Source organism: Mytilus trossulus, chromosome 10, assembly GCF_036588685.1.
Source record: "Mytilus trossulus isolate FHL-02 chromosome 10, PNRI_Mtr1.1.1.hap1, whole genome shotgun sequence".
Lineage (NCBI taxonomy): Eukaryota > Metazoa > Mollusca > Bivalvia > Mytilida > Mytilidae > Mytilus > Mytilus trossulus.
Genome location: NC_086382.1, coordinates 47,412,413 through 47,535,091, shown reverse-complemented (window position 1 = coordinate 47,535,091; position 122,679 = coordinate 47,412,413). Strand labels below are relative to the sequence as shown.

Sequence of the window (122,679 nt, the reverse complement as noted above, 5' to 3'; positions counted from 1 at the left end):
AAAATCACAATCAACAATTCTTATCGGTTTCCATGATATCAAAGTTGAAGATCGTCTATAGGAAAGATGTAAAAAAAAATTCCAACTAATAAGTCAAAAACGAACTGACAATACCATAGCATTAACGACAAAAAGAAGAAAAACAGGGTGATCTCAGGTGCTTCGGAATGGAAAGCAGATCCTGCTTCATTAGTGACACCTGTCGTGTTGCTCATGTAAGTACAGTCTTATATTTAATCTAATTCGGTGGGTCATCTCCAAGAAAAAAGGGAAGGCATTGTTAGTTACGACAATTGGAATATATTTGTCGTCATCTGTGAAACACAAACTCCGATCAACCAACTCGTGTAAAATATTCGAAGGGTTGATATCACCTTCACCACTCGGAAACCTTGGATCGATGGCTTCCTTGTACGCAGCAACCGTCCCATCAATGATTTCATGATGTGAACTGGCAGATATATATTCCATATGCATGTATTGGCGCTTTTGGATGTGGTTACATATAAATGGAAAGTTTACAATCGGAAAGCTGATGTCAAGTTTGATTGTCGTAAACTTTTGTTCTCAGCTGATTCTTACTGTAAAATTCTAGATATAAGTCAAAATGAGGCGGACTTAACTGTGTCTGGCTCATCTTTTATCTGATATCTTTGATGAGTTTTAAGAAATCATGTCACGCTTGATTCCTTTTTAAATGAATTACCACGAATCATATTAAAATTGCTTACATTTCGACAATCAAATTTCAGTAACATTACGATTGGCCAGTATTAAACTCCACTTTTAGCACTATTGTGGCATTTCGTGGCGGTAAGTTTGTATTGGTGGAGGGAACCGGATCGCCCGGAGAGAAACAATGACCTTCGGTTTGAAAACTGATAATCCTTCAGGCTTGTCTGTTAAGATTGTAGTTGAGCTCATTTGCCACGTGCAGAATTTGAGGGTAGAATCGCAGTGTTGACAAACTAGTGATACAGTAGTTCGACTACTTAGCCCACTCGGCCACAAGGGCCCCGTGTCTCCAGTACGATCTAAAGTGTGACGATCTTAATAAAGTCCATATAAAAATGATCACCGCTAATGAGTCGATGGGTTTCATGGCAAACAGATTCACACCATATATGTTTCACAGTTTAAACTGCATAAGTGCCAAACACAGTCTATAATGTTTGAAACAAAGGCCAAATCAGAAAGGACAGACACTACTTGTTCACATTTATGTCAAGAATTAAGGTGTTGTCTAGAAGGAGACATTGCCTTCGTTTTTAAGGACAAACCAGAATTTCAGTGCACACCACATGATTCGAATATAAATTGTAACGTAATCAACTCATCTTTTGTACTATAAAGCATATTTAGACAATGAAGATAAGAATGATGTTAATGCTGAAGTATTCATTTCACCAAAAATTGCATATTTAAAAAATGAAAATCAAAAAGAAAAAAAATGTAGTCCAACATGAATCGCCAAACTATTGACCATGAGAGTCCGTTAAGATATGTGTTTTGGGCTGGGCATCGAGTTAATGGTTTAATATCCAGCTCTTAAAATCCCATTTTGCTTTATAGATGATGCCGGTCCTCTTAATAAAAAAGCCATACAATTGTAGTACTGTAGTGAGAGAAGTAAGCATGCCTTGCAGTGTTCAACGGACTTTACTTTTATTTCGTGGTAAGCATCTTCACGATTCAGTAATCTATTATGCAATCTTGATCCAAAAGACCTTCAGTATTGAATCATCATATAAGCAGATGATACGTTTTAGTACATCTTCATTTGTCTGAAACAAGCAATACAACGTTGTAAATAAACTTCTTTAATAAAGTTAGAACTTGTAACACTTTTAAATAAAGAGCTTATTAAATACAATTATCTTAAGTACCTAATGTAATATGGATGTAAACGTAATGAAAAAGGACTAAGCTAAACTACACGCACTCGTTTAAAACATTCCCAATATCAGATGTTTGTTGAGAACAGAAGTTAAAAGTAACACTTGGTCCGAGACCACAATTATTTCGTAGAGCATTTCTTATAGAACATAAAGAAAAAAAGAAAAAAATCCCACCTGCGCTTTCTCAATGAAACTTTTCCAGTGTGTTGAACTACTTTTGGGACAAATTATATCAAAATTATAGAAAATTTCATTGGCTCTAACTCGAAATATGGACAATTTTATGTTTAGGGCGTCTTAAAATCTTTTGACAGCGTCCGAAGTGCTAATTTTTAATCTTTTTCAGCTGGACCAAATCACTACTTTCCTTTAAAATTCTGAACCAAATGTTTTTTAAAATGTATTTCCCCCCCCCCACACTCCTACTTGCAATTTGAGGCATTAAACATGGAGAAATAAATTTGGAAGGGGTATAAAAATTAATGGCAAGTAACCCACTGTCAACACTAGGGACTATATTCGTAATTTATTTCGTTTTTGTCTAATATTATAATTGTTTTTATTATTATTCATAAATGTAGTTTTCTTTGCAACGAACAAAAGTACGAACATTTTTGTGCTTTTATTTCCTCTAAATCTAGATATTAGGAAAGACTTCGTGTAACAAACTGTTTCCCCAATTATACCATTTTAAAGAGAAAAATGCCGGACGGATACAATAAATGTAAAATATAATATGAAAGACAACTAAAACACACAAAAGACGAATAAAACATACACATAAAGACAAATAAAACGCTATTCAAAAGATAAACAAAACACACATTTGTTTAAATGAATAATCTAAAATTTAAAAATTAAAAAAAAAAAAGATACAAAAGGAGAGTATATCAGCGGGACTAGAAAGACACAATGCATATTGATAATCTTTCATACTACATGTAAAACCGGAGTTAATCACAGGGCTAAAGGGACAACAATATCAAATATATAAAATGTATAAAATATGTAAAATTTATACATAACACATTGTAACTGCTTATTAAAACAAATGAGGACAAACATGTAACGCATGTTACGGCAATCAATGATGATGTATGCATCTTTATTTACATTCATAAAACACAGTTTGTTTAACATGCATATGTAAAAAATAAACATATGAAACAATAGAATATCAAATTGTAAAAAAATTATCACGAAGATTGTAAGGGCGTTAATTGATTGCAATATCTCACACTATATAAAGATAAAAAAAAAACTGGACGGATAAAAAGATAAGTAAAACATTGTATAAAAGGACAAATATATTTCAAATTAAATAGATTTAAAATTCAAAATACTGAAATTATCACAAAGACTGTAAGGAGGTAAAGTGGATCGTGCCTGTGAAAAAGCACAGATGTAGAACAATTTAATATAAACAAAGAAGATGTGGTATGATTGCCAATGAGACAACTATCCACAAAAGACCAAAATGACACAAACATTAACAATTATAGGTCACCGTACGGCCTTCAACAATTAGCAAAGCCCATACCGCATATAGTTAAGTCTTGTTTTTAAAATATACGATTTCAAATTTAATCTTATTAGTTATCATTGGGAATATACAGCTGTACTGTGTTATAAGATATAAGACAGATGAAGTCTTGTATAAAAGCCAGGACAAGCTTAGTACTGTTTAAAATGCAGGGGCATAACACACTGTAAAACTCAAAATATAAAATTAACAAATAGATATGAAAGCATCAATTGAGAACACGAATTTAACTAGCATTTGTATCTTGACTTATTTACAGACATGAAAAACAATTATATAACAATATATGTTATAATGGTCAAATCATAATTTTGAAAAAAAACCAACATCATGTCCATGAATAAAAATACAAAATAATGAAAAACAAAGTTGCATCCGATTGTCAAATAGAAAAGGCGAACATGGTAATCTCTAGATATATATAACCGGCATCGTTTTATCAAAATAGAGCAACTGTGTATGACATGGTATGTATAGTTAAAAACAGAATATTATGAAAAACAGAATAGAATATACATTCATATGAAGAGAGTACAATGCTTATATCTTAGTTGTTGAAGTAAATTAAGTTTCTTTGAAATGAAAGTTGTTATGAGCGCGTACATTTGCAATAAGTTAAAACTAAAAAATGTTTGACACATATAATTTTATAATCACAAGGTCTAGTGAATAAGATACTTTCCAATTCAAATAAGGACCATTTCGTCGAAAATTAAAAGTTGGCTATCGACCTAATGTTTTCCCTTTAAATTAATTAAATGTTTGAAATGGCCTTAGCAAAATGAATTCCTCAAAATTACTATCAAAACGTCACCATTGACACCAAACACTTTCTTACTAACGGGCCTTAAATACATCTTTTTATTGAAACATATTATACAGGTTGAAAGAGCTGTAATATTGTAGCAGTTTGATAGACTAAATAACTCTCACTAAACCTTCTACTTTAATTCTCATGAAATAAAATCATCATAATAAATCTCGTTAAATATTGATAAAACTTGTACTATGCCAAAAATTATTGGTTCTGTGTTCAGCAAGAACTGGACACTTTATGTCTCATATTAAAACACATTTTTAGAAATAATTAAAGGTCTATACATTAATGAGATTGCAAAACCGGAATTTTATGAAACTGCTCTGTCTATAAGTTGACTCTTGTCATTGGTTCTGGTGTATTACCACGTGACACTGCTTCATAGAGTTCACTACTTGAAGGTTTGTCAGCATTATCTTCTCCACATAAAGGAAACACACGCCTAAAATGATACACACACTTACTTTTAATCAATTCAGCTTCTATCTATTAAGAAAACTTAAGGTTAATATAGTATATTTAGCTCTCAAATTTTCTTAATTCGATAACAAATTTGGGTCAATGAAGATGACACAAAAAAGTTCACCAACGACTTTCACAAGGGATATACGCCGCTCGTTCGGTTTGAGCCATCATACTTTATATTAATAAATAAGAAAAAAACCATATATAAATTAATAAATTCAACGCGTCCGACGCATCTAAGATTGATCTAGCAAACTAGGAACAAAACAAATTGATTGAAAAGAACATTCAAGCTCAATTTATCAAAGGTGAACTCATACTAGGGTATTTAAGGAAAGTTTATGACTGGAAATTATAAAAGATGTATGTTGCATCTTATATCATGGCGACAAATGGATAACTAAACTGGAGGTAAACACAATATTATATACATGCGTACAAATACACTTTCATGAGGACAACCAAAACATAATGAAAATCAAGAATGTATAAATATTTGAGGTCCCTTTATGACAAAAAAGGGCATACACACAACATAAAATAACACTCACGATTCGTATTGAAGACGAGTTAAACTTACCTTGGACTTTTGCACCATTTGACTAACAATATGACAATGATAACGACTAACAGCACACCTATCACAATGCCAATGATCCACAGTTTACTCTCAGAATCATCAGAAGGACACTGCGAACTCGATGAACTATAGCATATACCATCAACAACACAAATATCAGACTGAAAAAGATTCGAAATATTCAAAATAAAAAATTCCTTAATATATTCAAAGAAACAAGAACCGTTCAAATTGTACCATGTTTGTTTTAGTCGTTTGTTACCCATCATTTCGTCAAATCTAGGAAGTTGAGTTAGAATGTTTCATAACATTCGGAACGTTCTTCCATGCTTAATCACTTTAATAATGTGTAAAGTTATAAAAGAGTAGAATCGACATATAAACTGTGTAAGTTTGAAATACTTGAAATACAAACACTTGTGTGGTATTTCAAATTTACAATGATTCAAATAGGGTTTGAAAGTTAATGAACCCGGAAACCTATACATCTATCTGTTTACTTCAAATCATATAAAACATATTAAGGTCCCAACTAGATTCATTTATGCAGTATCTTTTCATTTACTTCCTTATGGTAATGTTTTGTTTGTACACATCTATACCATACAGTAAAACAAATAAAACAAGAACGTGTCCTCAGTACACGAATGCCCCACTCGCACTATCATTTTCCATGTTCAGTGGACCGTGAAATGGAGGTAAAAACTCTAATTTGGCCTTACAATTAGAAAGATCATATCATAGGGAACATGTGTACTAAGTTTGAAAGTCGATTGGACTTCAACTTCATCAAAGACATATTGACCAAAAACTTTAACATGGAGCGGAACAGACGGACGAACAGACGGACGGACAGACGGACGGACAGACGGACGGACGGACGGACGAACGGACGCAGAGACCAGAAAACAAAATGCCCCTCTACTATCGTAGGTGGGGCATAAATATCAACCAATCAAATCTTTATAACTACATACCCGTAATTGACAGTTGACATTGGAATCTGTAGTTGTACACGTGTAACACGATGTATCATACAATATCAGCGGTACAGAGTCACTATAAGTGACACCATCGTTGGTCACTGACACAAGGTAGTACTGTATAGTTGTTTCATTTGTCGTAGATCTCTTCTTTCGTCGATTTACGCTGACTGGACATTTAACCTCTCCTATGTTTTCCATCTGGCCCGTCGTGGTAGTTCTTGTTCCATTTGCCGTTAATACGTTGTTTATGATCTGAACAATTAAAAAAATTAATCCTAAGTATTAAAGATGCTATTATGTAGATACTGTAAACCAACTTATTTTCGCGACTTTCGCGAGTAGAAAAATAACGCAAATATAAATCGTCGCGAATATGTAAACCTTGGATCTTTCCATATTAAACTTCATCAAGGAAATAAGAAAATCGTGAAATTAATTAGCCGCGAAGTGGTCAAGAAAGGGTAAAACGCGAAATAAAATATCCGCGAAAATAAGTTGGTTTACAGTATATATATATATATATATATATGTTTTTTTTTTAGTTTCTTATAGAAATGCATGTGCAACATAGACACTAGTTACTCTGTTGTTTTTAATTATTAATCGTATCGATAATATGTCCAGAATTTACTTTTGAATTAATTGTCATCCGTTGGCATTGATTGCAAGTCCTAAAGACGAATACAAATTTACTTGTCTATTTTGACATGTATAACTGTTCGTCAGGCAATACATGTTATTTATTCTAGTATAAAGAGTGGAGAACCTTGTAGTTATAAGAAATGCATGTATTTACTTTATACGCTCTTCCGAACTTAACGTATTCACACGTACCTCAGCTTTCTGTATCAAGCATCCCAGATTACTTGATTCGTAGAAGTTTTCTCCAAACACAGAGAAATGAGAACATGTTCGTTTAGATGTATCACAGAATGATTCATCTGTAACATTTGTCAATATTTGTGGTGATGCACTCATGTTAACACGACAATCACCACCTGTTAAGTTTTGATAGCAGGCGCATACCCCTGTAAGATAGGATAATATAAAATACAGATATTTTTTACTGGACAAGAAACTTCGCGCCAGCTCAGTAATAGCATATAAGACAGAAATATGGCCATTTCGAATGAAAAACATCAGCAATATTTTTACAATTTCGTTGATTGTACCATAACATCCGTGATGGCAAACAACGCTATTCTGCGTTTTTGTTTCAATTTCAAATATAGAACCACTATTTCAAGTCAAGACAATAAGAACAGTTTTAACGTTTACCTGTTAACTTCAAAATGTGTTAAAATATAATTTTTTTTTTATATGAAATACAACCTTAAAGGTGTAGTCACTGATGTATCCTTTATTATTTTTCAATAATAATAAAAATATAGAGAGCGGATATTGAATGGGATATTATGCATTGTTCATAGGTCAAAAGTACATGTTTTTTCAACTATTAAAACTTATCATGCTTGTATACGCAAATAAAAATACATAGGACATTTTTAGCACTCTTGCGATAAAGATATTGCTTTGGATGGAAATAAATATCATTTTATCTTAACTTAAGACAAATTGACTTTGCAAGCATTAAATTGCTAAATGTAATATAGAAAACAATAAACAAGTAAAGTTATACACAGGCAAATTTCACTTACATGAATTTCACGTGATTTTAAATTCATGTGAATCTCACGTGAAATTCACATAAATCTCACGTGAAATTCGTGAAATTCTCATAAATTTCACATCAAACAAGCTTATATGTGAAACTTAAGTGAAATCATTTTTTGTGAGTTTCATGTGAATCTCATGAGAATTTCACATGAAATCACGTAAGTTTTTCTCATGCGAAATTCACATGAATATTTGAAATAGAATAATTCAAATAACATTTAAATTTTCAAATTCAATAAAAATTATGAAAAATGTCGATTTTTTTGTAAATTTCACGTGAAATTTAAGTGAAAAATTTCACATGAACTCAATTCAAAAGTTTCAAGTGAGTTTCATGTATAACCTCGTTTGAGGTGAATTTCATGTGAGATTCGTGTGAAATTCATGTGAGCAAATTTTGCACCGTCACTAGAATATTTTTGTATCATTTTACACTTTTTATAAAAAGGAGCGAGGAATTACTCATTTTGTTTAAATTTGTGTATGCCATTTAAATAAAAGTTGTTATGCTAAAAACAAAATGTAATAGAAAAGTGTTTTAACATGTTAGTCACCAAAACATTATTTTTATAGTATTCTTTTTTGAAATCAAAGTCATTCGAGCTTTCAAAGTTTAAATTACCTTGCACGCAGTTACCAAGTTGTTTTCCTTTATATTTGCAGTCAAATGGACATAATTTCCCAACGACCACTTGAGCTACAATATTTCCATCATCATTTGTTTCGGTCCACAGTGAATTATTTGTCCTTACTTCATTTGAACATTCTGTTTTAAACATTTCAAATGCATCTGCCATATACTCATCAGTTCCGGATACCTTCAATGAAACAGAAAATATGGGCACTTGCAGGCGTTTAAAGCTCTTTGTTTTCATTTACCAAAGTACCCTCAAATCTTAACATTCAGAGCCATTAATCTCTAAAAAACAATTATTCTCAAAACATAAAAAGCCACGTGTGGATATTGAATTGCTAGATGCATCTAAGATGATCTTTGCCTGAGGGACTCCGAACATTAGTTATAATCAAATTTATTCATATATCAACATGAATTTAAACTAATGTTTGCTTATTTGTTCAATTTCAATGACAAAGCAATGAGTTATAATATGATAATTGATTCAGCATGTGATCGAAATGGGTAGATAGTTGTAGTTGCTATTGTATCATTCTATTAAGGACTTAAATGAGAGAAACAATTGTTTTGTTTTATTTTCCTGCTTTTCATCTTTCTATTTGATTTAAAAATCAAACTGTTTTAATCTTATTGGCACTGGTGTATCTTGTGAAGACGAAATGTAAGTCAGGTGTAAAAATCTATAAGTCTGGTAACTCTGATGATTTTAACAACCATCAGGTCGTAATGGATGCCAAGTGTCCGAGTGTAACTCTAACCAAGAGACAGCACTGATTTTGCTAAAATCTGAATGTTTTCGTATTACTTTTATTACTTTATTTGATCCAAAAATCAAATCAGTAAAAGTACACTGTGAAATGTCAACAACTGATTGATGATTAATTTGTGAATAACAAAGGGACGAAAATTTGTGACACTACATGTCACGGCCACTTATTTGTAACCAGAACAGAAATGCATTTTGAAATGAAAAATAAAACAACAATGATGGATTCCATATTACTTGCAAGATGTTAGTAAATATGAATCATTGTCATCAATAATGCGATTTCAAAGAAGGAAACTGCCACTTAAAATTATTTGGTCTATAACAAATGCATATTTTCCGTAACAAAATGTTTTATTACCGCATGAAAGTTTTTTTTTCACTTTTGAAAAACATTTTAGTCTTTTAAATATCATTACCTTTATATTTAGGACACAGTTCGTTATTGCAGATGACACATTTACATTGGACAGCGATGAACACGCATCGAATAAAATCGAATCCTTGAAATAACTGTTGCATGCATCGTCTGCACTTGATTCGTTCCATCCATTTATCCATTCAGTGGTCTAAAAATAATTATAGAATATCAATTAATTTTTAGTTAACTACATCATGTAGTTCATGCATTTCGACTTAAAAGATTGATTTTACCCGACTTTTGCAATCATCACTTCAAGGGGAACAATCACTAAAGCATAATAAACTTAACACACGCACAGCGTTTAAACACTTTCATGTGAATGTGTAACTGTTTTTATATTTTATAAAATGTAGCTTTCATGTTAAGTTTCCATGAACTAAAAGATTGTTTTGCAGTTTATATTTTCAATATCATTGTGACAAGCGTGAAATTTTAATTCGATTTCATGAAAAAATTACTGAATATTTCAAAACAATATACACATTTCGTAGAGTACAAACTAAAATAAGCGATATTGCACTTAACTATCGTCCGAATGATTTTAAGGAGAAATATTGATTGTAAGAAATCGTGCAGGTATTTTGAAAGGACAAGCACATAGGAAATAAAGGTTCTTCGGGAAATTCTCCATTTTATACTATCTTATAATCTTTTTATAATATGATAGATAATATTCTTTTTGAAAAATAAAAGGAATGACAAAAGGGAAGTAAATACAAGTGAAACATGTATGAAATGGAAAAAAATATCACCATTAGAATAGCAAACCATGAAGAAAACTAAAGAATAAGCAACACGAACCCCATCAGAAACTGGGATGATCTCAGGTGCTCTGGAAGGGTCAAACTTACACGTTCTGCATGTTCCTTTTTAGTAAGAATATCCGGTGATATATCAATCGTTAGATCGTCATCATCTCCATCTGTTGAACGCTTAGAGCGGATTGCGCATGATTGTTTGCCAAAGTTTAATGGTGGACAAACTGGCAAACTCTCCTTCCATGAGCAATCTACATTTGCCGACAGTCCATTTAAAGTGCCACCACTATCACCAAGGCATGTGCAGTACATAAACGACTGGCTTAACTTTTCCGTTCTAGTTTTTGCAATAAATAAACTGTCACTGGCTGGAACACTGCAAGTAATGATTCAAATCAATTAGACAAGAAACAATAATATACTTATATAAAGGGAAAAGTACAATCTAATAAAAAAATTGATAACACGAACTGGCAAGCAGAAAGCATGTAACGTCCTTCCTCTTGTAATAAATAAAGATATTTCGAAAAAAGCACGTTCACGGTCTCATTCCTGTGAGTTGAGTTATGTTTTCTTCTCATATACACGTTTGTTTTGTTAAGCTGCTTTATTTTCATTACAAAGATTATCCAACTTTAAAATACCTAGTTCAATGAAATGTGTCTTGAAAGCAATATATATACCTTCTAAAGAGGTTAAAAAAACCCATAAAATTAAGTTGAAGTCGACAATTTCAATTAACGATTTATAAGAATTAAAATGTATATCTATTGTAACCAAGACAAAAAGTCCGATATGATTTAACAGTTATGCCATTTATAAGTATGACCAATCAATATCATCTGTACATAAATATGAAAATTTAATTTAGATATGATAACAACGTATTTTGATATCGAGTAGAACAGTTTAAAGAAATAACAGCTTCCCTACCATCGATGTCAAATTTCCTACGTAACAGAATCATTCAACTCAATAGCCTAACTATGGATCGGATTAGGGATTACATGTTTTAATGGCATATGTTTATGTACCTCCAAGTTCGAGCAAATGGATATGCTCTGTCATAAACTTTTCCGTCTCTTCCAGTAAAATCATCTTCCCAATTGTTATTCCATGTACCACACAAACCTTCTGTTTGGTACCGATCCTTACGTGAAAAAGTAATGTATACATTCAATCTTCTGTTCATTGCAATCCATACATATACTCTTGTACCAGTCGGCAGAACAATCTAAAAAAAAGGTAAAATTACAAAAATAATGAACTCCGACGAAAATTCAAACCAGAAAGCCCCTAATTAAATAATAAAATCAAAAGTTCAAATACATCAAACTAATGGATAACAAATGTCATATTCCTGACTTGGAACAGGGATTTTCTTATGTAGAAAATAGTGGATTGAACCTTGTTTACAGGGCTAAACCACTCACTTGTATGGCAGTCGCATCTTGAAAAACTTAAGTAAATAAAATAATCCTTAAGAAATGTTTAAACTAAAATAAATATCAATTTGTAATTCATTAATGCTTGTTTGTATAGCAGAAAGTTTCAAATTTAAAATGATGATTATTTTATCTTTTGAAAACAAAGTCATTTATATACTTTTAAAGTTCAAATGAAAGTTTGAAATGGACTTCTTGCATGTGATTCTATCACTAGATATTGTCGTTCAAATTTCACCAGGCAAGCATTACTAGCTTCTGTAGGTTTCGTTTTTTCAAATAATTTTAAGATTCATTGTCTTCAATAAAGGTCACAAATGAAGGATTTGTGTATATAGTAGATTAATTTAAAAGTTTTAACAAAATGACTGATTAGTATAAGTCGATATTATCGCCAAAGTAAAATTTCACAAATCAGTGGACACTAGTTGAGTTGAATCAAGATCAATTCAGGGATAATTGCTTTTAATTATTAGTTGAACATAAATTACACACTTTTTTTTGTTTCGTTTACCTTCTTACAAATTTTATGTTTAAAAATAATAATACCTCATATGTTCCCCATCGATGATACACTTCCAAATATTCGGAACCAGTTTGACAACCAAGTCTTCGAACAATCCATTTGGTAGGTCTACCACATCCATAGATAATGAAAACGTCTGATGCTGCACGAACGGCGATCGCACAATGCTCGGTCCATGAATGATGACTTTCGAATCTTCGTTGAATTGTATTCACCTGACATAAAGTTATCATGAGCTTTAATGGTAAATTGATTATCTTAGTTTAAATATATACTGATCTAAAATATCCTCCTTTAAACGTAACAAATGATTCGCTAAATCAAGTTTAGCATACCTCAAAGATGTGTGTAATAGTTATCCCATGAAGACGTGGTGTGTCAGTGTAAGATCACCCCGATGGCTGGAGGTCACTGACACACCAAGTCCGAATGGGATAACTTTTTTTTACATCCCAGCTGTTTTAGATTAGATGAAAAACCGTTTACAATTCATAAAATCTAGTTTAGATCGCAACACAACCATTATAGTATAATTTATATATTACTTCTAGAACACACCCGTGATTTCGCGGGTCCGTGACTGAATTTAAGTATATAACTATGCATAAGCCTTATTTTAGTATTGGTATTAACATCTGATAAAGTCATGCCGATTATAAGATAATAGTTTTCTCTGCTTTCAAATCTTTCTGTTTGAACCCGTCGACCTGGAACTTATCAATTATTGGTAATGTTAATTATTTGGAAAACAAAAGGTCCTGGAATGGAGTATTTTTTAATCAACAGCATTGTCTTATATTAGTTATAGATAAAGTTGAAATCTTTGATTCACTGTTTTACTTCATGACCGCTAACAAATTGAAAACTGTACATATACGTCTTATTATAAGTCCAGATTTTTAGTATTCTTATTGTTATCTTATAAAGTCTTACTGATTAAAATACTACAATAGGGAACAATTTGACAATGATTGAATTTAGCAGTGTCAACCCTGTGATTATGACCCCTGTATACAGCAAAAATCCTAAATACACCGTTTGGGGATGCGCCTGTCAGATGCAGAACGTACATATAAGGTAATAGGTAACAGGTGAATATACTATTGGTATCGGTATCGGATTGGACCCGGAACTTGTTAATTATTGGCAATATCAATTATGTGGAAAACAAAAGGGGCTGGAGTGGTGTAATTTTTAATCTACAACATTGTCATATATTAGCTATATATAAAGTTGAATTCTTTAATTTGTCGTTTTTACCCCATGACGGCTGTATATTATATACCCTTTATTATTCCCGAACACGGTCTAACACGATGTTTCAATATGAAACCATGTCAACTCGCCCCACTGGCCAATCGGACCACACTAAATCGTCACTTTATAAAAAAAAATCTTGTTTACCAACTCGCCCAACTTATGAAAAAGGGTAAACTCCCATTGAACAATCAGTCTGACATATTTATGAAAAGTGTTAAAATTCCACTGAATAAAGGTCTGCCACTTATATCTTGCCTCCTTCAAATATGTTAAATTATTGAGAGTCTGTATCCAGTCGTCCTCGGTATAGGGGTATGTATCGTGGGTTGATATGCTAAAGTTCTTGAGTTCGAATCTCAGCATAGACACAATGGATTTTTTCTACATAAATCTTGAAGTGTGTCTTTTCTCAATAACTAGTTCTAAGTTTTATTGTGGATTCGGCTTTTCCGCCAAAATTTGTCAAAACAAAGGAAAGCATGCAAAATAAAGAAACTCAAACTGGAGTGATTTGGTAGGGATGATCCGGCTCTGATCACCCCTGATAGAACAAAGGAGCTGGGATGTAATTTATAATAAAAGTATTACAAAAATACGTATATACCGAATCCCGAGGCATTTTCAAAATGGAGTAGCCCAAAATGTTGACAAAATCAAACTCTATCAATCAACAAAACAGGTGAAAAACAACTGCTATATTCCGTAATAGTTATCCCATTCGGCCAGAGGGTGATTTACACAGACACACGAAGTCCGAAAAGGATAACTATTTTACATCCCAGCTGTTTTAGATTAGACGAAAAACCATTTACAATTCATAAAATTTAGTTTAGAACGCCACACTACCATTACAATATGCTTTAATGTATACCCTTTATGACCCCCGAACACAATGATTTAATATGAAACCATGTTAACTCGGCCCACTGGTCAATCGGCCCACACTAGATCGACAATTTATAAAAAAATTGCTCACTCTTGTTTGCCGACTCGCCCCACTTTTGAAAAAGTGTAAAATCAAATTGAACAACCAGTCCGACAACTCACTTATTTACAAAAAGGGTTAAATCCCCAATGAATAAAAATCTGCCAACTCGCCCCTCTTATGAAAATATCTTGCTTCCTTTAAGTATGTCAAATTACTGAACCAGTTGTCCTGGTGTAGTGGTATGTGTTTTTGGTTGATAGGCTAAAGGTCTTGAGTTCGAATCCCAGCATAGACACTTGATTTTTTCAACATAAATTATGATAGATAGTCTTTTCCGTATAATAAATTCTAAGTTTTATAGTGGATTTGACATTCAAGCCAAAATGTTACAGATCAAAGGAAAGCATGCATAACAAAGAAACTCAAACTGGGGTTTTCTGGTAGGGGTTATCCGGCTCAGATCACCCCTGTTCGAACAAAGGAGCTGGGATGTTAAACCTTAATTCACCTGAAAATAATGATAATCATTTAAGTCATGGCAGTGTCCATTTGTTTTAATATATGAATAATATGAAGCAAAAGGGGGTTTTCACTGATTTTTGTGAATGAATAACATTGTAATTTGTCAGTTTTTATGGACTTCCCCTCTTTTTTTTTATTTACCTAAAAGTTCGGTTTTATTGTTTTACATTTTCGTCAATATAATATCTTGAAAATATAAAACTTTATAACCATGAAAGGATATAGACATATTTAACAAAATAAATTGATACTTTTGATCATAATGCTTCGATTTTCTATTAATTTTAGTATTCATGTAAACCCAGATATAATCATAATTAAGAATTTGTAAACTTACTTCGATTGGTTTCGTTTTATGTCTGAAGAGTGAGAATTCTCCTTCATCGTGGAAATCGTACCATCTGCAGAAAAAATAAAAATGTGTAGTCACGACTTTCCCCTCTTAAACACAATCTGTTTTCGTCTGATAAATTTCACCGTCCAGCGAAAAAATATTATAAGGACGAGCAATTGTGTTCATTCTTTAACATGCTTGTCGACGGATCAGCACATACATGTATCAGCTGTCAATACAATATGCATAGAAAATCGTGGTGAAAAATCAGATGCAAACTCAGTAAACCAACGATATATTAAATGTTCCCAAAAGTCATTAATGCATGTGTCTTATGTAAACAAGTAAAAATTAGCGTATAACACAACTTTAGAAAAGTAAATTAAAATGATTACATTGCAAAAAAACAACCCTTTAGTGATTTTTCTATTACATAACAATGTAAAGATATTTTGTCAAAAAAATTCATTCAAGCACATACAATACATGGGAGGGTTATGCATGTTTTGGTATATTTTTTCATTGTATTATCTAGGACCTTTGCATGATATATAATTATATTTTCTTGTTTTAAATACTTACCGCCAGTCAGTAGTAAAAAACCATGGATCAGTCCCAGTGAAGCAAAACCCGTACCAATTCCAATAACTTTCTGTCACATTTGTGTTGATAACACTGATCTGTTAAATAATAAACAAAATTTAAACATATAAATTGTCAAAAACATTATTTTTAACATTTAAAAAAAAAATGAAACAAACGGTGATGTGAATGTATTTTTCATTCAGACTATCATATTCTTTTCATTTTGTTGTCAGAACTATGTTTACGCTCGTCTCTCATTTCATTATTTCATTGAATTATGTCATGTTTGATTTTTTTAATGTTTATAAATATAAACTAAAAGTAACCGTGTTATCAGGTTTTGTATGGTTGGTAATAGCTGATTAAAAATTTGATTTTCGTTTTCCTTCACACAATGATATTAAACATTCAAATAAATGGGGAAAGAAAATTCTGAAAAAAATCTTACTGTAATTTCTGGAAGGACGTAGTTGACCCAGAAGTTGTCATATATTGAAAAAGCCACACGTAGTTGTAGTTTTGCTGTGTATTCTTGGTCTTGAGCAGTGTTTTCGGGAAGTTTTATATCTAGTATTTGCCAGCTGTTTGTTTTCCATCCATCCAGAACCAATCCACATACAGAAGGTTTTGTCAACTCTGTAATTGATTGATTACAGGACATTGGTGCACCGGATGTAAACTCCTCATTGAAATTATTCATTTCTAAGGTCAAGTCACAAGCACTGCTACTATCATACATACATGCCACGGGAACTGTTGTCCATACGTAAATCTTTGCGGATTCTCCACTAGATAACGACATATGTTTGGGCCACACCTGAAAAAAGAGTATTTTTCAAACTCGCACAACCATTCTGTTTTTAATATATCACAGATGCTCCAATATAATACAACGCAAAATACAAAGAGTCTATTGAAAGTGTTGATTATAACAATCCGAACATAGGGATTTCATAAAGAAAACCACAGCCCCCTCCCCAAAACAAAATATAATACACTATTGGTAAAAAAAATTGTTTTTTGAAGGTATAAACGTCCATAAGGAATCGATTGTCGATATCAGTTATGTTGAATTATTGTACATCTGCAGAGAAAAAGATAATTTACTGTCTTCGTAGTTTCAAAAACATATTCATGCTAATTTATTTGAATACAAACCTCCATCCCAGCATAGCGAGGATAACTTTCGAGGTATGTACTGTTGCTAGAGGCGCTTAAACGCATACCACATTTTACCTGCAAAGTTATAGATAATTCTATTAATTCTTTGAAACGATGAGGAAAAACAACAGTAAAAACATGGTCAAGATAATTTTTATTTTGCAGTATCTAGAAAAACAACCATTTTTATACTTCGGTTTCATAACCAATGATGAAATATACAAGATACATCAAAGATGTTTAATTTGTTTCCAATAAAAAATGACTGTTTTCCATTATTCATTTATATTTTTTATCGTTAATCATTGAACCGATCAAATATAAATGTTGGTCTGTGTTGCTTGACGCAATTATAACATGAAAAAATCATTTGAAATCTTACATCGAAACCCATTGTTATTCCTGCATTTGTAAGATCCGTTTTTGTAATCCTTCCTTCTGTCTGCATTTGAGAGAGAGTAAGATTGTATTTTTCAACAATTAATACGTCGTTGACCTCCCACTTAACGTCCAAAAGTAAATCATTTAGAATCGGGCTTCCATACTGATAGTATTGACATTTAAACATCAGTTGTCGATCTGTTGAAGTAGGATTGAATGTTGGTACGCTTGAATCAACTGACAGACTTAAAAAGTCGCTCAGTACAATTTCATCTAATAATGACAAAGTAAAAAAACATAAATTCATTGTTATACAAATTTAAAAACGTAAAAAGCTTGTACACTGTATGAATTTATTTTTGTGAATAATGTCAAAGAAAACGATAAACCGACAAATTAAGACGACTTTAGATAGAATAAGGAGATGTGTTATGATTGCCTTTGAGACAAATTTCTATCAGAGACCAAATGACATGGATGTCGCAGTACGGCCTTCGACAATGAGGAACACCAACACCGAACCGTAAGCTAAACAAAATGTGAACGGACTAATCAAACATTCAAGTAAAAGTAACGTTTTCCGGATACCTTTTTACTTAATGCTAGCGTGGCCACGAAATAAACAAATTAACCCAGGTTCTTTACACAAACTATGAAGACCAGTTCTACCCTGGACACCTTGTCACACTAGGGGACAAGTGTCTTCAACAACCAACATAACGGACAATTCTCTGGGAGGACAAAGCTAATACTTGACCGGGTAATGATTTGGACAAGTATAAGCCAGTATTATAGGAAGGGAAGTCTTAAAGAAATAATACCTAAATTATCATATTTATTTCATACCAAAATATACAATAAATATTCTAATATTATGACAGTTAGTTAAACAACAATACAGAAGTTAAATAAAGTGGGGAAATGTCTTAATTTAAGTAGGGTTTTTAAACTGTATCATTTAAACCATTTTATACCCAATCCTAGAGTTTGAACCCTTATTAATGCCAAAACATTTAAGAGACGAATTGGTCCAGAACAGTAATTAGTTATAATCTAAATCACTATAAAACAAACAAATATGTCAACTATGCTTTGGAATTATTTGAAAAAAATATGTATTAATTATTATGTGCTTGTACTTGGGTTTTTGTCTCTAGTATACCTTTATTTAAGAAACAAGTTTTGTTCTTGTTCTAATTTTGTGTACTCTTGGTCATATAACTTTTTGTTAATCGACATATCGATCCTTGAAAAGGGAAATTGAAATAACAGAAAAAGTAAATCCATATTTTATATCCTGCCCTAAAAAACTATACAAGTACCTGCTGGAGTTGTTGATTCTGGAGAAGTAGTAGACATCATTTCATTTAAAACAGATGTTGGTTGAATGTTCCAGGACTCAGTGGAAGATTTGTAATGTGATTCTGGCTCTGAATACAGTGTTTCGGAAGATTTTGTTTGATGAAAAGTGTATGTGCTTGAAAGCTGATTTGGTGCTGTATAAGATGCATCTGAATTCATTGTTGACATGGATGAATCATACACGAATACATCAGAGGGGGGAGTAGTGGAACTTGACGGATATATAGTCTCACTGAACGAATAATTGCCTTCTGAAATATATATATTTATAATTTAAAGATGAACGATTCCTTGTTCAGTTGAATAATTCGTAATATAAATTCTAAAATATTTTATTGATTGTTTGTGTTTAATGATTTTTTGGGCAATCATTGTGGAAAGAACTACTATCCTTTGGCTAGCACTACAGTCTATTATGATAGGTGTCGTTCGTATTTTGCAGCGAACAGAGTTCGAACTTACAACCTCAGTGTTACTAGCCCTTTGAACCAAAGTACTTTGACTAGTCGATTACAGCTCAATTATACTTTTGCGATATGAAAGACTTTATGTTTTAGAAAATAATCAAATGCTATATTTCAAACAGATTTATAAAATACTTTTTTTTTTCCCAATAACGCAAAATTTGAAAGTTACAAAAAACTCCTCTTCTTGTCATATTAAACCGAAAAACATAGCATTATATGACAAGGAATAAGGGAAAAAGGAAATATATGAAAAAATTAAACATACCTAACGGTGTGGTTGAATCAGTTAATAGAAAGCCAGTAGACATTGCTTCTTCTTGGACAGACGTTGGTTTAATATTCCAAGATTCAGTGCTCGATAATTGGTAAAAAGAATGATGTTCTGAGAATATTTCCTCGGAAGATGCTTGTTCATACAAATAGTTTGTGTTTGATTGTGGATATCCAGAATTTGGTGCTGAATACATTGTATCTTGGGACGATGTGCCAGAGAGCAATGATGTGGCATGCGGTTGATATCCGGAATTTGGTGCTGAATATATTGTATCTTGGGACAATGTGTCAGACATGACTGGTGTGGTGTGCGGTTGATATCCAGAATTTGGTGCTGAAAACATTGTATCTTGGGACCATTTGTCAGACATGACTGGTGTGGCGTGCGTTTGATATCCAGAATTTGGTGCTGAATACATTGTATCTTGTGTCGATGTGCCAGACATTACTGGTGTGGCATGTGGTTGATATCCAGAATTTGATGCAGAATACATTATATCTTGGGACGATGTGTCAGACATGACTGGTGTGGCATGTGGTTGATATCCAGAATTTGATGCAGAATACATTATATCTTGGGACGATGTGTCAGACATGACTGGTGTGGCATGTGGTTGATATCCAGAATTAGGTGCTGAAAACATTGTATCTTGGGACCATTTGTCAGACATGACTGGTGTGGCGTGCGTTTGATATCCAGAATTTGGTGCTGAATACATTGTATCTTGTGTCGATGTGCCAGACATAACTGGTGTGGCATGTGGTTGATATCCAGAATTTGATGCAGAATACATTATATCTTGTGACGATGTGTCAGACATGACTGATGTGACTTGTGATTGATATCCAGAATTTTGTGCAGAATACATTGTATCTTGGGACCATTTGTCAGACATGACTGGTGTGGCGTGCGTTTGATATCCAGAATTTGGTGCTGAATACATTGTATCTTGTGTCGATGTGCCAGACATAACTGGTGTGGCATGTGGTTGATATCCAGAATTTGATGCAGAATACATTATATCTTGTGACCATGTGCCAGACATGTCTGATGTGGCGTGTGGTTGATATCCAGAGTAAGGTACTGTTGACGAGTCGTTTAAATTATCTGGTGAAACTGTTGGTTCATACGATGATGATTGAGAAAAGGGATTCATAGAACTAGATTGATTCATCGTCTGACTGTAGGAATCGTTGCTCACTAAAAACATTCTTTAAGATCAGTCAAAATGAAAATTAAAAAATAACACTTAAAAAAATGCAATATATACATAATTTGTTTTGAAATGAAAAGTTCTAGAATTGTTAACGTTTCAACCTGAAAACATCAATTAGCTTTGTGTCACTAGCAGGAATTAAATCTTACAAGAAGTAAAATAACAAAAACAACACTGAATTCTGAGGAAAATTCAAAAAGTCCTCAATTCAACGTGTATCTTTTTAGATTTATTTTAACCAAACCTCTGTTGTTATGTACTCTTATGAATATATCAAGTATCTACACTTTTAGGGTAATAAAAATGATTTTAATTTGATACTTGCAAGAAAAATAGGACAAATTCGTTATTACACCAAATGTTTTTTTACACAGAGTCCAACAGCTCGACATTTTTGAAAAGTCTTATTGGAATTTTGAGTCCTCAATGCTTTTCAACTTTGTGCTTGTTTGGATTTATAAGTATTTTGATCTTCGTGTCACTGATAAGTCTTATGTAGACGAAACGCGCATCGGCGTATTAGATTTTAATCCTGGTACGTTGGATAAATAAAAATAAAATACAAACCTATCATAAGCACACCTTAAGTAAATGTATATCATAATTTGCAGATATAAAAAATATAGCAAACAAACTATAGGATGAGCTTGTTGGACAAACCATGTAACCTATTTGTGGTAATCAGAAGAAAAGGACTCCGGTAAAACACAAATATCTTCTCCTACATGTTGCGGTGGTAACATAACACGACATGACCTTTGTCTGTCTTAATGATTTGCAACTTTTAAGACTTTCAATATGCATGGCAATTTAACTATTCGTATTTATTCAAAAAGGGAAACTAACATTCCATATAAAAAGTTGATAGAAAAAAAGTATTTCAAAAACACTTAACTCAAAGTAAATAAAAAAAGGCTCACAACGTAATTCGAATATTTTAAGCTGTTTTTTTTTATATATATTCTGATCTTAACATGTTTTTGTGAATTTTTCTATTTTTCAAAACTGATCATGTTTAGTGTGCTGCGTCATTTTATGCATTTTAGGAGAATGATACGTTTCATGTTCTAGGTAGATAGCTCAAACAGTCATTTCACGATAAAAATCCTTGCAGACTAGGCTTGGTCCTTTTGATGCAGCGGATGGGACGCAACAAATATCGATGTTGGCCTTATATGGATTTGGCTATTTTTAGGTAGTGTTTGGTTTATTGCTATTTAACGTTTCAGACCCTCACACAGCATTGGCTACCAAGTAATTTGCTTTGAACGTTCCTGATGAAGATAAATAAAAAAAATAGTACGTGTTGATTTCATTTTTAAGACTGTGTATACTCACCCATACAGTATCTTGAACAATTTCCATTTGGTTCTAGATATGCAACATTGTAGTTATAGCAATTCAACATTGTGACAGGCCAACTCTCCTGACAAGTTGAAGATTCACTTACAGCACATGCTGTCATCGTTGTGCTTTCGCCTGGTATAACTGGACTTGAACCTTAAAATGCAAGTGTTTTCAAAGCTTGTAATTAATATTCTGTTATTGTAATCAATTTTTCTGTCATATGAATAATAGTGTTATTTTTTTGTATACTTGAAGATGGACTCCTGATTGGCATTGGGTGGAGATACTTACCATGTAGAGGGAAACCAGTATAGCTCTGTTGTTAAGTATTTCCAAAATGTTTTTCATAAAAAATACAGTTGTCTCTTTTTTGCAAGAATGATGGATGTGTGTGGGTTTTTTTTTATGTTAAGACTATCCAAAATCGTGTTACAAGCAAAGATTGATAAAATCCATCAATTGAAGAACAGAGAACAAAGAGCACCAAAGTCCATAGAAATTTTACAAAAAGACACCCATGTATGTTTATAAAATGTAAAAAAAAACATACAATGATAAAACATCACACACCTTACAGTAAACATTTGTTGTAGATGGTCGACTTATTTCTGCGTCATTATTGGCTCCTGTAGTTTTATTCATGAATATCATAAACAATTCCTATTATATTTCTCTTTCAGTAATAGTAATAATCGCCAAAAAAAGACATGATTTTCAATCTATTGTGTACCCGCATGTACATCAGCATAATTTTCTTATTATTTTCTTAGATGTAACAATTTGTAAAATTTACAATTTCAGCATCACCTTTTTTAAAAAGAGCTTGTTTGTATTTTCATTTGCATATCCCAAATCAGCTAATTATTTCTGTACAGCAACTAATTGTTTTAATAAATGAACCGCAGACCCACCCAGTGTAACAAAAGATTCTTTAGATATAACTTATACTTCCTGCAAATATTTTAAAGAAAATAAAAAGAATTTCAAACAATTGATACGGTGTTTAAATCTACAAGGTTTGTCTGCATTACAACATTTTACTGAAAATATATCGAAATCTCGATGATTATAAATGCAAATGTACATATTTGTCCTTTTCTTTTTCAATAACCTATGATTTTACGGTAAAAGTCCAGATATTATTATACTTTACTGAATAAAAACATATACAAATTTTCTTACCATTAAGCCAAATAGGAGATGATGATCCACATTGTCCAGGGCTTGGTGGTGTAGTTGGTATACTTTGGAATCCATCATAACGATACCAGCCAGCTGTAAGGTTGGAAGATTCACAGTCTTCAGTCATTCCTTCTGACAAAACATAATCTATTGTCCTGGTAAAGTCACCAGAGATAATGGTATGGTCGTAGAAACAAGGCTTGTACCATGATGGATAAGTCCGTTCAGGTTCTGAAAAAGAAATGTTTATTATAAAAAAATATTTTCACAACAATTCGTGTAAGAAATTATATTTTATCAATAAATAAAAAGACATGAGCATAAACCCCCGTAATCAACAAACTGCTATTAACATTTTGCCTTATATTTTAACTTATATTTTAACGATAATTTTATTATTGTACAAAATAGGAAATCACAACATCCGATTAAAAACAAAATATATATAAGGTACAAGTTTTTTTTATATTTGTCATATATATATTTTTCATTTATAATTTTCAGTACCTTCTGTTTTACATCTAACTTGCCTTTCATTAATTGATTGTTGGTGTTTTAATGCCACTAATCAGCGCCTATTAATTGCTATTTGGTGGCGGCTAGTCAATTAAGATTGGAATCGGGAAGACCAGCACGAGATTGTTTGGAACAACCTCAACGTTGACTTGCCATTGATTTAAGTAATAGAACTACTTAGACCACTAGGACACAGAGGTCTGTAACTTGCTTTTCAATATACTTGCAAATGTTAAAGACATTTAATGTAATCGTTTACGGTCATTAACATAGTGTAAAGTATGATATTTACTCAAGTCAAACAATCAATTGCGGGTCAGCTAGTTTGCTTTTAGGCTATACATTAATTATGTCACCCGATTGACAAAATTTCGGGTTGTAGTAGGGTTGTAAAATGGATGCCGTTACCTTGAAAACGGAACAAATGTGAAAATATCAAGTTTTTGTATTTGATCAACGATTTCGATATGCTTCAACTTAGAATCATTAAATTTTATACAATGTAGGTGCACATTTTATATTGGTGTTGGATGATTTTGTCAATCATTAGAACTACTATGTTTTTTGTTATCTATTAATCATGTTTTTCTGTGTCTAATATGTTCTCCTATTTATTTGTATTGTAGTCCTGTAATATTATGTTGTCATTTAAATGTTATATTTAACTTTGCAATTAAAGTGCGAGGTTTGGCATGTCTTAAAACCAGGTTCAACCCACCACTTTTATTCCCCTTTAAAAGTGTCCTGTACCAAGTCAGGAAGATGGTCATTGTTATAATATTGTTCGTTTCTCTTTGTGTTGCATTTTAACGTTGAGTCGTTTGTGTTTTCTCTTATTTTTGAGATATTGAGATAAGACGTGGCACGGTACTTGTCTATCCCAAATTCATGTATTTGGTTTTCATGTTACATTTGTTATTCTCGTGGTGTTTTGTCTGATGATTGGTCTGTTTCTGTGTGTGTTGCGTTTCGGTGTTGTGTCGTTGTTCTCCTCTTATATTTAATGCATTTCGCTCGGTTTTGGTTTGTTACCCCGATTTTGTTTTTTGTCCATGGATTTATGAGTTTTGAACAGCGGTATACTACTGTTGCCTTTATTTGCCATGGAAATTGCACCAAAAATTTCAAAAATATATAAATGCTCCAAACTTAATGGAACTTCACAGTAACGACAAGCAAAATTTGAAGATGTGGCATTTGGAGTGAGTATTTCCAAAATGGCTGCTGTTACCATGGAAAGAATGCAGAAACGTCAAAATGCTCCAAAACATCAGGGTTTGGCGAATAGTTTTGGTATGCTTTATTTAAAATCGTAAAATTTTCAACAATATAGGAGTTTATTATAGGTTTTGAATGATTTTGACAATCATTAGCACAACTATGTTACCATCGATACAGGAGCAAAAATGTCAAAAAAATCAGAATGCTTCAAACTTAATGAAACTTCATCATAATGTATGGAAGCGGCAATTGTTGTTGGAATTTTCAAAATGGCTGCCATTTCTATTGAAACAAGAAACAAAAGGAAAAAATATGCGTAAAATTTGTACATTCGCTAAACGTTCTGAAAATTGCAGAACGATGTCTAGCCATCAGTATCTATGTTCACCCACTATTTATAACTTTAAAACTGGGTGCAATCTTGGGGCAATAGGGGAAGGATGACATCCGCTATTGCTTGCAACGGCAAATCTAGTTAGATTAATATGTTTTGTAAAGATCAATTATAGGAGAAACAAAAAATAATGTGAATATGAATAAAAAAAAAAAATGTACAAAAAACAGAAAGGCATTCCAATGTCCCCATGTTTGCACGAATTTGATCTGTAAAAGAGTGCAAACAAAAAAAAAGTAAAACAGAATAGTCGTTTTGGAATTGATTGTAAAGAATCTTTAAAACTATATTTTCAATGCAGCATGACAAATTCAACTTCTACTTTATAATATGTAGGCATTTGATACTGTTTATAATGCTGTTTTGTTATTTTTTTATTTATATGGATCTTGTCTGTAAACCAGCTTTGATTATTTGTAATATCTTCAATTTTTCACTTTTTCTTACTACATTTGTATAAACTTCAAGAATATAATATTTTTTTTAAAACCGGTTTTTTTTCTAAAGTGAGTATTGACTGGTTAAATATTTCTCAGTGATGTCCTGCCATGGCTTTGTTTGAATTTGTTTGTCAGCTTTTTGGTCGTGAATGTTTGTCTCTAATATTTGATAACTGTGCAGATTTCGCAGATCAAAATTATTCGTTCATTGTGTAATCATACGTTTTTTAATTGAGTTAAGTCTGCCAATTGATATTTTATCGTATGTTTTTCTATACTGTGATGTTATGCTATTGTTTCAGAAAAAGGGAGAAGGTTTGGATCCATTAAAACGTTTAATCCCGCTGCAAATGTTTGCACCTGTCCTAAGTCAGGAATCCGATGTACAGTAGTTGTCGTTTGTTTATGTAATATATACGTGTTTCTCGTTTCTCGTTTTGTTTATATAGATTAGACCGTTGGTTTTCCCGTTTGAATGGTTTTACACTAGTAGTTTTGGGGCACTTTATAGCTTGTTGTTCGGTGTGAGCCAAGGCTCCATGTTGAAGGCCGTACTTTAAACTAAAATGGTTTACTTTTTAAATTGTTATTTGGATGGAGAGTTGTCTCATTTGCACTCACACCACATCTTCCTATATCTATTTGTAATACATGAACACATGAGACTGATTAAAGTTACTCACCCATACAATATCGTCCACAACTTGAGACGACAGGTTCTAAATATACAACATTAAATGTCATACAGCTGAGCACAGTTACATTCCAACTTTTTTCACAGATTGATGAATTTCCTACTTGGCATGCCAACATTGATCTGTACTCGTTAAAGTTCATTGAATACGTGCCTAAAACAGAACACAAAGGTACCAAAGTGACATTCACACTCGTTATCCGGCAATAACTGAAAACGCAATTGGGAAAAAAAAACAAACATACCAATCATGTTTTAGTTAAAGTAAAGCTTTGAGAACGAAACTACACTTAAATAATTACATCACATAACCCTATAGTACACTATACATCAAGTCAAATCTGTCATATATTAACTGCAACTTAAAGATTTAGTAATTACATACTTCGTTGATCAACATGAAGTTATCAATGTTTGAAAATTCTAGCGATGAATCAAAACAGTTTCACATCACTTTTGAAATTACCTCGAAAATTAATAATAATAAATGTATTGGCTGATTGTTGTGACATTTCGTCTAATTTATATTTTTGTTCGAAAAAAAATGTTAATTGTACATACCGTTTAGCCATATTGGAGATGACGACCCACATTGTCCCGGTAACGGTGCCTTTGTTGGTATATTCTGTAACATTTCATACCTATACCAACCAGCTGTTATGTAAGACGACTCACAGTCATCATGTTCACCATTCTGCAGGGTGTAATTAATGGTTCTGTTGAAATTACTAATGATCAGAGTGTGATTGACACAAGGATGATAATATCCATTCCCTGGTGGTGATGTTGTCTGTGCATCTGAAAAGATGTTTAAAACACACATATTTGACTTAACAAGTTTATCTTTTTCAATAATGTATAACAATCAAAGTAAAGCAAAATTATTGTATAACGTACCAGGTTTCATTATTTACTCGAAAGTGAAAAAATTGCATGCATATAAGACGTCACTAACATTGTCCGGGGTTTGTATATGTTTATGAAAATCGGTGTGCGACCAATCGAGAAATATATTAGTTTCTGTCAGGAATATGTATCTGTATTATATATAAAATAAAATTACAGATTGCTGTCAAGATGAGTTTAAACCACCACCATGATGAATACCATTGAGGAGGACTAATACGCCTAATGTTTTTATTCGTTATGAAATTTATATATCATCATACTAGCATTTATAGGTGGCACGGTAGTATTTGCTTTCCAGAATTTAGGTTGCTCTTTTGTGTACCCTACTTAGGTAAATGTATCTAAACAGTGTGATTGGACAAAAAATACAGTATCAACTGAACATACTTTCCCAAACTGAGTGATGAATCAGGTGTAGAAAAATATTAAATAATTTTATATACAGATGAAAATGAATTTTTGAGAATTTTTTTTAAATTTTGCATTCACTGCACCATAAAAGACCTAAAAGTACTAGTGGCCTTAGGATTTTAAAAATAGCAAAAAAAGTAAACGGTCATGGTACATATCCAAATTCATTTCTGAATGGTAAAATGAAAGTACTTCAGTTAACTGTGAATGTAGAATTTTTTGCAGTGTTAGAAAGTGGTGAAAATTCTAAAAAGGCTATCATTATCCCTTATGGCCAGGAAATACTACCGTGCCACCTTAAGGGGGATATATATTTTTACACTAAATCAATAAGGGAACTTTTTTTACCTATGCAATTTGTAAGTTTATCAATACAAAGTTGATTAAGGGCAACTATATTAAAAACAAGCCTTAAATTCCACCCCTGAGAGTAAAAATTGCTGATTCAGCAAATTTTGCCTGATCTGTAGGTAATAATGTAAAAATTTACCTAGAAAGTAGAAATTCATTATTTTTATGTAACTTGGACTACATTTTTAATTATAAATGCTCACTTTGACTTTTCGCAGTGTCTGACACATGTGCAACCACTGAAATTTGAGACGCGACATTCTTCGGTTGCATGTACATCCTATTATTTTCACCAAAATACATAAATTGCATAATTTCTTATTTTTTTCAACACAAATACAGCTATACTAGTTTTATTGAGGTTTAATTTGTAGTTCTGATGTAACATGACACCAGTTGCAGCTTTTGGGGAACTAGTAAGTGGTTAAGGGGTCCTTACTTATTCATTAAGCTCTCATACTGGTCTGAAATAGAGATAGAAATAGGGGTTTCTTTACATTGAATAGACCTTATTTTTGACAAAGAATGTATTTATGATGTTATATCAGCAATATTAAATGGTTTATTCATTTTCCATGCAAATACCATTAGTTGTTAAGATTTTCTGACAGTGAAAAGCACAATAAAGGCAAATTGATTATGTAAGGGGACATAATTTAACTTAATGCATACATGAGAAATAGACAAACAGTCAACTTAGAGATGTGTTCTAGTACATGTATTGTCAAACAGATTTTGGAATAATAGTTAACTGCAATCTAAAGACTCTTGTTGTATTATTCTCATAATCTAAAAATGTTTAAAGTAATATAAGGCATGCTGTAAAATGTGGAATGGAATTTAATACCAGTTTTCATGATTTGGTGCTAAAACTGTTTCTTTCAGTCAGATTAACCATAAACAGAGTTGGCAATCCACTAATTCCTCCTGAATCATAATGTTTGACTTATGTGTTGATTTGAAACATCACATATTTGGGTTTTGTTCACTCCTTAAGTAAAAATGGTAAGATGAAAAAAAATGAAAATCTGCCAGATGGGGTAGGGATGTAATGTTTCAATTTTTTTGGTAAGAAATGAGTGCAGACTAGTATTCTTTATTGTAATATGTTCCAACATTAGAAGTCTATGCATCATAGGTGTCATGACTGGTTTCAAGTTTGTTATGTCTTGGTTAAGGTGGCACGGTAGTATTTGCTTTCCAGAATTTAGGTTGCTCTTTTGTGTACCCTACTTAGGTAAATGTATCTAAACAGTGTGATTGGACAAAAAATACAGTATCAACTGAACATACTTTCCCAAACTGAGTGATGAATCAGGTGTAGAAAAATATTAAATAATTTTATATACAGATGAAAATGAATTTTTGAGAATTTTTTTAAATTTTGCATTCACTGCACCATAAAAGACCTAAAAGTACTAGTGGCCTTAGGATTTTAAAAATAGCAAAAAAAGTAAACGGTCATGGTACATATCCAAATTCATTTCTGAATGGTAAAATGAAAGTACTTCAGTTAACTGTGAATGTAGAATTTTTTGCAGTGTTAGAAAGTGGTGAAAATTCTAAAAAGGCTATCATTATCCCTTATGGCCAGGAAATACTACCGTGCCACCTATAACATGATAATAAACAACGAGTAAACGTATGAAAACATTTCAAACCTACACATATCATATGGTGTAGTTGATTCAGTGAATGGAAAGCTTGTAGATTGTGTTACGTCTGAAACTGTTGTTGGTTGAATATTCCAAGATTCAGTATTCGAAAATTGGTCTACAGATGGGTGTTCTGAATATGTTTTCTCATAAGATGCTGTTTCATAAAAGTGGTTCGTTTCTGATGGCAGGTATTCCGAATAAGGTGCTGTAAAAATTGGTTCTCCAGAAAATGTATTCGACATAACCGTGGTGGCGTGCGGTTGAAAACTAGAAGAGGATACTGTGTAAGAGGCTTCTAAATTTGCTTGTGAAACTGATGCGTTATGTATAAATGATAGAGAAGGATAAACAGTTGAACTTTGTTGATTTATCGTCTCATTGAACGTTTCATTACTCTCTGAAATGAAAAATGAATTCAGTCAAAACCAGAACTATAAGCCTAAAACAACACTTACTTGTACATCATTCAATGAAAACATAATCTAAAATGATCGAACTATTATGGAATCAACTGTCTTTTCTGCATTTGAATGTTTACCATTAAAGATTGATAACATATTAACTTAATGTTTGTTATGACATAAAACGGTTGGACATAATGTTTCCTTAACAATCAAAGGTATTGAATTGAACAGCGTTATTTGATTTGTTTTTTTTTCTTTCTCGCGATAGGTACAAATTTAAATCTTCAATCAATCTGATCACTCTGTGACGTATAATGGTACTGGATTAATACTGCATAGAAGTACATGATTATCATACATAGCTGATATCGTATCTAAGTCAGGAAAAAAAGACATTCAAATAAAAACAGATTTTACATAAACATGTCTGAATTCGTCTAGTGAAGTTATGGAACTTCAGAGCAATATCTAATATAATATAATCTACAAATGTGAACAGTTTGGTTTATGTTTTGCTGATTCCATATACACGTGTGTCTTATTGTTCAAACATGTTTTGTTCAATCAACTTTAATAGTAAGTATGATGCTTACCCATACAGACTCTTCCACAATCATTTAGTTTCTTCATGTAAGCAACATTATATCCATAACAGTGCATAACTGTAACATTCCAACTATCTTCACAGTTTGTGAAATTGCTGACCATACATGCTTTCATTGTTGTCGTTTCTTCAAATGAAGTAGGATATGTTCCTGATAAAATAGATTAAATAATAGGTGAATAGTTCCAAATAACAACAAAATTAAAGTATTTCTCAATTTATTAAAATAAATTCATTGTATGAGTATAAAATTGACGATGTTTCAAATCCAGTGAAAAAAACATATGTTTGAAGATAACATCGAAGTCGAAACAATTATGGGAATACACGCAATGCACCAGATGTCAGAGTGCTAAAACAAGAATACCACATACATGTATGTTAAGAGAAAAAAACATGAAAATAATATTACCATCAAACCATACAGGAGACCTTGATCCACATTGCCCCGGTACTGGTGGCGTAGTAGGTACGTTTTGCCCACTTGCAAATGTGTACCATCCTCCTGTTATATTGTCACAGTACTCAACTTCTCCAGGTTGTAGTATATAATTAGGGGTTCTGTCGTATGTACCTTCTATGACAGAAGTACTATAACATGGATGATGCGTTGTTGGTGGCGTTGATCCAGAACTATTCTGTTGTTCTACAAAAACACACACGAATAATTAGAAAAACTACACAAATATAAAATTACATCATTTTCCCGATATACCATATACCAATTCAAAAACAGACAATGCTGTCAATATCAATGTGTACAATAAATTGCAGACTCAAACGGTCAGGTTGACAAGAATGTTTCTCTAACAATTGAATGTAATGAATTTAAGAACGTTAACATATCTTTTTTTATGAACTCTCGATAGGAGCAAAATTTAAACTTCAACAAATATACACATTCTGTGAAGTTTAATGGTCATGGTTTAAAACTGCACAGTAGTACATGGTTATTTAACATAACTGATATCGTTTCTAAATCTGGTCAAAAAAAAATATTCGACTAAAATCAGATTTCAACATATTTGTTTATCAATTTGTTTTGTGAATTTGTTGAATTTCAGTGCAAAAAGTCATATGATATATTCTACAAATGTGAATCTTTGATCTATTTTCTTTTAATAATTCCAAAAACACGCGTGTCTTATTGGTATAAATACGTTTTAACACTGTATATGATACCAACCCATACAGACTCTTCCACAATTATTAATTTCCTTCATGTAAGCAACATTATATCCATAACAGTGCATAACTGTAACATTCCAACTATCTTCACAGTTTGTGAAATTACTGACCATACATGCTTTCATTGTTGTCGTTTCTTCAAATGAAGTAGGATATGTTCCTGATAAAATAGATTAAATAACAGGTGAATTGTTCCAAATAACAACAAAATTAAAGTATTTTTTATAAAATCTCAATTTATTAAAATAAATTCATTGTATGAGTATAAAATTGACGATGTTTCAAATCCAGTGAAAAAACATATGTTTGAAGATAACATCGAAGTCTAAACAATTATAGGAATACAAGCAATGCACCAGTTGTCAGAGTGCTAAAAAAAGAATACCACATACATGTATGTTAAGAGAAAAAACATGAAAATAATATTACCATCAAACCATACAGGAGACCTTGATCCACATTGCCCCGGTACTGGTGGCGTAGTTGGTACGTTCTGCCCACTTGCAAATGTGTACCATCCTTCTGTTATATTGTCACAGTACTCAACTTCTCCAGGTTGTAGTACATAATTAGGGGTTCTGTCGTATGTACCTTCTATGACAGATTTACTATGACATGGATGATTCATTGTTGATGGCGTTGATCCAAAACTATTCTGTTGTTCTTCAAAAATAATATGAATGTTGAAGAAAAACTATTCAGTGTTAAACACTTTTCGAACCTTTGAAATTTGTAAACTCTTTTTTGCCGAAAAATACAACACAATGAAACGCTACAGTATATTTAAACAATTGTATCATTAACGGGTGATATATATTGTGTATTGCATTTAACTAACCATTTAAACAGATAACATGCGTATGCAATAAAAATGAGAATGGATACTGGGATTGTGTCAAATAGAGAACAACCCGATTAAAGAGCAGAAAACAACCTCAAAAGAATTCAAATGCAACAACAACATAATATTATAACCATGAGTCATCATAAGCAGCGTTATCCTTTCTGTCTACACACAAAATGTTTAAACTTCTGATACTTGTAATTAAATCAGATTTTCATTATCATATGACACATATTGCCGTGCAATTTTCGACCAAATTTTCAGGCGTTTATTAAAATTGATATGTTACTGCGTTTGTGTTCCCTGGGTTAATTGATGTTGTTTGCAGCCTTTCAGCGACTTTGGTATTTACAAAAAAGACGAGAGGTACAAAAGGGAAATTCAAACTTTAAATTGATAAAGCCGTGACTAAAAAAAACCAAAGACAAACAGACAATCAAAAGTACGAAAGACACCAATTAGAAAATTAAAAATAAGCAACACGAACGCTATACAAAAACTAGGGGTTATCTCAGATGCTTCGAAAGGGTAGACAGATCCTGCTCAAAAACTGCACAGAAGTATCAACAAGTAATAGCTTTTCAAAAAATGGCTAGCCGTCTCTTAGCTGATGAAAATGGTAAGTGTTCTCGCTTTGTAGATTAATTCATTTTGAATATAATAGCATATCAATCAACAAATTTTACCACAAACGTGAGGTCACACGTTATGAACTGTTTATCGTTTAACGTTGTGTGTGTTTTCAAAACTCCAGGAGATTCGGCTATTTATAGATAAAAGTTACCGGCGTACCAATATCCACGATTAATGACCGGGCAAAATCTAATTGCTTAAATAGAGAGGACAAATCCGACACTCAACGGGATTGAAAGACCCTTACTAGGTTTATATTGTCCTCACCAATCAACGAATTTTAATTAATTTAAACGTCTCGTAATATCTTCCAATCAGGTAGTAAGAAGCATTCAGTCCACATACTGTCCATCGTTCAATTCTTAATAATGTCTCCGAGGAGACGTTAATGAAACCAATGTTAGTTTGCAAGACATTTTAGACTATAGTTGTTTTTATGTACATTGTATATATTAGAACTAACAGTGCATGGATGTTCTTGTTCTGTTTATGTCCGGAATATTTCTGTGAACGCTCTATTAAGTATACCAACGAGAAAATACAAAAACGTATACGCAGAAATTAAACGCCCTAGTATGCAAAACATGAAACAGTTCAAAAAAGAAACATTTTCGGTCTGAATATTAATTTTACAATATGATGAGGAATAGAACATGATAGATACGAACCAACATCTATTGGATGTTTTCGTTTAAAAAGCTGTCCATTAAAAATTATTTAGCATCATACTGAATAACTGTTAGGAAGAAAGATAAGAAGTTAGCAATATCCTTTAACTCTACTTTCCGCTATATAGATGACGTTCTTTCACTAAACAATTCAAAATTTGGTGACTATGTGGAACGCATCTATCCCATCGAATTGGAGATAAAGGATACTACAGATACAGTTAAGTCAGCTTCATATCTTGACTTACATCTAGAAATTGACAATGAGGGTCGGTTGAAGACAAAACTTTACGACAAAAGAGATGATTTCAGCTTTCCAATTGTGAACTTTCCATTTCTAAGTAGCAACATTCCAGCAGCACCTGCATACGGGGTATATATCTCTCAATTGATACAATATTCCCGTGCTTGCATTTCCTATCATGATTTTCTTGATAGAGGGTTACTGCTCACAAGGAACCTATTAAATCAAGAGTTCCAAATGGTGAAGTTGAAATCATCCCTTCGTAAATTTTACGGACGCCATCACGAGTTGGTTGACCGTTATGGAATAACCGTTTCACAAATGATATCGGATATGTTCCTTACGTCGTTACTACAATCCCCTTCCCTTTCATGAATTTGACCTACCGAATTAAGACTATTTACCGGATTTGTAATCACATAAGCAACACGACGGGTGCCGCATGTGGAGCAGGATCTGCTTACCCTTCCGGAGCACCTGAGATCACCCCTAGTTTTTGGTGGGGTTCGTGTTGTTTATTCTTTAGTTTTCTATGTTGTGTCATGTGTACTATTGTTTTTCTGTGTGTCTTTTTCATTTTTAGCCATGGCGTTGTCAGTTTGTTTTAGATTTATGAGTTTGACTGTCCCTTTGGGATCTTTCGTCCCTCTTTTAATCCTTTCGGCATCTCACAGGCATATCAAATATTTCTGTTATTGTTTCCAAGTTAAAATCCTGGAAACATTTTCTTTATTTGTAAGAAGTTCTGATGTGTTTCTGTAATAGTTTTAGCCTAATAATAGATGGGAACCACATAAAGAACTTTGAACTACATTAACATTACAAACATTTCTTTGTGTGCAAACACAACATTATCTAAGTGAATTTAGATCATACAACTCGTCATATGTTTTCGTCTTTTTCAATCATTTGGCGTTCCAAGTTTTTGTTGAAGGTATATGAAAAAATTACTTCGATATATAAAATTTATATAAAACCATTTATTGTCCTTGTGATTGCATAACCGCATGATAGTCAAAATCTTTGAAATCCCAACTTAAATTCACCCAAAGCACTACAATGTATACGTTAATAAGTGTCCTTGTATGCTTGATTAAAAATAAACTACCTACCTTTACAGATTCTCCCACAACCATTAAATGGTGTCAGGTAAGCAATATTGTATGAATAACAGTTCATGACTGTTACATTTCCTTGGTTCTCACAGTTTGTGTGATTACTAACCATACATGCTTTCATAGTTGTTGTTTCTCCATACGTATACGTATACATAGAAGGGTATGTTCCTGTTTAATACAATACCATTAATCAATCACAATATAAAACTATTCGTTATTATGGTTTTCGGAAAAACTACAAAAGATGATTAATTTAGTTCTGATTGTTTGTACAAAAAATAGTTCAAGCAAACAACATCATGATTAACCAAAGAGAGAAATTTAATTTTCAATTCGAAACGGATTTAAATGCGGATCCTGAGGCTAAGTTTTGTTTGCAAGGGTATAACAACACTCCATTTTACTTTCTTGTTTGTATTACATCAGTCAATGAACTTTTCAGCATTTATTTTTTGATTGTATATCTTTATCCGACAAACCCCGAGAATTCCGAAATGTCGTCTATAGAACAAAACGTAGAAAGCAGTGTTATCAGATATTTCTTAGCAAAGCTTGGACGAATGCTCTATGTTTTAATCTGACTGATTCATTTGAAAAGACAATGATCCATAGTAATGTAAGCATAATAATAAAAATATAGTATTACCTTCTAACCATATAGGAGCCCTCGAACTACACTGTCCTATAGATGGTGGATAATTAAGTATATTTTTAAAATCTTGAAATCTATACCATCCCTCTGTTATATTATCACATTTTTCCATTTCGTTCATCATTAAGTCATAGTCTACTGTTCTATCGTCTGTAGCTTCTATCACGGTTGCAGTATCACAAATTTCTGATCCTGTTGGCATTTGTGAGTCTAAATTTTCAAAGAAAAGAAATCAACTTAATACTTAAGAATCAAAACAGAAAGAATTTATTTTTATGACATTTATATTTAAACCTAATGAAACATATGTTAATATATATCATTCTTTTAATAATAATTTTTAGATATTAATTTTATTTATTTGAGCGGAGCGTTTCAATACTTCATTTCAAAACAATAGTTGCCTGAAAATCAGTATCATATGTAGCTTTATGACTAGTACAATCTGCCTAAAACATCTTACAAAGTCTTCTGAAAATATCTAACTCTTGTTCAAAGAGACAACTAACTGTTACTCATGTTCAAAATTGATTTGTTTTAAACTAAGTGAGATGAAAATATAAAAGTGTGTTTTCCCACGGGAAAATGAATTGAATTTGAAAGAAGACGTAAATCTGTAAATGTTTGATTCAAAATTATCAGTTATAAGATAACATTATTTGTCTCATTAGTTGTAAATGTTTCCCTTTCTTTCTCCTTATTGATTTTGATTCTATTTTGGTGTTTTTGTAAATATCTTGCAATTCTGTTTTGATATTTCGTTTCGAAACCATGTTTTGTAGCACAATGACTGCTTGATTTAAAAAAAAGAATGCCTTTAAAGTTTATACTCTTCCACACGAACTGAAAAAAATTATATACTTACCCATACAGTATCTTGAACAATTCCCATTTGGTTGAAGGTAAACGACATTGTATGAATAGCAATTCAACACTTTTACAGGCCAACTTTCCTGACATGTTGACGAATTGCCAACAGCACATGCTGTCATAGGTGACATCATCCCTGGAATATCTGGATAAGTTCCTGAAATTAAACCAACCAATGAGATTCTTAGCTAGCTATCAAATCAGGTTCAATCAACCATTTTCTTTATTAGAAAAATATCGGTACTAATTCAGGAAGATGACAGATGTTATCCATTTGTTTAATGTGTTTGCGGGTTTGTTTTTATCATTTGAAAACGAATTTTCCGTTTTGCATTTTCTTTGGCGTTAGGTATTTTTGTTGATAGACTTATTATAAAAAGTAAAATAACAAAAATACTGAACTTCAAGGAAAATTCAAAAAGGAAAGTCCCCAATCACATGGCAAAATCAAAAGTTCAAACACATCAAACGAATGGATAACAACTGTCCTATTCCTGAGTGGGTACAAGCATTTTCTCATGTAGAAAATGATGGATTGAACCTGGTTTTATATCTAGCTAAAACTCTCACTTGTATGACAGTCGCATCAAATTTCATTATATTGTCACCGATGCGTGAACAAAACAAACATTATGTACGTTCAATCAATGTCAAATTATTTTTTTACGAGAATGTAACCGTTTTCACCTCACAATGATATTATAGTTTGGTATTGTTAATTCACGCAATTAAACATATACATATCATTGCGATTTTAGACTGTAACAGGTTTTTTTTAAATACGTAGCAAAGTATCTTTATTTTTTAGCACTGGATATATATCGCTGCTGGTTGAATGTCGATTCTAGACGATATTACCATTAGCAACTTAATCTCTGATATGTCATTGATATGATTTGAAACATGCTTTAAACATCTTAAAAATATTGTAAATAATGTTTCCTCAGGCAAACCTTGACCTTTAATAGTTTTTGCCATTAATTCAAGTCCCTTTCTTGCAATAAATACCAAGATTGATCAAATACGATGGTATACACGTGTTCATATGAGTTGAACTTAAAAGCAACCAACAGATCCAGAGTTAAAAAGAAATAAATAACAGTTATTGGCAACCATCTTTATCAGAGAAATTTAAAGACGACAAACAAATTAGAATAGGGGTACAATTGTGGATGCTCATTTAAAAACACTGGTTAAGGTATATATAGATGTAACTAACTAGTAGTTGTTAACTTGAGCTTAAGTTTTAAAAAAAACCCAGAACTAACACTTTATTAACAAATAAGAATCAATTCAATTACATCTGACCATGAACCCATGTGTTGTATTTCCGGTCAGTTCAAACTAACAACTTGAACATTAGTTTAAGCCTCCTCTTGGCTATGCATGCGATATTTACAAGTAAGACAATAAATATTCAAAATAAATGAAAATAAAAAATACCATTAAGCCAAATAGGAGATGATGATCCACATTGTCCAGGGCTTGGTGGTGTAGTTGGTATACTTTGGAATCCATCATATCTGTACCATCCAGCTGTAAGGTTGGAAGATTCACAGTCTTCAGTCATTCCTTCTGACAAAACATAATATGTTGCTCTGGTATAGTCACCATGCATGACGGTATGGTTAGAAAAGCATGGATCGTGCCATGATGGATAAGTCCGTTCAGATTCTGAAAATATTATGTTTTTGTTTATTTTTTTTAAGGAATTTTTTGTTTATTATTTAGATACAAAAACACTATGCAATTATTTGTATTCTATCGAAAACAAATCGATAACAAGATTAACAAGAAAATTTACTGTAAAATGTTATTCAATCTTTTAATCGGTTGACGTCGTTGATTACGGATTTCGATTGATAACTGGTTCCCCCATATTTCCTTAAATGTACAAAATGTTCATAAAACATTTTAATGATAGAATACACAAACAATAAAGGAGCAGGATCAGTTTATGTCTATTAAGGTGGTACCTAACACTACAGGGAGATAACTCGGTAAAGTCATCTAAACGTTTTGATAATGTTGTGTTGTACAGGGAATATTAAGCTTTTCACTGATCAAAATTGGTGTTTGTCAAACTGCTTCATAACCAGTGTAATTTTTCTGATAAAATGGTTGGTTCTAATGTTTTGAAATTTTTACAAAAAGTTAAACGAGCCAAATTAATTTTAGTGAAAGTGTGGGGTACCACTGTAATGTCAATAATAAGTTGAGTAATCTGTATCCTTCAAGATAGAAAACGAAATTTACCCATACAATATCTTCCACAACTCCAGACTGGTTCTAAGTAGATAACATTAAATGTTAAACAGTTTTGTACAGTTACGTTCCAACTGTCTTCACAGTTTGACGAATTTCCAACTTTACATGCCAACATCGTATGGTTCTCATTAATATTCACCGGATATGTACCTTAAAAAGCACAAGCATGACATTGTAATCCAAACAATATTACAATAATTATTTGTCTCACATTTGATATTTTATTTTCAAATGGAGCGTTTTTAAATAAATTTGATTCCCAAACTATAGAATAATCGCTAAAATAATAGTATGCACACAAACGTGTGGGGGATAAAAAAAAATCATCATAGATACCTGCAGTATTGGAATTTTGTGTTTGCGCCAGATGCATGTTTTGTCTACAAAAGACTATTTAGTGACGCTCGAATAAAAAAAAGTTATAAAGGCAATAAAACAAGCAATGATTTTAACTAAGCCTTAAGGTAAAAGCAACCTGACTTTGAATAATTAAATATTCACCAGGTCACATGCACGAAATTGATAAAGCGATATTTTCCTTTACAAGCACTAATTGATCTATACCTCTGCTTTTGGACTGTTATTCTTCGGGAGTTGTAAGCTTAGAGAAGCTAAGATTCAAAATTGACTTGAAGCAAACTTTGGGTATGTTATTTATAAGTTTACAAAGATCTAACAGAATACTGGCTCGGACATCGCCCAGTATATAAGGTCCGAAACAGACGTCACTATGGACACAATGCCGTCTAATACGGCAGGTGTACCCTCATCACCAAACATAACACATATTCCAAACATGATTTTGTGTCTTCTGTTCTATTTTGTGTCTGTTTTTATTTTTAATTATTAGCCATAGCGTTGTCAGTTTATCTTCGATCAATGAGTTTGACTGCCCCTCTTTTATCTTTCGTTCCTCCTTTTCTAATGGTTGTATTGCTCTTAATCTGTTTAAGCCATATCAATACTTGTTTTCCACATGTTGAGAGGTCAGTCTAGGTTATATTAGCTCTTCGAATGATCAAAATAAAATCAAGTTTTCTTTTTTCATTTATACCGTATGTATTCAGCTTTTACGGTTAAGTATACGTGAAACACAGTGAATACCAAGTGGAAAGCTTGCCCAGTAACACCTTTTGGTTCCACCACAAGGGTCAATAGTCAGATATAGGTTACTTTTATATCCATCAAAAATGGTATTGAAATGAAAGCATACCGGACAGGTAATCTTGGATTTGTATAACTAGTAATACGTAATCCTGAGTTGTCTTTGTAACGACCTTTATTCCTATTATGTACTAGTAATATGTAATCCTGAAGTGCGTGTTTACTCCAGATTACGTTTTCTTATAGTTCTTTTCAATAATTGAAGTACAAAAAAGACTCAGACGCACACCTAAAAGCCCTTTACCCATAATGACAATTATTTAAAAATGGAATCATCTTAATTGATACCTCGTTAACTCATTATCATATTCATGACTGATATAAAAGTTTGATGGTTCTTTAAATAATCCAAAACAGTTTCATTTTATTTAAAAATCTCAGTATTGATCGTTAATTTACTTATTGAATACATAAATGTTTCTTCATATTCTTTATTATAACAAACATAAATTCAATTCCATGACATGTACATACCGTTTAGCCATATTGGAGATGACGACCCACATTGTCCTGGTAACGGTGGCTTTGTTGGTATATTCTGCAACAACTCATACCTGTACCACCCAGCTGTTATGTAAGATGACTCACAATCATCATGTTCACCATTCTGTAGTGTGTAGTTAATGGTTCTGTTGGAGTTACTCATGATAACGGAAGGAAAGAGACAAGGATGATTATATCCATTTCCTGGTGGAGTTGTCTGATTATCTGAAAAGATGTCAAAAACACACACACATTTTACTTAATGAGTTAATTTTCTCAATAGTGTGTAACAATTAATGAAAAATTCTGTTTGGTACCAAGTATCGAGATTCACTATAAAGTGGCGAAATTGCATGTCTATAAAAAGTCGCTGACATTGTCCTGGCTTTGTTTCTATTTATTACAATATTTGTGCGAAAAATGCAGAAATATTCCAATTACTGTCATGAACTTGATTTTTGATGATATATATAATAAGGTTAAAGATCTTTGATTAAGCTGCCAAGTTGAGTTTAAAAACCATCATGTTGAATAAAAATTAGGTTGCTCTAATACGGTTATTGTTGTCCTTCTTTTTATAGCATATACATGTATATATTTTTATGATCACATATAACATCACTATATCATCTTGATTTACAACAGGGGAATACATAACGAGTAAATGTATAAAGTAATTTTTAAACCTACACATATTAAATGGTGTAGTTGATTCAGTCGATGGAAAGCTTGAAGACTTTGTTACGTCTAAAACTGTTGTTGGTTGAATACTCCAAGATTCAGTACTCGACAATTGGTCTACAGATGGGTGTTCTGAATATGTTTTCTCATAAGATGCTGTTGCATAAAAGTGGTTCGTTTCTGATGGCAGGTATTCCGAATATGGTGCTGTAAAAACTGGTTCTCCAGAAAATGTATCTGACATAACCATGGTGGCGTGGGGTTGAAAACTAGAATAGGGTGCTGTGTACGAGGCTTCTAAATTGGCTTGTGAAACTGATGCGTTATGTATAAATGATTGAGAGGGATGAACAGTTGAACTTTGTTGATTTGTCGTATCATTGAACGAATCTTTACTCTCTGAAATAGAATAAATGGATAAAGTCAAAACCAGAATACAAAGGCAAAACACTATTGTATATTGCTCTGTTTTTCCAGTCGAGTAAGATAGGACTTCTTTAATGGTGATGAATTAAGAAAGTTTTTCCGATGTAGGGAGAACTTAAACGGCAGGAACAACCTTCGTGTTAAATACTTTTCGAACTTTTGAAATTTGTATACAATATGCTCCTGAAATACAAGAATATTTTAACACTTTTTTCATTATCAGATCATATACTGTTTATTGCATTTGCCTACTCATTTAAACAGATACCGTGATCATGAAATAAAATTTAGAATTGAAATGGAGAATATATCAAAGAGACAAAACCTGACCAATCAGCCAAAGGTATACATATGCAACAACAAAATAATATGTCAACACATGAGTCATCATAAGCAGTGTAAACTTTTCTGTCTACAAATAAAGTGTTTTTCATATGTCACCTTTTTAAACTGCTACACAAATTTTGAACCAGGTGTTTAGTTTATTTTTGTTTTATGTATACCTATTGTGCTTCTTTGGTTGACGTTGCTTGTAATCTGTCAATAGTTTTTAAAGTCACCAACATCAGTGTTTACAAGAGAGGCAAAAGATACAAAAGGGATTTCAAACTCATAATATAGTTATAAAAAGGTGTGGTATGAGTGCCAAAGAGACAAATCTCTAAACAAATAACAATTTGTAAAAGAAAACCATTAAAGGTCAAAGTACGGTCTTCAACATGGAGCCAGCCTCACACTGAAAGGCGAGTCGAAAATAAACTGACAATAACCAAAAAAGAAAAATATCAAAAGGCAATTTAAAATACACAACCACAACATAAAAAATTTAAGATAAGCAACACAAACACCCAAAACTGAGGGTGTTCTCTGGTGCCCAGACAGGGCAGACAGATCATATCCCGCATGTCACAGTAGTTTTTAATGAAACCAAGACATTTAAGGCTATAATTTCTGACGTACATCGTATGTATTAGAATAAATTCTAAGACTGTGCAAGAATGTTTTTGTTTAGTTCTGTATAACTATAAAGGTCTCGAGAGTTTCATTCTAACACGAATACATTTGATAAATGTACTCTTCTTAAAACAAATATCAGAAAATCAGGTCAGCGATTGATAAAGATGGATGAGACTATTATGTTAAGTCTGTTTATGTTTGCTCCTTCGTGAAATATTAAGTATGTCTTTGGAAAGTACAAATTATCAGATTTTCAAAAACAGCGGGTGCCAGTCTAGCTTAGGTCATATAAATCGTCACGTGATTCGGTCCTGTACATCCTTGGCTTTGAAATATTTGACATTCAAAGTTTCTATGAAAGGTAAATCTAGAAAATCGCTTCAATACATAAAATGTACTTAAAACCGTTTACGTTCATTGGGGATTCAATAATCGTATGATAACCAACAAAAAAAAACATAACAAAAAATCAAAACTTAAATTTAACCTAAGCCTTTCAATATGTACATACATAGTTTACTGTATATGTTGTGTAAAAATTGCTACCTACCCATACAGATTCTTCCACAACCATTAAATGATGTCAGGTAAGCAACATTATATCCATTACAGTTCATGACTGTTACATTTCCTTGGTTCTCACAGTTTGTGTAATTACTAACCATACATGCTTTCATAGTTTTTGTTTCCCCAAATGTAGTAGGATATGTTCCTGATAAATACAATAACAATAATCAATCAAACCCATTCGATAGAAAATATGAAACTATTCTTTATTATTGTTTTCGAATTCAAAGAAAATAACGCAATAAGTTTAATTTAGTTTTGATTGTATGTATATCAAATGGTTCAATCAACAACAATATCATTTATCAATTAAACATTCTTAAGTCGTGATAGAAATTTACTTTTTCAATCCAATTTGATTAAAATGCAGAAACATTTATGTGACTAAACTTTGCGTACAAGTATTTGACAACATTTCATTTTACTTCTTGTTCTGATAATTATAACATAAGCAAATGTCATTTCAGGTTTCAAATTTTTGAAGACATGTATTTATCCGACAAATACAAGTGAATTCCGAAATGTCTCTTAAACAGAATGTAAAAAGCAGCGTTTTTCCGATCTGTGTAAGCAAAGCTTGGACGCATGTTCTGTATTTTAATCTGAGGGATTTCATTGAAACAACAATGATCCACAGTAATGTTAACATGATAGTAGTGAAATCTTCTTACCTTCTAACCATATAGGAGACCTCGAACTACACTGTCCCATAGATGGTGGATAATTTAGTATATTTTGATTTTCTTGAAATCTATACCATCCCTCTGTTATATTATCACATTTTTCCATTTCGTTCATCATTAAGTCATATTCTACTGTTCTGTCGTCTGTACTTTCTATCACTGTTGCAGTATAACAATGTTCTAACCCTGTTGGCATTTGGTAAGGCACTGAGTCTAAATTAAAAAAAAAGAAAAACTTAAAAGTGTAGAAATGAAGCAGAAATAATGTATCCTTATAAATTAATTTTATCACAATTGTAAATAAACCTAACGACACAAATTATTATGTAACTATTTAAAAGGAATACAAAAATTTGTACGGATATTTTTGGGGTGGTGATTTAATTTTTTCTAGCAAAAAGTTTTTGTAAATAAAAAAAATCAATCCTGTTTTGATATTTCGTTACAAAACCATAATTTCATGCAGCGCAATGATAGCTTGAGTCAGAAAAAAACTGCCTTTAAAGTACAAAAATGTATATACTCTTCTACACTTAAAGGACTAAATTGTATACTCACCCATACAGTATTTTGAACAATTTCCATTTGGTTGTAGGTATGCAACATTATAGGAATAGCAATTCAATACTTTGACAGGCCAACTTTCCTGACAAGATGAAGAATAGCTAACAGCACATGCTGTCATAGGTGCCATCATTCCTGGAATATCTGGATAAGTTCCTGAAATGACAACAAGTGTTTTATATGTGTTCAACCAATATGGAATTATAAGTATAGTTTTCATATTATTTACACCAAACACCAGCTGAGAGAGAGAGAGAGTGTTAACAGTTTTACACTTATAATGATATATAGGTTATTATTGTTGATGAAATCAATTAAACATTTACCGATCATTGCAATTTCAGACTAGAAACAATTTGTATTCGGACGTAACAAATATTGATTTTAGCTGATGGACAGTCAGTGTCAGACGATATTACCATTGACAAAGTAGTCAGTGATTAACTATTGACATGATTTTAACATGCTTTTCTTTAATTTTTCGTTGTTGATTCAAAACAAATATTTTGAAACTGAGATTCCCTCAAGAGAAAACTTGATCGTAACAGTTTTGGCTTTTCCATTTATGTTCCTTTTTTGCTAAAACTGACAAAATCACAGATGATCAAATTATATGAGATGCACGTGTTTGCAAATGGTTTTAGAGTTTAAAGAAAGAAATATCAGTTATCGGCAACTATCTTCCACAGGGATAATGAAACACGGCACATGTGGATGCTCATTAAAGAAATTGGCTCAACTAGCAGTTGGAAAATCAGAATCAGCTTCCTCCTGGCTATACAAGAGCAAATACAGCTTAGCTCGGAGTGCGATAATGAGTCCGGGTTGTGTAGTTTGTCTACTTCCTATGGACTTACACAATGTGAACTAGCGTGTTTAGAAATGTGTCTCATATGATAAAGACTAGAATAAAAAGGTTTCATATTCATTTTAATTAAGAAATGTGGTATAATTGCCAATCAATGAGACAACACTTCAATAGAGACCCAAATAATCTAAAAATCAGACTATTTCGATACTTTGGGAACCTAGAGAAAGGCGTAAATAACAATGAAACGTTATAACACAAAGATTAATACAATAAAATGGGTCATGTCTCCTTTACAGGACAACTTGATGAGCAGCTTAGGTGGAGTACTGGTATACCAACCCATCTTTGAAAATAAATTAAAAATTGATATATACCATTTAGCCAAATAGGAGAAGATGATCCACATTGTCCAGGGCTTGGTGGTGTAGTTAGTATATTTTGATATCCATCAAATCGGTACCATCCAGCTGTTAGATTTGAAGATTCACAATCTTCAGACATTCCTTCTGACAAAATATAATCTAGCGTTCTGGTATAATCACCAGTTATGATGGTATTGTTATAGAAGCATGGGTCAATCCATGATGGATAATTCCATTCAGGTTCTGAAAAGAATATGTTTTGTATTTAGGAACTCTTATATTTTGTAATTTAAATACAAAAACAAGGTGTAATAATTTGCTTTCTATCGAAATTGTTTTCGATAACAAGATTAACTAGTACAGTTCAAGTAAATTAGTTTTCATTATACTAATCGTTTTAAGTCGTTGATTACATGTTCAATTGATAACTGGTTCTTCCATATTTCCTTAAACGTACAGAATAATCTGAACCTTCATATTTTTTTTTCATTTTTGATGATAGAATACTCAAACAATAAAGCATCAGGGACAGTTTGAGAATATTAATGTCACTAATATGCTGGTGTTACTGTATCACCCGAATTAAAAAAAAAATCTTACCCATACAATATCTTCCACAACTCGGGACTGGTTCTAAGTAGATAATATTAAATGTTAAACAGTTTTGTACAGTTATATTCCAGCTGTCCTCACAATTCGACGAACTTCCGACTTTACAAGCTAATATTGAATGGTTCTCATAAGGAATCACCGGATACGTACCTAAAAAAAGATTTAGAATGCCACTTCAATCAAAACAATATTACAATTCTTTTCATGTATGATATTGTCTGTATAGAAGGTGCATTTTTTTTTAATATCTTTCCGAACCCCTTTATAATAATTGTTATAAAAATCTCAACACGCATACATACAGGGGTATGTATGAAACAAACAATTTGTCATAGAAATAGCCTCAAAACGTCTTTTCAACTAAGACTTATGGTACTTGCAACTGGAGTTTTGATTATCAAATATTCAACAGTGATAATGCACGAAATAAATAAAGAGTCATTTGCATTATCAAGCACTGGGTCGATACCACTGCCTTTTTGACTGTTTTTGCACGGGAGTATTAGCCAAAGTTTCGGAACTGACATGACTTTTTTTTAACAAATTGTTCTTCGATTCTTTGTTAAATAATTTAGAAATTAAAATGAAACTAAGGTTCAAAATTGTATTTAAGCAACCATAACTTTAATCGAATTTGGCTACTAGTATGTTATTAATAAATTTCCTTTTTGTTTTATAGCTCTAATTTGCTTAGTTCATATAATATTATACGGTTTTAAATATTTGCAGGCCAGTCTAGATTAGCACTTCTTGTGATCAAATTATAATCCATTTGTTTATAGACACCATATGTATTCAGTTTTAATTGCCAAGTACACATGGCCAAGTATACGTGTCCGGGTGCGTGAATTTCACGCTGCTTTGAAGATCTATTGGTGACCTTCTGTTGTTGTCTGTTATATGGTCGGGTTGTCTCTTTGACCCATTCCCCATTTCCATTCTCAATTTTATTAACCATTTTGTGAAACATGGTGACTGTCATGTGTTATGTGATATAGATACAATGGATAAGCGTTGATTCTTGAAAAAGAAACCATGAGCCCGCAGGGCGAATGGTTTGTTTTTCATGAATCAACGCTTATCCATTGTATCTATAACTTAAACTATTGTGATAATATCTTTTCAAAATTATAGCCTATTCTTAATTAGAAGGTATTGTTAGTGAGTTTAAATAACCATTTTATCGTGACAAACGATGCATAGCAACAAATAAAATATTACAATTAAATAGTTAAAACAATACAAATACATGTTGAACACACGGGCACAGGACGTTTGTGATTTTTTACCCGTAAAACGACAGGACATTTGCGCTACAAATACTATGGACATTTGCGCTTTTAATTTTGATTCACCTGTATTAAATTGACCGGACATTTGTGCTTTTTACCTATAGTCGTTTACCAGTGATGTTTTTATGTCTTTCTTATAACTTTTAAGCATATACCAATGTGCTATGAAATGATTTTTAAACTTTTAACCATAAAGAAAAATATGATTTTAACTCTGCCAGGCCAAACATGCGGGTCCCAAGACCGTATAAAAGAGGAGGATAGTCATAAAAACCAAATATTGCAAAAGCGCAAGAGTCCAATGTAAAAAGCGCAAATGTCCTATGATTTGAAGCACAAGTGTCTAAAAACATAAGCGCAAATGTCCTATGAAAAAGCGCGCAAACGTCCCGCGCCGGAACACACCACGTTTGCCCTTAAAGATTGTCATTTATCAGGCATCTGAACATTTCTGACTAAATGTGACATATTCTGTCTTATTTCTAATAAGATTGAGGATGAAAATGGGGAATATGTCAAAACCGGGAACAACAACTTGACAAGAAACATATGTATAGCATATATTTAAAGCATGTGTCCGAAATTTCTAGCAAGAAGTCTTATTCTAGGCATATCACGATTTTCTAGCATAGAAATTTGCGAATAAACAAATGAAATCATACTATATTGATTTTTAAACAAAAATGAACACCTAGAATGTAAACATTTTCATTACAAACATTTGGAATAGCTAACAATGATCCGATTATAAACGCAGAAACTCGCTTTTATTCAACAAAATATCCACAATATTTAAACTTAAAAAAACCATGAAACCGAATACAGGAAAACTAAAGAATAGAGGCAATAAAAGAATACAAGGATTCGAACCTAAACCGCCAAGTTCTAACTCATTAAGATTAACCATGAAACCTCGCGGCTACCAAACTCATACACTACGAATGCATATTATTGTATATTAAAGGTAAAATCCATGTGTGTCCGTTGTACCGATTTATATCAAATATTCATTTATATATATAAGTTAGACATTTAAATCGTAACCAATTAGTAGCCGAGAGGTTTTATCGATATGTTGATGTTGGTAACACCTAAGTGAATTCATGGATGGGTTCGATTCCCAGTGCAAGCATATAGAAATTACAAAAAATAAAGGTAAGTTTTTAAAATAATTCCATTAGTGAACAGAAATCAGTAAATTGGCCAACTCAAACTTAATAAAATTAGACACACAAAGAACACAATTGAATATAATTTGGTGAGTCCATTTCAGCGACGGATTTAGGAAGCGTTGATTCTAGAAAAAGAATCCACGGTAAATGAATAGGTTGACGTCACCACAATGGTTTAAGCTTGCAAAACAATTATCCCCCCAGATTTTACCACAATATGACCAAGTATTGGATGTTATTTCTATATCCATCAAAAATGGTATATGCCCGCGTCACACTGTCCCGATTTTTACGCCGATGGCACCACGATTATGGAAATTTTCAAAATCGGGACTGATCGTATCCAGATCGGGCTATTCGTAGTGCCATCTTTAACCATCGTAGAACCATCGGCCACTTTTTCTAGACTTCGGGAACAACTTTGGGAAGGGTTCTAAATTTTTTAACATCTTAAAAAATACCCGAAGGTGCGTCCGATGTAGAGAGTTCGTATCACCATCCTCTCCTTTGTAATGCCACCGGGAATGCATCTTTGAACATTGTATACAGTCGTGTTTCCATCGTTTCCATCGGGCGGTTTTGACATAACTATTTCTACACGAACGAATCACGAAGCTACCAGAAGGTCTTACGATGGCAGCTCGACTTCGTGAAGACCTCGTAATCCCGTCATGTTGCCATCGAATAAAAGTTTTAAGGCGACAAGATGGAACTTCGATGGCAAATAAATCTAGCTAAATGTAAGTTAATTTTCGCGCTAAAATACATTTAAAGTACCATGCGCGATATGCACTGGTCAGTCTAATACGACACTTAAGAAAGACGTTCACAAAACATGGAGCCCATATCATATGATACTATGAGAACAAGAAAGAATTCAAATTGAACAAGAAGAGCAGCTATTAGAGGCTCAAGATTTACTTTTACAAGTAAAATATTATTTTTGTCAATTTTTCATATCAAGTAACATAATGAAAATAATAAACGCGCCTCGTCCACCAACACTGCAGGTACGCGTATATAGGGAAACCAACTTTTTCTTCATTATTCTGATTTTTTATGTATCGTCTGAGTTGGTGTCACACGAAAGTTTACTCCATAACCATTTTGTTTTCTATATGTCATATTTTGACGCATTTGTTGCGTTCCCCGTCTATATTATTATGATATTCTGCTTTTAGACAACGTATGGCCATCGCGCCATCATCGTAATCCATCGTGTAGCCTTCGTTAACAATCTTGTAGCCTTCGTGATCCATCATGTAGGCTTCGACTAAGATATGAAGCTTAAATACCTGTCTTCGGTTAACCTTCGTATGTCCATCTTTTGCTATCGTTTATAATGTTTGCACCATCGTGTAGGCTTCGTTATTCATCGTACTTGCTTCGGTCACTTTTTGGTATTTTAACGAGATCGGGACCAACTTCGTACGAACTTACAATTTTTGCATTCGGGTGTCCATCGTATATAAAAATCGGGACAGTGTGACGCGGGCATTATATGAAATCATACAAAACAGGTAATCTTGATTTGCATTATGCCCGCGTCACACTGTCCCGATGGCAACACGATCATGGAAATTTTCAAAATCGGGACCGATCGTATCCAGATTGGGCTATTCGTAGTGCCATCTGTAATCAACGTAGAACCATCGGCCACTTTTTCTAGCCTTCGGGGACAACTTCGGGAAGGATTCGGAATTTTTTAACATGTTAAAAAATCCCCGAAGGTGCGTCCGATGTTGAGGGTTCGTATTGAGTTCGTATCATCATCCTTACCATCGTGATGTCACCGGGAATGCATCTTTAAACATCGTATTACATTCGTGTTTCCATCGTCTCAATCGGGCAGTTTTGACATTACGATGCCTACATGAATGAATCACGACGCTACCCGAAGGTCTTACAATGGCAACACGACTTCGCGAAGACCTCGTAGTCCCGTCGTGTTGCCATCGAATAAAAGTACGAAGGCGATAAGATGGTACTACGACGGCAAAAAATCCAGTTAAATGTAAGTTTAATTTTCGCTCTAGAAATACACTTAAAGTGCCATGCGCGTTATGCACTTGTCAGTCTAATACGACAATTAAAAAAGACGTTCACAAAACATGAAGCTCATATCATTTTTTTTTTTTTTTTTCATTAAAACTAAGTTTTATTAACATATTTACATTTGTTAATATATACATCAAATACCGGTACCTTATCCCGGCCTCGTTAACATTAGTATAATACATCTAAAATTATGGTTAATTATGTTAGTACACAAATTTTCTTAAATCCGGATATAATTCATGTCTTTGCCTGAATGATTTTCTAAACTAGTATCTTTGTTTACAAAGAAGGTAGATAACACGTGCAGTGCATATATATATATATGGAATATAAACTAATAAGTGCTTTTTATTCAAGGAAATGTTTCCAAAATATTTGTTTTGAAAGGATTATTGATATGCCGTTATCTTTTTCTGTTGTGAATATTCGATTGATATGCAAATGCATTTTGCCAAATATAACTACAGTAAAATCGGATGCTATTTTATCAATTGAAGGTAATTGTCATTTATTTCAGATTGTAGATTGTAACGTTATGTCTTGGATAACGTTAAACTGGTGGGGGAAAAAATATGAGTGGACATCAACAAAAAAGAGACGAATAATATATAGTACAAGTAATAACCATGAATACATAACAAATACATATAAAAACAACAGCTGACTGTTGTATGAAAATACAGTCAAATCTAAACTCACAATTTATAAACACTATAATTTGCATGCACATACATAACCAGGTAGTTAGTTATACATGTGCTGTGCTTGAAGAAAAATTACAGTATAATCTCAATATTTCAAATCAAATATTTACATGTATATACATAAACATAAACAGGTAATTATACCTTTGCCATGTTTGAAGAAAATTACAGTATAATCTCTGTATTTGGGTGAATGAATCAGACATTCAGTTCATTAAATTGCTTTAATAGTCTGTCAATTTTATATCCTAAAAAGTTTCTTATTTCAATAAAAGTTCTGATCTCTTGTCTTAATATTTTGAGTGGTTGTATAACTTTTATTTTTTTGTCAGACATATAGTATACTTTATATATTGTGTAACTAATAATAGTTAAAAGTAAATTGAGTCCATAGTACTCTTTATCATGTATTTTATATCCAAAAGCTATGCTTTTTAGATTGATAACATGTCTTCCAATATTTAGTTTCTTAAGAATTTGTTGTACTTTTTCCCAGAATAATTCAAAATATGAACATTTGAGGAAGAAGTGTTCATAATTCTCTATTTGTTTACAGTGTAAGCAGGTGTCTGTTTCTACTATATGCCATTGTTTTAATAGTTGATTACAGGGAAGTATATGATGAAGTAATTTCCATCTAAATATTTTATATCTATTATCATTTAAAAATGTAAAGATAAATTTTAATGTTTCATATGCTAGATTAGTATTTTCTAGTGTAAAGTATGATTTCCATTTTAAAAAGCCAATAGGTGTTTGCATTTCCTTTGTTTCTAGTAAGAAGTTATAAATATCATATGATTCTATGAAAACAAGAAAGGCGACAGCGTTGTTTCTATTAATTCAAATGGAACAGGAAGAGCAGCTATTACAGGCTCAGGATTTACTTTTGCAAGTAAAATATTATTGTTTGTCAATATTTCATATCAAGTAACATATTTAAAATCATAAACGCGCCTCGTACACCAACACTGCAGGTACAGGTATATAGGGAAACCAACTTTTTCGTCATTATTTAGATTTTTTATGTATCGTCTGAGTTGTTGTCACACGAATGTTTACTCCATAACAATTTTGCTTTCTATATGTCATATTTTGTCACATTTGTTGCTTTCCCCACATCCTTTCTTTTGTCTATATTATTATGAATAAACTCATCATAGATACCAGGACTAAATTAAGTATATACGCCAGGCGCGGGTTTCGTCTTCTAAAAACTCATCAGTGACCTGCAAATCCAAAAAAGTTTAAAATGCCAAATAAAGTACCAAGTTGAAGAGCATGGAGAACCAAAATTTCTAAAAGTTTTGCCAAATACAGCTAAGTTAATCTATGCCTGAGGTAGAAAAGCCTTAGTATTTCAAAAAATTAAAAAATTTGTAAAAAGTAAATTTATAAATATAACCATATCAATGAAAATTCATGTCAGCACAAAAAGTGCTGACTACTGGGCTTGTGATACCCTCGGGGAAATAAATCTCCACCAGCAGTGGCATCGACCCAGTGGTTGTTAATAAATTCATCATAGATGAGTTGATATTCTCCTGAGAAGAGCTCTTTTGGAATAAAAGGGATCAAGGACATCGTATAACCATCGCACCAGCATCGTCATCCATTGTGAAGCCTTCGTAATCCATCGTGTAACCTTCGTGATCCATCGTGTAGACTTCGGCTGAGATATGAAACTAATACCCGTCTTCGGTCCATCTTTTGCTATCGTTTATAATTTCGGCACCATCATAGACTTCGTTATTCATCGTTCTTGCTTCGGTCACTTTTTGGTATTTTAACGAGATCGGGACCAACTTCGTACGAACTTACAATTTTCGCAATCGGGTGTCCATCTTATATAAAAATCGGGACAGTTTGACGCGGGCATTAATACGACATTCTGAGATATGTTTATAATTATAATTTCATTCGTTTAAACGGGCAGTGCATTAGAGGGAAATTAATTTCTCCTGGGTGTTTCATCATATGTAGCATAGAGGGCGTAATGTTTTCCCGCTTCAAAATTATTTTCGCGGTATTTTATTGCCTATGTTATCATTCAGCACGACATCGTCAATCTGATCAGTCGAATTTTCTTGGTACGCTGCCTATCTTGAATTTGACAATGAACCCAGATTCTCCATTACTTGAGGAATCTCCTGCATGGTGTTTCACAACAGGAAATTTTCAATACTAGTAAACAACAATTAAAGTTTCAACAGCAGCCCTTTCGAGAACCTGATCCCGGTTGTATATGCCGTTTTCCCGTTATATTGCAACATGTCCAGCATGAGCGGAAGTCAGTCTTAAGTTTCAGGAAGGAGCCTGCTATGGTTGTCGATAACCAATATTTGAGGAATAGATGCCTATTCAACTCGAAAGCAGTCTATGGTCCAAATCAGGAATTATTTATATAAGATGAGTATTTAAAATATTTATATTAGTAGTAAATCGAGTGCACACTTTTCTCACACACGACTACATTGAATATGAACAAGGTCAGTCTAAAATTATCGTCAGAGATAGATTGTAGAGATATATTGATTTTTGGTATAACATTGGTTGTCATGATTTTATTACCGACAATTTAAATACCGATACCATTTTACACGCTTATAAATACTCTTTTGTTAAAATTGTACTACACGGCTGTCCGTTTGTTTACAAAACATTATTCTGCTATTACATACAGTGATCTTGTTTTATAAGCTATTGAAGATCGTTTGTTTAGAGGACTTATTATTGAATGTACTACCAATGGTTTGCTTATTCACTTGCCACCACTTGCTACCTCTGTTCTAAACAATGGTAATCAAAGTTTTAATTTTAGATATATATTGTAGGTCATGTCATTTACATCTATCGAAAACACCTTTGTGAAATTTGAAGATATCTTGGTAGATATGCAATCTAATTAAACATATTTTTTATTGTTTATCGTTTAACATTCAGCTTATCGCCAGATAGGCATATTTACGATCTGCATTCTGATCATCTTGGTTTTTACTGAACATATGACGAGGTATAATAGTTAGACTACTAATCCTTGGATGGAAGTTCATATATATTTTTATTCTCGTTCTCCTTTTTGGGATGAAGTTTTGCTAAATATATATTTACTGAAGTTACGTGACCACTAATTAAATTGATGTGAATGATAAGAAATTTAAATTTTATGTATATAGATTTATGGATTTGTCACCGATTCTGATATTAACGTGTGTACAGATTTTGCCACCTGAGTTGGACAAGACCTTATTGATCAAAGTGGTTGTATCCACATGGTCTCCCAGTTATACATTGACATATTTGGTTACTAAAGTATTTCATTCATACAGACAAAGCTATCATAAGCATAACCGGTTGAGAGACTCATAACTGTTTGATACCATAAAACAAGTTAAACTATCTTCAGAATATTGAGGTTAAATTTTTGGGAGAACTGTAGCTTCCGTTGGTCAAATTATATCCATTTCGTATATATGTCATAGGAATGTGGCTATACTATGATTGAATCATTAGTTTTGATGTTATATCAGCCTATATGAATCTAATATTGGACTTTCAGTTCAGTAAGATTATTGCTCAAGGTATGTGTCATAAATACGATGTATACCATAGTTCTATTTGGAAGAACTTACGGCTGTTAAATATATATGGCTTCTTGGACGGATTTTATGAGAGATAAACGCATTGATGGTTTACGGATAACCAAAACTTTTTGCTATTGTTTATATAAGGCCAGTATGAAGCCTTATTTGCAGATATTGCGTATGTCATTTTTGTGACTTGTTAGAAGCACAATTAAGTCTTGTTCTTAGAGGTTGAATGGATACCTAGGGCAAAGATAAAATTGCAGACTATATAAGTCGTATCATAAATACTGATGACTGCCGTTTTGTAGTACATTATTTTGAATATTTGGATTCCCTGTTTGGGTCCTCATGAAATTAATTGGTTTGTTAGTGATCATAACCATCGATTACCTGTATTTTACTCCAGGTATTGGAATGTACATTCATGTTTATTGATGCGTTCACTATCTATTGGCAAGGTTTTAAATGGGCGGTATGTTCCCACAGTTTGCCTATTATTGAAAGTCCTTATGTATACATGCAGCAGTGTAAGGCATATTTTACTATTATTTTACCATTTGAGGAGATCGGCGTATTATTAGCCGTTTTTATATATCAAAGGAGATAGAATAATTTATCAGAAGGTATAAATGGGTGGTATGCTCCCCCAGTTTGCCTATTATTGAAAGTCCTTATGTATACATGTACAAGGCATATAGAACTATTATTTTACCTTTGTGGAGATCGGCGTTTTACTGGCCGTTTTTATGTCCCAAAGAAGATAGATTAATTGATCAGAAGGTATAAATGGGTCGTATGTTTCCTCAGTTTGCCTATTATTGACAGTCCTTATGTATACATGTACAAGGCATATAGAACTTTTATTTTACCTTTGTGGAGATCGGCGTTTTACTGGCCGTTTTTATGTCCCAAAGGAGATATATTTATTGATCAGGTGTTGGGTTTACATTACCTACTAACAAAGCTAATTTTTTATTTGGTAGAGGGAATAAATCGGCTTTTGGTATATGGATTTACCATTTACGGTGTTGGCTATTAGAATGGAGTTTAGGGTGACATTAAATTAACTAGTATTAACTTGGTGATAGTTTTCATGTATTGGGGTAATTTTTATTGCATATGCTTTATTGTAATTTTTCATTTTATTGGTGTATAATGTATTGTATTGATGAATTATTTGAAAACTTGGAAGGAACCACATATCAATTTAAATTTATGTTATTTAATATGTTTTTTCCAGGTGTTCAGAAACGATATTGCTTTGTCTAGTCCTGTATGTATCTGTATACTATAGTATAGAGGGGTGCACTCGATTACTGGTGTAGATTCTACAACAGATTCTCAATTAGTGAAATATGTTTTTGAGGATGTTGAAAAGAAATTAGGCCCACAAATCTGGAAGGAAGAGCCGATGAGTTATTACAGGATGCGTATAATAAGTTATTTTGTGTATATAATCGTTTTACACAACGTACCATTGGTGCGTGTATATTGGGATATCGTATTTTTTAAGTGCATCAGAATTGTTGAATCTGCGTTATTATGCAATTAATTGCAAGTCAATACACATTTCAATTTGTATCGGAAAAACGGATATTTACAGAGATGGAAACTGGTTTATTATTGTGAAAAACGCACAAATTTGCGTCCAGTCCTAATTTGGAATTATTTATGCATAGAGTAGCGTTTAATCTGATTAAAATTTGTATTCATTCAGGAATTGTCACAAGTGAAAGAACTTTTTGTTTTTCGTTCAACAAATTAGCCTTTAAACTATACAAGGATGAGGGAATTTACTTTGATGTAATTTTCTCCATTTGTTACCGATATAAAAGCATACGGTTTATATAGTTTACGATCTTGTGGTGCTATTACCGCTGCAAGGTTTGGTTTTTCAGATAGACTTAAACACGTCATTGACGTTGGAAGTCGGACACTTCAAAGGATGGCTATGTGAAAGAAGATTTATCAGAACATTGGATTGTTTCTCAGAATTTGGGAAATGAATATCTTTTTTGTTTTATTTACATTTGGACTATATAATTTTGCATACATAGTACTAAATAGCTTCCCGTTCTTTGGGTTCAGCAGCGGCGTTGTCGTGCGATTATCCACTTTACAAAGTCTTTTGGTATTTATTATAGCCTTTTATGGCGTTTATATGCAGAGTGTGTACATATATATACTTGGATATTTGGTACAAGTATTGGTTACACTTGGATATTTGGTACAAGTTTTGATTATACTTGGATATTTGGTACAAATGTACTACAAGTATTGATTATACTTGTTTATTTGGTGCAAGTATTGGTTTTATGTCTACATTGATGGGTGGTTTATACCAGGAGAACGATCTTTATTCATCACTTTATCACTGAATACGTTTTCATAGGACATTTGAGCGAAAAAGAAAAAAGCACATAGGGTCATTTGAGCGCCGACTTCATAGGACATTTGAGCGCCGGGATATTAACCTTACCTGAGTTTTCAGACAGGACATTTGAGCGAAATTTTCCCTGATAATTTTACACGAATTAAGATTTTTTTTTTAAAGTAAGAAAAAAAAGTAAGATTTAGTTATAAATATTTTTTATTTTATTTCACACCCGAGTAATTCGACCGGTTCTGGCTGGTTTATGTAAGTGAAATCCTAAGTTGATCTCTATTTACCAATCAATTCTACTATAATTCATTGGCTATGCAAATTTTCTTTGTTCTAAAATTCTTATATATATATCTATTAAGTGAAATGTCCCTTGGCACTTGAAATCTTAATACTAATAATACATGTACGTGTTAAAATGGATATTATTTTGACCGAGACTAATAAGGGAAAAAGAAGCCTTGTTTGTGACAGTTTCCGATATAGAGTGGACAAAACACTAAAAGGAGAAGAAATATCCTGGAGATGTACAGTAAGTACCTTTTTTTACAAATTTAATGTTAATGTAAACTACTTGTTCGTCTGTTACGCTTCAACTTCCATAACTTCTTGCAATCTGTGACTTACATAAAAATTCGGAGTTTGAACATTGATGCACCGCAGAGCCGAACAGAAAAGGAGAAGGAACAGAATCTCCGGGATTTGCATTCGAAATACTGCCAGCAGGAAATTACGAGGGATTTTTATGTCAGAAGCCTGGGATATAAGTTCCAAGCCCGAACAGACTTGTAAATAATGCCGTTGCCGAGTTTTATGTTTTATGACAGTGCTTTGTTTTTAGTGCTTTGTTTACAATTAAAAGATGTTTTAATCTTTTTGTTGGTAAACTCCTGTTTTATGACTGTGCTTTGTTTTTAGTGCTTTGTTTTTTACAATTAAAATATGTTTTAATCTTTTTGTTGGTAAACTCCTCATTTAATGAACTATATTCGTAAGAAAATGTGGTATGATTGCCAATAAGACAATTCTCTATCCAAGACTTGTTTTCGCTCAAATGTCCTACGCTTATTCTTATTTTCGCTCAAATGTCCTAAAATTTAGGCGCTCAAATGTCCTATACTTTGGCGCTCAAACGTCCTTTTTTTTTCGCTCAAATGTCCTGTCAATGCGCTCAAATGTCCATTGCCGCTTTAATAGTTATCCAACGATGACGCGGAGTGTCAGTGTATTACTAAGATCACCCCGATGGCCGGAGGCCAGATGGTGATCTATAAACACTGACACACCAAGTCCTAGTGGGATAACTATTTTACATTCCAGCTGTTTGAGATTAGACGAAAACCCATTTACAATTCATAAAATCTAGTTTAGAACGCCACACAACCATTATAATATACTTTATACATTACTATATGATTTATAACCTTTTTTTACCCCGAACACGATGAGTAGATATCTAACAATGTTAACTCGCCCCATTGGCCAATCGGCCAAACCTATATCGCCACTCAATCATAGTAGGTAGAATGGACTCAGATTGTTCATATTTACTTTAATGATATTCGTTGTCACATCATGTTAATTATGTATTTATAGCATCGGTACGTCATATTAATTCACACAACGCTGATGCTCTTACATTTTGTTCATTCAGAATAATCACGACTCGATTTCATTCTTTGAAGGTTTTGTCGATATTCTAACACAGTTTTATTTCCTTAAAAAACCCTTCTCATTAAAAACACTGGACACTTTTAATTTGCAAAACACTCATTTGCAAATCCGCCGCCGCCTCAAACAAGAGCTACAATGTCATGAATATAACCAAAGTGTGCGGAATTACATGGGATTCAATAATTTCATTGGTTTTCTACTGTTACTAGCATATTTATTTTGCTATTTGATTTATAAAAACATGGGATTTTCAATATCCCATGGGACAGGGCAAAATCCCATGGGATTGACCATTATCCCATGGGATTTTGGTTAAATCCCATGGGATTTTTTTTGGTCCCATGGGATAATTGTAGTCCCATGGGATATTTGTTGTCCCATGGGACAAAAAAAATCCCATGGGATTTTTATTATCCCATGGGATTTTCAATATCCCATGGGACAAAATAAAATCCTATGGGATTAAAATTATAAATATATATATATAAATATAAAGTTATGTGTATGTTACAGTGAATGCTGTTTGGTAGTAAAATGTTTTAAATGTATACAAGTTTTTTTTAATTTTTTTATATACATGTATACATATATATATAGTGTCTAAAAATAGCAACAATCAACATTCAATCTATATAGGTGTGGATCAGTTTGTAAATAAACTGATGCAGTTACTAAATTGAATTATATAAGTGTCTAAGAATGTAACTTTAACACACTAATGAGTGTTATAAAATTAGGTGTTATATTTTATATATTATTCACGCAATATTTCGCTAAACAAATTAGCTTCATCGGGCGTGTGCATCTATCAAGGTGAAATCGGATGCATGACAAAAAATATCTTTGTAGCTTGAGCTACACAAAAGTTTAACATATTGATTAATGATCTGTATAAAACAATTTTTTGCCGTTTATTGTACATAAACAATTTTTTCAAAAATTAAAACAAATAGTTGTTTTAGTTAAATAGAAGTAAAATTGATGAGTTATTCCTTTGCTTTCGGGTAGAACTGTTTTTCATCCCTCTCATTAAGTCCATCAGGTTCAAGAGTACGTAGCTGATACATCCAGAACCTTTCTCTCTTTTTTCTCATTTCTGAGTCCCAATTTTGGTTTACCTCAATTATTTGAAAGGTGATATTTTCAAAAGTATGTCCTGTTCTTAAGAGGTGTCTCGTAATTGGACAGTTTCTTCCTTTTGTATAAAACGACCGATGATTGTTTAGTCTGATATTAAATGTGGTTTCTGTTTCACCAACATACTGCAGCTTGCAAGTTCCACAAGTAAGAATATAAATACTATTTTCCGTTTTGCAATTAGATGTAACATAGATGTTGTATCGCTGCTTTGTTACTGTGCTGCTGAAAGAGTGGTCAGTGTTGGCGGCTTTACAGCACTTACAGTTCCTTCTACCGCATTGTTTGTAACACCCAAATTTTGAAGTTTCTTGTTTCTTTACTTTTGATGTCACAAGTATGTCTTTGAGATTTTTGGGTCTGCGATAGGCAATAAGAGGAGGTGATGGAAAAATTTCTTTTAAGGACGAGTCATTTTCGATTAGACGCCAGTGCTTTCGGATAGAAGATGAAATATTTGTCAAATCGGGATGGAATGTTACAACAAACGGAATTCTATCTGCACGGGTCGCCTTATTTTTGTATTCCATGAGGCTAGCTCGATCTTTTTCTTTAGCTTTATCAAAAGCGTCTGTGATGTTTTTGGTTTTATATCCTCTTGATTTCAGCTGTGTTTTTAGTTGTCCCAAACGATAGTTAAGTTTGGATTCAGAGGAGCAAATTCGCTTTAGTCTGATGGCTTGACTGTAAGGTATACTCCTGGAGCAGTGTTTCGGATGACAACTTTTTGGAGAAAGGAACTGGTGTTTATCAGTTTTCTTTGTGTGTTACAAACTGACCTCCACACAAAGAAAACTGATAAACACCAGTTCCTTTCTCCAAAAAGTTGTCATCCGAAACACTGCTCCAGGAGTATACCTTACAGTCAAGCCATCAGACTAAAGCGAATTTGCTCCTCTGAATCCAAACTTAACTATCGTTTGGGACAACTAAAAACACAGCTGAAATCAAGAGGATATAAAACCAAAAACATCACAGACGCTTTTGATAAAGCTAAAGAAAAAGATCGAGCTAGCCTCATGGAATACAAAAATAAGGCGACCCGTGCAGATAGAATTCCGTTTGTTGTAACATTCCATCCCGATTTGACAAATATTTCATCTTCTATCCGAAAGCACTGGCGTCTAATCGAAAATGACTCGTCCTTAAAAGAAATTTTTCCATCACCTCCTCTTATTGCCTATCGCAGACCCAAAAATCTCAAAGACATACTTGTGACATCAAAAGTAAAGAAACAAGAAACTTCAAAATTTGGGTGTTACAAACAATGCGGTAGAAGGAACTGTAAGTGCTGTAAAGCCGCCAACACTGACCACTCTTTCAGCAGCACAGTTACAAAGCAGCGATACAACATCTATGTTACATCTAATTGCAAAACGGAAAATAGTATTTATATTCTTACTTGTGGAACTTGCAAGCTGCAGTATGTTGGTGAAACAGAAACCACATTTAATATCAGACTAAACAATCATCGGTCGTTTTATACAAAAGGAAGAAACTGTCCAATTACGAGACACCTCTTAAGAACAGGACATACTTTTGAAAATATCACCTTTCAAATAATTGAGGTAAACCAAAATTGGGACTCAGAAATGAGAAAAAAGAGAGAAAGGTTCTGGATGTATCAGCTACGTACTCTTGAACCTGATGGACTTAATGAGAGGGATGAAAAACAGTTCTACCCGAAAGCAAAGGAATAACTCATCAATTTTACTTCTATTTAACTAAAACAACTATTTGTTTTAATTTTTGAAAAAATTGTTTATGTACAATAAACGGCAAAAATTGTTTTATACAGATCATTAATCAATATGTTAAACTTTTGTGTAGCTCAAGCTACAAAGATATTTTTTGTCATGCATCCGATTTCACCTTGATAGATGCACACGCCCGATGAAGCTAATTTGTTTAGCGAAATATTGCGTGAATAATATATAAAATATAACACCTAATTTTATAACACTCATTAGTGTGTTAAAGTTACATTCTTAGACACTTATACATATATATATATATATATTTTTTCTTTTGTCACAAACATGTTTTTTATTTGTTTATATGACAATAAAGATCATTATTATTTTGGAATGTATAATAATATTTACAGTCAAAGAATAAAGTCCGTTCACTGAAACAAAATGATGAAATGTCTAAATAAATGAAAAAATATTGTTTTGAAATCTTTGACTTGTTTATTCTATTATGAAAAATAGAACTGAAAAATATTTTATATTCTGACTGAATAGTTTACTCTTTTCAAGAGGTAAGATTTTCTTTGTTATAGTTTCATTGCAATACTTGCATATGCAAACAATTTGAATTAGATATACCTTTGTAGTGTACATAATAGTATGCTTATATTTGCAAATTTATAATATAAACACTTTTTGTTAAAGTTTTTGTTTTCTTTATTCACAACTTGCTATGTACAATTATTCAGTCCACTATATAAGAGTGAAGTCAATAAATAATTTCATTCACTAGAATATTCCTGCAATTCTTAGACAAAACATTTTTTTCAATCTGTTCTTCAAAGATCTTCCTCTGTAAATCTTTATTGAATGGAGAGATTCAAATGAGAAGACAAAGCAATTTTATTTGGACAACAACATTCTAATATTTTGTTCATTCGTTCCATCTTTCAATTGATAATTACATTGTTGTATTTCTATGATCAAGTTCTTGTGCATCAATGATCATGATGATATGACTCCTTTTTGTTTATAGTCCTCATGTTGAAATTTCCTCTTTCAAATAAATGTAGGAAAATACACATTCCATTTCAAATTAATAAAAAAAGTCGCACTATGGAGAAAAATATCAGCTTTAAGTTTTCCGTTCAGTATTGATCTGTGAATGATGACTATGAAAATCGAGATGTCTGACCTACAAATACACAAACTCAAAAATTATCGGTGAAGAAATAAATAAAATGGCTATTTTATCATGTTTATGATTATTATGATGAACTTTCTTTTGAATATTCAAGTAATAAATTACAGAAATCGCTTAACTTTTAAAATAGTTTAGTTAAAGTACAGCTTATTTAAAAATTATAATAAACAAGAATTCGTCCAAAGTACACAAATGCCCTACTCGCACTATCATTTGCCATGTTCAATGGACCATGAAATTGGATAAAAAATATAATAAGGCATTAAAATTAGAAAGATAATATCATAAGGAACATGTGTACTAAGTTTCAAGCTGATTGGACTCCAACTTCATCAAAAACTACCTTTACCAAAAACTTTAACCTGAAACATGCACTTTCATTTTCTATGTTCAGTGGACTGTGAAATTGGGGTCAAAAGTTTAATTTGGTTTAAAAATTAGAAAGATCATATCATAAGGAACATTTGTACTAAGTTTCAAGTTGATTGGACTTCAACTTCATCAAAAACTACCTTGACCAAAAACTTTAACCTAAAGCGGGACAGACGGACGAACGGACGGACGGATGAACAAACAGACAGACAGACGGAAGAACGGACGCACAGACCAGAAAACATAATGCAGCTCTACTATCGTAGGTGGGGCATAAAAATAAAGGCCACCGATGAGTTAAAAAAGATATTACATTACATTGGCCTTTTTGCACCAAAGGGAGATAATTTGGAGCTTTTTCAATGATATATACATTTTAAAAGTCATCTGGGGCCAAACCGAATTGATTGTTTTGAATGATTTGAATGATTTGGTGTACCATATGATACAGTTATAAATAAAATGAGTTATGAAAAAAAATTATTAAATATTTTTCTGAAATTGTTATACCCAAGAGCCTCCTTAAAAGTCATTTGATCTCTATCATGTCTATTGGAGAAATGTCTCATTGGAAATCAGACTGCTAAGTGTTTTTTTTTTTTTATATCAACCCAGCCATATTATACCTGTCCAATATCATGAGCTTGTACATAGTTCAGTGGTTGATGTTGGTTCATATCCATCATTTTTATTTTGTCCTAATTTTTTGTTTTTATAAATTAGTCTGGTATATTTGACGTTTGAATTGATGCTCTGTTTCAAATTTGGTTAGTGTTGTCTTTTATAGATTACTATAACATGTATAGGGTATGGGTTTTCTCATTACTTACACATGTTACAGGTCATCACTGGCCTCTAATAAGTAATTACAATGCTTACATCCACTTAATTGAACTCTGATGGATAGTTTTCTCAATCATACCACATCTTATTTTAATAAATATTTAATCATTATTCAAGGACAAAAACTTTTATAACAGTGGACTTACCATTTAGGCTTTGTTGACCTCTGTAAATCTTATTTTGTTGATAATTTCTTCTGTTTATAGTTTCCTCTTTATCTTTAATGTTCTTGCCCTACACATAAAAGAGTAAACATCATTTAATGACAAAAATAACTACTATTACATAATTAGTAGGCAACTGAAAATTTTGCCTTATTTGTATATAACATCAACTTACTCATCATTCTTTCTGTTCAATATCATGAATATTATCATTATTCTATGAATCAGAGGTCACAGTAAAATTAACATTGGCAGGCAGACATTTTTTTTATATGATACCTTGTAGTCATTCCATACAACAACAAGTAGACCTATGCTTAGAAAAACTGATAAAATGACAAAACCAAGAAAACTTATCATTGACCAAAGAACAATAAAATGCGGTCATGGTTTATATATGAATCTGCCATTCAGACATGCACACCTTACAATTGTTTCATATCTACCAAATATAATCTACCTGTTACTTTAAACATATGATAAACTGACAAAACAATGCAGTGTTCCATTGACCAATGAACTATGAAAATGAGGTCAAGTTCATATAAAATATGGCAGACAGATATGTGTATCTTACAATTATTTCATTCACTAAGTAAAGGGGCCTTATTGCTTACAGTATCCAGAAAAAAGACCAAACCACAAAAACTAAACATTTTCAAAGTTCCTTATACCCTGCCAATTTGTTATGGATGTGCCTCTTCCAACTCAGGATCCTATAATTCAGTGATTGTCATTTGTTTATGTGAAACATATCTGTTATTCATTTTTTTTGTACATAAATTAGGTTGTTAGTTTTCAACTTTCAACTTGGCTATCATGTGTAAAATCATACAAGTGTTCGGAAAACAGGAAGTTGTGGAGTGATGAAACTGAAAATGCATCACACGGTATAGCTGACTTATTTAACCCTGAAACCAAATTTCAGAAATCCTTCTATTGTAGTTCCTGAGGAAAATGGGACAAAAAATATTCATTGGACGGACTGACTGACGCAAGGATGGATGGACAGACAGGGGTGAAACAGTATACCCCATTTTTTAAAGTGGGGGTATAAAAACCCTTGCAAGATGTCAAAACAAAAAGAAGTAACCTAATTCTTACTTGTTAGGGGCTATTAATTTATTGTCGGTTATACATATAACAATACAACATAAGCTCTGTAGAGCTTTTATCCGACATACATACATGACAAGCACAATACATTTGTACATGAAACATAAAGCTCATCACTGAGATATCATAGTAGTCTCAGATAGAAGGAGACGGGGTCAACCAAACTCCCCTTTTCAATCTGAATGTAGGACAGAAAGTCACAGTCAAAAAGTCACACACTGTCACAGGACAAAAAGTCACAATCTAGTTTTGAGATTATTTTTCTTTGAACAAGAAAACACTTTTTTTGTATTTTTCTTGAAGTTTTATACATGAACATGATGTAGCAACTTTGTAATTAAAATTTATTAAAAACAAATAAATCAGTGCATTAGGTTTGCGCACATTACCATTACATTTGCACACAAAAATCATTACGTACAACATGTACAATGTGTGCAGCTTTTGATTACATTTGCACGCATTTTTTGACATGTACATTATGTAAATATACAAAAAAAAAATATGGTATGATTGCCTTTTACAGCTGACTATGCGGTATGGGCTTTACCTCTGCTTTGCTCATTGTTGAAGGCTGTATGGTGACCTATCGTTGTTAATGTCTGTGTCATTTTGGTCTCTTGTGGACAGTTGTCTCATTGGCAATCATACCACATCTTTTTTTATATTGGCTCATTGTTGAAGGCCGTAAAGACCTATAGTTGTTAATGTCTGTGTCATTTTGGTCTCTTGTGGACAGTTGTCTCATTGGCAATCATACCACATCTTCTTTTTTATATTATGAACAATTTCCTTCAATTAAAAATGAATATATGTAATAAAAAGAAAATATTTCAAAATCTTTTTTCATTTACATTCAAACAATTGTCAACAAATTGTTTGTGACTTTTTGTCGTATCAACTTTGATACTTTATGTCTGAGTTTGACATGTGTCTGACTTTTTGTCCTGTGACTTTTTGTCGGAATGTCCTGTGACTTTCTGTTCGTTTACCTTCCATCTTAATCAGTGAACTGAATAATTGTTTTTGCAGAAGTCCGGGGAATATTAAAAAATCACATGTGCAAATTGAGAGTCAACACTTACACAGGGACTACACAATACTTTTTCAGAATGTCAGCAAAAAGGATCACTGGTGACAGGGGAGTGTAACCGATGAATTGATCCTGAATCAGATAAGATTTTCCCGGTACGTCTAAACACCGCTCAGGAGGACCTCCTGCGTGCACACATGCAGGGCATACAAAGTGCACTTATGACAGACCCTATAAAGTCGTCGTATCTGCACACATGATGAATGCATATATTCGTTATAGATCGTTATACACTTTAAGAGTTTAATTTGCAAGTAACGGCCGGGGAACCTCTTAAGATTTTAAAATAATAATGCTACTAAAATATAATATTTCCCCCAATTTTCGCAATTTTTCGCTATATTTATTAAATCTTTAGGCGACTGTGCTTTTAGTGAATATAAATGATGACGAGGGCCTCACAAATAAATATAAATATGAAATATACTGGAACATCGATTAGCATAGAAAGTCTCTGTAAAAAGGCAGTCAAATCCTTACAGAACTGTAACTTAATGTTACATGTTCATCAAGTTCCAGCACCTCACCAAGCACCCTTGCCTTGCATACTAAGATGGCAAACGTGTGTGTGTCAGTATTTTGATATAAAACTGCGTAGTTTCATATAGTTTGATTCAACGTTTGTTTGGTTATTTTTTAAGGATCGTTGTAAAATTATATCTAAATCTTTGTTAAAATACGATTTTAAATTGTTCAATTCTTTCTATTTCATAATTTTGTCAAAGTCTACTTTTTAAAGTTTTAAATTTTAATGAAAATATTCCATTTTTATTTGAAGAAAATCTTTTTGAACTGTTATGACATGGTGTTGCAAAGCTGATTACAGGTAACTATAACATACAGTAATTTTCCATTACTACGACAGTGCGTGTATTCTCGGGTGTGTATAACGTATAGTTTTCTAGAGAACATCCTGTCTACGTGTAATACAGATTGATGACATTATACAACATTTCTTTTGTTAAATGTGATAATAGGTATCTGTGTGACTGTCCATCCCCTATTTCAACACCACTTAATTTTCGACGAAAAAAAATAAAAAATAATTTATATGAAATTAAGAAGAAAAGTAGCAAATATAAACTTTAGTAATTACGCATTGAGTAAACATAATTTCAATATTGCATGAACAAATCCGTGAGAAAACGAATACATGTATGAATTAAGATGTGTTTAAAAAGACCCATTGGCTTTATTTCACACTAGGACCTAAGATACCAGGCAGAAGCTAGCGAACAAAAGCTAGCGAACAATAAGCCAGCGAACAATAAGGCGATATATCGAGAAACCAAAACACAGAATAAGACAACAACGGCCGTTAAATAAAAAAATATTCAGAAAGGCAGAAAATCAGTTAAAATATAGCAATTTTAACTCAATTTTGAAATGTTTTTTATCCAATCTATTGATTTCACAAGTCGCATAACTTTTTAGGCTAATATTCAGTACCACAATAACTATGCATCTATCAACGGATTATTTGTAGGTGTAGGGCCACCTATGCACCCTCTTCAATTTAAAAGTAGTCCTACTCTGTAAAATATAGCACCTTTTATGTCACTGTTTAATCTAGAGCTCAAAATTTGAAAAAAATGTCAAAAAATTAGGGGGGTCGGCCTATTCCAGGGCTTCTAGAGAAAAATAATGAGGGGTGTCACGGGGAATGACTATATAGGTCTTTTAGAGGAGAAACAGGCGCTTCTTTTGCGCTAGGTATCGAAGGGCGCTATGTTCAAAAATCTGAAACTAGAGCTCAAAATTCGAAAAAAAGGTCAAAAAATTAGGGGGGTCGGCCTATTCTAGGACTTCTAGAGAAAAATAATGAGGGGTGTCACGGGGTATGACTATATAGGTCTTGTAGAGGAGAAACAGGCGCTTCTTTTGCACTGGGTATCGAAGGGCGCTGTGTTCAAAAATCTGAAACTAGAGCTCAAAATTCGAAAAAAATGTCCAAAAAATGTGGGTAGGGTCGGCCTATTCCAGGAGTTCTAGAGAAAAATAATGAGGGGTGTCACGGGGAATGACTATATAGGTCTTGTTGAGGAGAAACAAGCGCTCTTTTTGCACTAGATATCGAAGGGCGCTATGTTCAAAAATCTGAAACTAGAGCTCAAAATTCGAAAAAAATGTCAAAAAATTAGGGGGGTCGGCCTATTCCAGGGCTTCTAGAGAAAAATAATGAGGGGTGTCACGGGGAATGACTATATAGGTCTTGTAGAGGAGAAACAGGCGCTTCTTTTGCGCTAGGTATCGAAGGGCGCTATGTTCAAAAATCTGAAACTAGAGCTCAAAATTCGAAAAAAATGTAAAAAAATTAGGGGGGTCGGCCTATTCTATGACTTCTAGAGAAAAATAATGAGGGGTGTCACGGGGTATGACTATATAGGTCTTGTAGAGGAGAAACAGGCGCTTCTTTTGCACTGGGTATCGAAGGGCGCTATGTTCAAAAATCTGAAACTAGAGCTCAAAATTCGAAAAAAATGTCCAAAAAATGTGGGTAGGGTCGGCTTATTCCAGGAGTTCTAGAGAAAAATAATGAGGGGTGTCACGGGGAATGACTATATAGGTCTTGTAGAGGAGAAACAGGCGCTCTTTTTGCACTAGATATCGAAGGGCGCTATGTTCAAAAATCTGAAACTAGAGCTCAAAATTCGAAAAAAATGTAAAAAAATTAGGGGGGTCGGCCTATTCCAGGGCTTCTAGAGAAAAATAATGAGGGGTGTCACGGGGAATGACTATATAGGTCTTTTAGAGGAGAAACAGGCGCTTCTTTTGCGCTAGGTATCGAAGGGCGCTATGTTCAAAAATCTGAAACTAGAGCTCAAAATTCGAAAAAAAGGTCAAAAAATTAGGGGGGTCGGCCTATTCTAGGACTTCTAGAGAAAAATAATGAGGGGTGTCACGGGGTATGACTATATAGGTCTTGTAGAGGAGAAACAGGCGCTTCTTTTGCACTGGGTATCGAAGGGCGCTGTGTTCAAAAATCTGAAACTAGAGCTCAAAATTCGAAAAAAATGTCCAAAAAATGTGGGTAGGGTCGGCCTATTCCAGGAGTTCTAGAGAAAAATAATGAGGGGTGTCACGGGGAATGACTATATAGGTCTTGTTGAGGAGAAACAAGCGCTCTTTTTGCACTAGATATCGAAGGGCGCTATGTTCAAAAATCTGAAACTAGAGCTCAAAATTCGAAAAAAATGTCAAAAAATTAGGGGGGTCGGCCTATTCCAGGGCTTCTAGAGAAAAATAATGAGGGGTGTCACGGGGAATGACTATATAGGTCTTGTAGAGGAGAAACAGGCGCTTCTTTTGCGCTAGGTATCGAAGGGCGCTATGTTCAAAAATCTGAAACTAGAGCTCAAAATTCGAAAAAAATGTAAAAAAATTAGGGGGGTCGGCCTATTCTATGACTTCTAGAGAAAAATAATGAGGGGTGTCACGGGGTATGACTATATAGGTCTTGTAGAGGAGAAACAGGCGCTTCTTTTGCACTGGGTATCGAAGGGCGCTATGTTCAAAAATCTGAAACTAGAGCTCAAAATTCGAAAAAAATGTCCAAAAAATGTGGGTAGGGTCGGCTTATTCCAGGAGTTCTAGAGAAAAATAATGAGGGGTGTCACGGGGAATGACTATATAGGTCTTGTAGAGGAGAAACAGGCGCTCTTTTTGCACTAGATATCGAAGGGCGCTATGTTCAAAAATCTGAAACTAGAGCTCAAAATTCGAAAAAAATGTAAAAAAATTAGGGGGGTCGGCCTATTCCAGGGCTTCTAGAGAAAAATAATGAGGGGTGTCACGGGGAATGACTATATAGGTCTTGTAGAGGAGAAACAGGCGCTTCTTTTGCGCTAGGTATCGAAGGGCGCTATGTTCAAAAATCTGAAACTAGAGCTCAAAATTCGAAAAAAAGGTCAAAAAATTAGGGGGGTCGGCCTATTCTAGGACTTCTAGAGAAAAATAATGAGGGGTGTCACGGGGTATGACTATATAGGTCTTGTAGAGGAGAAACAGGCGCTTCTTTTGCACTGGGTATCGAAGGGCGCTGTGTTCAAAAATCTGAAACTAGAGCTCAAAATTCGAAAAAAATGTCCAAAAAATGTGGGTAGGGTCGGCCTATTCCAGGAGTTCTAGAGAAAAATAATGAGGGGTGTCACGGGGAATGACTATAAAGGTCTTGTAGAGGAGAAACAGGCGCTCTTTTTGCACTAGATATCGAAGGGCGCTATGTTCAAAAATATGAAACTAGAGCTCAAAATTCGAAAAAAATGTAAAAAAATTAGGGGGGTCGGCCTATTCCAGGGCTTCTAGAGAAAGATAATGAGGGGTGTCACGGGGAATGACTATATAGGTCTTGTAGAGGAGAAACAGGCGCTTCTTTTGCGCTAGGTATCGAAGGGCGCTATGTTCAAAAATCTGAAACTAGAGCTCAAAATTCGAAAAAAAGGTCAAAAAATTAGGGGGGTCGGCCTATTCTAGGACTTCTAGAGAAAAATAATGAGGGGTGTCACGGGGTATGACTATATAGGTCTTGTAGAGGAGAAACAGGCGCTTCTTTTGCACTGGGTATCGAAGGGCGCTATGTTCAAAAATCTGAAACTAGAGCTCAAAATTCGAAAAAAATGTCCAAAAAATGTGGGTAGGGTCGGCCTATTCCAGGAGTTCTAGAGAAAAATAATGAGGGGTGTCACGGGGAATGACTATATAGGTCTTGTTGAGGAGAAACAGGCACTCTTTTTGCACTAGATATCGAAGGGCGCTATGTTCAAAAATCTGAAACTAGAGCTCAAAATTCGAAAAAAATGTCAAAAAATTAGGGGGGTCGGCCTATTCCAGGGCTTCTAGAGAAAAATAATGAGGGGTGTCACGGGGAATGACTATATAGGTCTTGTAGAGGAGAAACAGGCGCTTCTTTTGCGCTAGGTATCGAAGGGCGCTATGTTCAAAAATCTGAAACTAGAGCTCAAAATTAGAAAAAAATGTAAAAAAATTAGGGGGGTCGGCCTATTCTATGACTTCTAGAGAAAAATAATGAGGGGTGTCACGGGGTATGACTATATAGGTCTTGTAGAGGAGAAACAGGCGCTTCTTTTGCACTGGGTATCGAAGGGCGCTATGTTCAAAAATCTGAAACTAGAGCTCAAAATTCGAAAAAAATGTCCAAAAAATGTGGGTAGGGTCGGCTTATTCCAGGAGTTCTAGAGAAAAATAATGAGGGGTGTCACGGGGAATGACTATATAGGTCTTGTAGAGGAGAAACAGGCGCTCTTTTTGCACTAGATATCGAAGGGCGCTATGTTCAAAAATCTGAAACTAGAGCTCAAAATTCGAAAAAAATGTAAAAAAATTAGGGGGGTCGGCCTATTCCAGGGCTTCTAGAGAAAAATAATGAGGGGTGTCACGGGGAATGACTATATAGGTCTTGTAGAGGAGAAACAGGCGCTTCTTTTGCGCTAGGTATCGAAGGGCGCTATGTTCAAAAATCTGAAATTAGAGCTCAAAATTCGAAAAAAAGGTCAAAAAATTAGGGGGGTCGGCCTATTCTAGGACTTCTAGAGAAAAATAATGAGGGGTGTCACGGGGTATGACTATATAGGTCTTGTAGAGGAGAAACAGGCGCTTCTTTTGCACTGGGTATCGAAGGGCGCTGTGTTCAAAAATCTGAAACTAGAGCTCAAAATTCGAAAAAAATGTCCAAAAAATGTGGGTAGGGTCGGCCTATTCCAGGAGTTCTAGAGAAAAATAATGAGGGGTGTCACGGGGAATGACTATAAAGGTCTTGTAGAGGAGAAACAGGCGCTCTTTTTGCACTAGATATCGAAGGGCGCTATGTTCAAAAATATGAAACTAGAGCTCAAAATTCGAAAAAAATGTAAAAAAATTAGGGGGGTCGGCCTATTCCAGGGCTTCTAGAGAAAAATAATGAGGGGTGTCACGGGGAATGACTATATAGGTCTTGTAGAGGAGAAACAGGCGCTTCTTTTGCGCTAGGTATCGAAGGGCGCTATGTTCAAAAATCTGAAACTAGAGCTCAAAATTCGAAAAAAAGGTCAAAAAATTAGGGGGGTCGGCCTATTCTAGGACTTCTAGAGAAAAATAATGAGGGGTGTCACGCGGTATGACTATATAGGTCTTGTAGAGGAGAAACAGGCGCTTCTTTTGCACTGGGTATCGAAGGGCGCTATGTTCAAAAATCTGAAACTAGAGCTCAAAATTCGAAAAAAATGTCCAAAAAATGTGGGTAGGGTCGGCCTATTCCAGGAGTTCTAGAGAAAAATAATGAGGGGTGTCACGGGGAATGACTATATAGGTCTTGTAGAGGAGAAACAGGCGCTCTTTTTGCACTAGATATCGAAGGGGGCTATGTTCAAAAATCTGAAACTAGAGCTCAAAATTCGAAAAAAATGTCAAAAAATTAGGGGGGTCGGCCTATTCCAGGGCTTCTAGAGAAAAATAATGAGGGGTGTCACGGGGAATGACTATATAGGTCTTGTAGAGGAGAAACAGGCGCTTCTTTTGCGCTAGGTATCGAAGGGCGCTATGTTCAAAAATCTGAAACTAGAGCTCAAAATTCGAAAAAAAGGTCAAAAAATTAGGGGGGTCGGCCTATTCTAGGACTTCTAGAGAAAAATAATGAGGGGTGTCACGGGGTATGACTATATAGGTCTTGTAGAGGAGAAACAGGCGCTTCTTTTGCACTGGGTATCGAAGGGCGCTATGTTCAAAAATCTGAAACTAGAGCTCAAAATTCGAAAAAAATGTCCAAAAAATGTGGGTAGGGTCGGCCTATTCCAGGAGTTCTAGAGAAAAATAATGAGGGGTGTCACGGGGAATGACTATATAGGTCTTGTAAAGGAGAAACAGGCGCTCTTTTTGCACTAGATATCGAAGGGCGCTATGTTCAAAAATCTGAAACTAGAGCTCAAAATTCGAAAAAAATGTAAAAAAATTAGGGGGGTCGGCCTATTCCAGGGCTTCTAGAGAAAAATAATGAGGGGTGTCACGGGGAATGACTATATAGGTCTTGTAGAGGAGAAACAGGCGCTTCTTTTGCGCTAGGTATCGAAGGGCGCTATGTTCAAAAATCTGAAACTAGAGCTCAAAATTCGAAAAAAAGGTCAAAAAATTAGGGGGGTCGGCCTATTCTAGGACTTCTAGAGAAAAATAATGAGGGGTGTCACGGGGTATGACTATATAGGTCTTGTAGAGGAGAAACAGGCGCTTCTTTTGCACTGGGTATCGAAGGGCGCTATGTTCAAAAATCTGAAACTAGAGCTCAAAATTCGAAAAAAATGTCCAAAAAATGTGGGTAGGGTCGGCCTATTCCAGGAGTTCTAGAGAAAAATAATGAGGGGTGTCACGGGGAATGACTATATAGGTCTTGTAGAGGAGAAACAGGCGCTCTTTTTGCACTAGATATCGAAGGGCGCTATGTTCAAAAATCTGAAACTAGAGCTCAAAATTCGAAAAAAATGTAAAAAAATTAGGGGGGTCGGCCTATTCCAGGGCTTCTAGAGAAAAATAATGAGGGGTGTCACGGGGAATGACTATATAGGTCTTGTAGAGGAGAAACAGGCGCTTCTTTTGCGCTAGGTATCGAAGGGCGCTATGTTCAAAAATCTGAAACTAGAGCTCAAAATTCGAAAAAAAGGTAAAAAAATTAGGGGGGTCGGCCTATTCTAGGACTTCTAGAGAAAAATAATGAGGGGTGTCACGGGGTATGACTATATAGGTCTTGTAGAGGAGAAACAGGCGCTTCTTTTGCACTGGGTATCGAAGGGCGCTATGTTCAAAAATCTGAAACTAGAGCTCAAAATTCGAAAAAAATGTCCAAAAAATGTGGGTAGGGTCGGCCTATTCCAGGAGTTCTAGAGAAAAATAATGAGGGGTGTCACGGGGAATGACTATATAGGTCTTGTAGAGGAGAAACAGGCGCTCTTTTTGCACTAGATATCGAAGGGCGCTATGTTCAAAAATCTGAAACTAGAGCTCAAAATTCGAAAAAAATGTCAAAAAATTAGGGGGGTCGGCCTATTCCAGGGCTTCTAGAGAAAAATAATGAGGGGTGTCACGGGGAATGACTATATAGGTCTTGTAGAGGAGAAACAGGCGCTTCTTTTGCGCTAGGTATCGAAGGGCGCTATGTTCAAAAATCTGAAACTAGAGCTCAAAATTCGAAAAAAAGGTCAAAAAATTAGGGGGGTCGGCCTATTCTAGGACTTCTAGAGAAAAATAATGAGGGGTGTCACGGGGTATGACTATATAGGTCTTGTAGAGGAGAAACAGGCGCTTCTTTTGCACTGGGTATCGAAGGGCGCTATGTTCAAAAATCTGAAACTAGAGCTCAAAATTTGAAAAAAATGTTAGTAAATTAGGGGGGTCGGCCTATTCTAGGACTTCTAGAGAAAAATAATGAGGGGTGTCACGGGATATGACGATATACTAGTAGGTCTTGTAGAGGAGAAACAGACGCTTCTTTTGTGCTAGGTATCAAAGGGTACTATGTTCAAAAATCTGAAACTAGACCTCAAAATTTGAAAAAAATGTCAAAAAATTAGGGGGATCAGCCAGCAGCGGCATAACACAAAAAAGCTCATCATAAATACCAGACGCGCGTTTCATCTACACAGACGTTCCAATCAAAATAATGATTAAAAGGCCAAAATAAAGGATGAAGTTGTAGATCATTGAGAACATAACATTCCTAGTAGTTTTGCCAAATACAGGTAAGGCAGTCTATTCCTGGTGTAGAAAAACCTGAGTTTTTTCAAAAATTCAAAGTGGTGTTAATTTATACGATAATATCAATGATAAGCCAAGTCAACACAAGTGCTGACTACTGGGCTGGTGGTACCTCAGGGGAAATAAATCTCTACCAGCAGTGGCATCGACTCAGTGGTTGCATTTTAAGTTTTAACTCATCATAGATACCAGTATATAAATTTTATATTTATGCCAGACGCGCATTTCGTCTACAATATATCAGTAAATGTCCTGTGAGGGAAAACAGGCGCATCGTTTGCGTAAGACTTCAAAGGGTGCTATGTTCAATTTTGTCAGACAAGAACGCGAAAACCAAAAAAAAAACATATCATAGTCAGCAAAGACTAATTTTCAATTTCTTGTCATATAAAGTCATAATTTCCCCATCCGAATAACATGATAAAAGAGTTTGTAAAATCTGTTATGTAAATACTGATAAAAAGAATGCTGATTACTGGCTGGTTTTCTTTTTCAAGGGTATGTCGAAAAGAAAACGACGAAGATAAAAGAACTTTAGTGCGAATGCCAGCTGGTATATAACCAAATTGGAATTGAAATTAAAAAAACACTCTTTATTTTTTTCTGATATAATTTGTCAAAATAGAACTATTTAAATATCACCTGAGTTTGATCAATAACTATCGACTCGATAAGTTCTTATCTGCACATGCAGCTACTGTACCCGTACACATCAAAACATGTGTTTCATCCTCATTGTTTTCAACACTTTAAATAACCAAGTTTATAAAGTTATGTGATTGACACCTTGAAATAGGTCCTCAACAAATCATAACAGCAGCAAGATGGCAGATTATCAGCATGAGAGAGGCAGGAATGTCGCTGTGGCAATTGCACGTATTGTCGGTCATCACTTTTCCACTATAAGTCGTTTAGAGAATAAAAATTAGGCAGTACACGATATAAAAGACTATCCGAGATCAAAAAGACCCCCTATGCCACCTGCTAAGGAAAATCAAGCATGAGGAAGCTTAGTCAGGAAGAAACCCATTGCATACAAAACAATCCTAAAAAGAGAGAGGTGGGCATACAGGAGCCTTTTAACAATAATTGTTCAAGATTGAATCATCTCTACTGGTTATTGTGCGATGAGACCATTTCAGGGACGTTTGCTTACGAACAGACACACAGTTATCCGTATCTCATGTAGTGCAGAACTCGCCAAAATTGGAAACTAGCATCGTGGAGGAAGATCCATTGTTCAAATGGAATTCGGTTCATCTTCCTTGGCCTGATCGTAGCCCGGATTTGAACCATATCGAGCATATTTGGGACACTATTGGGCGGAAAGTGCACAAAAGGACACACCAGGTTAAACACATGATGAAATAAACAATGCCGTTCATCAGAAATGGTTGCTGCTACCTTAACAACATATTAGCCGGTTCATGGCAGGAATCAAAAGACGTTTAGATGCGGTAATTCGTTTGATTGGAGGCTGCGCACAAAGTACTAATTCTTTGGCGTATAAAGATTAACCATGATGCGAACAATCATCTTAAGATTAATTTTGAAATACCTGACATTGTAAAGTTCGACTACAGTAAAAGTTGAAAAATGCATTTTTTGTACAAAAAATACTACATTTTGTTATTAAAATTGTGGTTGCCAATGTTATCATAAACTATGTTTCAATAGTATCATACACATATTTTATTATATTTCATCCAAAAAAAGAGGCTGATTTTTCAAGTTTTAAAAAATCAAGGTGTTGCAATACTTTTTTCCATGTGTATATATAATCCAGCCGTGCGTAAGATGGGTCCATTAGGGTTGTTAACTAAGCGTCTTTTTGAAATAAGTCACTCGCCTATTGCAAATAAGCAGTCGATGCTCAACATAAGAATACAACGACTCGCAACTATGTGAGTTAAAGAACATGGGTTGTTAACTATGCACTATATAACCGACTTCATCTAGTCAGCCGTTTAACAAACCTTATCTTCACAAAAGTACAAATCGGTCTAGGTATCTCTATAGAAAAGTTTGTTAAACGGATAAAATATTTCGACGTAAATTCGAGAAACGATGCTTGATCGTTGTTCGTTTGAGTGAAACTTGGATTACAGTTCTGTTTCATCAGAATAAAGAATTCACGTGTATTCTTCGCATCATTTATGTTTTACTTTCCAATATGACTAAGTGCCGCCCAAGACCAATAAGTTGTTATGATCCAGGTTGCTTTTCATACCATATTCAAGTCAAGCATTTTCATAAAACTATGGACGGAAAAGATTACCGAATTCAACAACAAAGAGATCAAAGTACTATGTATAAATCACTGCTTTGATGTCTACTCTATCGATCCCGTAAGATTTGAGGAAACTCGAGTTTTTCTCGACCATTGAGATCATACCATGATGGGGAAGATGAACAAATACGTTAAAGCCAAATATATTCGCACTTGCGTGATTGGTACTTTAGATGATCTCTTAACCAACAAAAGCACCACCAAACAGAGATCGACTTATGACATGTGGCCGCAACTTATAAGAAATATGAAAGATAATAAGGTGAAGTGTAACTTGTATGCAGACATACTAACTATACAGCAGGGTCAGTTCCGCGTGATTTCCAATTCCAGAATTTTAACAATAAGGAAAAACAGGGTTCCCGAACTTCTGAATACCGCGTATCGCATCTATAATCGTATACTTGGGGCGATGTAAATGATCTCTTGGAGGAATGGAAAGGTATTCTCAGTCATTTATTTCTTGGTTCAAACAATAAGACATGGAGTCACAACCTCTATTTTCAAACACAAAGGTTCGTGGTTCCATCTCCGTTTCTGGGAGACGATTTCAGGGACCAAATTTTCGACTCTTCCTTCACACCATTTGCGAGTATTATCTTCTGGAACAACGATAGTCTGTCGGAAGGATACGCGACTGATCACGTGTTAAAAGAGAGCCATACCACTTGCACGTAAAAGACAACGTGTTAGCTTCCAAAAAAGAGCAGGCTAATGGCGCTACAAGGCAGCACTCGCACAATAAAAGAAGAAAGGGGTATGATTAATTTAACCCATAATAAATTGTTTCCAAAATAACTATGCTTAAACTAACATCTATAGAAGGTCTATATTTTTGATGATTCTCCAAGACTGTAAAGGTTATGAGAATGTAAAGGTTACTACTTGTAACCAATGATTCAGCGGTTTTCTCTGATAATTCAGAGTAACTACTATGAATATATGCTGCATTCTATTAAACAAGAGATGTCGACGTGCATCAATTTAATTGGCGTGCCTGTGCTATTGAGAGGAGTGACTTGCGGGTACACATTGTCTGTAGGTAAAATTATGATATGTGTTGGTGTATTAGAGGCAGTAACATGGCTACCTTAAAAAAAACGACAGTATTGACGGGTAAGTTATAAAAAGATGATTGTGAGGATTAAATACAAAAAATCTAATTTGACGGATTTCATAATCTTAACGAACATTTACTGATTTGTTTGCTAAATCTTTTCCACCACCTTTTTATACGAGCAATCTTCTGCAATTTTATCATGATGACCTATATAAATATCATTTTTTTGTGAGTATGAATCTAAAATTTCTCAATTTTTATATCGAAACTATCCAGTGGTGTATCCAAAATTCTTCTAAAGTCTTGTAAGTGCTCGTTCATTTCCGGAACAAATGGCTTTAAGCTTTGTATTACTTTTCCTTTCTTAAAATAGAAATAAAGGACTTCTTAACTATGTGAGAGATGTATTAATCATAGAAAGATGTCAAAGTGACGTGACATTACATTGAGTGGTGCACATAGTAAACGCCATGTGTGGGGTATTTACGAGAGGTATGAGTATGATGCAACGTATTACCCTCAATTTTTAAGGTTTCGATATCTACTCTAGTTTGTCTCAACACATCTCACTCCGTGAATCTATTCAATTTCTCTTTCTTGTTCTTCTTATTTTGCTTACCAAACATTCATCACCTGGATCTGAGCTGCCTTTTTATTTTCGTGAAGTTAACAAATCAATGGTTCTGCATGTTTGAATTTGTGGTCATACTTGTCCAGCTTGTTCATTATTTTTTCTCACGTTCTTTTATTGCTGCATCATATTCTATTTGCATCCATTTTATATCCGTTTCATACGTGCTTTTGAATGAACCAACATTTCATTACAGCATCCGAAATGGCCCTCAGAGCTTTCAGGATGGTGATATTGTGTTCATTCATGTTCCAGTACCTGAAGAAACTACACTTGATCGTCCCTTTTTATCAGTGACCCTTTCTGTTGTTATTTTCCCTGAAAAGAGTTATTCAAGTTGGATGACCGTTTCCGATGGATTTGGGCTCTTTTTGGTGAGTCGTCAAAGTTCGTCCCAAAGATGTCCCGTTGGCAATAATCTGAAGACAATACTGGCCACGGCAACAGTCGAATGCGATTATTCTCCAAAACTCATTAAAATGTGTTTACAACGGGGGTTTTCTGTTAAAAATGTAGTTTAACGATGCCTTCGGAGAGACGGGAGAACTAGTGGAGCCAGAATTTCGTTCCTATACCTTTTTACATTTAGGTTTCCTTCACTAATTGTCAGATCGGGGCGTTCCTGGTAGGTTATCCATCCCATACCATTAATTCGCCACCCTAAAGCCAATTTGTTTCCTGTACGCACGCATCTGCGGCAGACCATGTCTCTGCCATCGATAAATGTCCAGTTGAATTTGGATTCAGCAGTAAAAAGGATAAGTCTCCATGTTAGTCTATGTCATCGAATCCGTACCCTCTCCATTTAACTCGCGACATCCTTCGATTCTGCGTAAGTATAGGTCACTTCAACGAACGACGAACTCTTAGGCTGCCTAGATGAAGTCGGTTACAAACTGTTTGCGCATATAGCCTATTTTTGTTTCTTCCATGAGTTTCTCAAAATCGATTACGGAGATGAATAATGCGGATTTGCTAATCTTCACATAACTTCGTTTCACGTGAGTTGCAACCTCGGGGACGTTAAAATGTTGTACCAGTATCTCTACGACGAGTCTTTAGCGCCTTTCAAAGTCATTCTAGAGACATAGAGACATTGAATAGTGCTCGATACATTTAATGATCAAAAGGACAACTCAGTTCCATCTCTATAAAGGTAAATTGTTGAAAAAATGCCTCTGTGTTTGAAATCGAAAAATAGCGTAAAGTTATCTTCGAATTTAAAAAAAATACTAAATGATCATGAATAGATTATTCAGGTCATTAGTTTTAATCGTGAAAATATTACAAACTAATATATTAAATATATTTTACTTAAAAAGCAAATTAATGTTTCTTTCTTTATATATACACATGGAAAAAAGTATTGCAAAATATTGATTTTTTAAAACTTGAATAATCAGCCTTTTATTTTGGATGGAATATGATAAAATATTTGTAAAATAATATTGAAACATAGTTTATGAAAACATTGGCATTTTAACGAACAAAAAATGTTTGAAAAAAAAAATTATTTATCTAACCACAATTCTAAAACCAAAATGAGGTGTTTTTTTTTTGTACAAAAAACTGCATTTTACAACTTTTTCTGAAGTCGAACTTTACAATGTCAGACATTTCAAAATTAATCTTAAGATGATTGTTCACATCGTTAATCTCTATACGCCAAAGAAATAGTACTTTATGCGCAGTCTCCATTTAAACGGTCAACCGCCACTTAACGTCTTATGATTTCTGCCATAAATCAACTAATTTTTTGCATAGGTAGCAGCAACCATTTCTGATGAAGGGCATTGTTTATTTCATCACGTGTTTGGACTGGGGTGTCCTTTTGTGCACTTTCCGCCCAATAGTGTCCCATACATCCTTGATATGGTTCAAATCCGGGCTATGATTGGACCAAGGAAGATAAACAGGATTCTATTTGAACAATAGATCTTCCTCCACGATGCTTATTTCCAATTTTGGCGAGCTCTGCACTACATTGGATACGGATAACTGTGTGTCTGTTCGTAAGCAAACGTCCCTGAAATGGTCTTATCGCACAATAACCAGAAGGGATGATTCAATCTCGAACAATTATTGTTAAAAGGCTCATGTATGCCCACCTCTCTCTTTTTAGGATTGTATTGTATGCAATGAGTTTCTTTCTGACAAAGCTTCATCATGCTTGATTTTCCCTAGCAGGTGGCATAGGGGGTCTTTTTGATCTCGGATAGTCTTTTATATCGTTTATTGCCTGATTTTTATTCTCAAAACGACTCATAGTGGAAAAGTGATGACCGACAATACGTACAGTTGTCACAGCGACATTCCTGCCTCTCTCATGCTGATAATCTGCCATCTTGCTGCGGTTAAGAGTTGTGGAGGACCTATTTCAAGGTGTCAATCACATAACTTTATAAACTTGGTTATTTAAAGTGTTGAAAACAATGAGGATAAAACACATGTTTTGCTGTGTACGGGTACAGTAGCTGCATGTGCAGATAAGAACTTATCGAGTCGATAATTATTGATCAAACTCAGGTGATACTTAAATAGTGTTTAACTAGTTCTATTTTAACAAATTATATCAGAAAAAAATAAAGAGTGTTTATTTAATTTCAATTCCAATTTGGTTAAATACCAGCTGGCATTCGCACTAAAGTTTTTTCATCTTCGTCGTTTTCTTTTCGACATACCCTTGAAAAAGAAAATCAGCCAGTAATCAGCATTTTTTTTATCAGTATTTACATAACACATTTTACAAAATACTTTTTTCAATGTGTATACATCTATTTTTATCAGACAACACCCGCACGTGGACGAGGGTTCTTATACCGTCTTTAAGGTTGTGGCGCTTGTATTGTCATTGATAAAGTTAACCTGATTGTATGTAGTTTTACTATCATACTTTTTTACAATGCAGTACTCTTTGCTGATTTTGGTTATCTAGTACAAAACCTCTGATATGAAAAAACTGTTGAAAGAATAAAAAGTAGACTGTCTATTAAGTCTGTAAGTGTATACAGAACTTTAGGTTATATACCAGCTGGCATTCGCACTAAAGTTCTTTTATCTTCGTCGTTTTCTTTTCGACATACCCTTGAAAAAGAAAATCAGCCAGTAATCAGCATTCTTTGTATCAGTATTTACATAACACATTTTACAAACTCATTTATCATGTTATTCGGGTGGGGAAATTATGACTTTATGTGACAAGATTTGAAAATTAGTTTTTACTGACTCTGATATGTTTTTTTTTGTTTGGTTTTCGCGTCCTTGTCTGACAGTTGAGTTTTTCATTAAATTGTTTTAGTTCCTTTCGACAAAATTGAACATAGCACCTTTTGAAGTCTTACGCAAACGATGCGCCTGTTTTCCCTTCACATGACATTCACTGATATATTGTAGACGAAACGCGCGTCTGGCGTAAATATAAAATTAAAATACTGGTGTCTATGATGAGTTAAAACTTAAAATGCAACCACTGAGTCGATGCCACTGCTGGTAGAGATTTATTTCCCCAAAGGTATCACCATCCCAGTAATTGGCACTTGTGTTGACTTGGCTTATCAGTAATATAATCTTATAAAGTAACACCGCTTTGAATTTTTGAAAAAAACTGAGGTTTTTCTACACCAGGAATAAACTGTCTTACCTGTATTTGTCAAAACTGTTAGGAATGTTTGGTTCTCAATGATCTTCAACTTTGTCCTTTATTTTGGCATTTCAACCACTATTTTGATTCGAGCGTCACTAATGAGTCTTTTGCGCGTCATGTATTTATGATGATTGTTTTTTATTTTGCCGCTGCTGGCCGACCCCCCTAATTTTTTGACATTTTTTTCAAATTTTGAGGTCTAGTTTCAGATTTTTGAACATAGTGCCCTTCGATACCTAGCGGAAAAGAAGCGCCTGTCTCTCCTCTACAAGGCCTATATAGTCATACCCCGTGACACCCCTCATTATTTTTCTCTAGAAGCCCTGGAATAGGCCGACCCCCCTAATTTTTTTGACATTTTTTTCAAATTTTGAGCTCTAGTTTCAGATTTTTGAACATAGCGCCCTTCGATACCTAGCGCAAAAGAAGCGCCTGTTTCTCCTCTACAAGACCTATATAGTCATTCCCCATGACACCCCTCATTATTTTTTCTCTAGAAGCCCTTGAATAGGCCGACCCCCCTAATTTTTTGACATTTTTTTCAAATTTTGAGCCCTAGTTTTAGATTTTTGAACATAGCGCCCTTTGATACCTAGCGCAAAAAGGCGTCTTTTTCTCCTCTATAAGACCTATATAGTAATATCCCGTGACACCCCCCATTATTTTTCTCTAGAACTCCTGGAATAGGCCGACCCTACCCCCCTTTTTTTGACATTTTTTTCGAATTTTGAGCTCTAGTTTCAGATTTTTGAACATAGCGCCCTTCGATACCTAGTGCAAAAGAAGCGCCTGTTTCTCCACTACAAGACCTATATAGTCATACTTCGTGACACCCTCATTGTTTTTCTTTAGAAGCCCTTGAATAGGCCGACCCCCCTAATTTTTTGACATTTTTTTCAAATTTTGAGCCCTAGTTTTAGATTTTTGAACATAGCGCCCTTTGATACCTAGCGCAAAAAGGCGTCTTTTTCTCCTCTATAAGACCTATATAGTAATATCCCGTGACACCCCCCATTATTTTTCTCTAGAACTCCTGGAATAGGCCGACCCTACCCCCCTTTTTTTGACATTTTTTTCGAATTTTGAGCTCTAGTTTCAGATTTTTGAACATAGCGCCCTTCGATACCTAGTGCAAAAGAAGCGCCTGTTTCTCCACTACAAGACCTATATAGTCATACTTCGTGACACCCTCATTGTTTTTCTTTAGAAGTCCTAGAATAGGCCGACCCCCCTATTTTTTTGACATTTTTTTCAAATTTTGAGCTCTAGTTTCAGATTTTTGAACATAGCGCGCTTCGTTACCTAGCGCAAAAGAAGCGCCAGTTTCTCCTCTACAAGACCTATATAGTCATTCCCCGTGACACCCCTCATTATTTTTCTCTAGAAGCCCTGGAATAGGCCAACCCCCCTAATTTTTTGACATTTTTTTCAAATTTTGAGCCCTAGTTTCAGATTTTTGAACATAGCGCCCTTTGATACCTAACGCAAAAGAAGCGCCAGTTTCTCCTCTACAAGACCTTTATAGTCATTCCCGTGACACCCCTCATTATTTTTCTCTAGAAGCCCTGGAATAGGCCGACCCCCCTAATTTTTTTATTTTTTTTTCAAATTTTGAGCTCTTGTTTCAGATTTTTGAACATAGCGCCCTTCGATACTTAACGCAAAAGAAGCGCCTGTTTCTCTTCTACAAGACCTATATAGTCATTCCCCGTGATACCCCTCATTATTTTTCTCTAGAAGTCCTAGAATAGGCCGACCCCCCCTATTTTTTTGACATTTTTTTCAAATTTTGAGCTCTAGTTTCAGATTTTTGAACATAGCACCCTTCGATACCTAGTGCAAAAGAAGCGCCTGTTTCTCCACTACAAGACCTATATAGTCATACTTCGTGACACCCTCATTGTTTTTCTCTAGAAGTCCTAGAATAGGCCGACCCCCCTATTTTTTTGACATTTTTTTCAAATTTTGAGCTCTAGTTTCAGATTTTTGAACATAAAGCCCTTCGATACCTAGCGCAAAAGAAGCGCCTGTTTCTCCTCTACAAGACCTATATAGTCATTCCCCGTGACACCCCTCATTATTTTCTCTAGAAGCCCTGGAATAGGCCAACCCCCCTAATTTTTTGACATTTTTTTCAAATTTTGAGCCCTAGTTTCAGATTTTTGAACATAGCGCCCTTTGATACCTAGCGCAAAAGAAGCGCATGTTTCTCCTCTACAAGACCTATATAGTCATTCCCCGTGACACCCCTCATTATTTTTCTCTGGAAGCCCTGGAATAGGCCGACCCCCCTAATTTTTTGACATTTTTTTAAAATTTTGAGCCCTAGTTTCAGAATTTTGAACATAGCGCCCTTCGATACCTAGTGCAAAAGAAGCGCCTGTTTCTCCTCTACAAGACCTTTATAGTCATACCCCGTGACACCCCTCATTATTTTTCTCTAGAAGTCCTAGAATAGGCCAACCCCCCTAATTTTTGACATTTTTTTCAAATTTTGAGCTCTAGTTTAAGATTTTTGAACATAGCGCCCTTAGATACCTAGCGCAAAAGAAGCGCCTGTTTCTCCTCTACAAGACCTATATAGTCATTCCCCGTGACACCCCTCATTATTTTTCTCTAGAAGCCCTGGAATAGGCCAACCCCCTAATTTTTTGACATTTTTTTCGAATTTTGAGCTCTAGTTTTAGATTTTTGAACATAGCGCCCTTAGATACCTAGCGCAAAAGAAGCGCCTGTTTCTCCTCTACAAGACCTATATAGTCATTCCCCGTGACACCCCTCATTATTTTTCTCTAAAAGCCCTGGAATAGGTCGACCCCCTAATTTTTTGACATTTTTTTCAAATTTTTAGCCCTAGTTTCAGATTTTTGAACATAGCGCCCTTTGATACCTAGCGCAAAAGAAGCGTCTTTTTCTCTTCTACAAGACCTATATAGTAATATCCCGTGACACCCCCCATTATTTTTCTCTAGAACTCCTGGAAAAGGCCGACCCTACCCCCATTTTTTTGACATTTTTTTCGAATTTTGAGCTCTAGTTTCAGATTTTTGAACATAGCGCCCTTCGATACCTAGTGCAAAAGAAGCGCCTGTTTCTCCTCTACAAGACCTATATAGTCATACCCCGTGACACCCTCATTATTTTTCTCTAGAAGTCCTAGAATAGGCCGACCCCCCTAACTTTTTGACATTTTTTTCAAATTTTGAGCTCTTGTTTCAGATTTTTTAACATAGCGCGCTTCGATACCTAGCGCAAAAGAAGCGCCTGTTTCTCCTCTACAAGACCTATATAGTCATTCCCCGTGACACCCATCATTATTTTTCTCCAGAAGCCCAGGAATAGGCCGACCACCCTAATTTTTTGACATTTTTTTCAAATTTTGAGCCCTAGTTTCAGATTTTTGAACATAGCGCCCTTTGATACCTAGCGCAAAAGAAGCGCCTGTTTCTGCTCTACAAGATCTATATAGTCATTCCCCGTGACACCCCTCATTATTTTTCTCTAGAAGCCCTGGAATAGGCCGACCCCCCTAATTTTTTGACATTTTTTTTCAAATTTTAAGACCTAGTTTCAGATTTTTTAACATAGCGCCCTTTGATACCTAGCGCAAAAGAAGCGCCTGTTTCTGCTCTACAAGACCTATATAGTCATTCCCGTGACACCCCTCATTATTTTTCTCTAGAAGCCCTGGAATAGGCCGACCCCCCCTAATTTTTTGACATCTTTTTCAAATTTTTAGCTCTACATTAAACAATGACATAAAAGGTGCTATATTTTACAGGGTAGGACTACTTTTACATACGTTCTAAATTGAAGAGGGTGCATAGGTGGCCCTACACCTACAAATAATCCGTTGATAGATGCAGAGTTATTGTGGTACTGAATATTAGCCTTACAAGTTTTGCGACTTGTTAAATCAATAGATTGGATAAAAACCATTTCAAAATTGAGTTAAAATTGCTATATTTTAACTGATTTTCTGCCTTTTTGAATATTTTTTTATTTAACGGCCGTTGTTGTCTTATTTTGTTTTTTGGTTTCTCGATATATCGCCTTATTGTTCGCTGGCTTATTGTTCGCTAGCTATTGTTCGCTAGCTTCTGCCTGGTACCTAAGATAACTAGAACTAAGCAATGGTTGATCCAGAAATTTTCATAAGTGGGGACTCATTGACTGCCTTAGAGGGGTCACGTCCAGTCATGCTTCCGTGATTCCGTATATAATCTACCATTTGTTTCCCAAGATTATTTTTTTTTGGGGGGGGGCTGGAAAAAAACGAAATCCGCCTCTGCTAATTGGGAAGTCATTTGGACTGATACACACATATATATAAACATACCTCTGTGGAGGATCCATTCATTTTAAAAAGGGGGGTCCCAACCCAGGACAAAAGAAGGAGGGGTGGTTCCAACCATATGTCCCCACTCAAATGCATTGATTGTTAAAAAAAAAAGGGTGGTTCCAACCCCCGAAACCCTCCCCCTAGATCCGCCACTGATACCTAGTATGCATATAATTAAGAACAACTTTAAATATATGCATATAAAATAATGGTACGTCTAAAAACCGTTCAGGATCTCCTGGTTGTACAAAGGACATTAAGCAACTAAGGACATGTATACTAGCTGAGACTACTATAACACATATGTGTTATAGTAGTCTCAGATACTAGTAAATAATAGTGAGAGTTCATGTCTCTGATTCGATTAATGACTTATTTTATAATTTTGTAATTTTTGTTTTGATAAAATCATAGACATATAATACATGTATTGAGACATATATAATACATGGACATAAAATACATGTGTCTTTGAAAAAATCAAACCATCTTTAAAGAAGTTATTTCAGTTTGAATCGACCGTCTTTTGCATTAGGATTCCAAAACGACTTACGTTGATGTTATATTCGGTGATTTTTACACTAAACGTTTTCGTAATTTGTTTTAAAAATATTAAAAAGTACATGTACATCGTTTTTTCCAGATTTGTATAGTAACTGGTTTAATTAAGTCCCCTTGATGAAATTTAAATTGCGAGACGCTAATTAATAAACTATCTATCTATCGGCATGCGCCGTTATTTTGGATACGTCACGGATGACCGACGGTCATATTCAATACGATATACCAATCATCATTTGAATTTGGTCAATTGATCTTTAATAATTAGGACTAATTGGAAATTGCAGAGAATATGTCGCTGGTGATGGTTAAAAACGTATAAAAGTAAACTTTGCAAAAAAAAAGGTATCCTTGGAAAAAATTATGAAAATATATGAATATGCAAAATAATTTTTTCTTTCCGAAATAATAATTAAAGACGTTTAGAAATAACAAATTTTCACAGTTGGGAAATTTTCAATTCAAGTTATTTCCTTTTGAAAACTTTGACAAATATAGATCTTATTCGATGTACAATGTGGGCCGCTTGGAGATCAACTTGTGAAACCCTGCTTAATTAGGGTTTGTCTACTTTCGTCTTTTTATATTGCCAAACATTCTATAATCAAGGATTTGTACAAGGCCTTGTTATAATATAATGAATCTTATCGCCAATATCACCATAATTACATAAAGAACAGATACAATATTCTCCTAAAGAGTTTGCCATCTAACAATTCAAAAAGAAATGTTGCGTCGAAACTGAGGTACCAAATCTATAAAAAGAATCACTATTTTAGTCGAAATTAAACTGTATATATTCTTTTTTTCAAAACTCCTGAAATAATTTAACATTATCTATAGAGAGCTTACATATGCAAATCTTTTTTAAAAGTATGTGAGCGCTGGGAACAGTATATATGTTCCTGGTGAGCGTAAATAAAATTTGTTTATTATCCCCCCTTTTTTTCCTTTTATAAATTTTAATTGTAAACGATTTTCTTTCTAAATTTGTGTTTGCTCATTAACTGGGGTTCATGCTGTCAAAAAAAATGTCTCCTTGTGTATAAGTTATTGATAAAACAAAAAAATGAAGCCGCAAGAAGAAGAACGGTACGCCTAAATACCGCTTGAAGGACCTCCTGATTGCACTCATGACATATAAACGAAGTGCACTCAGGACCCTTTATAGTCATCGCACACAGGATTGATGCATATATTCGTTATACGCTTCTTATTTTAGAGTTAAATTTGGTAGAATTTGAAATCGAACTTATATAGATATGTTAATTCTTATAAAATAATGAGGGCACGTGTCACTGATTACACAACTACTGAGTCATGAATTATCCAATCAACAAAATTGATTTGATTATCTTTATTGTTGTTTACAGATTGTGTTGTTAGTACAGTGTGACCATGCGGGAAGTAATATTGTGACGTTTTAAATGAATATCACGATGTTTTCAGATTTTCGTATTTTATTAAAATTTCGTTCCATAAATTTTTAAGTTTTATTCTTAATTTTATAATCCTGTCCTGGATCATGCAGTAATTAATTCTTTGTACGATTTTGAAAAGGGAAATAAATGTTCATACTTTAAAAGAATTTATATAAATTAAAGTTTTGTATATGGAATCCGTTCTTAACTGTAAAAGCCGTACTTTTCAAACAATCAAACTCATATACATGTAGTTAGATGTTATTTCTCATTTTTATCGAACTTGTCCAGGAATTTTATTTTTGAGTTATACGAATGTTTTAAGAAATCCGCATTTATTAAGGTTTTTTTCTGTAATTAAAGTCGTTTTGTCCAGTTTCACAAGCCTGAAATGAATTTCAATGTGAAAATAAATTCTGAAAATGAATTTGTCTCCGTTTTCGTCTCCGTTTTTTGAAAATTATGATATTTTGGGTATAATTATTTCTAAACAATATGTTAATTAGATTGTAGTAAGATTCTAAACTTAATTTAAAAAATGATTTTTGTTACAGCAAGAAAGACTTTTTCGAAAACAGTCTATTGACACGAAATCCGTTCAAACCACAACTAAGTCTTCGTGCACAGATTTCCATTAAGGTTAAACTGAATATTGTACATACTTGTCTTCTCTTGTATAATGGTTTGTTGAGAATAAAGATATACAAATTCAATAAAATTAGATATTCAGTCAACATTGTGTTGATTTAGAGAGAGAGAGAGAGAGAGAGAGAGAGAGAAAAGAATCTCGATGAAAAAAAAAATCGAACTTGTTACAGAAAAAAACGCAACTATAAAATAATTTTCTTTATTCGTGAACTGCAAAACACAACAAATTAATTTACCCGTCATCATGAAAAATAAACTGAAAAAGTACATCGAATGAGATATTTTATTTTTTCTATATACAAATTCATGTTAAAGGTAAAACTGAACTAACGATACAATTCCTAAAAAAACAATAAAGATAATCCAATCAATTTTGTTGATTGGATAATTCATGGCTCAGTAGTTGTGTAATTAGTGAATCGTGCCCTCATTATTTTATAAGAATTAACATCTATCTAAGTTCGATTCAGGCGGGGATCCAGAGGGGGGGGCGGGGGGTTGGAACACCCCTTTTTTTGCCGATCAATGAATTTGAATGGGGACATGTAGTTGAACCCCCCCCCCCCCCCCTTTGTCCTGGGTTAGCCCCCCCCTTTTTAAAATGGCTGGATCCGCCCCTACGATTTCAAATTCTACCAAAATTTAACTCTTAAACATGAAGCGTATAACGAATATAAACATCCATCATGTGTGCAGATACGATGTCGGTAATGGGTCCTGAGTGCACTTTGTATGTCCTGAGTGCACTCAGGAGGTCATGAGCGGTTGTTTAGACATACCCGAAGAATAAATCATTTCCTGAACTTAAAATACATTTATCTGTAATTAAAGAAAATTCGCCTTAATTCTCACATATATTTAAACAATTGTAAAATAATTAATTCGACGACTTTCTGTCTGTTTACTTATACTTTTCTTGTTCAGTTTTTGTTTATACCCATTATAGATAAACGGAAATAAGTACTTTTTTAGGAAAATTTACAACTAGATGAACGGAATTAAGTACTTTTTGAGGAAAATTTACAACTCAAATTTTCAAAAACAAAATTCTACACTTTTTACCTGGATTTTTTTTCTCTGTCTCGAATCCGCAACCGGTGACCCCGTATCAAACATAGCGACCAACACCTCACATGACGTATTCTCGATGTTGAGGTATTGACAATACACAATCACATTTATCGATATACAGCAAGTAAGGCTAGTAATTTGGTGTTGAATGCTAGTAGATCAGAATTTTTCAATTGAACTTTCCCAGTTTAAGGGGCACTAGCTGCCAAATTCATGTTCTTCATCGATTTTAATAAAATTCAAATAACGTGTATATAGTGTTGAATTGTTTATTAAAATGTTACGCACAATCTTGGCTGATATGCATAAAACCATTATATTTCATGACACTGCATGAAAAAGAAATTGACTTGATAATACCAGAACCAGAGACATATATATTGCATCTAATATCTCTGCCAAAACTAAAAAATAAACTACCGTAAGTCCACATAAGAGGGTATGGGTGTGAATTAACAGAATAGAGAACAAAGGACAAAGAAAAAAAAAGGATAAAGAATAGTGAAAGAAAGAGAATAATGGAAAAAAGTGTAAGTTATTAAAAATATAACTAAAAAAAAGAAGACAGAAAAAAAGACACCCCCTCCGAGACGAGCCTTACATGCACTGTTATTTGACGCTGCCGAGTTATTTTGAGATTAAGACATGTATTAGTAGTCAGCCCGTAAAGCCTCTTGCACCAATTTGAGGATTACCAAAGGTTAATTTTACGGCTTAGAAATAAACATAATTGACAAGTTTCCTTCCCCTGCACTCTCGATCCCACGTGTAAATAGCACGTACGGAATTTCAAATAAGACATTGATACATTACAATACTTGCCGTCAGTATTTGAATATATTGATTAAGAAGGTATAGAAGATTAATGCACGCACACTATTATCCACCACTGGCCTAAATAGTTAGTCCGCAAACAACGAGGGTAATAAAAACCCAGCACTTTGAACACAGCTTCCCACTTTCCATTTCTACCATAGAAAACTTTTGCCTTTCATTTATCAAAAATATAATATGTTGATATTAAGGGTATATAAGAATTATTGGGCAATTCAAACCATTCCTATTGTAAGTGATAAAACTAAATTTATATCAGGGTGATTGAAATGAGGGAAAAAAAAGGGGGGGGGGGGGTCAGGAGTTCAGGGCCCCCTTTTTGGGAAAAAAATTGGTTGATTATATGGAATGACTGAGGCATTGCAGGAGCAGGCCCCTCTTAGGCAGTCGGTGGGCCCCCACTTATGAAAAATTCTGGATCCACCACTGTGGTCTTCAGTTGTATTATCTTTTTTTAAAAAAAATACACCTGTATAGTGTATATATTCTAAAGTGTAAATCAAGGGAAAATAATGTAAACTATATGTGCATTGGGACCTTTTAAAAGGTATTTTGGGGGAAGAAAGAAGGGAGGATGAGTCCAGGGGAGCTAATCCACACCCCCTTCAATTTGAAAATATGCTATTATCTTGTAAACGGTCCAGATCCCCACCCCTAAACAAAACCATATATATTCTTGAATGGGACTATAAAACAAATGAAATGAAATAAAAAGGAGGTCTTTGGGGTTACCCCACCCTGTTCAATTTGAGAATGTGCTATTATCTTGTGAACGATCCAGATCCCCACCCCTAAACCATATATATTCTTGTGGGGGACAATAAAATTAATAAAATAAAATAAAAGGGAAGTCCACCCCCTCTAGTTTAAAAACTTGTAAACGGTCAAGATCCCCACCCCTAAACCATACATATATATTCTTGTATAGAACAATAAAACAAATCAAATGAAATATAAGAAGAGTCAATTGGGGTCACCCCCACCCCGACATGTTTGAGAAACTTTAAAATGGTTGAGATCCCCAGTGGTTAGGTTAAAAAAAATCCAGATTCCTGATCCCCACCCTCAAACCATATATATTCTTGTATGACTATGAGACAATAAAATAAATCAAATGAATATAGGACCATCCCCTTTGTCTTGGGTTGGGAACCCCCGCTTTTTAAAATGGCGAGATCCGCCCGGCATACCATCTAGCTAGCTATAAAGGCTTTAAAAATATGAAATCAAACAAGGAAATTAACAGTCATGTTGGGAGTGTAGGCAACTGTTTTGAATTTAAAAAAAAGCCTTTTAATACATATATCAATATATAACAATGTTAAATTTTTTGTGCAATTATTTTTGCTTACCGTATTTTCAATAATGGACAAAATTGCATGATTAAATATTGTAATTTAAGAAAAATCAGCATACATGTTATAAAATGCGAAGTGGAAACTGGGAATTTGACAAAGAGACAACAACCCAATCAAAGAGCAGACAACAGTTGAAGGTCACCTATGGGTCTTCAATGCAGTGAGAAAATTTCGGCACTGGTCTTCAGCTCATAAATATGTATCAGAAATGAAAATAAGATACAGCTTTCAGTTGTATTAATAAAAACCTCACAATAAGTTCTGAATATCAGAATATACAGTATTGCAAGATTCTCTCAAAATATACACATAGAGCTGAAAAACTGTTAAATTAATCATGCTTATTTAACATTTAAGTCCATGGAGTCCATCTAAATATGCATACTCTCGTACAAAGGAATATAAGTATGCAGTAGACATCAAGTTTTCAAAAATAAGAGTATCTATGCCATTAATTTACGACAAGATCTTCAATCAAGTAATAATATCTGTTTGTTTAAATATTTCGATCGGAGGTTAGTATCTGTCACCGAGGGCCAGTGTGGCATGCTTTTTGCTAGGGGGGACTAACTATGCATGCTTGACCCAAGGGACAGGGGGTCAGTCCATAAATAGACTTACGACAGATAAGTGGCAAAGTTAATACTCTAAAACGTTTAACAATTTAATAAATAGCAATATATGCCAAAGATAATTCCAAATAATTAAAACAAATGCACTAAAGAATTTAAATGTCACTGTTCGTAAGAATTGTCTAATCACTGTTGTATAATCACTAGCTGGAATTGTTCGAAATGCACTTGTAAGATGAAATTGTCCAAATAGTTATATTCCTAAGTTAGAACTTGCTCCAGGGTTGAAGGTCTTGATCCGATGAGTTGTTGGTCTTTCCTTTGTTGTCGGGTTGATGGCATTCCAATGTTTCAGATGTTCGCTAGGCAATCTGTTGTTACTGATCGTTGAATAACCAAGACTGGAACAAGACGGTACTCTGCAGGATCACTCCAACTCCTTCGCGCTTCTAACTGTTGTAACGGTGACTGTAACTTAGTGCCGTATTAGAATTTCTACGAACTATTTATACCAAAACTGAAAAGATCTCAATGTGACAAGTAAATTCCTAATTGATTCGAGTTATAACATGAAATGATAAAGTAAAAATATGAATAGTAAATTAATTAAAGATTACAATTAAAGGATTTAAATGAGTTATCAAATGACATCTGTCTGCCTAATTAACAAATTGAACAATTACTGTAATTCTCAAAAACATATGTGACATATTTAATATTTCTAATTAGTTTGAAGGTAATTAAATTAAGATAAGTTCAATAAGAATTAAATAAGAAAACTGTAAATAAATATAATCCTTATGGAAAACAATCTTTTGATAACAAACTTATTTAAGATTAAAATTAAAATATGAAATTAGAAAAATGATAAAAATACTAAAAATAGTTTTAAAAAACCTGAAAGGGAAAATGCACCTATGACATATTTCCCCCCGCTCTAAAATGTTTGTCCTCAAACATTATATTTATATCTAATCTATCAATGAACATAAAGATATGCAAGCAAAATAACATGTATAAATATGAAATCTAAGTTTTTTTTTAACTATGTGAAACTTAATTTTTGAAAGAGGTTTGAAAATAATTTTGAAAGTACTGAAATAAGTTCATCAGGCTTACTTAGTACTGATCAATTACAAAGTATAGTTGATGAGACCATACTTTATAACGATCAACCAAAAGAAAAATACTAAATTGACCATTACAAAATTAGACTTGTTGATATAATTTATATATCTGGTAACTATGTACATGGACGTCCAACAATAAATTGATTGTTTACCTGAATTATATACATAAGACATTTGAAAAAGAAAAAATATATATATACATATATCTTAAGGATTGACTTGTGGTCTTCTAAATGAAATTAGACTGACTGATCCACAGTCCCTAAACATACAATGAGGAGATTTGACCTCTGTTACTAAAAAAAATATACAATGAGGAGCTGATCTCCGATACTAAAAACAATGAGGAGCATATCTCCGGTACAATATACAAATGAGGAGCTGATCTCCGGTACTTAAAACAATGAGGAGCTAATCTCCGACAAATTACACTGAGGAGCTTAAATCTCCGATACAATATACAAAAAATACACATTACTGAAGGTTATTACCTTTTGAGACATATGATAGTTGATCTACACATATTACCAATCAATACTTATTTCAGTATTATATTGATCTTCAAGTTTATTTAAAAAGGTGTCCATTAATCCATTAGGAGTTTCGGCCATTGGTGCCCATTCTGGAGGTATATTCATGTTTTTGTAACTTATAAGGTACTCATCCTTGCCATCTTTGTTGATAAACGCTTCAAAAATTGCTTCTGTTGTTGGTCCTGTAATGAAGGGTTTCTTGTCTCCATATTTAAACTTGTGTTTCATGTATTGCATACGTAGTTCATGCCTATGAATTTTAAATGCTTCTTTTCTTGTTTCTATGAATGTTGCTGCATGATCTTTAGCCATTGTCATTGGTTGCCATGCCTGTTTGTTGTGGTGTTGTACCAAAAAATAAGCTTCTTGATGAAAAAGTCTGACAGAAATTAATTTTTCCTTATCACAGGTGTTGATTGAATTTATATCAGTTTCTAATTCTGTTTGAGTTGCTGAATCTTTGGTAAGCTTTGTCTGAGCAATATGATTAACATTTTCATCTGGCTTATTGAAAAATTTGTGCTTTTGAAGTGGACGTTTTCTCTTTTTGCCACCCATAGTACGTTTTGCATGAAATTCTCTTACTAACCTGCATGGAATTTTGCATGTGAAATACCAATCTGTTTTTCTGGTCTTTTCTGTAAACTTTATTTTGTAGTATAAAGTGCCATTTCCTCTTGCAGATGATATAATAGAATCTATTTCATTTTCACTGAATGGTTGCAGTTTCCGCGGTCACAATCTTTACATGATGGCCTTGTGTCTTTTATTGGTGCATTATTTCCTCTGATTAAAGTTGGTTGAGTATCTGGGACATTGTTATTATCTTGATTTTCTGGTTGATCTACCTGTTCATTGTTCCTCTCTGTTCGATCTTCTTGAATTTGCTGATTGTTGTTGTTTGGTTGAGGTATAGGAAGGTCTGGTTGGTCATCTAGTTCATCAGGATCATGCTCATCCATGTTGTTTTCCATATCATTCGGAATATTGGTAGGTCTCGCTTCTGGATCATGATATGGTTTTAGTCTTTGCGCATTAACCAAGGATTTTACTTCTTTGTTTGTTGCACAATTCCTTAATTTATAGGTGTGATGTGGACCAAATCTTGTGATATAGTATGGACCAACCCACTTACGGTGTAGTTTTGGAGCTTTTCCAACTGGAACTTTTGTGCAGTATAGCCAAACACGTTGTGCTGGTCTAAATTCTGGATCTTTTGTTCTTTTGTCATAATTTTGTTTATATTTTTGCTGAGCAAGTTCAATGTTCTTTGCAGCTATTGTTCTAGTTGTTTCTAAATTTTGAAGAATTCTGGCCAAAAATATCTTATTATCCTGTGTTAAATGATCCTTTGGTACTAATGAAGTGTCTATCGGTAATGACATCTCCCTTCCATACAATAAAAAAAATGGGGAATAGTCTGTTGATTGAGTGGCTGGTGTTGCTCGATATGCCATCATAATTCCTGGTAAGTAATCAATCCAATCATCTTGCATGTCTTTAGTATAAGCACGGAAAGCTTGTAGTATAACAGAGTTCATACGTTCTACGGATCCATTTGTCTGTGGGTGGTATGAGCTGGTCAAATGTCTAGTGATGTTAAATAGTTCTGATAAAGCTTTTACAATATTAGAGACAAATGTTTTTCCACGATCTGATATTAATATACGAGGTGCGCCGTAACGTGTAATGATATCTTTGTATAAAACGTTTGCAACTTCTTTTGCTTCTTGAGTTCGAAGAGGGAATGCCTCACACCATTTTGAATAACTGTCCACTACTAATAAAATATGTTTGAATTTGTCCTTTGTTGTTGGTAGACCACTTAATATGTCTATATGCCATCTCTGAAAGACATCATGAGTTTGCTGCGGTTGCAAAGGAGGAGGTCTTGCATTAAAAGCACGCTTTGATTGTTGACAAGTTTCACAAGTTTTGACATATGTGTTGATATCACTATACATAGATTGCCAAAAGTACTTATTACGGAGAGCTGCATATGTCCTTTCAAATCCCTGATGTCCACCTCCAGCAATACAATCGTGATAGGACTTAAGTAGGTCATCCCGCAAAACCTTTGGTACAGCAATTTGTTTGACAAGCCTTTCATCTTGTGGAACCTTTTTGCAACGTTTGGAGTAGAAGTGCTTCCAAATGCCATCTTCTACTTCATAGTTATATGATTCTGCGACAATAGTCCTTGCCTTTGCTGGGTCTACGGGTACTTGTCCAAACTGTTTGTACTGGATGATGTCAGTTAAATCAGGACACCTCTGTTGCTCTGTTGCTAAATTTGGAAGCACAATGTTATTGATCCCTTGAATATGCTGAATGCTGTTCAAACTAGAAATGATTGAATCCACATTTTCACCTCCATAAAATAATGTTGCTTCTGTATATTCCTTTTGATTATCACTTATTGAATACAAATGTTCTGATAATTCACTTGAATGTTCTGGTTCTGTGTTTGGATGATCTTGACGAGACAGAAAGTCTGCTGGGTTCTTATTTCCTGAACGATGCTGAATTTTGAAATTGTAGGCTTGAAGGAGAAGGCTCCATCTGCCTAAACGTCCATTGCAATCTTTGATCTTTTGAAGATATTTCACTGAAATATTGTCTGTAATAACAAGAAATTCCTGATTTGCTAAATAGTGTCTTAAATGCTGAATTCCTTCAACTAGTGCTAATGCCTCTTTGTCTGTTATGTGCCACTTCAATTCTGAGCCTCTTAATGTTCTTCCACCATAAGCAATAACATTTTCTCTTTCATTTTGAATTTGACTTAATATGTAACCCATTGAATGTTCTGAAGCGTCTGTTGAAAGAATAAAAGGTTTGTCCATTTTTGGAAATGTTAGGATTGGAGCTGTGATCAGATTGTTTTTAAGGAACTCAAATGCAGTTTGGCAGTCTTGAGTCCATTTGAATCTCTGGTTTTTCTTTAACAATGATGTTAGTGGTGATGCAATTTTTGCATAGTCCTTAACAAATTTTCTGTAGAAATTAGCCATTCCTAGAAAGCTTTTCACTTGCTTTACACTAGCTGGTCTTGGAAAGTTTTTCACTTTGTCAACATTTTCTGGATTAACACGAATTCCATCTTTGGAAATTATATGTCCTAAATATTTCACAGTTTTTGTTCCAAATTTACACTTTTCTGGATTCAATTTCAATTTAGCCGCCCGGAGATTTGTAAATACTAATTTAAGATGATGTAAATGTTCCTCAAAAGTTTTTGAAAATATCAAAATGTCATCAATATACACTAATGCAATCTTGAAGTTAAGGTCCTTGAGCACTTTTGTCATGAGGCATTGAAATGTCATTGGAGAATTCATCATTCCAAATGGTAGACGATTGAATTCATACACTCCTTTATGTGTTATGAATGCACTCTTGTGTTTGGTTGCTGGATCTAGTGGGACCTGCCAAAAACCTGACTTTAAATCGAGCGTTGAGAATATTTCAGCTTGCGAGTCTGCTAGAGTGTCGAATACATCTGTCATATGTAAGATTGGAAATGATACTGGCTCAGTAATACGATTGAGTGATCTGAAATCCACACATAGGCGAAATGAATTGTTTGGCTTCTTTACAAGAACAACAGGACTGTGCCATGGTGATTGGGATTCCTCTATGATGCCATACTTTTCCATTTCATCTAGTTGTTTTTCTAGTTCTTCACGCATTTTTGGAGTTTGACGGTATGGTGCAGCACTAACAGGTTTTGAATTGTCAGTATAGATTGGATGATAGTGCATATCTGTTTGTCCAAGTTCACTTAAGTCCTTTGCAAAGATGTCTCTGTTTTTCTCCAAAAAGTTTTTAAGTTGAAATCTTTGTCTTTCAGAAAGTTCACATTTATCTAAATCAAGGTTAAGATCAAATTTTGACTTTGTACTTATTTGTTCACTTTCAGGTTGGTTATTAACATGATTAATTTCAGCACTATTAATTTCCAAAAATTTCTGAATATTGTCTGAATGGACTGGAACGGCTTTAACAATCTTAGTTCTCTGTGGGAGCACTATTTCTTGATTTGTTGGATTTAACAATCTGTATGTAACAAGTCCTTTGTTGACATTTGATATGGCTTTTGCACCTGCTAAACAATGTAACTTTGATAAGTCTACTTTTGGTTCCAATAAAAGTGTTGTTCCATGTTTAAATCTCTTCATACGCAATGCGAGCACAATTTCACTATGAGGTGGAATAATTGTTTCTGACAGAGTTTCTGCAATTCCTATCTGTGAGGTAATCTCTGTACTGGTTTCCACTGACACTGAATGAAGGTTAACGAATGATTCTGAATTATGGTGACCTTCACATTCCTGAATTGTGATCGTCATTTTACCAAAATCAGTTTTCACTTGATGTTCTTGAAGAAAGTCTATTCCTAAAATAATTCTTGCGTGAATTGTTTCAAAAACTCTAAATTTCTGTTGGATTTTAAATTTTCCAAATGTTAATTGTAGCATGGTTTCTCCTAGTATTGGATGTACTTCACCACATACTCCAACAGCACTGAATAATGAGGATCTTTGAATTTTAGCATTAGGTTTAACTTTATGAAGCACATGTTTGCTGATGCAGCTGAAGGCAGCGCCACTGTCTATTAAACACTTTTCTGATTGATCTTCTATTGTTAGATTTATAAGGTTTCTTTGCAATGAGGCTGTGAACTCGAAGTCTGGCTCTTGATCTGTGATTGGAGATAAGGCAGCACATCTTGGTTGTCGACAGCACCATCCTTTCTTATATTTTCTTCGAGCCATTATTTCACCATGTACATTAAAGATCTGAAACTAAATGAATATTTGATAAGCCTAATATGCTTAAATAATACAAATAGCCATTCTTTACAATTAAGAAATAAAAATTATGATACAAAATGAGCTCTGAAAGCTGACTCTAGTAATTAGCAGTTCTTAAATGTCTGCTTTTAAACTAATAAAATCTGACTAAGAAAATAAGACTAATGTACTTATCTTATGACAATTCTGTTGTAGAATCTGATCTTTTCCATTAGACTGGTCTTTATGTTGAAGCTGGTTCACACAATTTGTTGAATTTTGATTAGAATAAAAATTTTGAAATTTGTTTTAAAACATAACTATGCCACTGTCATAAAAGTCAATAGAACTTGCCCGAGTCACTCCGCCATATCTGTCACCGAGGGCCAGTGTGGCATGCTTTTTGCTAGGGGGGACTAACTATGCATGCTTGACCCAAGGGACAGGGGGTCAGTCCATAAATAGACTTACGACAGATAAGTGGCAAAGTTAATACTCTAAAACGTTTAACAATTTAATAAATAGCAATATATGCCAAAGATAATTCCAAATAATTAAAACAAATGCACTAAAGAATTTAAATGTCACTGTTCGTAAGAATTGTCTAATCACTGTTGTATAATCACTAGCTGGAATTGTTCGAAATGCACTTGTAAGATGAAATTGTCCAAATAGTTATATTCCTAAGTTAGAACTTGCTCCAGGGTTGAAGGTCTTGATCCGATGAGTTGTTGGTCTTTCCTTTGTTGTCGGGTTGATGGCATTCCAATGTTTCAGATGTTCGCTAGGCAATCTGTTGTTACTGATCGTTGAATAACCAAGACTGGAACAAGACGGTACTCTGCAGGATCACTCCAACTCCTTCGCGCTTCTAACTGTTGTAACGGTGACTGTAACTTAGTGCCGTATTAGAATTTCTACGAACTATTTATACCAAAACTGAAAAGATCTCAATGTGACAAGTAAATTCCTAATTGATTCGAGTTATAACATGAAATGATAAAGTAAAAATATGAATAGTAAATTAATTAAAGATTACAATTAAAGGATTTAAATGAGTTATCAAATGACATCTGTCTGCCTAATTAACAAATTGAACAATTACTGTAATTCTCAAAAACATATGTGACATATTTAATATTTCTAATTAGTTTGAAGGTAATTAAATTAAGATAAGTTCAATAAGAATTAAATAAGAAAACTGTAAATAAATATAATCCTTATGGAAAACAATCTTTTGATAACAAACTTATTTAAGATTAAAATTAAAATATGAAATTAGAAAAATGATAAAAATACTAAAAATAGTTTTAAAAAACCTGAAAGGGAAAATGCACCTATGACATATGACCTCCTTTTTGCTGATGATGTTTTCGTTTTAAAGTTGAGAAAATTGTTTGTACCAACAAAAATAAAAACAAAGTCAATCTAGAATTATGTTTTTATCATTTTTTTATGTTTAGGTTGGCAGCAAGATGAAAAGGACAAGTATGCAGTTCAAAATTCAAAATGCGGATGAGCTGAGGTTCAATGTCTTACCTTTGCAGATTTTCATATTTTGCATGAATGAATTCAAAGGTTATATGATGGACGGCAGAGAAAGAAAAAAACTACTTTTTAATTATCCTGCTCCTGGATAAATGTAAAACATCTTGTTTTTAGGTAAGTTTTATGCTCTGTTTTGATAGTGTTAGTGCATTCATCTGTCCAGTCTTTCCTCTAAATTGTATCCTCTTTAAGATTTTGGTGAGTGTTCGCCATGAATTTCAGTAAGTAACTTGTGGATTTACATGTATATACTAAAAATTTAGTACTTATATTAATGAGATTTTAGCATGACATCCTGCCAAATGCTTGCTAATCATGTTTATGTTCCAAAACATACAAGTATTTGGACTGTACGCATACAGTCTGCCCAATTTTAAGAAGTTGGTCAAGTTTATTAGAAACAAATGTACAGTACAGATCAACATAACTGAAATCTTTAATAGATTAATACAAATAGTTTAATTGCAGTTAAAATTAAAACACAGGTTTGGTCGAGCTGGTACCAGACAGTACTAGTATACTTAAATAGTCTGACTGTACACATATGGTGGGACTGTAAGTTCTGGACCGTAAACATAAGATCCAAATACTGATATGGTCTGGAACATTTATACATGTCTTAAAATTAATATCAAACACATTGGTGTTTTTGGTAATAAGTTATTTGATAGAACTATAATGTTTTGGGATATCAAAATCAAAAATATCCCATTTTTACTTTTAATAAAGAAGAAGATTTAATTGATGTATGTATAAATGTATATTAAAATGAGACAGCAAGCCAACGACACAAAAAATAAGGATGAAACATACATAATTTTTTTGTATCAATGCTATAATTTCCAATATGTTCAAAGAGTTCAAGGTATTTTTTCATTGAAATAAAACACAAATTGAAATCTGTCAGAACTTCAAAAGCTTAAAGAAATATTGTTTCTGTTGTCTGCATTTTGTATAATATATTGCGAATTCTTGTGAAAAATGGAATGTTATTATAGTTGTCTAAAGTTTTAACATTGATCTTTATACTGTAAATTCATAAATTATTGCGTGCATTTATTATTGCGATTCTGGCATTTTAGACTTAAATGCGATTTTAAATTTTACGATTTTGAGAAAAATCCTGTTTAATGTATATAAAATATTTCATAATGCGAGTTTAAATTATTGCGTTTACAACTCCGTTGCATTTTTCGCAATAAAAAAAAAACTCGCATTAATTCTGAATTTACAGTATATATATATCATGTATATTATGTATATAACTTGGGAAAATACCCAAATGTTATAAAGAATCAAAAATTAATTGATTGTTATATGGTATTAGAATAGGAAGATGTGGTATATTGCTAATTTGACAACCCTCCATCAGAGACCAAAGGATTTAGGCCGTTAGCAACTGATGACACTGGACAACCTTTAACAATCAGTAAAATCCATACTGCATAGCTATTTTTATTGAAAATCATATTATTGCTACATGTATGCAAACAATTTTGTATAATACATTTCTTTAGATTTTATTGGTTCTTTTTCAGAAGGATTGAAATTCACCACCTAGAATAAATGGAGAAAACATAGAAACAAGACCAGAATAAATTCAAAGACAAAAGTTGGATCGGTTATTATTTTCATCACTCAGTCAATGATTTGAAGTTCTTTTAAATACAAAAAAATATTGAAACCACAATAATGTCAAAGTTCTGTGCTGAATGGTCAAAAAGTGGACTATACCATCAAACAAAGCTGGATGATAAGAAACTATTAATGTTTTGTGTTGAGGGATATTGTGAAAAAAAAAGATTTACTTAAATAGCTACTAGTATGTTAAGCCTAACAATAGAGATTTTATTGATTTAAAATGGTAAATAATTGTGTTTCAAGAATTAGTATTCTGTAATTCATGAATAAACATATATTGATACTAACATTATCTGCTTTGTTGTTTAAAAGTTAAGCTTTGAACAGTTATAGAACAATATGCTAAATTAACATTTTCCAAGAAAAAAAGATATTCAATTAAAAAGATTCATATTATAATAATTTACTACCAAATAGAATACATTGTAACATACACATTACTGTATATTTATATCTATATATTTACAATAAGAATCCCATAGGATTTTAATTTGTCCCATGGGATATTAAAAATCCCATGGGATTTTTTTTGTCCCATGGGACTACAATTATCCCATGGAATAAAAAAAAATCCCATGGGATTTACCCAAAATCCCATGGGATAATGGTCAATCCCATGGGATTTTGCCTTGTCCCATGGGATATTGAAAATCCCATGTTTTTATAATTCAAATTGCAAAATAAATATGAAAGAAACAGTAGAAAACCAATGAAATTATTGAATCCCATGTAATTCCGCACATTTTGGTTATATACATGAAATTGTAGCTTTTGTTTGAGGCGGCGGCGGATTTGCAAATGAGTGTTTTGCAAATTAAAAGTGTCCAGTGTTTAAAGATCGTTAATTTATTTATTGAATATATTACAGTGTCTTCTTACTCTTTATTTATAACAAATATTAAGTTAATTCTTGTACATACCGTTTAGCCATATTGGAGATGATGACCCACATTGTCCTGGTAACGGTGCCTTTGTTGGTATATTCTGAAACATTTCATACCTGTACCACCCAGCTGTTATGTAAGATGCTTCACAGTCGTCATGTTCACCACTCTGCAGAGTGTAATTAATGGTCCTGTTGGAGTAACTAAGTATAACGGAATGGTTCACACAAGGATGATAAATTCCAAACCCTGGCGGTGTTGTCTGTGCGTCTGAATAAGATATTAATAGCACATATGGTAAGCCTATGAAGTGTTTATTGTTGGTGTATAATTTACTATGAAGGTATACAAATAGTGATACAAAATATGACAATTGTTTATTGGAAAGTATGAGATTTTAAATTCGAGTTCTAAACTGTTAAACTATGAACGAGTTGCGAAATTTTGAAGGTTATCAAACATCTTGCAACAAAGTCATAATTGTTGCCTTTTAAGGAACACAAATATTTTTTTTTAAGTTATTGAATACAACATGCATTTTGTACTTTAAAATGAAGAAAAAAATCATCAAATGAAAGTTATAAATGTATAATGCAATAACTTATATCACATTTGTACAATATTATCAATTCAAACATCAGAACTGTATGCATATTGTAATGTTGGATGTAAAACTGTTGACGAAATCACATGTACCATATGAAAAGCTCTTTATTTAAAAAATGTGAACAATTTCGACGCTTTGAACTCGATGAATTGTGTATGCTACAACCATGAAAGCACTAGTCAAAGCAATCCTTTTGATTTTTTTGCTACTGCCTAGGCAAATCAAATCAACAAGCTCGTAGGAAACAGTAATTCTCACAAAACCTTCAAAACTAAAAAAAAAATAGTTTTGACAACATAAATATATATGTATATATTTTTAATTAGTTCAGGCATTCTTTTTATTCAACTTGTTTGACAATTGCTGGTTTGTTGTATATAAGGATTTAATGTTTGAATTGACACACAGACTTTTTTTCTTTCTTCAAAACTAAATTCCATGCTTTCAATGGAATTTGTCTAGAGATATATTTTTACCGATCTTAAGTCTACTTTACAATGAATGGTCTATTGACTTCTTTTATTCGAGCACTACTGATGAGACTTTAGTAGACGAAACGCGTATATAATTTTAAGCCTGATTTCTATCGTGATCTTGGTTTTTTACTATTATCATTGAGTCTATACATCACATTTTTTATCAATAGGAATTAAAGTGTCCTTAAAAAATATATATAACGAATAAATATTCTATTGTATGTGTTTTCCTTTACAAGTTAGAGAAACACAACTGCATACAAGCTTAATATGTATTAGTTAGTATCTGATGTGCATATATTTTTGGCAACTTACAATTGTGGTTTAAAATAAATATTGCTATTAAAATCCCATTCACGATTGAAAATTTCCCAATCTGCATCTTATGCATGTTAGTCAATGGTATATTAAATAAATAAATAAAAATTTAAGGAATGTTTAAGCATTAAAACAACAATTTGTTTATCTTCAATACACATGACTAGTGTTTCAATTTATTTGTTCCCGAAACTTTATCAAGTATTTAATCCATAAACAACCGTTTGTATTCCAAATTAAAATGACGTAATTTAAATTATTGTAACTCATCTGCCTCTGATTTCAATCTTTTTGAAATATAAATATAATTATACGTATGTGTTTAAAAAACAAAACCCAAATGTTTTTAAATCAATGATGAAAATAACCAAGCTACAGAAGGTTAATCCAGAAAAGCGTTTCGGACGCATGAAATTATTAAATGTGTTGTTTACAATTTTCCAATTCACTGGGTCGGTACCTCTGCTGGTGGACAATCACTATGCGGTATGAGCTTTGCTCATTGTTGAATGCCGTACGATAACCTATAGTTTTTGATTTCTGTGTCATTTTGGTCTCTTGTGGACGATAGTTCCATTGGCAATCATACCAAATCTTCTTTTTTATATCAGTTTTCGAAGGTATCATCAGCTCAGTAGTCAGTACTTCGGTACTAACATGATTTAAAAAACCTTTCTAAAATTGTTCGTTTATAAATTTTGAAATTATTAAGAAAACGCCCTCGGGCAAAATAGAAGATGAATTTGGCTGTTTATTTGAGGTATTTTTTGACATGTATCTCTTCAACGGTTTCGGTATTTATACATCCTCGGACTTCAAATGTTTGGCGTTGAGTGTCCCTGATGAAGGCAAATCCAGAAAAGCGTTTTGAACGCATGAAATCATTAAAAGTGTTGTATTTAATTTTACATATCACTGGGTCGATACCTCTGCTGGTGGACTATCATCAGTCCCCGAGGATATCATCAGCTCAGTAGTCCATTCTTCGGAACTGACATGATTTAACAAACATTTATAAAATTGTCCGATTATGAATTTTGAAATTATTAAGAAACTAAGGTTTCAACGCCCTCGGATACAGTTGAATTTAGATGAATTTGGCTGTTTATTTTAGGTATGATTTTTGGCATATAGCTCTTTAACGGTTTCGGTACTTATACATCCTTGGACTTCAAATGTTTGGCTTGGAGTGTCCCTGATGAAGGTTAATCCAGAAAAGCGTTTCGGACGCATGAAATCATTTAACGTGCTGTTTTCAATTTTACACGTTACCAAAGTTCGATTGAAGTTGAGACTCAAGATATATAAAATGTCAAAATCAGTATACATAAGGTTAATAATTTCTATGTCATTTAGTCTATTAAAATTTGCATAGAGTGTTACATAAGCAATCAGAAAATTAACTTTTTCATATTTCTATTATATATTCATGCATTAATTCAGTGCAAATCATGTAAAATTTGCCAATAATTTCAAAATGATTTTTTTCATGAATTTCTTTTTTCGTTACTGTCAAAAGGCTACAGATCAATGTTAACAACCATATTGGCAATGGAAAGGAATCCCTTGGATATATGAGAAGACACCTGAAAGACTAGAAAACAAACCAACAGACAAGATAAACAACAGTGAGACATACTTAAGAATATGCAGCCCTCCAAGGGAAGACTATTAGCACTTAAGTTAAGAATTTTTTTTGCACATTTCATAATTTGCATCTGTACTACATTGTACATGTATAAAGAGTATTTTATACATTCAATCATCAAATCGGTTCTACAATATGCCTTTTTGGTTATAGTTCACTTCTTAGCTGCGCAATTTTTATATTTTATCAATAAAATAAATGAAACGATTTTGATAATTAATTGTAGGATAATATAATCTAAAAATGCACTATTATCACGTAATCAGTTATACTTCCGAGTGTTTCAGTATGACAATATGTTCAGATTTATTTGTAACATAGGAATTGCATTACCTTCTTAGTATTTACATCCCAGCACCTTTGTTCTAACAGGGTTGATCTGAGCCGGATCACCCCTACCAGATCACCCCAGTTTAAATTTCTTTGTTATGCATGCTTTCCTTTGTTCTGTAACATTTTGGCGGGAATGTCAAATCCTGTATAAAACTTTTAATTAATTATACGAAGAAGACTATCTATCAAAATTCACGTAGAACAAATCCAGTGTATATGCTGGGATTCGAACTCAAGACCTTTAGCATATCAAGCCACGACACATACCACTTAACCAGTACGACTGGATACGAACTATCGGAAATTTAACATACTTAAAGGAAGCAAGATATTTTTATAACTGGGGCGAGTTGGCAGACCTTTACTCAGTGGGGTTTAAACCCTTTTCGTTAAATAAATGAGTTGTCAGACTGATTGTTCAATTTGATTATACACTTTTTTAAAGTTGGGCGAGTCGGTTACAAAAGTGGGGCGATTTTTTCATAAAGTGGCGATATAGTGTGGGCCGATTGGCCGGTGGTGCGAGTTGACATTGTTTGATATCTACTCATCGTGTTAGGGGGTCATTAATGGTATACATCATATAGTAATTTATAAAGTATATTATAATGGTTGTGTGGCGTCCTAAACTAGATTTTATGAATTGTAAATAGTTTTTCGTCCAAACTGAAACAGCTGGGATGTAAAATAGTTATCCCATCGGGCATCGGGATGATCTTACACTGACACACCGCTTGCTTATGGGATAACTATTAAATATCGCCTGGTACGTGAGCACCATGAAACATTCTTTTTTTAAAACCGCTTGTTAGAGTAATCTTTGAAGGTCGAAGTTTAATAAATGAAGAACAATATTGTGACATGTTGACCTTAACTGTATAGAGTAATGTCAAATAATGTCGCCTTGTGATCCCGCAACAATAGTGTTTATTTCAAAAATAGTATTGATGACAATAACTTAGTTGAAAAATAAATATTTAATTTAAACGATGCATTAACATGGTGGTCACGGAGAACGATGACAATTATCCGTGCGGTAATGGTCTCAAAAGAGATAACTATTTATATTTATGATTATGCCATTAATAAATGATAATATATATATATAAAAAAGAAGATGTGGTATGAATGCCAATGAGACAACTGTCCACAAGAGACCAACATGACACAAACATTAACAACTATAGATCACCATACGACCGTCAACAATGAGCAAAGCCCATACCGCATAGTCAGCTATAAAAGGCCCCGATAAGACAATGTAAAACAATTCAAACGAGAAAAACTAACAGCCTTATTTATATTAAAAAAATGAACGCAAAACAAATATGTTACACATAAACCAACGGCAACCACTGAATTACAGGCTCCTGACTTGGGACAGGCAGAAACATAAATAATGTGGCGGGTTTAACCTGTTAGCGGGATCCCAACACTTCCCAAAACCTGGGACAGTGGTATAACAGTACAACATAAGAACGAACTATAAAATCAGTTGAAAAAGGCATGAGATGGACAAAAATACAAGTGGACATGGCCGGGTACTTATACATCCCGACACAAAAAAAGACACAATAAACAGACCTCAGAGTACCAGGATTATAATTTAGTACGCCAGACGCGCGTTTCGCATACATAAGACTCATCAGTGACGCTCAAATCAAAAAAATTATGAAACCAAACAAGTACAAAGCTTAAGAGCATTGAGGATCCAAAATTCCCAAAAAATTGTGCCAAATACGGCTAAGGTAACATATGACTGGAATAAGAAAATCCTTAGTTTTTCGAAAAAATCAAAGTTTTGTAAACAGGATTTTTTTTTTTTTAAAAGACCACATTATTGCTATTCATGCCAACATCGAAGTGTTGACTACTGTGCTGGTGATACCCTCGGGGACGAAACGTCCACCAGCAGTGACATCTACCCAGTGGTGTAAATACATGTAGTTATCAAAGGTACCAGAATTATAATTTAGTACGCCAGACGCGCGTTTCGTCTACATAAGACTCATCAATCCATACACACAATTCTTTAATTTAAAACAAATAAAAACCAAATTTTGTCAAAGCAATACAGACACAAAACAAACAAAAATACTCATCAGTAATATAAAAAGAAACATACTTCCGTTATAAATTACAAACCAGGGAACAGCAAACACTAATGGAAAAAGATTTGAAGAGACCTAAAAGCAAAAAGGTTTACTTCTTTATTTAATCCGAGCAAAATTTGGAATGTTATAAAAAGCTGATCGCAAATGTAATTGCGATGCGCAAATGTAATGGCAATGCGCCAATGTAAATGCACCGACAGATTGTTGATATTTTATACAAATCTGAAAGTATGCTCACTATTTGAATTATCAGAAACAACAAGTGAAACTGCGAGCTACTGCTCATTGATGATACCCCCGCCGCAATTGGATAATATCAATAGTGTAAAAATATGCAAGTGTTCGGTAAACAGGAAGTTGTCGAGTGATGAATCTGAAAACGCATCACACGGTATAGCTGACTTATATAAATCCTGAAACCAAATTTCAGAAATCCTTGTATTGTAGTTTCTGAGAAAAATGTGACGAAAATTTTCAACTTGGCTTTCATGTGTAAAATCATACAAGTGTTCGGTAAACAGGAAGTTGTCAAGTGATCAATCTGAAAACGCATCACACGGTATAGCTGACTTAGATAAATCCTGAAACCAAATTTCAGAAATCCTTGTATTGTAGTTCCTGAGAAAATTGTGACGAAAATTTTCAACTTGGCTTTCATGTGTAAAATCATACAAGTGTTCGGTAAACAGGAATTTGTCAAGTGATCAATCTGAAAACGCATCACACGGTATAGCTGACTTAGATAAATCCTGAAGCCAAATTTCAGAAATCCTTGTATTGTAGTTCCTGAGAAAAATGTGACGAAAATTTTCAACTTGGCTATCATGTGTAAAATCATACAAGTGTTCGGTAAACAGGAAGTTGTCAAGTGATCAATCTGAAAACGCATCACAAGGTATCGGTGACATAGATAAACCCTGAAACCAAATTTCAGAAATCCTTGTATTGTAGTTCCTGAGAAAAATGTGACGAAAATTTTCAACTTGGCTATCATGTGTAAAATCATACAAGTGTTCGGTAAACAGGAAGTTGTCAAGTGATCAATCTGAAAACGCATCACACGGTATAGCTGACTTAGATAAATCCTGAAGCCAAATTTCAGAAATCCTTGTATTGTAGTTCCTGAGAAAAATGCGACGAAAATTTTCAACTTGGCTATCATGTGTAAAATCATACAAGTGTTCGGTAAACAGGAAGTTGTCAAGTGATGAATCTGAAAACGCATCACCCGGTAAAGGTGACATAGATAAACCCTGAAACCAAATTTCAGAAATCCTTGTATTGTAGTTCCTGAGAAAAATATGAGGAAAGTTTCATGGGACGGACTGACTGACGGACGGACTGATGGACGGACTGACGGACGGACGGACTGATGGACGGACGGACAGACAGAGGTAAAACAGTATACCCTCCTTTTTTTTTTTAAAGCGGGGGGTATAAAAACCGTGAAATGTGCATTCTAAGATATTGTAACGAATAACAAGAAGAGCATGCATTATATGCCCTGTTCAAAATGTTAACAAATATCATAGTATGATTTAATGATATGTAGATTTAGGAAGATGTGGTGTGAGTGCCAATGAGACACTTCTCCATCCAAATAACAATTAATAAAAGTAAACCATAATAGGTCAATGTACGGCCTTCAACACAGAGCCTTGGCTCACATCGAACAACAAGCTATTAAGGGACCCAAAATTACTAGTGTAAAACCATTCAAACGGAAAAACCAACGGTCTAATTTATATAAAAAACGAGAAACTAGAAACACGTATAAACTCGAAAACAAACGACAACTACATGTACTGTACAACGGATTTAATAATTATGATTAATTTATTTTAAACGTCCTTTCTTTTATAAAATTCTCCTTACTTTTTTTCTTTCTTTCATATAAAATGTACTTTTATTGAACTTTATAAAATTAGTAGAAATCCTTGAACAGTCAGCTAGTTTGATACTTTCGGAAAATCATTTATACTGACTTCCAAGAAACCAATCTCCCCTAAACGGTTTAAAAACCTCAGGTCAAGGTCATATTCATATTTAGTATCACGCCATTAAAACAACCATTGTTTTTTTGCGCACATTAAACAACGGTCACGATAAACAAACAAATGTATTTCCACCTTTTATGCATCATGTATTAGCCAATGTTTTCATGTATTAGTTTTCCATAGAAATTAAAGTTCTTATTTTATTGAAACTTTAGATACCATTTGTGAAAACCCAATATTGGTAAAATATTTGTATTGCATAAATTTATCGAACAAATTGACAATTAACTAGCCACGGAGAACAATTTCACGCTTTTGTTTGACAATGTACAAATCTGAAATAGCAGTCAGAATTATATTTATCATCATTTTTGTTTCTAAAACCTTTACTGATTTTTTTTTTATTGCGGGAGTAAAGTATATCTTTTATTGGAAACAGTAGTTTGGTCCGTTTGAACATCATTTGCATAGTATAATAGTTTTTCAAGTACTGAATGGCCCTTGAGAAAACGCTTGGATTTAAAATTTCTAATGTCAATTCGTTCTCAAGGGCGGTTGGAAATTATGTTTACAAATGTAGGCCAAATTATTTTAGTATGCAATTTTATAACTTTGGAAAAGTTTTTGTTGAATAAAAGATTTCAATTTTTTAAATTTGTCATACGGATTATTCTTATTAATAAAATTCCGAAAAAAATGCACAATATATATCATATCACATGTTTTCTTTATATACTTCTTCGCTTTAATAGGTAATTTTCTATGAAGTTTATTACTATTAAACTATCCCATTAGATTTGACGAATATTTAAACGACTAAATAATAATACAGAATAAATCTGGCAAACCAATATAATTTATGAAGCGATACTCTACATGTTTATTCCAGAATTGATGATTTGATCGGTTTTTAACTTATCAAATTTCGGAAAATAAATTTGATGATATCATTAAAACATTACGTGGAAAGAATCTAATATTGTAAAATAATGAACTCCTGATCACACTTTTTATTATCAAAATTGTGTAATACAGGCCTAGTCTCACCTTTCTTTAAATACATTAAGTTGTTTAATCAGGGAACTACATAATTCAAGTGTCTCACAGACTTTTTCTTTACATTCGTAGAATTAAACAAATCAAAGCTATTGCTTCTCAACAAACAGGTGTAATACAACGAACTGATATTTCAACCTTCTTTCATAATCCCTATACTAAAGTATTTGGAATCGAGCTCCACTGTTTGACTAAGAAGAAATAAATCTTCGGTTTGAAAATATTGGCACGTCAAATAAAGTACGTTGTACCATAATTTACAACTACCGTGTCGTTATCAAATGTATGCAAATCTTCCTAACAGTCCTCTGTTATCTTTTTACCCTCTTTCCCTTTGAATGCCCGTAAGTTCTTTCATATGTATATATATAACTCCCTCAACAGCAATTTTTACCCGAAGTAAATGGGTACCCGAAACTCTGTAACCAGTGCTTTTGGAATCAAAGTTCTTATTTTTATTGAAACTTTAGATACCATTCGTGAAAATCCAATATTGGTAAAATATTTGTATTGCATATATTCATCGAACAAATTGACAATTAACTGGCTACGGAGAACAATTTTACGCTTTTGTTTTACGATAGACAAATCTGAAATAGCAGTCAGGTTTATATTTATCATCATTTTTGTTTCTAAAACCTTTACTGATTTTTTTATTGCGGGGGTAAAATATATTTTTTATTGGAAACAGTAGTTTAAACATCATTTGCATAGTATAATAGTTTTTTTTAAGTACGGAATGACCCTTGAGAAAAAGCTAGGATTTAAAATTTCGTATTTCACTTCGTTCTCAAGGGCGGTTAGAAATTATGTTTACAAATGTAGGCCAAATTATCTTAGTATGCAACTTTATAACTTTGTGAACGTTTTTGTTGAATAAAAGATTTCAAATTCTTTAATTTGTCATACGGATTATTCTTATTAATAAATTTCCCAAACAAAAAAATTACCAATATATATCATAAAACATGTTTTCTTTATATGTATGAAGTTTATTAATAACTATCCCATTAGATTTGACGAATATATAAACGACTAAATAATAATAGCGAATAAGTTTTTGCAAACCAATTTAATATATGAAGCGATATTTTACATGTTTATACCAGAATTGATGATTTGATCGGTTTTTAACTTGTCAAATTTCGGTAAATAAATTTGATAATTTATATCATTAAAACATTACGTGGAAAGAATCTAATATTGTAAAATAATGAACTCCTGATCACACTTTTTATTATCAAAATTGTGTAATACAGGCCTAGTCTCACCGTTCTTTAAATACACTAAGTTGTTTAATCAGGGAACTACATAATTCAAGTGTCTCACAGCCTTTTTCTTTACATTCGTAGAATTACACAAAGCAAAGCTATTGCTTCTCAACAAACAGGTGTAATACAACGAACTGATATTTCAACCTTCTTTCATAATCCCTATACTAAAGTATTTGAAAATATTGGCACGTCAAATAAAGTACGTTGTACCATAATTTACAACTACCGTGTCGTTATCAAATGTATGCAAATCTTCCTAACAGTCCTCTGTTATCTTTTTACCCTCTTTCCCTTTGAATGCCCGTAAGTTCTTCCATATGTATATATATAACTTCCTCAACAGCAATTTTTACCCGAAGTAAATGGGTTCCCGAAACTCTGTAACCAGTGCTTTTGGAATGAAATGTTACTAATTTGATATGTTTTGTTCGTTTGTTCAAGAGATTTTGTGTTTGTAACTATTCAACAGTTAATTTTTGTCTTTCGATCACCACTTATGATACCACTTTATAAAGTTCACACACTAAAACTCTTCCTATTTATCTTTTCAACAACATTTTCAACTAGTAAATTTTCGTTTTTCTGAGCTTTCAACGAAAATAAAGACAGTCATGTAAAATTGAGGTTTGTTCGCATGCAAGCCTAGATGTATACAATCTCATGTTTGTCTACTCTTTTGGAGTTGTCGAAAGGTAATGTAGTCGTCCGTTGTATTGTTTTAGAGAGGGTTGTCCTGTAACACTTTTTATGTATACTTGATTTTTGAGAGGCTAATTTCTGTGTAAACTTTGTACTGGCATGAAAATACGGTTTTTTTGTGTTATTAAAATTTGCTGTTACAAAAAATTAGAAATTATTATAAATTAAGGAATGTATCTCTCCGATTCCTTTCACGGATTTGGCTATACTTTTTGGACCTTTTAGATAATCGCTCTTCGTCTTTTATATTATAAGCTATTTCGGCTACGAACATCACTGAAGAGACATGATTTGTCGAAATGCGCATCTGGTGCAGGAAAATTAGTTTCGTTAATGTTATTGTTATAGACATTTCACTTGATTGCGAAACCTCACTGTTTGACGATTGTAATGAAAATAAACTTTAAAGAACAGTCGCCGATTATAAAAAGTAGGACGATCCAATTTGATTACATAATACATTGTAATATCATTGCATTGTCTAATTGTTTTGACCTTTTTATATATGAGTATCAATATATTTTATAAATGGCGATCGTTACATGCTACTTTTATTTGACTTTCTGTTGAAACTTTCTGAAAATCAAATTTTTATCATTTATTGTAAATGAGTCCTTGCTATTTGTTTTTGTCTTTTGTCTAAGGTAGATTGAGATTAAAAGTTTAACCAACACATGCAGGTATCTTTTAATAAAAAGTCAGGAAGTTCTTCAGTATTTTAACTTAGTCATTTATTTATAAAAGGAACTTGGTAAATGGCAAATGTTTGCATTTCACTATTTTATACACAACATTTGTAGTCTTTATTTTGTTGTAAGACCTTAACACATTAAACACTTGTGTATGTCTAGCTTGCGATTTCTAAAAAATAGTCAATTTATCGTTTGACTTCGTCGAAATGCTGTCTTTATGACGCATACCCACATCTCCTTTATTCCAATCTATACTGCTAGTAAAAAAGTAACACAATCCCATTGAAGTTGTACGCTTCATGGAATATGCATTTAAAACTAACCTTTCCAACGTCGCTGTATCAAGTCCACAAAAAAGTTAAACGAATGCAAATTGAAAGCTACGCCCCTAAATAATATATGTACGATACTTGCAAATATATTTTCTTTTCAATTTATAATATATGATTTGTTTAAAAACCGAATCTTGAGGTATATGCAATTGTCAGAATATCACACAGAACTATAAAGTAATATTTGTTTACATAAAACTTTTCTAGTTAGTTCACATGAAGGGATAAATTAATGAAACATTTAATTTAAGGATTGTAGAATAAGGCACCTACATGTATATCTCAATGATATTAGTGTCCGGTATATTTGTTCGTCTTATTAATTCATAATTATGAAACGTGTCTAGACCTGAGGCAATTTTGAAACTTATATATTTATGGTCGTATTGTACTGCGTTTTAGGGTTGTGGTCTCATTAAAGTTTAGTCCGCCTTCCTGTTACATTATTTGGAAGAAAGTTTTGTAAAATAAATAGAAAGTTATTAATACAAGAGTTTCACTAACTAGTGATATTCAAATCGTCCCTTCGCAAATGTTACTTGACGTCGCCACAGAACAAAATGATCGTTATCATCCAATATCTATTGCACAGATGACGACGAATATGTTGCAATTGTTGTACATGTAATCACAATATCGTCTCCTTTTCGTCTAATATGATCGACCGAATAAGACTTTTTATTTGAACTTATATGAGCATCATGATAGGTGCAACATGTGGAAAAGGATATGCTATATTGTAGCCATTCCGGAGCACTCTGGTTCATCCATATTTTGTATAGGGTTTGTGTTGCTCAATCGTTCCTTTTCTTTGTAATGTTTTGTGTGCTGTAGATTTTTTCATTGCCTTTGTTTTTTACCATGGAATATTAGTTTGTTTCAGACATAATGTGAACTAATAGTATCCCTTTGATATCGTTTGCCTCTCTTGTATAATTTTTTATGATCTCTACTGTCCAATGTACAGCTACTGATAGAAAAGTTTATAGCAATATTAGTTAATAAATGAAGATTTCCACATTGATATTTTTTTTTTTTTTCTCCCTTTTTAGGGTGTGTTTATCAATACACTTGGTATCTGATATGCATTACACTTCACTAAATCGACTTTCTGAAATCGTTGACTTCTTGCTTTTTAAATGTACTATGCGAACATTTATTGGTGCATTATTGTTTTTATTCATCGTGTTATTATTCTTTTGTTATTGATATATATTACACTGGTTCTATGGAATTTTGAGCTTTTCTATTTAATAAGAAGTGCAATCTTGTGTACCATTGACTATTGTCCAGATATATGTAACACGTCTAGACCCGGTACAATATTGACCTTACCGCACAGCGTGGATGTAAGTTCAATATTGAAGGCCGAATGGTGACGTTTTTTTCTCAATATGTACTGTATTGCGTTTTATGATAGCGCCTCTCCGAAGTTTATTCCGTCTTTATTTTCATAATACTTTTATGAAAAGATTTTATTTCTACATATTGAATGAAGTATGTGGCTATTTATAATAGCTCTTGATTTATTGTACAACAAGGTTCTAAATATGTATCAGTTTAATATTAATAAAGTCAGTATAATAACCATGCTGTGTGTCCTTTGTATCTATAAATTGTACCTATAATACATTTTGTTATATCTGAATAGCCAGGATTATCATTTCTAACTATTTTACTCTTTTTAACTCTACAAATACGACATTGGTGACACTTCACTAAACTTTCTACTTTCTTTTTCTATTCCCTAAAAATCATTAAATGCTATGTTTCCGAAGTGTTCACAGTTAACTGAATGTGATTGGATTGGATAGATGTTCAATATCGATTATATGAAGAAATGATTTATTATTTCTTGAAAATATTCTATGTCTATCAATACTAAATGCACGTCAATACATGATTTCGTTCAATAGTATGATTCTTATCCCCAACAATTTATGTGGCGGACTTGTCAATTTTTTTACAAGGGACAACTCCTTTTGTAAATACAATAAAACTTTTGCTTCACCGGTGTGCAAATAATCTGTGTATCAATGGATATCTATGTCCTTTATAAAGCAATCTTAGAAATGATGTTTGGTAAAATAATATCATTTCCTCTTGAGCATTGTTTTAATTGATAATCTTAAAACCATTATTAATTTTGCTTCAAAGTCAATTTTCAAAAAAGCTATATTTACTAGAAAAAATCATTGGTCATTAGTTCGTATTAGTCTATTTGGACTGCATGTTCTGCATAAATGTGACAACTGAAATGAATTCAGTCATAGTGGAATATTGATTTCCGTGTTATTGGTTATCGTAGTTTAGCAAAACAAATATTCCAAATCGTCTTTGGAATCGTATGGTCGTGTTAAAGGTTGCTAAATACTCATTGTTGATCAAACCTTTAAAATAGTACCTAATAAATAAAGGTCATTTGCTTTGTAGTTTTAACATGGGTAGGCATTATATTCGTGCTATTTTAGCCCTCACTATCGCTCGGGCAAAAATAATCACGAATGTAATGCCTACTCATGTTAAAGTACAATAAAGTATAGCTTGCATCAATTATTTCTTAATCATTATCATTATAATTTTCAAATTCGTCGTTCATAGATAAATTCTAAAAATAGAGTATGTCCTTACAGCATATTGTGTGATTTGAATTTTTATTATTGTATTATAAAACATAATCAATTTGCATGCAAATTAAATATTAACCATTTCATTGTCTGGTATCACTATATTATAATAATATCAGGTACCACATTAGAACAAGTTAATCAATTCTTAAATGAATTATTGTAATTGTTATTTAGAAAAACTGAAGGAATTCAAATTAATTCAAATTAATAAAGAATTTATATTATGCACTTCATTTCTCTCGGAGTATATAATTTGTTTAATATTCAAATCAAAATAAAACAAATCAAGTGGCAACACTGACAGACAGGACATGTGTCTCTAACTGTTTAGTACACTATGTTGACCTCTGTACGCCTTACACTGTTGAGTACAGTATATTGACCTCTAGATGTCATTAACTGTTGAGTACAGCATGTTGACCTTTATATGTCTTTAACCTTTTACTGCAAGGATTGTACCCATCAGAATTTGAAATACAATAACAGATAATGCATGAAACGAAACTGTCTACTTTCCAAAGCACCCCTAAAATTTGAAATAGGAATTTTTGTAACCCCTAAGATGTTATTATTTTTAATTAACTACTGCTGATAGACCCTCCGAAGTTTTTAGCGTATAAGTGTACGTGTCAGATAAAAACCTAAAATTTGACCCGTAAAATGTAACAATTTTACACCCCTCGGAAAAGACCATCTATCCCCTTTTAGCAGACATTAACTGGAATGGCCCAATGTTTAGCCTCAAGGTCTAGAGTGGGTGTTTGTTCATAATTAAGGGTCGAGTAGTGAAGTCTTATACTTATATGTTCTGACTTAAGTTTTACGGTAGGGTCTCATTGAAGATAATATCTTTTTTCTAATTTTTTAAATACAAGTTTACTTCTCTGCAGATCGAACGGCCTGTATTGTTTTTTGATACCTTGACTTATTATAAAACAATATTCTAAATTTCAGTTTATTATTTATAAGGCCATATAAATAAGCATTATATATGTTTTATTATTTATATACATGCTAAAATAAAGTGCATTTGTGTAATCAATGCTAGGGATAAAGAGTCAAAAATTTGAAATGTTCATTTACATTACTAATAGTTTTACCCTTAGGTACGATTATTAATGCACCAAATATCTAACCTTCGTTACACATCAGTATTTTTTTTTATACTTTCTATTTCAATTTTCTGAAAATCATTTTACTTTTTCTATGCGTTCACAGGTTAGTAAACAATATTGGATTATATGACTGTTCAATACAATCTATATTACGAAATGTCTTTAGTATTAATATGTTTAAAAGATTTATATGTCTATCAATACTAAAAGTACATCCAAATATATATTATGATTTCGTTCAAAGTTATTATTCTGCACCTCAACAAGTTATGTATTGTTAATTATGAATTGTATTTTCAAGGGACTGTATAAAAAAGAAGATGTGGTATGATTGCCAATCAGACAACTATCCACAAAAGTCCTAAATGACACAAACATTAACAACTAGAGGTCACCGTACGGTAGTTCGTTTGTAAATGCGTTACGACTGTTGCCTTTAATTAAACTGCCAATGCATGATAAAAAAAAATCTCTATAAAGCAATTCTAAAAGTGTAGTTTGGTTTCATTTTAAACTAAGTCAAATAATATAATTTCCTCTTGAGCATTGTTTTAATTGATGATTTTAAAATGATATTTGATTTTTTTTCAAAATTAAATAGTTCGTATTTGAAGATTTTAACCAAAGTTCTGACATAAAGTGAAAACTGCAATTAAGACATTCCTGGTGGAATAAAAAAATTGATAAGCAATTCAGCAAAAAAAAAAACAACATCAAAAATCTTCTGAATCAGTTCTGATTTTGTTAATCCCTCAATATCGATGTATTGCACAACAATAATTAATTACTAGTTTGCACACTGTAAAAAGAAATGTACGCCTATTATTTATTTCTTTGGCAATTTTGCCTCACGTAGCTATGCTGGATGTTAAGATAAACTTAATTCAAATTTAAATGTAGAAACAAATCGTTTGGGTCTACTGTTACTAAATAAACGTTAATTTCGTTAGTTATTAAATGATTCATGTTACCGTTTTACATTTAAATTTTGTATATACAAGTTTAACTACTGATTTTATTACCCATATCCTAATATTAAAGTCATTAAATTCTGTTTCAATTTATTAAGCCAAGATGACAGATCTTATACTTCCTTGTGGGACCATTCGAATATTAAAATTAGGAAACACTCATTCATCTTGTCGTTCATCATTGATGCAGATGCGTTTTAGTTCAAACATATCTATTTTCAGTGGATTGGGAAACAAATAAAGGCAACAGCAGTATACCGCTGTTCGAAACTCACAAATCCATGCACAAAAAATCGGGGTAACAAACTAAAACCGAGGGAAATGCATTAAATATAAGAGTAGAACAACCCCAAAAATGTAACACACACAGAAACGGACCGAGCATCAGACAAAATTCCACGAGCTACTTATATTAATCCCTTTCCACTTTGCTGGTGCGACTTTCGCTAGTCTGATCCTGCTCACAAGGAATATAATCTTTTTACATTTTCGTTACATTTTATTGAAAAAAAAAATCACAACAACACTGAACTCCGAGGAAAATTAAAAAAAACAGAAAGTCGATAATCAAATGGCAAAATCGAACGCACATAATACACATAATACACATTTAACCATTATACGATAATTATCATCTAAATTGAAGAAAGTCCATGTCTGTCTTCTTTTATCGTTGGCAAAACATGTATCAGCAACCCAACAACAAAAAAAAACTAAAAAAAAACTTAGGTCAGTAAAAAACAAATGTCTTTGTAATATAAATATTTTTAAAGCATTTATTTTTCCAGAAAAAAGATTAAAGAGAGAGAGAGGAAGTTATTAATGTCTAACTTCTGATCTCTTACAGGACTAAATATAGTATCTACGCCAGACACGCGTTACAATATATATTGTATAATGAAATTTTTTTGTTTTTGAATTTGATCACTTTTCAAAGAAATTAAATATTAACCATTTTCATTGTGGGATTATGAATTGTTACAGGTAATACTATATCTTCATTGTATATGTTTACCATTAAGTAACAGTTTTATCGATAGTGTTATCAATTTTTTTTTTATAGCAACCGTTTTATAAAACAAATGCTAATAATCCAATTCAAAAATGAATTCAAATTAATAAAGAATCTTTATAATGGCCTACATATCAATAAGAGTATATTATTTGTTTGATATTCAAATTAATTATAAAACAAATCAAGGGAAACAATGATATGCAAAGGCATGTGTCTAAACTGTTGAGGACAGTTTGTTAACCTCCATATGTCACACCTGTTGTGCACATTATATT

General features: G+C 33.3%; 2 protein-coding genes and 1 long non-coding RNA gene across 3 annotated transcripts; all 3 read right to left on the bottom strand.

Moving 5' to 3' along the window:
* Positions 1 to 3,707: 3,707 nt before the first annotated feature.
* Positions 3,708 to 22,506, bottom strand: LOC134687498 (uncharacterized). The gene is made up of 17 exons (XM_063547855.1): positions 22,351 to 22,506; positions 19,788 to 20,996; positions 19,016 to 19,306; positions 17,695 to 17,966; positions 17,310 to 17,387; positions 16,600 to 16,968; positions 16,149 to 16,246; positions 15,570 to 15,633; positions 12,546 to 12,737; positions 11,586 to 11,785; positions 10,645 to 10,927; positions 9,789 to 9,938; positions 8,589 to 8,784; positions 7,124 to 7,317; positions 6,281 to 6,541; positions 5,304 to 5,464; positions 3,708 to 4,700 (listed from the first exon to the last, which is right to left on the bottom strand). The coding sequence occupies exons 1-17, from the start codon at positions 22,475 to 22,477 to the stop codon at positions 4,586 to 4,588; spliced, it is 4,260 nt and encodes a 1,419-aa protein (XP_063403925.1). The 5' UTR covers positions 22,478 to 22,506; the 3' UTR covers positions 3,708 to 4,585.
* Positions 22,507 to 23,290: 784 nt separating this feature from the next.
* Positions 23,291 to 106,608, bottom strand: LOC134687958 (uncharacterized). Its single transcript, XM_063548421.1, has 23 exons — positions 106,526 to 106,608; positions 105,164 to 105,397; positions 46,927 to 47,088; positions 46,339 to 46,569; positions 45,148 to 45,309; positions 44,578 to 44,802; positions 43,890 to 44,051; positions 41,966 to 42,355; positions 41,267 to 41,500; positions 39,617 to 39,778; positions 38,804 to 39,034; positions 37,356 to 37,517; positions 36,485 to 36,700; positions 35,833 to 36,006; positions 32,761 to 32,994; positions 32,330 to 32,491; positions 31,556 to 31,789; positions 31,133 to 31,294; positions 30,143 to 30,532; positions 27,368 to 27,604; positions 26,796 to 26,960; positions 23,542 to 23,772; positions 23,291 to 23,310 (listed from the first exon to the last, which is right to left on the bottom strand). The coding sequence occupies exons 1-23, from the start codon at positions 106,599 to 106,601 to the stop codon at positions 23,291 to 23,293; spliced, it is 4,656 nt and encodes a 1,551-aa protein (XP_063404491.1). The 5' UTR covers positions 106,602 to 106,608.
* Positions 63,216 to 67,532, bottom strand: LOC134687497 (uncharacterized). Its single transcript, XR_010101768.1, has 3 exons — positions 67,421 to 67,532; positions 65,202 to 65,289; positions 63,216 to 63,831 (listed from the first exon to the last, which is right to left on the bottom strand). It is a non-coding gene; the product is annotated as an uncharacterized LOC134687497 (long non-coding RNA).
* Positions 106,609 to 122,679: the final 16,071 nt, after the last annotated feature.

What these genes read in the sequence shown, in the direction of transcription:
- LOC134687498 (XM_063547855.1), bottom strand. Translation starts at nt 22,477, where the DNA reads ATGACAGCATGTGCTGTAAGTGAATCTTCAACTTGTCAGGAGAGTTGG. An exon ending in TGATTCAACCACACCGTTAG is followed by an intron (nt 19,307 to 19,787) that starts GTATGTTTAATT and finishes TATATATTTCAG; the next exon opens with AAGGCAATTATTCGTTCAGT. An exon ending in CTCGCTATGCTGGGATGGAG is followed by an intron (nt 16,969 to 17,309) that starts GTTTGTATTCAA and finishes CTCTTTTTTCAG; the next exon opens with GTGTGGCCCAAACATATGTC.
- LOC134687958 (XM_063548421.1), bottom strand. Translation starts at nt 106,601, where the DNA reads ATGCATAAGATGCAGATTGGGAAATTTTCAATCGTGAATGGGATTTTA. An exon ending in GTCTCCTATATGGTTAGAAG is followed by an intron (nt 44,052 to 44,577) that starts GTAAGAAGATTT and finishes TGTATTTATCAG; the next exon opens with GAACATATCCTACTACATTT. An exon ending in TTGTGGGAGAATCTGTAAAG is followed by an intron (nt 32,995 to 35,832) that starts GTAGGTAGTTTA and finishes TTATTTTTGAAG; the next exon opens with AACAACAGAATAGTTTTGGA.